This window comes from Phallusia mammillata, chromosome 3 (assembly GCF_965637545.1).
Source record: "Phallusia mammillata chromosome 3, kaPhaMamm4.hap1.1, whole genome shotgun sequence".
NCBI classification, from domain to species: Eukaryota; Metazoa; Chordata; class Ascidiacea; order Phlebobranchia; family Ascidiidae; genus Phallusia; species Phallusia mammillata.
The window spans coordinates 24,297,218-24,432,760 of record NC_137254.1 but is presented as its reverse complement, the minus strand read 5'-3'; the positions used below and the strand labels follow the sequence as shown (position 1 = coordinate 24,432,760).

At 37.4% G+C, this 135,543-nt stretch overlaps 19 protein-coding genes across 30 annotated transcripts; 6 read left to right on the top strand and 13 right to left on the bottom strand.

Annotated features, from left to right (window-relative positions):
* Window positions 1-4,368: 4,368 nt before the first annotated feature.
* LOC145220188 (uncharacterized) lies at window positions 4,369-18,012 on the bottom strand. Of its 2 annotated transcripts, none has more exons than XM_080087465.1 (20): window positions 17,633-18,012; window positions 16,422-16,492; window positions 16,143-16,234; window positions 15,473-16,077; window positions 14,907-15,026; window positions 14,290-14,573; window positions 13,597-14,221; window positions 13,382-13,531; window positions 13,003-13,132; window positions 12,175-12,251; window positions 11,472-11,629; window positions 10,092-10,210; window positions 8,945-9,041; window positions 8,685-8,831; window positions 8,090-8,236; window positions 7,535-7,687; window positions 6,802-6,901; window positions 5,872-6,045; window positions 5,194-5,273; window positions 4,369-4,837 (listed from the first exon to the last, which is right to left on the bottom strand). In XM_080087465.1, exons 1-20 carry the CDS (start codon window positions 17,790-17,792, stop codon window positions 4,760-4,762), a joined length of 3,567 nt encoding a protein of 1,188 aa, XP_079943591.1. In that variant the 5' UTR covers window positions 17,793-18,012; the 3' UTR covers window positions 4,369-4,759. The 2 variants fall into 2 exon arrangements, with proteins under 2 accessions (XP_079943591.1, XP_079943590.1); XM_080087464.1 differs by having other exon boundaries at window positions 5,194-5,285; window positions 17,633-18,011.
* Window positions 18,013-30,782: 12,770 nt separating this feature from the next.
* Window positions 30,783-34,594, bottom strand: LOC145218399 (small ribosomal subunit protein uS8). 2 transcript variants are annotated; one of them, XM_080085806.1, is made up of 4 exons: window positions 34,461-34,594; window positions 33,954-34,097; window positions 32,603-32,768; window positions 30,783-30,905 (listed from the first exon to the last, which is right to left on the bottom strand). In XM_080085806.1, exons 2-4 carry the CDS (start codon window positions 34,084-34,086, stop codon window positions 30,812-30,814), a joined length of 393 nt encoding a protein of 130 aa, XP_079941932.1. In that variant the 5' UTR covers window positions 34,087-34,097; window positions 34,461-34,594; the 3' UTR covers window positions 30,783-30,811. The 2 variants fall into 2 exon arrangements, with proteins under 2 accessions (XP_079941932.1, XP_079941933.1); XM_080085807.1 differs by lacking the exon at window positions 34,461-34,594 and adding an exon at window positions 34,211-34,358.
* LOC145218397 (nucleoside diphosphate kinase 5-like) lies at window positions 31,213-38,423 on the top strand. Of its 3 annotated transcripts, XM_080085803.1 has the most exons (7): window positions 31,213-31,292; window positions 35,402-35,519; window positions 36,030-36,207; window positions 36,525-36,707; window positions 36,987-37,110; window positions 37,649-37,767; window positions 38,278-38,423. In XM_080085803.1, the coding sequence occupies exons 2-7, from the start codon at window positions 35,440-35,442 to the stop codon at window positions 38,356-38,358; spliced, it is 765 nt and encodes a 254-aa protein (XP_079941929.1). In that variant the 5' UTR covers window positions 31,213-31,292; window positions 35,402-35,439; the 3' UTR covers window positions 38,359-38,423. The 3 variants fall into 3 exon arrangements, with proteins under 3 accessions (XP_079941929.1, XP_079941927.1, XP_079941930.1); XM_080085804.1 differs by lacking the exons at window positions 31,213-31,292; window positions 35,402-35,519 and adding an exon at window positions 35,943-35,965; XM_080085801.1 differs by lacking the exons at window positions 31,213-31,292; window positions 35,402-35,519 and having other exon boundaries at window positions 35,914-36,207.
* Window positions 38,424-38,471: 48 nt separating this feature from the next.
* On the bottom strand, window positions 38,472-40,417 carry LOC145218398 (uncharacterized). The gene is made up of 4 exons (XM_080085805.1): window positions 40,118-40,417; window positions 39,517-39,666; window positions 39,005-39,175; window positions 38,472-38,945 (listed from the first exon to the last, which is right to left on the bottom strand). Exons 1-4 carry the CDS (start codon window positions 40,365-40,367, stop codon window positions 38,917-38,919), a joined length of 600 nt encoding a protein of 199 aa, XP_079941931.1. The 5' UTR covers window positions 40,368-40,417; the 3' UTR covers window positions 38,472-38,916.
* Window positions 40,418-40,468: 51 nt separating this feature from the next.
* LOC145218396 (carbohydrate sulfotransferase 11-like) lies at window positions 40,469-43,726 on the bottom strand. Of its 2 annotated transcripts, none has more exons than XM_080085799.1 (6): window positions 43,516-43,726; window positions 42,889-42,988; window positions 42,408-42,544; window positions 42,064-42,208; window positions 41,554-41,764; window positions 40,469-41,172 (listed from the first exon to the last, which is right to left on the bottom strand). In XM_080085799.1, exons 1-6 carry the CDS (start codon window positions 43,723-43,725, stop codon window positions 40,977-40,979), a joined length of 999 nt encoding a protein of 332 aa, XP_079941925.1. In that variant the 5' UTR covers window position 43,726; the 3' UTR covers window positions 40,469-40,976. The 2 variants fall into 2 exon arrangements, with proteins under 2 accessions (XP_079941925.1, XP_079941926.1); XM_080085800.1 differs by having other exon boundaries at window positions 42,417-42,544.
* A 2,415-nt stretch (window positions 43,727-46,141) lies between these two features.
* Window positions 46,142-49,775, bottom strand: LOC145218587 (carbohydrate sulfotransferase 11-like). Of its 2 annotated transcripts, none has more exons than XM_080085994.1 (6): window positions 49,465-49,775; window positions 48,868-48,967; window positions 47,985-48,121; window positions 47,635-47,779; window positions 47,125-47,335; window positions 46,142-46,739 (listed from the first exon to the last, which is right to left on the bottom strand). In XM_080085994.1, the coding sequence occupies exons 1-6, from the start codon at window positions 49,696-49,698 to the stop codon at window positions 46,544-46,546; spliced, it is 1,023 nt and encodes a 340-aa protein (XP_079942120.1). In that variant the 5' UTR covers window positions 49,699-49,775; the 3' UTR covers window positions 46,142-46,543. The 2 variants fall into 2 exon arrangements, with proteins under 2 accessions (XP_079942120.1, XP_079942121.1); XM_080085995.1 differs by lacking the exon at window positions 49,465-49,775 and adding an exon at window positions 49,033-49,442.
* Window positions 49,776-49,877: 102 nt separating this feature from the next.
* LOC145219868 (beta-1,4-N-acetylgalactosaminyltransferase bre-4-like) lies at window positions 49,878-60,213 on the bottom strand. Its single transcript, XM_080087176.1, has 7 exons — window positions 60,126-60,213; window positions 58,999-59,194; window positions 58,424-58,521; window positions 58,189-58,305; window positions 57,501-57,637; window positions 57,064-57,149; window positions 49,878-53,144 (listed from the first exon to the last, which is right to left on the bottom strand). Exons 1-7 carry the CDS (start codon window positions 60,211-60,213, stop codon window positions 52,808-52,810), a joined length of 1,059 nt encoding a protein of 352 aa, XP_079943302.1. The 3' UTR covers window positions 49,878-52,807.
* LOC145218586 (uncharacterized) lies at window positions 53,844-56,347 on the bottom strand. The gene is made up of 8 exons (XM_080085993.1): window positions 56,116-56,347; window positions 55,603-56,056; window positions 55,448-55,538; window positions 55,177-55,383; window positions 54,888-55,052; window positions 54,542-54,716; window positions 54,369-54,469; window positions 53,844-54,306 (listed from the first exon to the last, which is right to left on the bottom strand). Exons 1-8 carry the CDS (start codon window positions 56,210-56,212, stop codon window positions 53,995-53,997), a joined length of 1,602 nt encoding a protein of 533 aa, XP_079942119.1. The 5' UTR covers window positions 56,213-56,347; the 3' UTR covers window positions 53,844-53,994.
* A 3,068-nt stretch (window positions 60,214-63,281) lies between the features above and the next one.
* On the bottom strand, window positions 63,282-69,920 carry LOC145220028 (ras GTPase-activating protein-binding protein 1-like). The gene is made up of 10 exons (XM_080087312.1): window positions 69,859-69,920; window positions 69,647-69,777; window positions 68,844-68,925; window positions 68,208-68,381; window positions 67,673-67,775; window positions 67,018-67,274; window positions 66,373-66,567; window positions 65,543-65,816; window positions 65,363-65,475; window positions 63,282-64,859 (listed from the first exon to the last, which is right to left on the bottom strand). The coding sequence occupies exons 2-10, from the start codon at window positions 69,742-69,744 to the stop codon at window positions 64,617-64,619; spliced, it is 1,539 nt and encodes a 512-aa protein (XP_079943438.1). The 5' UTR covers window positions 69,745-69,777; window positions 69,859-69,920; the 3' UTR covers window positions 63,282-64,616.
* Window positions 69,921-71,484: 1,564 nt separating this feature from the next.
* LOC145220030 (uncharacterized) lies at window positions 71,485-74,215 on the top strand. 2 transcript variants are annotated; one of them, XM_080087314.1, is made up of 5 exons: window positions 71,485-72,652; window positions 72,706-72,796; window positions 72,959-73,041; window positions 73,145-73,287; window positions 73,518-74,215. In XM_080087314.1, the coding sequence occupies exons 1-5, from the start codon at window positions 71,835-71,837 to the stop codon at window positions 73,703-73,705; spliced, it is 1,323 nt and encodes a 440-aa protein (XP_079943440.1). In that variant the 5' UTR covers window positions 71,485-71,834; the 3' UTR covers window positions 73,706-74,215. The 2 variants fall into 2 exon arrangements, with proteins under 2 accessions (XP_079943440.1, XP_079943441.1); XM_080087315.1 differs by having other exon boundaries at window positions 71,511-72,652; window positions 72,709-72,796.
* Window positions 74,216-74,257: 42 nt separating this feature from the next.
* Window positions 74,258-76,781, bottom strand: LOC145220033 (heparan sulfate glucosamine 3-O-sulfotransferase 6-like). The gene is made up of 4 exons (XM_080087317.1): window positions 76,310-76,781; window positions 75,859-76,019; window positions 75,347-75,540; window positions 74,258-75,033 (listed from the first exon to the last, which is right to left on the bottom strand). The coding sequence occupies exons 1-4, from the start codon at window positions 76,451-76,453 to the stop codon at window positions 74,540-74,542; spliced, it is 993 nt and encodes a 330-aa protein (XP_079943443.1). The 5' UTR covers window positions 76,454-76,781; the 3' UTR covers window positions 74,258-74,539.
* A 220-nt stretch (window positions 76,782-77,001) lies between these two features.
* Window positions 77,002-89,241, bottom strand: LOC145220027 (uncharacterized). The gene is made up of 17 exons (XM_080087311.1): window positions 89,100-89,241; window positions 88,666-88,713; window positions 88,414-88,446; window positions 88,059-88,109; window positions 83,734-87,405; window positions 83,327-83,427; window positions 83,020-83,145; window positions 82,570-82,711; window positions 81,920-82,168; window positions 81,333-81,460; window positions 80,771-80,929; window positions 80,451-80,551; window positions 79,761-80,039; window positions 79,433-79,521; window positions 78,676-78,851; window positions 78,219-78,404; window positions 77,002-77,781 (listed from the first exon to the last, which is right to left on the bottom strand). Exons 1-17 carry the CDS (start codon window positions 89,170-89,172, stop codon window positions 77,350-77,352), a joined length of 6,045 nt encoding a protein of 2,014 aa, XP_079943437.1. The 5' UTR covers window positions 89,173-89,241; the 3' UTR covers window positions 77,002-77,349.
* Window positions 89,242-92,959: 3,718 nt separating this feature from the next.
* Window positions 92,960-97,556, top strand: LOC145220032 (26S proteasome non-ATPase regulatory subunit 4-like). The gene is made up of 8 exons (XM_080087316.1): window positions 92,960-93,117; window positions 93,274-93,414; window positions 93,696-93,894; window positions 94,004-94,134; window positions 94,612-94,874; window positions 96,774-96,962; window positions 97,087-97,142; window positions 97,237-97,556. The coding sequence occupies exons 1-8, from the start codon at window positions 93,092-93,094 to the stop codon at window positions 97,435-97,437; spliced, it is 1,206 nt and encodes a 401-aa protein (XP_079943442.1). The 5' UTR covers window positions 92,960-93,091; the 3' UTR covers window positions 97,438-97,556.
* A 55-nt stretch (window positions 97,557-97,611) lies between these two features.
* On the bottom strand, window positions 97,612-102,279 carry LOC145220034 (ciliary-associated calcium-binding coiled-coil protein 1-like). Of its 2 annotated transcripts, XM_080087320.1 has the most exons (7): window positions 102,063-102,279; window positions 101,962-101,985; window positions 100,308-100,417; window positions 99,787-99,956; window positions 99,091-99,311; window positions 98,737-98,841; window positions 97,612-97,862 (listed from the first exon to the last, which is right to left on the bottom strand). In XM_080087320.1, the coding sequence occupies exons 1-7, from the start codon at window positions 102,105-102,107 to the stop codon at window positions 97,617-97,619; spliced, it is 921 nt and encodes a 306-aa protein (XP_079943446.1). In that variant the 5' UTR covers window positions 102,108-102,279; the 3' UTR covers window positions 97,612-97,616. The 2 variants fall into 2 exon arrangements, with proteins under 2 accessions (XP_079943446.1, XP_079943444.1); XM_080087318.1 differs by lacking the exons at window positions 101,962-101,985; window positions 102,063-102,279 and adding an exon at window positions 100,764-101,140.
* Window positions 102,280-102,825: 546 nt separating this feature from the next.
* LOC145220029 (uncharacterized) lies at window positions 102,826-105,936 on the bottom strand. Its single transcript, XM_080087313.1, has 7 exons — window positions 105,747-105,936; window positions 105,117-105,182; window positions 104,772-104,865; window positions 104,544-104,692; window positions 104,368-104,481; window positions 104,153-104,305; window positions 102,826-103,849 (listed from the first exon to the last, which is right to left on the bottom strand). The coding sequence occupies exons 1-7, from the start codon at window positions 105,858-105,860 to the stop codon at window positions 103,019-103,021; spliced, it is 1,521 nt and encodes a 506-aa protein (XP_079943439.1). The 5' UTR covers window positions 105,861-105,936; the 3' UTR covers window positions 102,826-103,018.
* Window positions 105,937-106,932: 996 nt separating this feature from the next.
* Window positions 106,933-117,676, top strand: LOC145218212 (peroxisomal acyl-coenzyme A oxidase 1-like). Of its 4 annotated transcripts, none has more exons than XM_080085611.1 (15): window positions 106,933-107,118; window positions 107,449-107,614; window positions 110,612-110,769; window positions 112,411-112,518; window positions 112,866-112,985; window positions 113,348-113,463; window positions 113,606-113,775; window positions 114,392-114,554; window positions 114,819-115,009; window positions 115,240-115,407; window positions 115,709-115,814; window positions 116,125-116,271; window positions 116,345-116,454; window positions 116,719-116,815; window positions 116,949-117,676. In XM_080085611.1, exons 1-15 carry the CDS (start codon window positions 106,995-106,997, stop codon window positions 117,009-117,011), a joined length of 2,007 nt encoding a protein of 668 aa, XP_079941737.1. In that variant the 5' UTR covers window positions 106,933-106,994; the 3' UTR covers window positions 117,012-117,676. The 4 variants fall into 4 exon arrangements, with proteins under 4 accessions (XP_079941737.1, XP_079941738.1, XP_079941736.1 ...); XM_080085612.1 differs by lacking the exon at window positions 110,612-110,769 and adding an exon at window positions 108,842-108,999; XM_080085610.1 differs by lacking the exon at window positions 110,612-110,769 and adding an exon at window positions 111,191-111,348 and having other exon boundaries at window positions 106,934-107,118.
* Window positions 117,677-118,150: 474 nt separating this feature from the next.
* Window positions 118,151-119,563, bottom strand: LOC145218213 (uncharacterized). Its single transcript, XM_080085613.1, has one exon. It carries the CDS (start codon window positions 119,306-119,308, stop codon window positions 118,376-118,378), a length of 933 nt encoding a protein of 310 aa, XP_079941739.1. The 5' UTR covers window positions 119,309-119,563; the 3' UTR covers window positions 118,151-118,375.
* Window positions 119,564-123,076: 3,513 nt separating this feature from the next.
* LOC145218660 (uncharacterized) lies at window positions 123,077-124,717 on the top strand. The gene has a single exon (XM_080086064.1). The coding sequence runs from the start codon at window positions 123,132-123,134 to the stop codon at window positions 124,122-124,124; it is 993 nt and encodes a 330-aa protein (XP_079942190.1). The 5' UTR covers window positions 123,077-123,131; the 3' UTR covers window positions 124,125-124,717.
* Window positions 124,718-130,206: 5,489 nt separating this feature from the next.
* On the top strand, window positions 130,207-131,178 carry LOC145219867 (uncharacterized). Its single transcript, XM_080087174.1, has one exon. It carries the CDS (start codon window positions 130,207-130,209, stop codon window positions 131,176-131,178), a length of 972 nt encoding a protein of 323 aa, XP_079943300.1.
* Window positions 131,179-135,543: the final 4,365 nt, after the last annotated feature.

The following is a 135,543-nucleotide window of genomic DNA, read 5'->3' as shown; positions in this document are numbered from 1 at the left end:
TGTCTCCGAAATGTTCTTCAATTATACCTTGAGTTTGATTGTTTACCATAATAGTTTGGTGACCAGCTTGTTGCAAAATTTCACACTTTTTGAAAAATGCTTCGTACGCATCAAGTTGTTCGCTTGAAAGATTGCCTTTTGTGTCATGCCGAGTTAAATCTCCAAGCATTAACTGCGAGGTTGCGCAAATTCTACTTAAAATAATTTCCAGTACCTTCTCACACAACTGAGGGTTGCAATAAACATTTTCGTCGCAATTGGTATACATGTGATCCTTGCACATCTGCGAAGTATTAAAATTATCTAAGTTATTTTTGTACCTAACGTAAAACGGTGAATGACGTTCCTGCAATCTGTCGGACGACTTGCAAGCATAAAAATAATCAGTGCTATCGTCGCTGCCGTTCTTACCATTGCCATCGTCGGTGTAGTCCCGTAGCCGAAATAATTGAAGGCGTTTAAAATGTTTTTCAACCAACGCAGAGGTTTTTTTTACAGTTTGTCAAAATGTAAAAACTTTCTACGACCTCATCTAGTTCAGGTAGCGTCGTGCATGAAAACATTACGTTAATACAAAACAAGTAAGTTGTAACGATTTTACGCTTATTGCTGTATTTATGGCATAAACACTTGGCAGCTTTCATGGCATGACTGTAGCAATTATGAAAGATAGTTTTGGTCAAGTCAACCTCGTCAAATCTCCCGGTCACAATTTTGAAACAGCGGTTGTAAAAGTCTAATCGCGTTTCATGCAATATCGCTTGCAATGCAGCGTTCCACATAGCCATTGACCCATCAACTACAATTAGCGATGGTTTTTTAGCACGACCACAAATTTTAGCCACGTCGAACAAAAAGTTTTTCAGAAAATGACTAATTGTATTTGCATCATGTAAACAACTGACACATGTTGCTACGGGAAGGGGAGTTCCACTTTGTGTTGGGTTTCTGATTAATAAGGTGTACACCTGAAAGTCGGAATAATTTTCAAAACGTCGCAAAATGCTTCCTGTCGAATCTAAGTACGCAATATCAAAAACACAAATTTGATTGAAAGTTTTTACCTGCGCATCGGAATACATTACGACCATTGGCGGATGAACAGAAATGTGTCTGATAAAGTATTGGCTTTCCTTTTCCATTTCTAAGCGTAAAGTATTTAGGTACCACAATTTGCTTATTCGGCGACCTAGACTTCCTTCACTTTTAATATTATTCAATACAGATTGGGACGGCAGATATGTGTGCGCACCTAACCAACGTTCTTCCGGTTCCATTTGGTCGTAAAGTTCTCTGTACTCTTTAACAGCGGTCTTCGTTTGCATACTTTTGGATTAATCAAATAGACTAAAAGATGAGGCAAAGCTGCGAATTTAAAAAAAACAATGGGCCCGAAAAGATTTCAAAAATTGTAATAAAGTTAGCGTATTTCGTCACTATTGGCATTTGGCCCAAGTGGGTGATAGTTAATTGCATTTTGCTGTAATTATCGAGTCGGGTTCACTTTTTTGAAAACAGATTATTAAAATAGACTAAAAGATGAGGCAATGTGGCGAATTTAAAGAAAATAATGGGCCCGAAAAGATTTCAAAAATTGTAATAAAGTTAGCGTATTTTGTCAGTTTCGGCATTTGGCCCAAAGAGGGTGTTAGTTAATTGCATTTTGCTCTAATTATCAAGTCGGGTTCACTTTTTTGAAAACGGATTATTAAAGTAGACTAAAAGATGAGGCAATGGTGCGAATTTAAAGAAAATAATGGGCCCGAAAAGATTTCAAAAATTGTATTGAACTTAGCGTATTTCGTCAGTTTCGGCATTTGGCCCAAAGTGGGTGTTAGTTAATTGCATTTTACTGTAATTATCAAGTCGGGTTCACTTTTTTGAAAACGGATTATTAAAATAGACTAAAAGATGAGGCAAAGCTGCGAATTTTAAAAAAATAATGGGCCCGAAAAGATTTCAAAAATTGTATTGAACTTAGGGTATTTCGTCAGTTTCGGCATTTGGCCCAAAGAGGGTGTTAGTTAATTGCATTTTGCTGTAATTATCGAGTCGGGTTCACTTTTTTGAAAACGGATTATTAAAATAGACTAAAAGATGAGGCAATGTTGCGAATTTAAAAAAAATAATGGGCCCGAAAAGATTTCAAAAATTGTAATAAAGTTAGCGTATTTTGTCAGTTTCGGCATTTGGCCCAAAGAGGGTGTTAGTTAATTGCATTTTGTTGTAATTATCGAGTCGGGTTCACTTTTTTGAAAACGGATTATTAAAATAGACTAAAAGATGAGGCAATGGTGCGAATTTAAAAAAAATAATGGGCCCGAAAAGATTTCAAAAATTGTATTGAACTTAGCGTATTTCGTCACTGTAAGCATTTGGTCCAAAGTGGGTGTTAGTTAATTGCATTTTGCTGTAATTATCGAGTCGGGTTCACTTTTTTGAAAACGGATTATTAAAATAGACTAAAAGGTGAGGCAATGTTGCGAATTTAAAAAAAATAATGGGCCCGAAAAGATTTCAAAAATTGTATTGAACTTAGCGTATTTTGTCAGTTTCGGCATTTGGCCCAAAGTGGGTGTTAGTTAATTGCATTTTGCTGTAATTATCGAGTCGGGTTCACTTCTTTGAAAACGGATTATTAAAATAGACTAAAAGATGAGGCAAAGCTGCGAATTTAAAAAAAATAATGGGCCCGAAAAGATTTCAAAAATTGTATTGAACTTAGCGTATTTCGTCACTGTAAGCATTTGGTCCAAAGTGGGTGTTAGTTAATTGCATTTTGCTGTAATTATCGAGTCGGGTTCACTTTTTTGAAAACGGATTAATAAAATAGACTAAAAGATGAGGCAATGTTGCGAATTTATAAAAAATAATGGGCCCGAAAAGATTTCAAAAATTGTATTGAACTTAGCGTATTTTGTCAGTTTCGGCATTTGGCCCAAAGTGGGTGTTAGTTAATTGCATTTTTCTGTAATTATCGAGTCGGGTTCACTTTTTTGAAAATGGATTATTAAAATAGACTAAAAGATGAGGCAATGTTGCGAATTTAAAAAATATAATGGGCTCGAAAAGATTTCAAAAATTGCATTGAAGTTAGCGTATTTCGTCACTATAGGTATTTGGTCCAAAGTGGGTGTTAGTTAATTGCATTTTGCTGTAATTATCGAGTCGGGTTCACTTTTTTGAAAACGGATTATTAAAATAGACTAAAAGATGAGGCAATGTTGCGAATTTAAAAAATATAATGGGCCCGAAAAGATTTCAAAAATTGCATTGAAGTTAGCGTATTTCGTCACTATAGGCATTTGGTCCAAAGTTGGTGTTAGTTAATTGCATTTTTCTGTAATTATCGAGTCGGGTTCACTTTTTTGAAAACGGATTATTAAAATAGACTAAAAGATGAGGCAATGTTGCGAATTTAAAAAAAATAATGGGCCCGAAAAGATTTCAAAAATTGTATTGAACTTAGCGTATTTCGTCACTGTAAGCATTTGGTCCAAAGTGGGTGTTAGTTAATTGCATTTTGCTGTAATTATCGAGTCGGGTTCACTTTTTTGAAAACGGATTAATAAAATAGACTAAAAGATGAGGCAATGTTGCGAATTTAAAAAAAATAATGGGCCCGAAAAGATTTCAAAAATTGTATTGAACTTAGCGTATTTCGTCACTATTGGCAGATGGTCCAAAGTGGGTGACAGTTAATTGCATTTTGCTGTAATTATCGAGTCGGGTTCACTTTTTTCAAAACGGATTATTAAAATAGACTAAAAGATGAGGCAATGTTGCGAATTTAAAAAAAATATTGGGCCCGAAAAGATTTCAAAAATTGTATTAAAATTAGCGTATTTTGTCAATATTTCGATTTGGCCAAAACGTTCGTTGCGCATCCATTCGTGACGTTCTCTCGTATCGCATTCCTTTTTTCGATTTTATTCTGGCAGAATGACAATGGTCAAGGATTGCACCATCGCATCAAACGATGTGTCGTCAATTATGAATTTTACTGACTAAGTGTGTTGGGCAGGATGGCTAAATGTGATGCGCGATTGACAACAAACAAGAAGAAAGGTCTGATTTCAAGTTTTATTTCGAGGCAGATTTTCTTCAAAAATTGTTGTACCCATGCATAATGCGCACCCTAGATTTTAGGACAATAAATTAATTAAATTTTGCGCATTATACACGGAAAATTACGGGTAGTTCTGTCAGGGGTATTTTTCGAGTTATTTTTGTTTGTTGCAAAGTATACATAAAGTTTTTAAAAATAACCAAGAATAGACTCAAATCCTAAAATCATCTGCTATTTAAACCTGCCTGTTTATCTGTACGTTCACTTTGACGCAAGAATCTTTATTTATCAAATGTTCATTCACATAAAATAGCTATTTTATTCTTTCCACGACCTTTTTAAAACGCTCGTTCCACACACAAGCTCTCTTCAACGCAAAAAATAAAAAAAACACACACAAGATAAAACAACTACGTAATTAAAATAGCATTGGAGTAAAACAGAAAAAGTCTTGCATGCAAATCGAATGAACAGAATGCAATAAAGGCTGTGTGTATAAATACGCAACATACAGTTAAAAGTAAAATATCTTGATGCGGATATACCTACATTTTCCAACAAATACGCAAAAAGTTACATTGAAAACGAGATTTGACTTTTAAAAAGCTGGAACATGAAGCCAGTAAAGGAGGTTGCTTATGATGCTAAAACAATAGGCTTTGTGAAAAATATCAGTGTTGCAAACGTGATTTAGACAACTTGTTCTGGTTTCAAACTCTTTTCCTTTTCGGAGTCGGTGTCATGAACTGAACTAGATGGACTTGGTCTCTGCAACAACAACAAATGCGTATTTAGGAAATCATATAATGCGTATATGTCATACAGTAAACTCAACAAAATACTTTGCCCTGCAATGGACTGATTAATTAACCCTTTGCTGTACAATGTAAACACCATGATGTTTAATAGCAGAATTTTAATCTAACACGGTTGTAGTGTCAATTTAGATTCCTAGCTTCACACTATTACCATTTACCCAATCAGTTTTATACACTGTCTCTAAATTCTCCCCATATACCAGGCCTCTAACCTAACCGTCCTTTTACCATAGCACTAACACTGTGCGCAGCGCTGCCTAAAACGTTTAACAATATCCGTTACAAGTGTGTAACATTTTTACCAACCTCTTTAAAGTTTTCATATTCATTCACTATAGGATTGTGGTGGCCTTCACTGTTCGAGTTATCTGTTTTCATCGGGATAGCTTGGAAGTTTTCTGAAACGAAAAATAGTCAAAGTAAGAAACAACGGCAAAATTGTTTTGAGACAATGTTATTTTTTAGGCTTGCAATGGTACAGGAAAAAACAACACCAAACAAAGTAATCTGCCCAAAGACCAACAGCGGAAGAAAATGTGAGCAACTTTTTAAGTATAAGTTAATCTTCAACCAATTAGACTTGAGAGGTAAATTTTTACACTTACACATAGCATTGTATGTTAAGCCAATTTTTAAGGTCTTATTAAACTGGCGAATTAATTATGACCAGATTTTTGTTGGTTCGTTAGCTCAATGGTCGGCAATTGCTGGAAATGTTTGTTACCGGGCCGTTGTACGTTTTTTTCCAACATTTTGCCTGTGCTTTCCAGGGATTATAAATTAAACTATGTGTTTTTATTGCTAGTTTTTTGAGTGCCGGTTGGCGATAAAATTTCGGTTTCAAAAACGGTCCGCAGTGCAACAAAGATTGCCGACTTCCTTTAGCTCATCATGGCTTCTATAAGTTTATTTCATTTGCGAAAAGAAAGATGTGAAGCGTCATAAATTGAGTACAAAAAGACGTAACTCTTTGTAGGTACTTACTCTGGGCATTTTTCTTTCTTATACAAGCAGCCGCGGCCGCAGCAGCAATTGTCACGGCCCCCATAACACAAACACATATAACTGCAATCTCCCAATCCTTAAGTCCTGTTGGTGCACTTGTTGTTGGTGCGCTTGTCGTTGGGGCGATAGTCGTAGCAGCGTCATCGGATATAGCTAAAAACAAATTAACGTTATCTGAGAATCCTGTTTGAAAGCAGTCTTGTTTGTAAGCTTTTTTCGAACACCCGGAATATACTTTTAAAAGGGAATTTATTGTTGAGTAGCCTTCTATACTAAATAGGATTACAGGATGAAAAAAACAGTTTTTGCAATTATCCAGGATGTGATATGGTCTAAAATCTGAAACGTCTGTGGCTACGCTTTTCGATTAGCAATGAGCCAGCATTTGTTATCTATTGTTATTTTTCGCGTCAAATTCAGTAGGCCAATATATTGCAAGCTGTTCGTAAAACATAATAACTGTAATGGTCAATATTCGTTTTGCAGATGTAGCCTAAACCACTTTTAAAGTTAAAATTAAAAACAGCCAATTCACGACTGGGATCAGCCCTGAAGCCAGCGATCACGGCACACTCTTATGTAAATCACAGAACACCAGGCCCATTGAAGGTGTCATAACGAATCAGCCGGTCACCACGCATTCACCATATGACAAAGCGTGGGCTAGAAAAATCTAGCCTGCGGTGGGATTTGACCCCCGACGGGAGTCTTTCCGTGACTCGCGCTCATCCAATCGAGCTACGCAGGCTCAGCGGTGAACCCGTCGAATTCGGAATGACGCCTTCAATGAGCCTGGCGTACCGTAATATACATGTCCAAAGTCAACTATAACATGTGCCCAGTCAAACTCCTATAATTTCGGGCCTCCAACTCTTATTTTAAAAAATCTAGTTCTAAACATGTACGTACCGGAAGAAATACTGACGGAGTCGACACTGGTATCAGACGCTCCTCCAAGGGTTCCGTTATTTTCGGCAATCACTTCCTTCAAGGCTTGTTCCAATGCCATCTACAGAAGTCACACAAATATGTGATTTTTGGACTTCCCAAACCAATAGGTTATTTACACATGATTTTTAGACAAAAAACTCCAAGAAGTTCATGAATCTTGAGGGTAGTTGCAACGCGTTTAGTCATGATCCACAAGATGTGCCCTATTCTGTGCCCCATAACGTTTTAACGGTATTCAGCTATTTCTAGCTAAGTGATTGTTCAATGCAATTGTGTCGCTATGTGTTCTTTCACCAAGCGAAATAAAATCAACTAAACCATGTGGGTTACAAAATATGTGACCCTCCTTACAATTGAAAACTGGTTGCAGCGCAGGATATTATATCAGTTATTTTATAATGTACAAACAAGTTATATAACCAGTGGTGGGATTTAGCCGGAAATCTCACGAAATTTTATGAGGTCAGCGAACCGGTTAGCATTACTGGTTACTGTTAATGTACTTTTTGCAACAGAACCGGCTGAAAAATATGACTTTTGTGATAGAACCGGCCGACAAAAAATTGAATCCCATCACTGTATATAACCTAGTATTGCTCATTCAGCAGTTTTTGCTTGGTTATATATTATGTCTGACAGTACAGTTATAGCTTATTTAAACAAGGTACATGTTTACAACACTGTATCTTACCGCCAGTTGATCTTCTGAGATGCTTTCGTCGCTATGAGTGACAGTCAAGTTGTAATTGACCACTACACTTCCAGCACTAAACCCGGTAACAGTGACCAACACATCTGAAACCGATTCTTTAACGAAGTTCGCTTTCCGGTAGGCTGTAGCAATCTATACAACAAGAAAAGGGATTAGCAAAATGACCAAAAATAGTGTTTAACAAGTAATATTGGATCGGTGAAGTAATAAGTCAATAAACCAAGTTAGAAAATCTGAATGCATCCAACAGCCAAAACGTATCTCATGATAATAAAAAGCAATTTTAAATATTTCTTTAGCGACTTTTTAAATATGATTCTAGGACCTTATTTGTGGTATCCCAGTTTGGGGTAATTAAATCATTCGATTTGCTACAGTTTTGCATTGTAACAAATACCTGGCTATACTACCCTGTAAGGACAAGGTTTTGTAACCATGCAGCTGCACAGACAAGACCTTACAGATCGAAATTGACTTTCTGGAGCTCAGTTATCGTTTTTTTTTTATTAACAAATAAATTTTACATAAACTTACTGTAGTTTCCATTTCAGTTTTGAGATTCCGATATTCCTGTGTCGACGAGTCGGCAAGTTCGTCTGCAAAGGTTCTTGCCGTGAGACGAACTTGACCGGCCAAAGTGTTTTCCACCACCGTTTGTACTGCGCATGCGCGGATACATACCTGTGATAACGTGAAATAAATACTTTTGGCGCAAGCGTACGCAACTATATAAATCAGCTAAAAATTGGTATTTGTTTGTCACATTTTAGACCAAATTTTTATGGGCTTTTGCCAGGGTGCTGAACATACGACTTGGACAATTTTGTTCACCTCCAGCCTTTCCAATTTTTGGGCCTCCAGTCCATTGAAATGCAACACAAGACATGCGTTTCAAACTTTTATATACATTGCCGTAGGAAATATTGTGTGATAAATGATTGTACTTAAGCGATGTACAAAAGACCATAGCTGCAATTATTTGAAGACCTATTTAGGCATGTTCCGTTATTTCAGAGATCTGTTGATGCATTTGATCCCCAAACAAGGCCATAGTTAATCAATTTAAGCAACTTAAAGTTCATGGGGTTTATAGTACAAATACGTTTATTTTTGTGTTCTTAGTTCTTACCCCGTTGGTGCTGACGATTTTGGAATCGTGGTAATTGATGTTATTGTTGTTGTTGCTTGTTGGTCCGTTGGCGTAAAACATGAATGGACAAGAAGTGTCAGTAAATGGAATATCACGTGTGTCTTGGGTGTCTCTGGCTCGGGAAAACTGTTAAAATAATACACAAAAATTAGTAAACCATAACACATAGTATATCTCGTATAGTTTGATGATATAATGCTTAAGTATATGAAAAAGGTAAGTTAAGAAGAGTGGACTACCTCTATGGTAAGTACGCCGTTCTGGTAACTTCCACGCTTGTTAGAAAGGTTGTCTGCTGTATCGTCCAAAGGTGGATTTGATCTCATTGTAATCCATCTAAAAAAGCAAATAACAATTAATCAAAAGGTCCACTGCGATTAGACAGGCTTGCATTTGTGACCAGTCGTTAATGTTTCATAATCGGCATTAACCTTACGGATAAGAAAAAGTTTTTGTTTCAAAATTGTGCAAACAAGATGCACTTTGAACGAGAAGTAAATGAGAATTCGAAAGCAAAAGCTTATGACTTAAAATCAGTGGACACGAAGTTGTTAAAATCGAGAGAGATATTTCATACATACAGGTATCGTCAGTCTCTAAAAACTGCAAACAAAGAAAATTAAATAGACCTTGGTTTTAGCTGTCTTTATTTACACAGTCTAAAGGGGAAGTGTATTTTTATGTGCAGTTCAGCATTTGTTGAAGAGGTATAATAGTGCAGTTTTAACGCATTTCATCTGAGAATAATTTTTTTAAGCGTGTCAGAAGAAATTCAAAGTTGGTTGTTGTCTCCAAACCGACGATAAAAAGGTTGATAACAGTGTAAAGATCACATATCCCCTACTATGGAGAAAAGCAAACGCAACGCTGGCCAGGGGCGTTTGTCTTTTCCACTACTGACCAGTTAAACAAGAACCGCTGCTTTGTTTTTGCACATAAAGAGCGCATACCAAGGTGCTAACGTGTCCATCAGTGTTATATAAACTGTTGCTACTGCATTTGACTGAAGTGGCAACTTCGATGACCTGGGAGTAGACCTTAAGGGGATACTTAAGTGTCCTTGTCACTTCATGACGGTAGAGAAATTCTGCCAACTTTGAGGTAAAGTGACGTGGCAAACTATAACATAACAGTCCTGCTATAATGTTGATAGTGACACAACGCTACGACAAAAGGACCATGACTTGCACTGACAAGGGAACTAAGATCAAGCGGATCGATTTCCAGATTACCAAGGCGTGTAGAGGTTTTATTTGATGTAAAGCTCTCTTATGATCTACTACAGGCAATTTTGTTGACACAGTACGAAAATAGGCCTCTGCCAATTTTGTTTGCTTCTGTAGTCTGTACACTGGATAAATCCAAGGGAAAACGTTCATTTCTTACCTGTCTGAAATAACGGCTCGCTCCTGGTTATCAATAAAACCGACTATTGCATCAGAATTCGGCATTAGTCTGTCGTCGCTGATTCCCAAAGCGATCCACCTGTCTCTGGTTTGTTTGGACTATAAAAAATAGTGGTTGATTAAGTGTTTGTGGTAACACTAGCACATAAAAGCCTAGCAAAGGCATAGAAGAGGCTGACTGAGCCACAACGATAAATGTTTCGTAAATCTTTCAATAATGTTTGTAGTAATTTTTCCTCCCCTTTTAACTGTTTAAATTCGCATTTTGACACATCATTTGGAAATTCAACATTACGGTATAGTGGCACTTTTAACACACTAAAGGCCATGTCACGTCTTAAAAACAAAACAATATTTATAATCTATTTTTGTGCTACGTTTTCGTTATTCTTGATATAATGGTTCTTTCGTATATTTACAATAAATATTTTGCAATTATGTGACGTAATCAAAGAACCCACCTACTCGGAAAAACGTCATAGCACATACATTCAAGTTAAAACAACATTAACTTTAAACGATTGTTATTTCGTCTAAGAAAAACCGCACTTGTTTACCACAGGGGCCTTACGAAATTGGGCTTCCACTGCTCAATAATTATAAAAGACAATTGCAAGGCCAGACCACATAGTTATATTTACTTCATTTCTGACGTAATCACAACGCAAGAATCCACCTAACACAATTGGCAGGGACTCGGTCCAGTGCACTTAAGATAGGTTGCTGTTTCTGTTGCTAGTTAACACTTAACGTGTGTACGTAGTAACGAAACATTTCCAACGTAGGAAGAAATTTACATAAAATGGCATTGATATTTAAAGCCGATATATGCAAATCATGTACATGGGAACTGCTTTAATTAAGAAATCAGAAATACATGTGTGAAAAACATTACATTATCAAGTGGCCAAATTAGATGATCAATTTTAATTTTGTTTTGAATGTTTGAATATGTATCAAATATGATATGGTCCAATATTCCATAGGTCACTTTAACCTTTATTTTCCCGCTTTGTATGATGTGATACCATGTACGCTTGTTATTAAAGTAACAAACATGGGCTTTTTGGTCGGGTTACAGATGTAAAATGAAAATGTTAACCCCATAAAAACATGATTATGAACTAATATGTTTAAAAGGATCAAAACTGTTTAGCAGTGGTGTCATTATCATACACACCCTGCACATTAATCACACCTAACGCGTTTTTGCTAAATCCCTATGCAGCCATTGGGTTTATTTTGTACTTAGGTTAAAAAGCGCTGTCATAAGTAACCTAGTACAGTATATGCAAAGACAAAAGTATCAATAGTTAAAGTTGATCAACACTTATCTTAGAGTCTAAAACACATAAATTACCTTAAGGACGAAGTCAATAACATCGGTTTCAGTATTCAGGGTCCACGATGCGTAATAGTCGCAATCGAAGTTGTCACCTTCGCTAGTACATGTAGAAGGTTGTTTGTACTCGTGTGAAACGCTGGTGCATTGACCAGTTGGTGCCGGGTTGGGGTTTTCTGTAAATTTAAAACGTTAATGATAAGCAAATACAAAGGTAAGGCCAATCGCAAACGTCATTTTCTAAAAGTTTTTACAAGTGATAGGCGTTAGACCAGAGCTCTTTAACCGGGGTTTCGCGGAACGCGAGGGATTCGTGCAATACCCCCAGAGGCTCCGTGAACTTTAGGGGTTCCCCGAGGTTTGTTGCAGCAATTCAAACATCAATGTAGTCTACTTGTATTACATGTATCAAAGTTATTTTATGGGGGTTCGGACATTTTTGACAAAATATCTTAAGGGTTTCGTGCCACTAAAATGGTTAAAAAGCACCGACTAAGTTTAAAACCCGGCGCAGGCAAAGCTGAATCGCACTCAGACCAATGGGCAAAAAGCGTATAAATTGATAATAATCTGAAACTTTTTTCACTTACAAATTGTTTGCAGACACACCATTCAATTAGGTTTATTGTTTTTGTGTAACGAAAATATAAAGTTGAAAAAATGCCCTGACTCGCAACCTGCGATTAGGCTTAAGATCTGTAAATTTCAGTATGTAACCCACCGTAGAAATTCATGTTGACCACTCCCCTTCTTTGGCTACCAGAACCGTGATACTTGATCTCGTCGTGGCGATAAAATCTGTACAGCAACACAAGGAGAGATAGAAATTGGCGAAAAGTCGTACCTAGTTCTCGCACACATTTAACCCAAATGGGACACGTACAATAACAACAAATACATGATTATTACATGTCAATAAAACTCGGGTATGTTTGAATTGCTATTGAAACAGTACATGAAAGTGTCCACAAGTGTTATGCGAAATATATTAGCCTAAATAGAAGTAAACGGCAACATGTTTCACTCTTAAACGTTTTTCCAAATGCGGATGCCATCATAAGTGGTATTATACGCTTGTTTGCTACTGACAAACGAATGGAAATTTGCTAACAGGCAAAATGTCACAGAGTTTTAAATTAAAATAAATGTAGGTTCAGTTACAAATTGGCCAGGTAACTTCAAAGCAAATCCCCCAGAAAAACATGACGAAAATGCAGCCACTTGCCCGGGGGCAATTTAATGGAACGGTGTTGTGCAATGAGATATACATTAGATGTAAATGTCCCAGCACATTTCAGGTGGCATAAAACGGTGCTTTGTTTTTTTCAAGTTTTACAAAAAACTAGTAAAGTTACTCAAGTAAGATTTCAGAGTTACATACAGCATTTCCACTATAGCTTTTAGTAAAAAGTCATATAAGCGACATTTTTATTTCCTGGTTATGTTATAATGTTATAATCTGTATGCACAAAGCCATTTATACTCGCATCTTAAACATAGTTTTTATGAGTGACGACAAAAATGAACAAATCAATGGCCAAGAAATCACCTGTAATCGCTGGCCGTGCAAGACTCAAGACCCGAGCGAGGAGAGTGGAAATATTGGTCGATACTTTGTCCCATTGCCCAAATCACGTGGGTGAGAAGGTTTTCAATTGGATGATCGCTTCCGTGTGTAGCTACGTAAAATCAATTGTTAGTTACTCGGGTATTCAGCATTGTAATGGCTAAAACGGTGAAAAACTTTCATATATGTGTTGGAAACCATTTAGAACCACTCGTAATCTAGGAAGGCAACCATGTTTATTTTTCTTTTCGAGTGAAATGCTTGAAATAACAATCTAACGGGACTGCGCATAGGCTAGAAGATGTGACATTTCGCTTTAGGGTAGGGTTTAGGTGCTTGAAAAGCCGAACTTAGTCATTACCTTGAAGCCTTTTCCTGAAGGCAATCGTGGTGAAACCATCTACTTGCGAACCAGCAGAACCTGTGATGTCATCTGAGCCGCCGTAGAAATTATCTGCGCGAGGGGTTGAGCGATCACGTGTGTACATATCCTGCACACGATGTAGGGAATCTGAAAATAAAACCAGGTCATTAAATTTGCTCAGCGTGGACCAGAGCATACTGAATTATGGTTACCTTTGACTGAACCAATAACAACGTCAACGCAGTCCATGCCGTGAAATTCTCCTCCGCTGTTGCTGCCTGGTCCTGGTTCAGCACCCGGTTGTGGTTCCGGTGCTGGTTCCCCGCTTGGTCCCGGTTCTGGTTCGTTGGTTGGACCTGGCTCTGGTTCATGGGTTGGCTCTGGTTCATGAGTTGGTTCCGGTTCGTTGGTCGGCTCCGGCTCGTGTGTTGGTTCCGGTTCGTTGGTCGGCTCCGGTTCGTGGGTTGGTTCTGGTTCATGAGTTGGTTCCGGTTCGTTGGTCGGCTCCGGCTCGTGTGTTGGTTCCGGTTCGTTGGTCGGCTCCGGTTCGTGGGTTGGTTCTGGCTCATGGGTTGGCTCCGGTTCTGGCTCGTGAGTTGGCTCTGGTTCATGGGTTGGTTCCGGTTCTGGTTGATGAGTTGGCTCTGGTTCGTGGGTTGGTTCCGGCTCGTGTGTTGGTTCGGGTTCATTGGTTGGTTCCGGCTCTGGTTCGTGCGTTGGTTCCGGAGAGCCTGCTGGTCCCCCAGGTGAGGGATTGGGCCCACCGTTGCAATTGGCTTCAATCTGGCTTTCAAGGCCTTGTTCGATAGAAATTTCCGGATCCTCAGATGGACTTTTCTAAAACACAACTGCTTTATAGACAATTATGTTGATACTTACACTTGGGAGTCCGACAAACAACTTACGGCTGTGATTGGCTCATTCTTCAAACTGTCAACCCATGTAGCTCTTGAAGCATCGATACTTGGTCTGCTCTCCAAAGTCGGGAACTGGCCTCGACATTGATTGGTCAAACTACGGGGTCTCCAGCCAATTCCCACCCAGCTGAGTGTCTGGGCTCTTATGGCAATTTCAATCTCTTGGTTGTTGCTGAGAAGCTTCCAGTGGAGATAGACTCTGCCAGGGAGAAGTTCGCGGCTCCAGTACTCGCTGTTGCTCGAATAGTTGCTTTGGATCTCGACCTGAGAGGCTGGAAAAAGATACGATTTATTTTACGAGCCTTGTATTTGTCATTTGGCAATTTATTTGGTTAAAGCAGTGTTTCTTAATTTTTTTACCCCAGGGAAAAGTCATTTCACTTAAAGGATCTTATCATATTAATTAACTCATTTTGGGGCGCATCAGGCTAGCTACCTAGGCGCACCGCCGAGAAACTGGGTTAGAACACAGTACCTAATTCTTAGATGGTTTGGAAATACAGGGTTTTGGCTTAACGGTTACACCAAAGCGTATTTAGGCCAATATTGTACTAGTCAATAAAAAACTAGTCTTACCTACTAAACATACAAGAAAATGTTCTTACTTTTATTACACTTGTCACCATGGTAACCGGGATTGCAGTAACAGAGCAGCTTGGGGAAGGTGGTGGACCTGGTGTCAATGCACTTTCCATTGCCACAATCCGCATCATTCCAACATTGGTCTGTGTAGGAAAAAATGAAACAACAATGAGCAAAGAGACTTAAACCTAACTTAAATTTGGAATCCAGAGATGCCTAAATACGAATGGTTTTAAAAAAAAAAAGTTTTAAATGTTAAAGTTAAGTTGATGGGGATTAAATGTGCATGATTTTGCTGCAAATGTTTTACAAAACACTATTGTTGCTGAAGACAAAAGCAAATTCCCACATTCCTGTTTCCCACAAATGGTACATAACTGTGGAGTTTTACACAACACCCGTTAGCCACAAGTGAACTATGTGGTGCAGTATGTCAGATCAATATCATGATCGCAAGTAGATATGCCATCTTATTGTCCAATTTTACGGTGAAAACCTAGTTTGATCTGTTATCAGTCTTGGTCGAAACCATACAAGAGCGCAAATTGTGGTACATGTGGCCAAAGTCATCCAAGAGAAACGCACTTACCATAATTTTCACACCGATCTCCAGAGAACAGCTTCACGCAACTGCATTTTCCAGTGCCGGAATCGCAGGTGCCTCCGTTAAGACATTTTCCTGCATAACACAGCGCTGGCTGCAATGCTGTAGTTGGAAAGCAGACGTTGTTGCCACTACCGGAAGTGCCTGTTTCAGGAGAAGGTTCAGGCTCGTTGTTTGGCTCCGGTTCATTGGTTGGTTCTGGTTCATTTGTTGGCTCCGGTTCGTGTGTAGGTTCGGGTTCCTGTGTTGGCTCCGGCTCATGGGTTGGCTCCGGCTCGTGAGTTGGTTCCGGTTCGTTGGTTGGTTCCGGCTCGTGTGTTGGCTCCGGTTCGTTAGTTGGTTCCGGTTCGTTGGCTGGCTCTGGTTCGTTGGTTGGCTCCGGTTCACCGGCTGGTCCTGCTGGGCTGGTAACCGGTGGTGGAGGGGTGGCACATGTCACATTGCTTGAATCGGGGTGAGATAGGATAGTGACGTCAGCGCAGCTCCAGAATCGGTAGGCAGCAGACCATTCCGAAGCCTGACGTAACAATCGAATCGAACAATTGTTGCACGTCAAACCGACAGGTAAAACAACATCGGCGTATTGGCGACTGTAAAATTGACAAATGTTGATTTTGTGGATTTGTGTCTTTTGCATGCCTTGAGTTTTACTTACGTAGAGTCGTTTTGGAAAAGAAACCGTCCGTGGGTAAGACTTGCCAATACTCGAGTGGGATTTTCCTGGATAATTTGAAGCTCCGCGCCTCCCTAAATGGAAAATAGTTGCTCTTTAGAAGATTATAGTTTTTACATGAAAAGATGCCATTATTGCCTCTCCGTAATATCAACTAATAAAAACAATCATGGGAACTGTGCATTTTACTAGGCATAAAGTAGGCGTAAAAAATCAAAAAGATGCAGAAGCTTATTTCAATTGCACACCACTATGACTTACTCTGTGTGAATAAGCCAGATGCCATTCAATTCGCAAAGACGTTCCTTCAACCAAAGTGGTCCTTGGTGCTCCTAAAAACATATAAAATGTCACTAAACGCTCGGTATAACCATGGACTGAACACAGGCTAAAAAACAACCAATCGTGGCATTGTGTCAAGTGAGGGCTCTTTTTGTCTGCAAATTTGATCTTTGAACTGACTAATTTGCAACAAAAACATGCAAATCATCGCATTGTGTTTTTGAATTCCTGAGAAAGCGGTAGATATTTCACCATGCAAACGTTATGTCTATCGGGTCATGTAAGAACACTTGTTTGCAAGCGCTTAGGATTGTCATTGTGTTGCAAATATTACTGCTTAAAACATGGAGAAAACAAGATGTCACGCTCGCAGCGGGCTTTGGTGAGACGCTGGTTCTGACACAATACGCGGAATTAGGCCTGGCGTCGTGATTTGGCAAAAATGAGGAGGCTGAGATCCTGAGGATAATTGAATTCTGACCCACGTTCAGTAGCCTACATCCTACGTTATGCTGACAAACGAAACCGTAGACTGTAAGAGCTAATTTGAATAGAAAAATACATTTATGAAATAGGTTTGAAATACAGTAAATCTCGGTTAAATCGGATTCGGTTAATCCGGACCTGTGCCTAATTGGGACAAAACCTGAGGTACTAATCCGGACAAGTTTTTGGGTCCAAACGAGTCCGTATGAACCGAGGTTTACTGCATATTAGTGCCAAAAAGCGTTCATTTAGCCCCTTATCGTATTTTCTAATTTTTATCTCTGGCATGAGCGATGAAACCGGATAAGATCATTGCGAACAGATTTTTAAAGTTATACGGCCTATTTTTTGTGCATTGATGAGATCGTATGGGTTGAAACAGTGTGCACTGTCTACAGCTTGCTTATCATATATTGCCTTAAAGCTTTTACATTTGTATCAGTTTGTTCTGGAAATTTGGCAAGGTGTTTTAACATCAAGTCAAAATTGTAAGTCGGGCCGGGGTTTTTGGGTCGAGTCGGGGCATAAGTTTTAACAAAACTGGCTTGATTTGGGCCCTTACACTTGTCACCATTTTTACGCCGTTTTCACCAAGTTTCGGGTCTGATTCGCGCGTTATTTTTTCCATGAAATCGGGCTTGTGTTTCTACAATACAGTTCGGACCCAAATTTTAGGCCATTTGCAACTCTCATCAGTTATGTACCTGCATATGCCGGAAAACCGCAAGGGCCTGTTGTCCGTACGTTGTCCATGAAATCAAGCTGGTATGTTCGAGCCGGCGGAAAGGTCAACCTCACGTGACCCCATACCGGCTGTGACGTCATCACCGCGACGAGCAGCAGAAAGATGCGCGACGCCCACATGGTTTTAGTTACTAAGTGTGGCGATTACTGGCGACAAAAAACAGTACGTTCTGGAACATAAGGAAAATGAACGTGGTAAGGAAACCATATGCTGTTGATATACAAAAACTTGAAGACCAGTTGCGTGTGTATTTCCTCGTGGGAGACGCGAGATTCTAACTGCGGTTCCACCCACCTTCCTGGTTTGTTGTTTTAAGTCTGGGCGCTATATCAAACCAAATAGCTTCAGGCTTTCGTTTGAACTCTTTTTGCCTGATGCAATGTCCCAGACAAATCATATACGGATGTTTTTACGGTTTTATTGCTTGATTGGTTGAGTGGAAAGCATAAAGTTCGTAGAAAAAAAAACTTACAAGACCGTGAAAAATGGCTTACTGGTTATCTCGACGTCAAAGTTTCATTTGGCATGACGTTTAAACGCATAATGTTCGACGAACTGTATTTCCAAGAATGAAACCAATTACAATTTAAATCATTCTATTCTCGTACAAACACGGGCCCGCAATATAATCAAGTCATTAATTTTGTAATTATTGCGTTTGTTTATACAAGGGCATCGCCATAAACTCTACAGGATAACCACTACCGCCCATATATTTTAGCACGCCGATGTTTATGCTCATTGCAGAAGAATCATACCATAATCTATTGAACGGTCAACAAACGCACGGAAATGTATGATCAAAACGAAAACCGGAACATGTGATAATATTACTACGAAGCGTGGTGCACGTATGTCTCCTGGGTGTTCGTTGAACACCGATGGACCCAAGCTGAACCGATGTGTCCTGACGTGCTCCTATGTTACAGCATGTACGTTAGGTACAAAACGCTTTAAACACTGAGATCTTGTCCTGACTTCCATACATTGCTACGCCTAAAACTCTATATATACGCTGATAACTATGGGAACGGTCAATGCAAACTTGAAAATATATATATTTGCCTATATGACATCAAGTTTTTCTTATTCAAACAGAGTTACTGGGTGCATGTAAATTCAAACAATGTTTATAATTGCAATGTTGCGGAAACCGCTTACTGTGTCAAGCTATAAACTTGCCATAAAAGTATACACTACACGTCTAATTAACGATCCTTATGCCGCCGTTTTTGGGAACTTTTATTTTGCTTGTTAGGTGTGTACAATTAGGTAATAAGTATATAAACTACGGCCGAATCGTTTGACCTATGTTCGTGTAACGTATAAATCATAATATAATAACGTTTCGGAAATAACTATAAAACACGACAAAATTACTTGGTTTGAAAATAAATATTGAAGCACGAAGCGGTAATTAGAAGACAAGCTTGCTTCCTTTCAACTGTTGCATACATAACGCACGAAAATGTCATTAATAAACGAGTTCGAATTGGATAGACCGGTTTTGGAACTTAAACAAACAAACAAACTAAAGGCTTGCCTTGTCGTGAATACGAATCGAACATCTTGCCAAAAGTCCGCTGTAAAAATTAAAACCAAAAGTATCAAGGTGAAACAAGGTCCATAAGAAGTCAAATAGGCCGCAATTTATTTTCAAATCTCGTAATTTACCGCTCAGGGCTTAATCTTCGTGCAATTATATAACCAATTAGAACGAAGCCGCAATTTCATGTATGGAAACGATTCCTTTTTATAGAATTTTTAAAGTAGACTTATTTTTTTACAATCTTATTATGTTTTCTGAATTTTAGACAAATCACTTCTTTTGTTGCTCCAACGTAAGGCAACTTAGGCACAATCATCCATATATCGCGAATTTTGTAAAAAAAAAGTTCAGTAAGTTTTATGTACATCCATCTTTTTTTACGCAAGAATTGCTGAAACAATATTATTTACAAGACAAAAAATGCGCCATTACCATCAAAATGCACTTTAAGTTAAAAGCGTTTTACCAACATGCATTCAAATTCCGTTAAAAGATATCTCTCAACTCAAGACGCACAAGGGTATTTTTTCAATCACACCCGAACAAGCTTAAAGTCACTTACACAAAAACCTGCACCTTGCTACTAACAACCAATGGCAGGAATTAAAGCACCTTTACCATTACCTTGCCATAACTACTTGGCACAGCAAAATATTCCACAATGCCTGATCGTTATATCTGCCAAACCTATCACCACCCACCACCTATGAAGGCGCAGAAGTAGTGGAAGGGCTGATGCGTGGGGCCCGAGGCATTGGGCGGCATAAAACACGTTGTCATGGTGGCAGTGCTTCTCGTCGCCCTTCTTCTAACGCGGAGCGCGTCCTACAATTATGACGCAGTGTGAGCAACAAGTGACGTAGTTTTTGTGGTTGTGGTATGTCCAGTACTGACCCATGGTATAAGATGCAGCACCAACGAAAACTGGACATTTTTTATGATTACTTTTCTTTGTAACCAAATTTTGCAATGTTCCTAAGCAAGTGTGCCAAATGTTAAACGTATGAACTTACGCTTAGCAACCAATGTAGCGTGTAGTTTTTTCCAAAAGCTTGTGAAGTATTTTAAAATATTTCAATTTTCCGGTATTTAACTGAAGCATACCTTGAAAGCCGATTATTTGCAATATCCTTTTCACAGCTTATCGAACTAGCGTTGAAGGGGGGCATTTCACACATTGTGATCTTGCAAAATATGTGAATGATCATTAAAAATACGACTACACTTTTTAGAGCTCTAATTTTTTGACACGTGATGTAGATTTTTTACGAAAAAAAAGTTATTCATTTCGGCATGCGGTTCACTTTCATAAACGGTTATATCATACAACAAGCATATGAGACGATTTAGTAAGAACAAGGCATGACAAGATTTTGTTAATATACCCCTGTGAAGAACGGTTTCAACAAAAGGCTGCTGATTTACAATTCAAATGCAAGAAAATTTCAGCAATTTCTCAGTTACTTCTGCCACATGCCGACAAGTAAATATCTGCACGATCTTATGTATCTGGCACAAATCAACAGATTCTGTTGCAGAGCGTGAGGGAACCAGCGCTAATCACCTATAGGTCGGATCACGACTGCAAAGGTTATACACCTTAGCCCCAGCGCTACTCATAGCTTTATTCCACTTGTGACCTCCAAATCTCATTTTCAACAGCAAGTTTTAAAATACCCCCTGCTATTTATCATGTTCAATACATTTGTTTCCTTATGGCCTTGCTACTATTTCGATTTGGCCCAAAATGCAGCAAACCTCGGTGAAACCGGATTCCGTTCGTCTTATTCGGACAAAACTTGAGGTACAAATGATATGGAATGTGTTAAGGCTTCAACTAACCGACGTTGGTTAATTTTGACCTTCGCCCAATCAGTACAATTTTTGTCCAAACGTGTCCAGATTGACCAAGGTTTAGCCTACTGTACATTCCGTGTAAAAAAGCATTGGCCTGACAGTGCCGCATGATACTTCGTAATTAGGAAACAAGCAACTGCACAAACGGCATTGACAACCTCTATTTGTACAGTGAGTAAAATGCCATGACGGTATATACTTTATGGAATCGACACTAATACGTAGCGATGTCAGGAAACCCGCCTACACCTGGTAAACTTGTTAAAAATACAAAAGCTTCATGCATTGACGTAACTGTATGGGAGTTAATCTAAGTGCAAATGGGGACAACAGAGGTACTAAAGTTAACTCATCCTACCTTCGTAACTATGTGCGTATTTGGCGTTTAACTGGTGAATAAAAGACTGATGGAGTTAATAAGCGTGTTTAACAGCGGGTAAAAATTAACAAAAAATCATATGCAACTCATATTGGAGATGCCTTATGGGAATGCTTGGTGACCGGCTGATTATACAACGCCTTTAATAGGCCTGGCGTACATGATTTAGAAATGAGTGTGTCGTGATCGCCGGTTTGCATGAACGCTTCATGGCTGATTCCACTTGAATTTATGTTCATCTCAACATATTTTATAGGTAACAAACATTTTTTAGGGGGTACGACACGTTAAAGTTAGTTGGGTCGGAAAGACTAAGGGTGTTAGGTGATATCTTTTAAATTGTATATTTTTCAGGTTCACGTGTGGGTTGTTTTGGAAACGTGTACAAATATGGTTTAACCCTTTTCCTCGATCACGTAACCAACAGTGGTTTCGGGAAATGAGCAAAACGCCAAAATACATCCCCCGTAACAAGCAACCATAACACAGCAGGCGCGACGCCTCAAACAAACTGTGGCAATTTCCGGGGGAAAAAGGCGAAAAAACAAATAAAAATAGTCTAGATACGTTGACACAGTTATGCTATGTCATAATTCGGCGATGCCATACAATCACGAAGTAGCGTGGAGCCGGTATTGGATTAGTGCTGGCGCTTTATACGGAAACGGGTGCAAGTCACGTTGTCATGATGGACGTTAAAACGCCCTGGAGCTGTTTTGCCACGCGTTTTGTATTGCTATGACTGACAAGGTGCGGTACTATGTAATGTATATGTAATAAATGGCGTGGCCAGTTAATTTGGGAAATCGTGCTGCGTAAAAGTGGAATTACGTTTATCACGCATTGCTAATTATTTAACCAAAGTGGCATATGAGTTAAAATATACTTTGGACGAGAGTAGCAGAATCCTACCGCTAAAGCGCAAAATCCATAGTTTTTTAATTTGCATTGTAGGCGCGCACTGTGCTGCCACTAACACACATCATACAAAGCTAAATGAAATACAACGCCTTGTAACACAAAAAAAGGTGATACAAAAAGCATTTCAATTAAAAATGAAAAATCAGTTACAAATTACCTATATTCATAACTTATATATTTGCGTGGTAACTTTTTTGACTCAATATCCTCATTTTAAATAACTTTGGAAATCCGAAAAACGCTTAAGACATTTTTTATATTTTTGCATGTTCTGACGCGTGGGGTACAATGATTACAATGGGTTCCAAGTGGTGGACACGAGGTTTTGCGAAAGACAACCCAAGCGTAACCTGTTACATAACCTACCGTGTTAAGTAATACGACAACGTGTACGACTGTATCACGAACAACACTTATTTAAAAACTGCAGAACTGATTTGCCTGAAATTGAAATAAAAATTTTTTTTTACGACTTGCTTTTCTTTTATATTTAATGATTAACAATCAGATTTTTTCTGTGTCTAAAAGCTATTGAGGAACATTTTGAATTTGATTTTACTCGGTGATTTAAACATTCTAAAAAGCATAGTTAAATCATCTAATGATCGGACAAAACTTGAGTTACTAATGATTTGTAATGTGGTTAACTAATCGACATCGGTTAATCCGGATCTTCGCATAATTTTTTGGTCCGAACGGGTCCAGATTGACCGAGGTTTACTGTGTAATGTGCCTTTAAATAAGTAATAAAAATGTTTTAGGAGCCATAAATACTGCAATTGTAGTGTTAAGGCACCACAACCAAGGCTCAAACTTTGACAGACCCATTTTTTAGCGTTTCCAATAATTTGGTTTTAGGGGAATTCCCAGACGGTACGAAATCCGTATTCCGTCCAATTATAATCGTCATTAGGCCTTCCTGCCAGAACGAGGAGATGACTTTGCAGATTTCGACCTGATGGGACTTGTTAACATTCAGCCGACGCCCTTGTAAGCTAATTGAGGCTCCACTTTTCATCTCTTCAATTCGTTTCCGAACTCAAGACATGAAATGGGTTTAAGCGTCATGACTCAACGCGAAATTACTAGTGCTGGTGGTTTCAAATAGTTGCTAGTGTTGATTGGTTCAACGTGCTAGACGCATCCGGGGATGTGGTTACTAGTTGGTTTAGTTTCGATAAATTGTTTCGAAACTGTTTATAGCAACCAATTAGGTGTTTTGACGTGCTGCAGTAAAATTGGAAAATTTCGTTTTTGATGCAATTTTTAAAGCAAGGTTTTTGGAACGAAAGTTTGGTATCATACTTCAACGGCTTTAAAAACTGCGATAATCAACACCATCAAACAAAACCAACAAACAATGTCATTCAAGCATAGGATAAGATGGAAACAATAAATATTGCACATGTCTAAAAGTTTGCAAATATATCATGTTTTTAAGAATATTTTTTTTAATTTTATTTGCATCATGCTATTTATATGATTGTACTCAATGAACTATAGGGACAAAATATTGTATCAGCAAGAAAATATATGTAACTTAGTTGGCAGCCAAAATTCAAACAAACTACAACCCATAGCACGTGGTTAGTTTAGCAAATCAGAATCAACTTCAAGCAAGACACCATCCAAGTATTGATCATCTAAACATGGGATGACTACTTAGGCCCTTTGATGGGCATTCGTATCACAAGCATTAAATTCCACTGCCTAAGTATGTGACATATGACTTGTATAGGGCGAGATGGCTTGATTCGCGCCTCTATAATTAGCGCAGACACATGAATTAATTAACTAGGAGTCCTTACTGTGAATTTTAGGAGCGTTTTCTTAATCGTCTTGCTAGGAAGAAGTATTCGGTCTGGAATGTATTTGGGCTTGCAACTGGAAAAGCGACATTAATCACAGAAAAAAAGAGAGTCTGCGAAAGGCAATTTTTCGGCATATATGCAAAACTTATAACAAACGAGACATTAGAGTTATTTTACGGGAATTCAGTAATTAAGCATAATAATGTGAGAAACATGTAAATGTTTTTTATAATTGTATTAGTAATTATTTTTGTTTATTATTGGTAGTTTTTACAGGTTATGTATCGTAAAATTGGAGTTTTCGATTTAAATTTAACAAAACACGTATTTTTCTCGATTCATTGCAATTGTTGCTTCTTTGTTTTCGAAGAAAAAGAATAATTAGGCACACTGAGTCACATATATCACCACGATGTCAATTTTGTACTACAATTAATATCCTTGCTAATTTTCGCAAGCTCACAAGCACTAAACCAATGGTTCTTAAAAATATATTTTTTTGTGAAGAAATAATTAGATTTGTTTTAAATTTATCAAGCTCTTCTGGCAACTGTATTTTCATACCGACGTTTCGACGTCCTAAACAGGTGGCCTTCATCAGGGTAAAGTACACTAACACGATTTTAGATATACGAGTAAAACATCAACAACACTTAAGGTACACTTTCCCTGTGCATATGTACATAATCTCCAACTGGTGGGAAATTTCCCATCGGTTAAGAACCACTGCAAATGCCTTTCTAACTAAACGAAAAAAGATATTCAAAACCAGATGCATTTTACGGCATCAATGATTGAAAACCTTCTCAAATTCAAGTAATGAATTTTTTATTACAGCTAATACTGCAGCAAGACTATCAAATTCGATACATTCGGCGCAGGTCTTATTACCACTATAGTTACAAGTGGCAACCATAGGGACCAAAAAACTTAAATGTAATAATACACGAAAACAAATGACGCCTGTCAGTCAATAGAAAAACTAAACCTTGCATTTTAAGAATCACATTTTTTCATAATTAGGGAATTAGGAACTATTGAATACCACTTCTTTAACATAACTTGTAGTTGTCTACCTAAAAAAGTAGTAACTTACGAAACGTTTTTTAATCACCCATAAACGCTTTTCACACCTTAGTATACGTTATATTTCAGCACTAAACTAAAACCCTCTAAAATCAATTTGGCCCTTTACGTTAGGCCCTGGCTATTTAATGAATTAACATGAAAAAAATGAGACTAAACCATAGATCCAGAACAATACTAAACAATCAGCTATGACAAGATAAACACGTCGTCATTTCTGATGACAAGATAAACACGTCGTCATTCTCAGTCCAATGTCAATATTTCAAAGACTTTGTAATATTTCTGGTTGCCATCAACAAATAAAAATTTCATTGTCGTGGAGGTATGCGTCCATAAACACGCCCAAATCCAGGCAAGCTATTAATTAAGAAAAGCAAACATTGCACAATAGCAGAACGGCAGTCGCTCTCAAAATAAATCTCTAAAGATATTTAGTATTTGCCACGAGAGCAGTTAACAAATGCTAGGTTATGTCGCCAAAAAATCAGCAAACAAACTTTACAAAAAGACTTTACCCGGAACATGGTACAACGCCCGTTTTTATCATTTGCGCTCTGCTGATGGCCTAAATGTTTTTTTAGCATTTATGCGTGGCTACAGACCTACTTGGCATCTTCAGTTCCTTACGTAAAACGAACTTAAATTGCTGACATTTCAAGATATGCCAAAAATATGCATACACATAAAAAAATTGTTTACTAAATCAAAGTCCGTGTATAATGTTCCTAAAAATGGCCAAAGATGTGGGAAAACAACGAAGACATTTTATTGCGACGATTTGTTTTCTAAATAAAACCAAATACAGTAACTCTCGGTTAAACCTGATTGGGTTAATCCGTATCTTCGCCTAATTTGGACCAAACTCGAGGTATAAATAATTTTTAATGTGGTTAGACTTGAACTATTCGACAACCATTAATCCAGATCTTCGCCTACTTCAGACAATTTTTTGGTCCAAACGGGTCCGGATTAACCGAGATTTACTGTATGTGAAATACAGCCACAGCTAAAAACCCCGTTCCCGAAATCGCGAAATGATACAATCGGTTCAAAAGGTAACCAAGCGCATGCAAACAATTGCCGAACGGAGGAAAAACCTTGCTGCAAAAAAAATATGCAAATGAGGGACAAGAATGGTTGTGGGGCGACATTACACGTTTTTTGAAACCGATCGGCGTTTTACTACAATCGCAGACTGAATTCTGCTTCCTAGCCTTATGTCATTATCTGCCACAACGTTGCACGTGCGCTGTTAACGGATAAGCCAATTCCGTAGTAGGCGAACTCATGCCAGGGCCAGGCCATGCTTTAAGTTCGATTTGAGGCCAAATTCGGCCTTGTGTTTCAATATAATGGGCCTTGTTCGGGCGTGACTTTACACTTCATTTTTTTTCATCATTCTTTCCGCTTTTTTACCAGATCTCCAATCTAATCAATTCGGTCTTCGTTTTTTCGAAAAAATAGGATTCGAGCCGGGTTTTAAGATTGGTTCCAAGTTTCAGGCCTGTTTACACCTCTGACCCATACTTTTACTGGCGTGGAAAAAAAATCATGTAACGCGCATTAACTTGTGGTACAAATTATACCATACTTATGTAATGCTTTGAAAGTTCAAATTTATTGCCCTGGTACGGCTTTGTCATAGCAATTCCTATATTCTTCCGCACTATAAAGCCAAAACAGAATAATGTGAAGTATATTTCGTGTCCCCAGTATCAACCAACTATGTAAACGTTTAAAGAGGGAAGCCACGGCCTAAATAGACGTAAAAAGCGACATGTTATTTTATTCAATGGTTGTGGCAAATGCTCATTCCATCATCAGTGATATGTGAATATATCACATTAAATATAGGGATATGCAATTTTTGTAAATAACTAGGAAATGAAGCGCACCCAAACTGTGCGTTTGCAAAGACCATAAAGTAAATAAAGGACACAAAAGTTTTTTTTTGTTTGAGTTTAGACGCCTTACCACAATAAATCAACTCTCGGGTCACAAACACTTACAATAGAAACGCGCGCCTTGTGCAAAGCCGACATACAATGAAAATCTGCAAGCGGCAATTTTACCTATGCGATGCTTTAACTTTACCATTTCGGACAAAGACGACCCCTTGTAACATGCAATGACTTGCAGTTTCAATGCATGACTAAAAGACCTGTGCTAAGCGGTTTAGTTTAAAGTGGACACGATCATCGTTCAACAAGGCGGCAATAGATAAACGTCGTGCCCCTATGACTGAACCAAATGGACCCTATAAGTATAAGAGGTCAACACGAGTACGACTTTTTTGTCAACTCGGCTAAATAACGGAACACTACACGGCTTAGAAATCGGAACGACACATTGCTTCTTAGCTAAGGCATAAACATTAACAAGAAAAGTTTTTGTGGTCAAAGCCCGCAAAAACCGATTGGTTTCAAATTTATAACTAATTATAAAGTTGTAATCAATACAGTTACCAGAAATAAACACATCAGGCTAGACTAACTTATCCAGAGCAATTTTCTCTTTGTAGAAAATCATGTAAAATGTCGCATGTAAATGTGTAAAATGTCATGTAAAAACACTGAATCAAAATTTGAAATGTCGGACAGGAATAAAAACTATTGCACACCTCACCAAAACTGCAACAACACTAAACACAACAACTTTATCGCAAAATTTGCACCAATTTTCTGATGCATAACTGTCAAAAGTAATACATCAAGACCAGGTTACTGCAGTACATGTATTTTGTTGTATGGCTTCACATAGTATCTGACGTTGGACCTACGTTGCGAAAACACTCATGCGAAATCATACTGTCTACGTCATCGGTTACTAGACGAGTTTAGGACGAGCATCTCAGGGGAAAATATCAGGCTATTTGTTTGCGTGGGCAAAATAACCACTGGGCCACAAGTGGCTTTTACTAAGTTTATTTGTTCGTAAATGAACTTTATCATTTTACAGGCGCATACACTGTTTGAATGGCTTTGACAACATCAAACTAACAAACAACAAATACGCGGCATACAAACGCGCAACCTAAAAAGTCTAAATCCAAATCTACGTGTTAAAAAACGTAAACGTACAGAAATGTAAACTTCTTAAATGACATGTAACTGTTTTATTTTTACCTAATTTTACGAAAACCTTAATTTTAAGCCGGAACATATTGCTACTACTTGCTATGCAGACAAGTCATTCACTAACGGACTTTATCTCTATTCCTTACACCTTCGTCAGACTGAATGCTAATATAACATGGGAATGGCGTTCTTTATCGTTACCCAACATCGCAAAGGCAATTAGGGTTTCCGAACTGGTGATTTGCGGACCTTTCTTTCGAAATTGTACTATTGTTTAGGTTAACAGAACCGTAGCGAATTACTTGGTAACGCGCATTGACATTTTATTTCAGCATACACGCAAAAGGTTGTTGTAATTCATCAAAGAAACCGTCGTCCAGGACTTAATCCGTGACACAATGGCTTCCATGCGAACTGCTGTTGAGATCATAACCGGTTTATGAAAGTGTCCTTTTTTAACCTTATGATAAATAATGCGGAAGATTACGCTTTTAAAATAGGTGTAATACACCGATTACTGTACGTATAATGCTGTTTAACAAAAGGTGCCTTAAAAAGCAGTAAACCAATCGGCTAGAAGTTATAAATGACACATTTGTTGTGTGTTGGCGTTTTACTACCTGAAATTGTACTATAAATCCAAACAACAATTATTACGAGAAAGTAATTAACCCAGCAAATGTATTTCAGCTCCAACAAGACACATTGTTAACACTAATATTGTTGTACTATTTATGTCATTCAAATTTGGTTATATTCCAAATCTGTTGTACCGAAACACGTAAAAGAAATGGAAACGTATATTTGGTAAACCTTAATTCAAGGACCTTCTGGCCCAATACTTTACAAAGCCAATCAATTAACAACTCCATAAACATTTCTTAATCACAATTTCGCCTATAATTTATGCTTTGCGTCAGTGGTCGGCAACCGCCGGTCCGCGGCCCGGTACCGGTCCGCGAGGAGTTCGTTACCGGGCCGTATAATTTTTCAGGTTAAATGCTATGAACATTTTGCCCATGTATTTCGGGGATGATAAACTAATTTAAGCGTTTTTTATTGCTAAATATTTGTAGTTTTTTTTATGACCGGTCCGCGGTAAAATTTTCATTTCAAAAGCGGTCCGCAGTGCAAAAAAGGTTGCCGACCCCTGCTTTACGTTATTGCAAACAAAAATAGCATCTACAAGATTTAAACAAAACCACTGCTTCCATCAAAATCGCAATATACACCTCAGTATATACCAAGTGTAGCCTAGATATTCCGTAACCTACACCTTTGAACCAACTCAAATCTGCAACTACGACAAGCATTATTTAGGGTCAGTGGTTTAACTAATTTGCCACGAGGAAAGCGCTCGGCAAAACCTGTCGTGTAAATTGCTGCGCTAATTACAGCACCGTGCTCTCGTGAGCAATGAATATTTAACGTTGAAACGGGTGGATTGTGTTACTTGTCAACCAATGCGTGTGCTAGGAAAATAAATTATTTGGTGTCCGTAACCCTATCTTTGCACTTGGTACTGTGTAGCAACTTTCTTTTAAGAAAGGTTTCCTAATATACTAAATGTAATTACTATCTCTTGAAATTTTAAGATCTTTAATAGGTTCACATTGTCTTCTGTGAGGATTTTGATGCACGATATAGTCTGCATGTGAAACTCACGAGCATGAATAAGGCGATTTTTTGCTTTCTCAAAAGCAAACAAAACCCTGTTAAAGGGACCGGTCCGCCCCAATACTATCTTGCCTTTGACAATAATGGAACCGTTTGAGCTCGTGTAACATGTAGCAACATCTTATGTAACTATTTTGGCGTCTCCAAAGATTTATCGAAACTGTCAGGAATTCCGCTAACCAAGACATGGTAACCCCACTGTAGTTGCGTATTCTTAATTTAGAAGATAAACAAGGTCAATGCATCCAAACCAGAATTGCATCTTTGTTGTTTTGTAAAACTGTTTGCCTGGCATTTTCATGTTCCGCCAAAATAGGTACGTTAAAATGGGTACCTTTTTGCATGTGTTAGCACCACAATTTAAATTTTGTTAAACATTGCCTTTTCATACTGCTTACTAGGTCTGTTAAACCAAAATTGCTTCGGTACTTTCAATATTTAGGGACATAATTCATACCCCAGAAGTAAACAGTTTGACATGAAAGCAACTTCGATATTGTGCTTGGAAAGGTACATAGCGCCATTTAGTGAACGTTTTTTCAACGACCATTCAGTTGCTATGTGGCGCCAAAACACCCCTTTTTCTGCACAAAACTTTCTAACCTTAATCATGCTTGCATTTGCATTGCATACATGAGCTTTCATACAACTTGTTATGCAGCTATGCTTGACTTCCTATTCGCATTGTCTTGAATCTTTATGCTTGAAATTCTTATTCACCTGAGGAGATCACAAAAGACAAAGGGTACTGCAGCTTTGCTATATTTTTATTTTGCCATCAAAAAAAGAAGCCAAGGATTTTTCCACCTGTATGTTTTCTCCTTGCTTCCTCATGGTCCATTATGCCGCTGCTGGTCGTTAGGACAATGTACCTGAAAGTTTAAAACAGGACACTTGATTATGATGAAATGACACATTGTTTACCTGTCAAGCATAGAAATATCCATCTTAGTTATCCCACAACAAGAAGGTAGATCTACTAACACTGAGCTTGGGCTGGCCCCCGGCCTAAGAACTTCTGGTAGGTGGCGCAAAAGAGCATAGGCGTTTATGGTGCAGACTCAGCAATTATTCTTACCATAAACCCAAATTGCTGTAACAGCACCATAAACGCCTATGCTCTGTTGCGCCACCTAACAGAAGTTCTCAGGCCGGGGGCCAGCCCAAGCTCAGTGTTAGTAGATCTACCCAACAAGAAAGGCTACAGTTCAAACAGGTGAATGAACTACGCTGGTTTGGGCATGAAAACTATTACCAAGGTTAGTACATATAATAATAATGTCTCTTTTCTCAGCAAAATATCTTCAATTAGAGTACTGCACAAATTTCTTTTGCAGCCATGTGGACAAAATTTAATTAAAATTGAAAATATAGTAGCAACATGACAAGAGCATATTTCACAACAAAAGCAAAGCAATTTGATTTTTGGCAATAGCAAAACCTTGAAGGTTGATTAAAACAAGATTAGGATAAAAGATGAATGACAAAAAGTCTGCAGCAGTACAAATGGTACATTTAAGCAACCAATAAGTTGTCAACAAACCGACAATAAAGTAAAAAACCAGTTTAAAATGAGACTAGGCCAGCATTTTTCTCAAATATGCTGTGAAGTGAAAGTATGAAATATCTTTGTGGCACACAATCAATTTAAATGTGAAAGAAATTGGGTTTAAAAATCAAGAGTCATATCACAAAACTGTCATTTGGAGAACTGTATGAGAGACACTGGCCTGGGTTATTACAAAATTTTAGTGATGGGACGATACCAGGTTTTGAAGCGAGTACGGATACCGAGTACGAGTACCACATGTATATACCTTCGATACCGAGTACCGAGTACTTAAGTACATTGTTGTGCTTAGTTGTATATCACTGGCTAATTTGTCTGTCATGGTCGGGGTAGAAAAATGTAATCACCACGTGATAGCGAAAAAAATATACGTAATCTGGCGGAACTTTTTCCTGATTTTATGCTGTCCAAAGCAAATATTGGCATAAAGTAGGCTGTATTCTTTTGTTGTAAACCGACCTTCGGTACTCGCACGTTGGTATCGAAAACTGAGACAAAATATTTCGATACCGAGTACCGATAGCACTAAAATCGTTCGATACCGAGTACCGAGTACCGGGTACCCGTCCCATCACTACAAAATTTCATGATCAAAATTTTGACTGGATTCTTTTATTGTGACAAACCAAATCAGAACGTGTCCTAAATTTTTGGCTTGGAAAACAATTTTTGTGAAAGAATCTCTTTGAAGTGCAAATGTAGTAGGGGTTGTAATTTAAATGCAAAAGTTGAGAAAGGACACAGAAAGTTAAACTGTGTTATCGTTTGGAACAAGACATAAGGAACTTGTAGTGACAGGACCAAAAACGAATGTGTTCGAACCAAAAAGTGTGAGAAAAAATAATTCAAGACCCATTTTGACAGAAGTCGTAATTACTTGCTAATGATGTGGACAAACAGAAAACTAGAAAAATAAAACATACACAAAAACTTCCTACCACAGCATAATAATACCATACATATATTGATATGCGTTTTATGTACAGTCCATTTACTTACCCAAACTGTCTTGAAGGTAACAAATTTGTTGTCCATTTTTCCATGTCCCTGATGTTCACATCAAAGCGAGGGGAGATAACGCCACATTTGTTGAGTCGTCCATTTAGTTCAACAACAATCTTTCCAGCTCTGTGGTCATCAACAATTTCAAATTCATTGATGTATCCTGAACAAACATTAATAAGTGTAATAATAATCAAAAAAAGACATACAAAATCATAGCATCTTGAACGAAACTTCAATGATAGATCCTGCGCATTTTTGGTGCTGTTTGATCAGAAAGCTAAAGTTTCTTCTCACTTTTATATCAGAGAGATTCCACGCATTGACATCATTTCAAACAGCCCCAACTTTTGCAACAGTTCAATGGAATGAGCAAAACAAGTTACATTTGGCCAAAGCCTAATTACTGGTTCATTACAATAGCAATTTTTAACAAGAAATGCATACTTTAATCATAAACAATACTGTCAAGGTACTGGTGTATATAGAATACATTGTTCAGACACCTGCACTGATGATGACAACAAAGATTGTCGAAACGTCTGAACAATGTATTCTATATACACCAGAACCTTGGCAGTAATGTTTATGATTAAATTACTTGTCAAGTCGGTGTATGGTGCTCCTAAATGCATACTTGTTACTAAGCACGTTCAAGGTAAATCAACTGACATCTTCAAATAATAAAAACATTATTCAAAACCGTGAATAGTGTACCCAAAACAGGCAGATTGCAATGTACAGACAGTCGGCAACAGCTAATCACTACTGGTGGCAATCTTTAACGAAGTGAACTATTGAGTATGAGCCACTAATGGGTAATAAAACATTACAAATACAAAATCATCAATATATAATATGTACAAACTTTCTCTTGAGCTCAACTGGCAATTATATACAACTGCTACAAAAAGTTTTTCAAATATGCCTGACAAGAACACTTTATTCATACAGTATGCATATACATATTTTACCATGATTGGTGTAAAAAGCAGTCTGTCTCAATTCAAACAAATTGGCTGAAATCTATGCACATGAACTACACAAAGTGGTGTAACTGTGAATGCTCAAAAGTCTTCAGAACTAAACTGCGCAAAGTCCCCGAAGCACCTCAACAAAAACTATCGAAGAAAAGGGCCCCACCAATGTTCCCTCCCCAGACGTGCCCCAGCCACATAACAGTTTATAATATGGTGTAGCTGTAGCGTGTTTCGGTATCATCCACCAATTTCCGGCTTGGTAATCGTTTTAGTGCAATTGTATTGCTATGTTTGCTTTCACCAAGAATAATAAACTCAACTAGCACATGACATTGACATCTTTCAAAATTTGTTTGAAATAAACTTACCATGCTTCATCATCACAGTCAAGAATTTGACAGTAACTTTAGAGCAAGGACGGATCAGAACTTGGCGTTTTCCACGCTTTTCAGCATTACATATGCTCTTCAAGGCATCGGCAAGAACGTTCATACGCACCATGGTGGTGACTTCTGAAAAACAGAACTCAAAAGATCAACTTTGAAACAAATAAATATTAATTGAGGTTTGCTTAATATAAAACAGATGGTATTGCTCAATCAGAAAGCTTAGATTTTCTTCTCACTTGTAAATCAGAGAGATTCCACGCATTGACATCCTTATAAGCAATACCAACAAATGGCAAAAATCAAATCGGCTTAAAATGTTCTGTTTTGGCTTACACCACTGTGGGTCTTTTAAGTTTTTTTGTGTCAAACTTGTGCGAATGGATTATTTGTATACGTTTTGATGGATACTAACAATGAAAGTTAGCTTAAAATTATATTTTAAAAGGATTTAAAAGGATACAAAAAGTTTATCATATGGTAACATACCAGTGCACCTCCCGCGTCCAAAAAAAGAACCCGATGCGATTTTGGAATCGAGATGTTGTTGCGCACTAGCGCCCTCCGTTAAAACTAATACGTATCTCGTTAAAAACGTTTCGTTTCAAGGTAGAAGGCTCAGTAAAACTTTAAACGTTGCTAAAAAACATGAAAAAATAATAATTGCCGATATTTTACCCTGTTCACAAATTAAAATTTAAAATAATTTAGAATCAATTCAACCATACGTTAAGTGCATTTTCAGTGGCTTTTTACCTTATGGGACAGGTTTTGGCACATGGTATGTCACCTGATAGCACCTACACTGTCTCCAATCAGCTTATAATACAATGAATTTGTAAAATTGCCTAAACAAAAAAATAGGCAACACTACATTGATATTATACCAATATAAGGCAAAGTGAATATTTACGACATTGCAGAATCTTTTGTTGGTAAAATAAGCCATTTTGGTTTTACTATCAAGGCAAAAACCCTGTCGGATGCGAAGAAAGAAATGAATGTAATCTTATACTGATTGTTCTTATCATTTAGGCTTTGAAGTGTTCACCGTTACGCTATCCGATGTCAGATTGAGTTACATTTCCCTGACAACCTGTGGATACAGTTATACGTAAGCCACCGTTAACGAATCATTAGACGAGATAGTCCATTGTACCAGATGTAATTATGCAAGGGAAAATGACAATTAGCTAATTCTACGAGAAATGTAGATTTGACTAGGAACGGGAATGAGTTACTGGTAATATTATGTGTCAGTTATGGTCGAACAAACGCCAGAGGAAGTCACACACTTACCCCAGCGCAGTCGTGTGTAAAACACAGTTGCTCAGTAAAATTTTAGGCAATGGTTCGCGTAAATTTAGCGGTTGCGTTATGTGGAGGATTAACTGCCGTGATCGCAGGCTACCTAATCGTTTCTTTCTTAGACCTGTCGGTAGCAAAGGATAAATTTTGTCAAAGCAACATGTTTACGGACGGAGATGAAGACGATATTATGGCGCACGATGGGCAAGACACGGAAAGACCTCCTAGTGGATTAAGCAGGTAGCGTCCATTGTAGCACGTTTGTCCCCAAAATAACATTTTGTTTGTTTCATTGGTTCCCAGCCCTGGATTTGTAAATGTGAACCGCCAAGGGCTCCGATTGATGCTCACCGGGATCAGTAAAAAAATATTATTTAAAAAAAATCGATTAGATATGTTAGTTTTACACAACACTCCAACACTGTTTAGGTAAAATTGTAGATATTGCAAGACAAAAAAAATATATTTTGAATATTGTCTCTATGTCACGTACACTCCAAACACGAAAAACATAAAGATTGACAGTAAATGATTAATTTGCAGAACAAAATATTCACAGCAATATAAATATTTTTTGTGTAATATCAACTGTCACATGTCCCTACAACCGCTGCATATTTAATAATGTAATAAAACATTAAAAAAATATTGTACTGTTGCGGATATGTTGTCTCTTAGCAACCGAGGTATAAAGACAAAAATTAACTTTCATTGGGCTACTGAATTTACTTTTTATTGTCGTAAATACAGTATTAGCGGCGGAAGTTCATCAATATCGGACGAGGACAACAAAGAAAGAATGGAAATTAAAATGAAACCCCCACAAATTTATGTGGAGAGGACGCTGGCAATAATCAAACCAGATGCAATGAACAAAGCGGCAGAAATCGAGGACATTATTTTACGAAACGGCTTCACAATTTTACAAGTAAGTGTGCAAAAATCAGGCAATAAAACTGTATGTCTATTAGTAGTACAATTTGTAAATAATCTTTTTTAAAAAGAAATTACTGTTTGTAAAAAATGGTTATGTATTTATTGATTGATGAAACGTTGCAACCATAAATAAATTCAACAACATACTCTTTTAAATGGTTTCCCAATTTAGTCTAGTTTAATCATGCAATATCTGTATGTGGTAAATTCTTTCACTAATTTGATTAGGACTCTATTGTTTTCTAATTTGAAACCTGCAAGTTGCAACTCTGTATCCGGATATATTGTGATGTGAATAATGTTGTGCAGAAAAGAAAAGTTCATCTATCTCCTGAACAAGCAAGTGACTTTTATGTGGAGCATTATGGTAAAATGTTCTTTCCAAGTCTTGTGGCATACATGAGTAGTTCCCCAATTACCGTTTATGTCCTTGCCAAAGACAAGGCCATCAGTGCATGGAGGGAGCTCATTGGCCCAACCAACCCATTTAAGGTAGGTTTAGCTTTATCAAAGACACATTTAATTTTACCTTGCATATATTAAAATGGGGTAATTTTAGGTCTGTGTAAATGCTCCAGGGTTGATCACAATTTTGCATGTATACTAACCTTGTTCTCACAATATTTATCTGATTGGTCTCAATAATAAAGCACTGTTAGTTTTTAAAAACAAAATAGGTAAAACAATGCTTGCAAATTTTCACTCTACACTCTGTGTGCTTGCAAATTGCAAAATAAAGATTTGTCTGTAAAAGCTTTGTTTTTATTGCAGGCCAGGGAAACACATCCCGGCTGTTTGAGAGACACATATGGCAAAGATCAGACCCGCAATGCTGTGCATGGCAGTGACAGCTTTATATCAGCACAGAGGGAAATACGCTTTATGTTTCATGACAGTAAGTAACTGGCACATAACCTTTACACCAGTATGACCTGAATCTCAAAGGTACATGAACCATTTGTTCCAAATTTTGCTTCAGTCAAGCCCCAATAGTTGCAAACATGTATCTTCAACAAGATTTATCAAGCTGTGCTTAAAGTAGTGTATCTTGCTGTTTGGCAATTTACTTCTATCTTTCACATTTGTGCTCCTATTTAAATTGATGCTACCTGGTTTACTGACTAAGCATTACAAAAGAGAGGACATTATCGACTAACTTTAAAGAATGTATTTTATCGACTAAGTTCTTTCAGGCAAAGCAGAAAGAAACAAGATCAAGATGGCATTAAACATGTTGTATGTTAGTGTTTGTTCATGCATGTAATTTTGTTATAATCACTTTGTGTGTTAGCTAAAGCACAATGGCTGCTTTAAAAACTGATGTTTTGCCCAAGAGGTTATTACTAGGATTTACGCAAGGATTGTGTGTTATGTGGTTGACGTGAGGACAAACACTTAACAAAACTCATTTCTTGAAATGTGATTGTTTTTAGATGTTATTGAACCTATTGCGGCTGGTCAGGAATGCAAAGACTATCTTTCAGGTGAAGTGAACGCTACCTTGTTAAAAGGACTTACAGAATTGTGCAAAAAGAAGCCTGGCGATCCAGTGGTAAGTTTTTAATCTGCTCTTCAATCCATTATTGTCTTTTTAACTAATGATTTTGTTAACTAAATTTAAATGGAATATTGAAATGAGTGCTTGTTAATAAGATGAGTTCATCTTTATTTTTAAATCATTAAACTTCCACAAAACGTAAAACTATTGTTCAATTATAGATCAAACTTGTATCATATCTAGAAAAATTAACTTTTGAAACAACTGTCACTTCTATATTGTCAAAACGGCCAAAATGAGAGTACTAAATGGTATGTGCAATGTGTTATATAGTTTGTTTAGGATCTATGTTATGCCAAACACTGTTGTACCAAGCAGGTTTTTTTAAGGTTTGGTTTGGGTGACCGCTAAGTAGTTTTAAGAGACCGCTAGTGTTTAATTTAAATCCTAAAAAATAGCCATTTTGGGAAACCGCTGGAGAAATTTGGACCATTTCGGTCCCCCAAAACACCTTAAAAAACACTGGTACCAAGCCTAAGCAACACAAATATTGTTGTTTTGTAGACCTGGCTTGCAGACTGGTTAATTGACAACAACCCTAATAAACCCAGTGTGAAGGGCCCAGTAGTAGTGGAAGAAGACTGAAAATGCTTTTATGTTATGTTTTTGTACAGTATTAAAATAAACTCCTATTTTTGTTGTGAACAAAACATATGGTTGTATAAAAGTGAAGTTTATTGGTGAGCAATATGGTAGTGTTCAAGCTGGAACTGGATTGTAACAAAGATGCAAAAGAGAACATAACACATGTACAGTAAATGAATAGAAATGAAGAAAATTGTTTTAGCTGGCTAGCTCATACTAAAAGATACAAAGTTAAGCGAAAAAGATGAATAAAAACATACAAAAAGCAATAGTTTGTTTCAATAGCACCGTCTTACGGATGGAAATATATGATTATTTCAGTGCATAGAATATTTATTGTTTTGTATATTTGCTAACCGTTGTCATGCATATGAAAAACATTTGTTTTATAAAATACAACATATACTCCACAAGTTTAATCTAATAGGTCATAAGAAATGCGTATTAACAACTCAAAACAAAGCAAGTACATAAACAAATGCAGTAGGAGATACTCTGCATTACACTAAGAGGTAAGCATAAGGAATGTTCTTCACAGCATACAAGTCCATGGTCATGTCACAAATGTTCAACCATGGTCTTGGAATCTAAACAAAAAAACAGCTATCAGTCTGAGTTAAACTTTTCATAATATTTGTACTTGTACCTCTACAACCATTGACAAACATTAAGATTGCTCCAATAAGAGAAAGACCACATGCTGCCCATGCCAGTCCATAGCCATAATAGAAAGCTGGAGTACCAACCAAATCGCCTTGGTTCAGTTCAGCCATTACTTGGATTGTGTAGAGCGTTGCACCAGCCAAAAGCAAACAGCCTAAACGTTGCAAAACAAAAAAATAGAACCAAATTGATAACAAAAACTCTCACAAAACATAATTTCTTAAATTCAATATGAACTAAATTGTTGCACAATAGTGTACCAAAGAGCTTAAACTAACAGAACCTTAGAGTTTTGATTGAATAATGGGGTACAGGATTTTTTGAGGAGAAAAATAACCTACACGACACTCCACTGTTTTTTAGACCTCAGTTGAAATTTTTCCCACCATATTTCAACAAAATGTAATTTTAAAAGCAGAAGTAATAGTAAAAGGTTACACAGATTTGTTTGTCAATTGAAACATTTATACAATTTAAAACAAATCCAACACATACCTCCTGCGGTAGAAAATGGTGCAGCAATGAGGAGAAAAAATTTCCTGGATTTAATTTGTGCAGTTAAAGTTAAAATAGCTGCAACCAGCAACATTGCAGTTGATCCAATCGTTAGAAACAAAACAACTTGACCATGAAATGTTCGCTCATCTAAAAAAAGGGTAAAGATGAGTCTTTTAATACTTCATCTGGTTTACAAAAAGAAGTAGAAAATCATTTTATGTTTGAAAGTACGTTTGAGTTGAGTTTATTGCACTGGGCAAAATCGTAGCAGCACAATTCCGCTAAAATATTCACCGAGCCGGAAATAGCTGCGCAATGTTCAGACATTATAAACTTCTTTAATATCAGACCAAGATGACATTAGGATGTATTGCAACGAAATTTCGATCAATTGTGCTTGCAGATGAAACAGTAACAATCATTTGTTGAATATACATTTTCATATACCATGTACCAAAAACAAATTTTGTCCAAATGTCCAAAAACAGCTTTTTTGTTTAAAATCAAAATCACTCAAAATTTCATTTATTGCTAAGATAACTAAATATGATGGCAAAACGTGAGTAGTAAAAACAGAATAAAACACAGCATTACTTACACCAGTCTGTTTTGCAGCCATACACAGTGCATGATTGATACAATCCATAATAATGTGTTGGAGAACCATTCAGTGAAAAAGTAAACCAACTGGTGGTTATAAGAGAAATAAATGCCAACAACAAACTTCCAACTATACAAAAAACTCCACAAGCTCCTATTAAATCCATGTTCTGAACATACACAAAATTTAATGAAGTTTTATATTTCAGAATGTCAATTGTTAACACAACTTTAGCATTAACGGTCATTGATTAACAAGATTTGCAAATAAAAGAAAACATAAAAACAAGGAGATCAAGGCATTCGAAAACAAATCTTTTTTTTCAAATGACCTGCTTGATTCCTTAAATAGTTTCACAAAACTGTATTTTACACACGTATCGTATCATTAGCCACACAAAACAATAACAACGGCAAAATTTTGGGAAGTCCCAAATTAGATGAACAACTTTTCGTATGAGCGCTGGGTTTAAAAATATAGAAATTGTAAACATCAGATATTTTTTTGTCTGTGCGTTGTAAATCACAACAAACCAAGTTTTATTGCTGTTGACCCAATGGATTTATTGTTGAACACACAACACAGTTAAGTTTAAAACTACAAATACATAAAACATGACATGATAGGCCTACATGCGCAAAAATCCAATGCTGTAAATAAATTGAAAATGTTTGTATTAAAAAATTGAAGATAAATCATATAAGCTTAGACAGCATTAGTGCAATAAAATATTTGAAAGTAGCATGCTGAAAACAATCAGGCAAAATGAAAGCTTTTAAAATTCATTAACAAATGTACGTATTTGGTCGCGGCTGTTATCACAAGGTCTTGAACTGGCCCAGAAAAATCATAGTGTTCATTTTGTGCTTTGTCTGAGATCAGTTGGAAAACTGTAGTTAAACAATCTGTAGTCGTTTAGAAACATTTTGCGCAACGATTCCAAGTTTCGTCTAGTTACGTTTGCAAACGTCAACTTGTAGTCAGGGTCTTGATGGCTGTTCATGTTCGGAAACGTTATGTTTCTTGGCGCGCCAATAAGGTTTAATAGATATCTGAAAAAATACATTTTTGGATGTTTTATTGCTTTATTAAAACGTTTTTGAACTCAGAAAGCTCACCAACACTAATTAAAATACTTTTTTCTGGTTATGTATATTTGGGCCAAAATTTACACGACTATGGTTTTAACGACAACTATCAATAACTATACTGATCGTGTTTTTTTACAGTAAACTATGCCCACGACAGACCAATCGGATTTGCATGTACAAAATTATTAAGTGAAGTGTATAAAGGTGCGTTGAAAAAATGTAGTGAAACCCCTTTATTAAAAAGCCGTGTTCTTTGACTCTACTGAGTCAGTAAATTCTTGGGGAAGAACCTAACATTTCTATATAGTTCAACGCCAAATCCACAGTTCAACAAATACAAACCTCGAGTCTTCTTCTATGGTCTCCAAACGACCAATTACGTCATAATTAATATGACAAGGCTGACAGAGTTGTATAAATGTGCTCCAATGTCGCTCAAATTGCGTTTGCCTGCGCCCCGGATAGGTGACGTGTTCAATAAACTGGTCAAAGGTGACATTGTAGGGGACCAGAGACGGTTTATCCCACGAAGTGTTTATTCGACCGGTGGCATCTAAATAAGCAGCAGCAGTGCTGAGTAGTTGCCTATAATGTTTCAGTAAACCACAAAACAACTTTCTATACAGAGGTTTCCAACTTTGGATTCGCAAACCCCAAGAGACAGGTATAACAGGTAAACAAATAATAAATAAATAAAAGCATTTGAAGTTAAAAAAATATTGAAAAAAACACAATAACAATTAATGCAAAGTTGATTTATGATAAATCAAATTCCAATTTGAAATATCTCATCTTAATTGTCTGGAAACATCTATTCGTTTTTGCACAAAAAATACATAATAAATCATTTACTTTTGCCATGAATCTTTCGTTTGTAAGCGGATACTAATCGATCGTACGGCTCTCGCACAATAATGGACCTTAAGAAGCCAGTGGTATTTTTAGCTGTCTGGAAATGCTGCTCGGTTCTGCCTTCGATTCCATGGGGATCGTTAGTCTAAAAAATGCATCAGTAAAGAAACAAGTTTATTTGTGCAAACATTAAAACGTAGGTAGGATAATTTGGTCCACCGATTAATCCAAGGGCGTTTTTAAGAGAATTTTGAGAACGCTTAGGCTTTCTTGGCCGTGTGTCTTTACATATGCTATTAAACCCTTTTAAATGGATGAATGTTGTCAGGGTTAACAAAATTTACCTTTTTCACCTTGTCGAGAATCTGTGTAAGTACCACATCCATACTGGTCGAGCCAGCTTTGGGTACTCTGCAGTGCAGTAGTTTATATTCTTTGATAACCATCAGCAGTTGCTGTTGAAAAGATGACTTGTGTAAGCCTGCACGGAACGAAAATTAGCACCATACAATATGGATTAAGTCTACAAAATTCGTACATATGTCGTACATATGTGGCCAATATGTTTACTTTGCATCCAGTTAAAAAAAATCATAAATGACCTGAAAACATCTTCGCCAAACCAACACCACTAACAGTAATTAGTTTATTTTTGTTTAAGGGGAAATTATTCCGATGCATATATAACTCGTTTTCTGTGACAAGGTTTGATAGTCATTTTTGTCATAAAAGGAATTCATTTATACTGCTAAATTTATGGTTTCTTGTTTAAGTAAAACAGTTACACACAGCGGGAAAACCATTTTTTTATTTTTTAGCACTTACCAAGCTGTTTGCAGGTCTTCTGTAGCAGATCTTTTCTCTGTTTCATTCGCAGTGACATACGTATCATAAACTCCTTCTCTGATTCATACATGTGCGTAACCTAACAAAAGAAACAACAGTCAGAAACTCCTCCACTGGTTTACCAAAAGTGCACGCGGTCTTTACCGTGCAATTAACAACACACTAAGCTTTAAAAATGCAATGTTGCTGTTGGGTGGTTTAAGACCTTTAGCTAAATTTAAGATGAGTTCAATATCACATTGCAACATAGATTTTTAGCATGCAGGGATCAGCATAATTCGGTCAAACGTCTCTTGTAGGCCGATAGCACACCGGATTTGTAAACTTGTAACCGGTCTACACCCAACAAGCCGAAAGCCCGAACCCAAAACATGCAAGGCCACACATTTTGAGTTATAAAAAATTGCCCGATTTTTTTCAAAAACAAAACTAGAAAATTGTTGAAATTGCGGCACCAAATGAGGCTGAAATCAAGTCCATTTTACTCAAAACGCGGAAGTCAACCCGTAAACCCGACATCACATTTACAACTGTGTAAATGTGTACTGTCAGTTAACTTTAATCAAATTTGGCGAAAAAAATATAAATCCAAAAATAAGAGCATACAAGTTTGGATTCGTCCTTCCGAGGGCTGCTGTGCAATCGCTCGTCGACAATCCTTGTAGATTTCACAGTTTTATGATTCGGCGAAATAGAATCAAATATCTTCGAAAATCTGAAGTGCAGAGCCAGCATGGTGACAAGCGAAACGCACAAGAGAATACATATTCGCCTGTTTTGATGCATTACATAAGGAGAACACTTCTTACAATACATAAGTCCTAAAAAAAATTGCAAACATATATAAACCCTAGCAAATTGATTTTGGGAATCTGTCTATTCTATCATTCTTGTAACGATTTCCACCATTCATATTAAATGACAAGGTTGGAAACGTTAGGCTAAAATCAGTTAACTTTTGTTCAAAACAAAACAAATTGATTTCGCTTAGCATCTGCATCTGCAAACCAAGTTTTTCAAACTTGTTTTCAAGCATACATGAACAAATTATAAGTTTATTTCGTTTTAAAAATTAAAGAATAAATTATTTGAACTAACACTTCAAGAAGATAATCAAAATTCACTTCAATTCTTTGCATAAAGTTATAAACTAATCGCGGAAGGAAAACACTTTGAAACAGGTACAAAGAATGCAAGACAGCAAAATGTCATGTCTAAATAAAATGGCTTATGCGACAGTATGGCGTTACATTAAAATGCAGCAGCGCCTCAAGGGTTTGTGGGTTACATTACACAAGACTCAAGATCTTATCATTTTCTGAAACTTTTCATACAGTTTTGGGCTTGCTAAGACATTCACAGTCCAGTGGTTTGAGTTCAAACGAGTTTTTAAAAAGAAAATCAAAATCCTGTATTTGTTAGCCTGCTTCGTATCGTACAGTATTAGATTTATAACATATTCCAGTCAAACTTTTTACCAGGGCTTTTTGTATTCTTTTGCACTTTTATTATATTTTTAGAATTTCAATGAATATTCACGATGGAAATATATCGCTGTTTTCCTAATTCAGTTTTGCAACGACTTCGTAGAAATACCTTTGAATAAGTATTAGAAAATCCTAATCCTTTCAGGTGCAAATTTAGCTACATACTAAATTGTCGGAGCTGACAATACAATATAGGTTTGTGCAGCGAATAAAATGTTGTATTTAAATACAGTTTTGTTCACTGTTTTATGAGTTAGAACAAACCAATATTATAGTAAAACAACACATAATTAGTACAACTTTATACCCAAAGAATATTTACTGCAGCAGCGTTATCTGCGTTTTAAAAATCAAATTAACTTTTTTGTTTCTGACTGTTGCTCAAAACGCACGACTATTGCAATCAACCACTCCAATCTGCTGTCAACATAGGAATTCGGAAGATTAGGAAAATAAAGTCTGGCAAATTTATAACGTGTGTGTTCGATTTTGCCCCGGGCTAAGCAGCCACAAAGCAAAGGTGCATTTGACGTGAGGTTTGCGTTTAATTATATGTTTAACTTTCAGGAACTATGATTATGAGTTAGAAATAGGGAACCATATATATGGATGGAACACGTAACTACTTGCTACAAATTATATACTATATACTTGGCTTAGCAAATTTTAAAAACTATATTTAAAATCTATTATCCCGTACATATACTTCATAGTTGAACTCACGGGCTAAGGCAGGGGTGGCCAATCGGTCAAAGCCTAAGAGCCACATTTGTTACTGTGTTACCACAAAGAGCCACATTACACATGGGCACACATGTTCTGATGTTCATTGCTTCGTCCCTTCCTCACAAACATATAGACGTGTGCTTAGCCAGATTTATTCTAAATGTCGCGCACAAACACAATAATGACAAAATTTGGTTTGTACTGTCTAACACACACAAACTTTAATTTCAACGAATCCCACAAACAAAAACATATAAATTAAAGTATTTTTTTTCACTTTCTACCAGTAACGTTTGGTGAGATTCGTGTCTGGTGAGGTACTGAAATCTTTCTTCTCTAACTTGACGAAAATTGTATACTTAGGCGTCGAGTTTTACAAAAATGCAAGGTGGCGAAACTAAATTTATTGAGACGTCACTAATGCGTTCAACACCAACAATCGCTCAATTCAAACCCAAGACCAAAAGACAAACTACCTATATGAAATATACAGTCGTCATACCGTATGCAAACGTCAACTTGTAGTTTCTGCCAGAAACTAAACTAGAATTAGATTTAAGCCAACCAACTCTAGTTTGTTTCAAATTTGAACGTGTAGATTTGCAAGTTTAATAAAATACGATTCGGTGCATCTAAAACGTGTTCGGACGGAGCTGAGTGCCAAATTTCTCTAAAAAACGTGTTTCAGTGATTTAGTTTGGTCTTGTTAATTGCATGCTTTTGTGCGCTTTGGTTACAAAATGCATGCTCAGATCACGTGCCTAGAAGTGCCGTTGGACAAACTAGCGATTTTGAGAAAACTGTGAATTAGATTAGAATTAGAATTAGAGCTTACTCGATAATTCTAAATTAGATTAGAACTATAATTACCGCCATTTTGCTCTAATTTGCCGAATTAGACAACTAGAATTATCTAGTTGTCCAAGTCTGGTCATATGGTATTGTATTATTAGCCACATTAAACAATAACAACGGCAAAATTTTGGGAAGTCCCAAATTAGATGATCAACTTTTCGTATGAGCGCTGGGTTTGAAAATATAGAAATTGTAAACATCAGATATTTTTTTGTCTGTGCGTTGTAAATCACAACAAACCAAGTTTTATTGCTGTTGACCCAATGGATTTATTGTTGAACACGCAACACAGTTAAGTTAAAAACTCCAAATACATGAATTAAAACATGACATGATAGGCCTACATGCGCAAAAATCCAACGCTGTAAATGAAGAAAATGTTTGTGTTAAAAAATTGAAGATAAATCATATAGACAGTAGTAGTGCAATGAAAGATTTGAATGAAGCAGGATAAAAGCAAGCAGGCAAAGTGTTATACCGGGCTTTTCAAATTCCTTAACGAATACACATTTGTTCGGCTGTAATCGCGCATGATGGGACTTGCCGAGAAAAAAACATAATAATATTCACTCTGTGCTTTGTCCCAGATCACTTGGAAAACTGTAGTTAAACAATTTGTAGTCGTTCAAAAACATTTTACGCAGCGATTCCAAGTTTCGTCTAGTTACGTTTGCAAACGTCAACTTGTAGTCAGGGTCTTCGTAGCTGTTCATGTTCGGAAACGTTATGTTTCTTGGCGCACCAATAAGGTTTAATAGGTATCTGAAAAAGACATTTTTGGATGTTTTATTGACTTATTAAAACGTTTTTTAACTCAGAAAGCTCACGAGCACTAATGAAAATACTTTTTTCTGGTTATGTATATTGGGCCAAAATTTAAACGACTATGGTTTTAGCGATAACTATCAATAAGTTAATTGATGGTTTAGTATTTTTTTGTACAGTAAACTATGCCCACGACAGACCAACCGGATTAGCATGTACAAAATTATTAAGTGAAGTGTCAAAGGCGTTTTTTTTAAATGTAGTGAAACCCATTTTTTTAATAACCGTGTTCTTCTACTTTACTGAGTCAGTAAATTCTTGGGGAAGAACCTAACATTTCTATATAGTTCAACGCCAAATCCAAAGTTCAACAAATACAAACCTCGAGTCTTCTTCTATGGTCTCCAAACGACCAATTACGTCATAATTAATATGACAAGGCTGACAGAGTTGTATAAATGTGCTCCAATGTCGCTCAAATTGCGTTTGCCTGCGCCCCGGATAGGTGACGTGTTCAATAAACTGGTCAAAGGTGACGTTGTAGGGGACCAGAGACCGTTTATCCCACGAAGTGTTTATTCGACCGTTGGCATCTAAATAAGCAGCAGCAGTGCTGAGTAGTTGCCTATAATGTTTCAGTAAACCACAAAACAACTTTCTATACAGAGGTTTCCAACTTTGGATTCGCAAACCCCAAGAGGCAGGTTTAACGGGTAAACAAATAATAAATAAATAAAAGCATTTGAAGTTAAAAAAATAATTAAAAACATAACTGTGAATGCACAGTTGACTTATTATACAACTAAAACAAATTTCATTTTGAAGTATCTTGTCCTTAATTGTCAGGGACACCTATTCGTTTTGCACAAAAAATACAACATGAATTACATACTTCTGCCACGAATCTTTCGTTTGTAAGCGGATACTAATCGATCGTACGGCTCTCGCACAATAATGGACCTTAAGAAGCCAGTGGTATTTTTAGCTGTCTGGAAATACTGCTCGGTTCTGCGTTCGATTCCATGGGGATCGTTAGTCTAAAAAATGCATCAGTAAAGAAACAAGTTTATTTGTGCAAACATTAAAACGTAGGTAGGATAATTTGGTCCACCGATTAATCCAAGGGCATTTTTAAGAGAAATTTAAGAACTCTTAGGCTTTCTTGGCCGTGTGTCTTTACATATGCTATTAAACCCTTTTAAATGGTTGCCTATGAATGTTGTCAGGGTTAACAAAATTTACCGTTTTCACTTTGTCGAGAATCTGTGTAAGTACCACATCCATACTGGTCGAGCCAGCTTTGGGTACTCTGCAGTGCAGTAGTTTATATTCTTTGATAACCATCAGCAGTTGCTGTTGAAAAGATGACTTGTGTAAGCCTGCACGGAACGAAAATTAGCACCATACAATATGGATTAAGTCTACAAAATTCGTACATACGGCCAATATGTTTACTTTGCATCCAGTTAAAAAAAATCATAAATGACCTGAAAACATCTTCGCCAAACCAACACCACTAGCAGTAAGCTTATCTTTGCATAAGGGGAAATTATTTTGATGCATATATCGCTTGTTTTCTGTGACAAGGTTTGATAGTCATTTTTGTCACAAAAGGAATCATTTATACCAGCGGTTCTCAAACTGGGGTCCGCGGTCCTTAGGGGTCCGTGAGGCAACTTTGGGGGACCGCGAAAAGGTTAAAGTAATTCTATAATCTTATTTGGCAAAAGGTTAAATCAAAGTAGAATTGAGAATCGATTGTCTCCATTACTATAAACAACAGCCTTTATTGCGTAGCAACTAACAAAAATGCAATTGTTCGCGCACAATCGTAATGTTTTTTTGTCTTGTCTGTGATGTCAGATGCTGTTTTTGGATCATTGTTATGCGCAGTTTTGCACAACTAGCTAAAATCCTGCAATCAACTTTCGTTTTTCTGAAATACACATTCAGATTCAAGGACCGCGAGCCCTCGAAATCATGGCAAAGGGACCGTTTTGAAAAAATAAGGATAGAGTTTGAGAACCACTGATTTATGCAGATAAAGTTATGGTTTTTTGTTCAAGTAAAACAGTTACACAAAGCGGGGAAATCAATTTATTGATTCAGCATTTTTAGCACTTACCAAGCTGTTTGCAGGTCTTCTGTAGCAGATCTTTCCTCTGCTTCATTAGCAGTGACATACGTATCATAAACTCCTTCTCTGATTCATACATGTGCGTAACCTAACAAAAGAAATAATAGTCGGAAACTCCTCCAATGGTTTACCAAAAGTGCATGCGGTATTTACCGTGCAATATACAAGTTTTAGAAATACAATGGTTGTATATAGGGTTGCTTGGGAACTTTACCAAACTTTAAGATGAACCCAATCTCACAGCACCTTAGATTTTTCACAATGTGTAGATCAGCGTAATTTGTTAAAATGTCTCTTGTAGACCGATTGCACACCTGAGTTGTAGCCGGTGCGAGCCCCAAAAATGAAAATAAATCGGGTGATAAAACGTTACCAGTTTTTTTTTTCAAAAACAAAACCGAAAATTGGTAAAATTGCGCATCAAATGAGGCCGAGGGTAAAGGCCCAATTCAAGCACATTTTACTCAAAATCAACCCGGAAGTCAACCCGAAAAACCGACATCACATTTGCAAATGTGTGTGTACTGTCAGTTGACTTAAATTTCATTTGCCGAAATAAATATAAATATAAAAACATGCGCATACAAGTTTGGATTCGTCCTTTCGAGGGCTGCTGTGCAATCGTTCGTCGACAATCCTTGTAGATTTCACAGTTTTATGATTCGGCGAAATAGAATCAAATATCTTCGAAAATCTGTGCAGAGCCAGCACGGTGACAAGCGAACAGCACAGGAGAATACGTATTCGCCTGTTTTGATGCATTGCATAAGGAGAACACTTCTTACGATACATAAGTCCTAAACAAAAATTTGCAAACATATATAAACCCTAGCAAATAGATTTTGGGAATCAGTCTATTCTGTTATCATTGTAACGATTTTTACCATTCATATCAAATGACAAGGTTGGAAACGTTAGGCTAAAATCAGTTAACGTTCGTTCAAAAAAACAAACAAATTGATTTCGCTTTGCATCTGCATCTGCAAACCAAGTTTTCCAAACTTGTTTTCAAGCATATGAACAAATTATAAGTTTATTTCTTTTTTAAATTAAAGAATAAATTATTTAAACCAACACCGCAAGAAGATAATCAAAATTCACTTTAATTTTTTGCATGAAATTATGAACTAATCGCGGAAGGAAAACACTTTGAAACAGGTACAAAGAATGCAAGACAGTAAAATGTCATGTCTAAATAATATGGCTTATGCGATAGTATGGCGTTACAATAAAATGCAGCAGCGCCTCAAGGGTTTGTGGGTTACATTACACAAGACTCAAGATCTTATCATTTTCTGAAACTTTTCAAACAGTTTTGGGCTTGCTAAGACATTCACAGTCCAGTGGTTTGAGTTCAAACGGGTTTTTAAAAAGAAAATCAAAATCCTGTATTTGTTAGCCTGCTTCGTATCGTACAGTATTAGATTTATAACATATTCCAGTCAAACTTTATACTAGGGCTTTTTGTTTTCTTTTGCACTTTTATTATCTTTTTTAGAATTTCAATGAATATTCACGATGCAAATCTATCGCTGTTTTCCTAATTCAGTTTTGCAACGACTTCGTGGAAATATAGTATTAGAAAATCCTATGTAATCCTTTCAGGTGCAAATTTAGCTACATACTAAATTGTCGGAGCTAACAATACAATAGGTTTGTGCAGCGAATAAAATGTTGTATTTTAATACAGTTTTGTTCACTGTTTTATGAGTTAGAACAAACCAATACAATAGTAAAACAACACAGAACTAGTACAACTTTATACCCAAAGAATATTTACTTCAACAGCGTTATCTGCGTTTTTGAAATCAAATTAACTTTTTTGTTTCTAACTGTTGCTCAATACGCACGACTATGTATTGCAATAGGCGTCGAGTTTTACAAAAATGCAACGTGGCGAAACTAAATTTATTGAGACGTCACTAATGCATTCAACACCAACAATCGCTCAATTCAAACCTAAGAACAAAAGACAAACTGCCTATCTGAAATATACAGTCGTCATACGTTACATATCCCATTTCGGAACACATTGTTGTTAGCATCGCTGCTGCTTCGTGTCTCATTCGCATTGTATGCAACAATGAGCAATCATTCATTGTTCAACAATTGAATATCCGCTATCACAATCAGTGGCGTATCTAGGATCGTTTTTAGACTGTATAGACCTCTCTGTTAGCACCTGTTGTGTCTACTAAACTCACAATATCAACTAAATGCTGGTTAGCATAATCGCTTCAATCCAATCGCTTCCTGTCATCAATAACTGGTGTATCAATGGCATGTCCAATATCTGCTGAACAGGCGTTTTCGTCCACCAGGTTGCATATTTAACAAATATGTCGTTCAACTGATGGTGTAATGTTAAGCAAAAATACTATAAGCTTAGTTGTATTTGTCCATAACTTGTATTTTTGGCTGACGTTTCGCCCACCAGACAGATCGGTAGGGCTTCATCAGAGCAATGAATGAAGATTGCGAGCAACAAGCGAAAAGGCGCCAGAACAGCGGGATACGATGAAAAATAATTACATTATAACAAAGGCCCTCCGAAAAGCGTAGCGCCTGTTGCAAACCCCCTGGTCTAAGGTTTCTTCAGTACCATATCTTGTGAATGGAAACGCTCGTCTGAATTGATCCCTACCGCGAGGTCTAGTCGTTTCAGAGTTGTACGAGCGTAAATGGGCCTAAATTGGAGCCCGAACCCGAAAGTACATACCCGAATCATTTTTAGAAAGCCCGTTTAGTATAGGCCTACCATATTTCCATCCCCCAAAAGGAGGACACATTGTTGAAAAGAACATAAAAAAATAATTTAGGGCCCCCCCAAAAATAAAAGCTTCACAAATTAAACAATATACAAGTGTTTGGATAAAGTTTAACATTTATCGCATCACAACATTAAGTAAGCTTGTATTTTTAAAAAAGAAAACCTGTATTCTTTAAAAAATAAGCTGAAGATCTATATTTGGCTGTTTTCAAAGGCATAATTGTCACATACGTATTTGATAAATCAGAAATTCCTTAAAAAGGGAGACATTTGGGCACTTTTTCTTGTTCGCGGAGGACAACTTGGTTTTTGTTAAAAAGGAGGACCTGTCCTCCAAAAAGAGGACGTATGGTAGGCCTACCGTTTAGGCCCGAAAGTTTGATCAGCAGGTCCATACGTTTTAGGAAAAGACCAAGACAACAAATACAATACCGTAGACGTAGACAATAATAGACAAATGGTCTTGAACAAGGCGTTTTAGGGCTGTTCGACATTAGGTCAGGTCCAGCAACTGGCTAATGGCATCACATGTTTTCACTAAATAGCACTAAAATTGTTTACACGTACATGAAGGCCTGTCCCGAAAATCCCAAATGGAAAAGTCAAAATGTGTGAAAAAAGTTACCAGCTATTAAATGAGAGTAAAACATAAATATGGCTAATTTAAGCAATTGGCAAGAATTTTTGTAATCAACAAATTTGCATGCTCATTTTACATAGGGTGAACATACATCATTACAAAGTTGAATTAAATTACAATTTACCAGCGCGGAAATACTCAAAAGTGGAAATAACAGAAATCACCCACACGCCTCGCAATTTCGAAAAGTTTTGTAAACAGGGACGAAAAGAACTATTAGTATATTTAACGTTGTCGTTGGTATATATTCAAATTCATATACGCGATAAACCGAAAGTTTTGAGAGTGTATTGAAATAACGAATCTATTTAAGAGACTTTCAAAAATGCTTTATAGCTTAGATATCGTAAGCGTTATGCACAGCGGGTACTGTTGATGTAAAGTAATTCACGTCGAAACGTGTATCTGACAATCATAAGTTCTCCTTCGGTCTTTGCGCTGAATACAGAGTTTATGTTTAGGTAAAATGATAGAGAAAATAAAATGGAAAACGAAACTAACAAGAGCACGTTCAACTGCTAAAACATTTTCTTCCGTCGTTTGGCGTCCTTTTCCATCTTACGTCTTTCTGCAATCCTGGCACCAAGACCCGTGAGATCAAATGACTTGAAAACAAATTTGTTGTTTCCGAAGAAAATCGATTGAGGACGGTTAAGAACTTCTTCGACATATTTTGGCCTAAAGGTCTTTAACTTCAACCGTGTGTGCGTCATGTACTTGATGACGTCAACAGACAATGTGTTCAAAGAGCTCAGGCCGTCTTCTTTTATACGATCACGTGACACACCTCCACGGTCCATTCGATGGGGGTTGATCGGGTTTCCCTTGTCAGGTTTGTGTTTAATCATTTTAAACCTGTGAATACTGCAGGTTAACACATTCCAACAGGGATGCATTTTAACGTTGAGTTTATATTGTCTGGTTTATAGACTCGGGCTTTTGTTTAAATGAAACCGGGTTGATACCAACTGGTTGCAGACCACATAACATTTCAATTTACTTTTTGTTTTCGAATCATTTTGAATTCACAAATCAATTTTTATTTAAGTTTGCAAATTAATTTTAAGTTTATTTTTTTATTTTAATGTCATGTTTTTAGGTGGCACTCATAGGCCACCATAGACGTACTTTTCCACTGTAAATCAAATCTGCTGGTCCAAAACGGACATTATTTTATTTTTTAAATCGGGTTTTTGGCTTATACTTTCAGGTTCGAGCCAAGTGTAGGCGTACGACATAAATCAAAAATTGCTTTGCAAAAACATTCTGAAGACTTAAATCGTGATTTATAATACCGGTAGGGTTAGGTCAATAAATCATACACTGTAAACCAAAGTGGGCTAACACAACCCAAAAAAATGGGTTGTCATCACCCAATTTAATTGGGTAAATTGGTTGAGAAACCCAACTAAAAACATTGGGCAAAGTAAACCCCAAATGTTTTTGGGTGAACTCCCAGTTTACTATTTTTTGCGTTAATTAAGGTTTTGCTTTTTTTTGGTAAAAACGTATAAACCCAAGCAAATATTTGCTCACTGAACCCACACAAACATATAAGCTGAACGACCATTTCCGTTTTATTTCACATGGTCACATCACAATTTTTTTAAATAATGAACAGAAACGAAGTGTAACCCTACATTTCCACCAAAAAAGTTAGAAAATCAAATACTGTACACGTCACAATGGGCAAAATGCATGAAAATTACTGAGATGTTTCCAAACTTAGTTTGAGTTCTTTAACAGAATGATATGGAGAGTTGTTGCCAATTTTTAGAAGATATGTTTGAAGAAAATAGAGTGCTTTCACAACATGAGGGCAATATTCGTAATTAAAGACAAAGTAACATGCAAACAAGGATAGTAGCCCTTCTACAACATTGGTGGTTTGCAGAATAACCTGGTTTTCAGCAAAAAGCAGTATCTTTTGTGGATCAGCAGCATCTCCATATATGACAAGAATTGGCTGCTGGCGATCACCAAATGCATTTTTTGTGTCTTCAAACGATGTGTTAATCTGCAACATATGAAATGTTATGCTGTGTACATACATTAAATGGTGTGAAAATGTTTACATACTGGGCATATATCCAATAGGTAACGGTCCTGGCTAAACTCTCGTTTTGTATTTCCTGTTAGTAGACAACACACCAACAGAATTCCAACAGCAAAACTCAGATCTGTTCACAAAACAAATGTATAGAAATGATCATTTGTTATGGAAAGTTCAATCACAATATATTTCCACTTACCATTAAACTTGTCCATTTCATCAGGAAGCATTTGGAGAATTCGCTTAAGATTTGCTGATTTGTAAGGTTTTTCAGATGCAAATTTAATTACTTTTGTAAATAATACATCTCCAACATTCCTTATTTCTGTCTCTGAAGGTAGAGTGGGCTGCAGTCTTTTGAAGTCACGGATCAACTAAAAAACACATTGTTAATTATGGTTTGTTTCTATTGAAAAGAAAAAAACATTTGGAATTTTAGCAAGTTAGAACTTAAGTTCAAAAAAGTTTAGCACTACCGTATGCCTGTAATCCAACAAATTCTGGCACTGTTTTATAGCATTTTAAAGAATCTAGATAACACTCACTTCATCATAAGTAAAAAGTGCAGGCCATTGTTCCATGAGCTCATTTGGTGATGGTTTAGTGTTTAGTATGTAGTTGCACCGATACAAAAATGTTGCCTCCATTTTTTCACAAATTGTTCGCTTATTGCGACAGACAGATGGTTTTTTAAATTCATCTTGTAAAATCTAACAAAAGTAAAATGTCAATTGATACAAAAATGTGATTGTTTTAATTCTGTCAGTTAACCATATTAACATCAACATTAGCAAACTGGTAGTTGACCCAAAGCTTACAACAACTGATACTGACTTCTTTGTCTTCTTTAAATTGTTCCTCATTGGATTCTGTTTCTAGAAGTCCCACTGATGATTTTCTACGCTTAACACATGTTGTGTCTGCTGTCCCAGAAATGTTGTTGTATTTTCTTTTTGAAAAACACTTGGGTGGACTAGATAACTTTCTCATCTGTTTCATTTGGGAATTTATTTTGGAACTAACTTTTCGGAGCCAGAATTTCTGTAAACAATGGTGGAAGTTACATAAAAATAAAATTAGTGACAATCACTGCTGTTGGTTTTACCTTTGCTGCATCTTCATCTAAACCAACTGTTGCTTTACCAATCTTGACAAATTCTTGAATAACCTTTCTTCTTATTTCTGCAGTTGGGTATCTGCATAATACAATACTGTTAGGCCATTTTTAGGCATGATAAATTTGGAAAACACTTAACTTGCCTTTTATATCTTTTCATTACTGTGATTAATTCTGTTGTTATTTCACTGGTACCACATTCTGTAATTTTTCCAGTTCTTAAAACTTCTTTGGCATAAAATCCGAATCGACACAATTCAATTGGAAACACTTTTGGCACTGGTTTGCACAAATTTGGTGTAAAAATATGGTGGGATGAGGATGGCACTTCATCACTACTACTGTTGGAAAACTCATCAGATGTGTTTAAAGTCAGACTGCTATCTTCTGTGATGTCACTGTCTGTTAGTGGTACTGTGTCAGAGTCAGAATCTACTGATGTGTCCATATGCAATGCCCTTTCTATCTTTTCCCTTTCACGTTTTTCAGAAAACTTGTTAAAAATTCTCAACAGGAGCCCTCTTGGAACCTCCGCAAATGTTTGAACTAGCAAACTGAAATTAGCCACTGCTAAGGATTTTCCATCAACCAGGCTTTCTATAAAGTATTATAGTTTAAGGACCAATTACAAAGTTATTCTAACAAAAAATATTTACCTGTAAAAATGTCGCATATCTTTTGTGTCTTTTCCTCAGAAACACCTTGTAACGCTTCCTTGACAATTATGATAACATCGCTATTCGATGAATCCATTTTTAAATTGTTTTATTCTAACCTAAATTAAGCTAAAACATTCAGTACAAAAACCGACTAAACACGACAAACACCATAGTCGCTTGCAACAAACACACGTGATCCCGTTCGCGGGCTTTTGCCACCAGCCACGCCCTAAACGTGGCACTTTGTCCGAAGCTTCAGAAGACAATTTAACGGATCACCTTTTTCATGTGTTTTTTGAAACAACGTTTGATTGGATAATCCCTTAATATTCACATTTAAATTTGTGTTTATCCTTTTGGACCAAATTATTATGTCCTGCAATGAAAGCAGAGAACGTTCAGGACATTACTGACGGCTTGTTTAAAATCGTGTAGTTCGTCGTATACGCATTAACGCCGTAGCGAGTGTTTTTTTTTCGCATATTGATTGCAAATGGGTAAGCATCAGTAAGAGAACCATGCCAAAGCAGTTATCAAAGTGGCTTTTTTATAGTTTGCGGTTGCAATAATCTGTAAGCATTGAAGAGACACGCTTATAGAAAGTATTCGTTTGATAAAATATGCAAATTTACTTGCAACAACTGACTTTTTTTGAAAATAGTTTTGGCACTTTATCATTTTTACCCTAATCATTTGGGTACATTCAGTTTTGTACACTTCAAAATTTGGGTAACAATATAATTTAGGTACATTCTTGCATTACTTTATCACTTGAACCCAAATTATTTGGGTAAATGCGGTTGGGTACACATAAAAGTTTGGGTAGCAATCAAAATTTGGGCATTTATTTGACTTACTTTACAGTGTAAACCCAAAACACTTGGGTGTATTTTTGCAAACCCAACTTTTTCATACTGTCTCTACCCAATTTGGTTTGCAGTGTACCTGGCGTAAGTTGCGTTCAAACGCGAAATGTTGAATTTCATGTTTTCAATTCTAACTGCCATGTCATCGTCCTCACCACCCCATCCCTGGTAGATAATTAAGTTAATAAAATTAAGTTTGTAAACGACAAGAAGTTTATTGCGCCACGAAATTATAAACACGGCGTGTGATACGTAAAACGCATAGAATGGTGGTTTTAAACAGATAGTTCGCAAATAAGAAAAATGTATACTTTATATACATTAGGTACTTTTTATTTGATGACAATTTATGTGCATGTCTAATGTCAATGTGAGTTATGGGCCAAATCTTTTTTTGAACGATATATAGGTTTGACTGGAGGTAATGGGACTAATATCGAGTGTGGTACATTAACCCTCAACTTTATAATTGATGTATTCCGGTGCGATTTTAGAACGTTGGTTGAAAGCACTTACCACAAACTCATTGGAGTAGCCATTGACCGCCGTGAACTGTTCCTTGGTAAAAGCCAAAGCCCCGCCGACAGTCAAATGCTCATCTAACTCGTAATTAAATTTGTCGATGTAAGGGGCGAGATGATATACATGTTCACCTACAAATAATATAAAAAGTACTACTGCTCTATGAAGAATTTGGATGAAACATTTAAGGTATGGTCAGATCTAGTAGGTAAGGTACGCAGGGCGGCATAAGCAGCTTCTGCATATCTGATGGCTTTGGTATAGATTCTACCGATTGGTATAGCACAAGTTTAGCATTCTTGTTCGCCGAAACAAGAAAGAAGCCATAAACAGTCGTTGATTTACGTTTCCTGTTGTCTGTGCGGTTTTTAAAATCGATGCTATAAAAATGAATCAAGCCTAAACTCGGCCTCAAAGGACAAAATATTCTTTACCCTTGCTCCTGTACCATCGGACAGCAACAACCCGCTCGGCCGCTTCGAGGAGTCACTTAATTCATAGAACGCCTGAGTTCTAGGGACTCGTACAGTAATAATCACACCGCCTAAATCAGGCAGTTGTGCAGTTATAATTACAAGTATGAATACATATATTATTATTTAAGTTTACTGCACTAAAGTTATTGGTTTAAAACTATGATTTTACACGGTATACGAACAGCAATGCAAGGAACTGAACTTACTGCTGCAAGTATAAGGGATTCGATCGTCTTGAGCAATAATGTCGACATCGTGAAAAATAAAGCAATCAAAATTCATCAACCGGTTTGCGTAAACGAAAGCCGAGTTCATAAGTTGACCTGCAATTATACGACAAGGCTTTATTCCACAAGCAAATCTTGCGGTCTTACTTTGTGGGTTCACTCATTTGACTATAAATACTTATAGGGACTGGCAAATTCAAAAAAATGCACTGGCCTTTGTTGAAGGTCTCCTTGTCATCCTGTTCAGCGACGATTACAACGTAACAGAGCTGTTGCCTTTGCAGAAGCTGATGAATGTAGTGGAGAAAATACCTGTATGTCACCAAAGTATTTTTTACACCATATGCCGCCCTGACTGAAGCAGATAAGGAAAATTACTTGCCATATATATTATAAATCCTACTACTGTCAACCCTATCTTAACGTAACATGACATTTGACCCATTATAGCACACGAATCAATCTAAAACGAAACTAAAACTTTGACCCGGTTAGAAGTAAAATTGAGCTGTTGTTAACATGTGTCATTTAAAATATATGTAGACATTCAAAAGTAGGCGGATTTCAATTAAATTCACTAAACTATCCGTAATGAATTATCGACGGGAGCCTAAAGGTATATCAATTTAGTACAAGACAAAACCCAAACTAAGCACAGAAACCGTTTATTCGTATATCCTGAATAAAATTAAGTTAATATTGATTCAACATGTTAAACGGGTCTGGGTGTACACTTCAACGATTAAGTGATTTTTTTACAGCAGAACGAGAATTTAATTCGACTTATACCTCAAATGCATTTCTCGATCTCGGATTGGAACGATAACGGCAATAGAAGTCCTACATACGCAGTCACGTGGACCAGCATAAGAACCACCGAGTTCTAAGTCTTTGTAATGGACCGCTACTTCTTCCAACGTTGGTGGCCAGTTCTGCAGCGGTTGTTTACTTGTATTGGTCACCCTCACAATGTAATCCAAATCGGCTGTCACAAAATAGACAAGCTGTTAAATAAAGGTTTTTGTACCTAAGTAGTAAAAAAAGTTCTAAATTGGTTTAAATTTCAGGGGTTCTCAAACTTTTTAATTTTTGTCATAACGGTCCCTTTGTAAGCACTCGCGGTCCAAGCTAAATCTTATATTACATAATATTGTAGAAATACAAACTTCCGCGGTCCCTCCGAAAAAGCGTGGCGGACTCCGAAGGGACAGCGGACCCCAGCTTAAGAACCGCTGATTTGGTTTTGACAAGGTTGCAAACGCACGTTATAATAGCATCATACTCTTGATAAGGTCGCTAACAAACGAATGCATAAGTTTTTTCAATATTTTTGTGCGAATAGCTTGTTAAAACAACGAGGTGGGTAATATCATCTTCAAATGCGACAGAGGGGCAGATGGAATGAAACAATATCAGAACTTGTGTTGGGTTGTGAAACTTGTGAAACAATCAATTCATTTTTGGGTGTTAGTCATCACAAATACCGAACGACAAAAATTGCGAGAAAAATTCTTGGTGTTGAAACGCACGATGGTATAGCAAATATTTAGTTAAGGCTTTGCCCATTGTGACGATCATGTGAAATTCGGGTTCTCTGAACACACAGCCGCCTTGAGAAAGTGTGAGAGATTGTTTTAGACCCACTCCGGTATTTATTAAAGTGCATTTCACTTGTCAAAAACTACTCTTCAAGTTTATACATCAATGTCTAATACAAATTAAAAAAATACAAACTCTGTCGTGGCTTGGCGAAGTTAAAGTGTCTTTATAAAATCAAAAAGTCAAAGTTTGTGACAAAAGATAAAAAAATCTCGTTTGGAAACATTCTTATAGCTTTAACTGTATAGTTCTTACAGTACATAGCAGATGTCCTACTGTCTGGTCATTTACATCTTGCAAGCTTACTTTAAACTTACGGTTTATCAGGATTGAAATTGGACCTTTTAGAAGCGGCGAAATGCTGGGACACATTTCTTGTTTCTTCTTTACATCTATCTTTTCCATTTTTTTAACATTTTCAGAAGGCGTTCCTTTGACTTTGTCACGCTTCGTAGCCACACCAAGGCATTCTATTACAATATCTTCCAACGGTGCCACATCGACAAACCCTTGCTTGTGACTGACTTGCACTAAATCCTTTATGTTACGGGTCAAACACTCATTTTCATAGTCTTTCGGAAGTGTTGAATGCTTTACTATATGGTATGTCAGAAAATATGGTAAAAATACCATCCAAAGGCCTATTATTAGGAACGTGTACAGCCATGTCCGCTTTCGAAGCAGTTTTCCCATTTAGGAAACACAAAGATTTATTGTAGAAGCCAAAACTGCCCAAGTAAATACTTTTCCTATTAATCTGCAAGCACAGAAAATAATCAAGGAATTTGTCTACTAGTGTTGTTTTTATCATAACTTTTAGCTATAACTTTAATAGTTTTTCGCCTGACAAGATTAAACCAATCAAAAAAAAAATTAAAAAAAAAAAAATCTACCATTCCGTATGAATACTTTCGTTGAAACTCGCATTTTTTTGTGCTGTAGCATACCTTGTGATTAGAGACGCTCATGCATTTAAACCAGTGTTGCTCAACCTATTTTCTGGTACCGCCTCTTTTAGGTCTACGTAATATATAAATGTCCCGCAAAATAACAAAAATTTAAAAATAATTTTAAATTATTTACAATATCTATGTGATAATTCGCTTTAAGTAAAAAAGGCTAGTTAATACAACATGATACCACTGACTGCAGACAGTACACATGGTCGATCACGCTCAGTGTATATTGTATAGTGACGGTCACGCACCGCTTTCATTCACATAACGTGTTTTACTGATTTTAATGCCCCCTTTTCAGATCCCAGGGCCGCATCAAAGTTGTAGAGGTACCTTCTGCGTAACATGTGAAGCAAGCTAGGTAAAACCAACGTTTTTCAAATAACAACATCACTAATTGAAAACACATTCGGGTGCGCATGTTCCCACTATTTGACGTTTTTGAAAACAGTCACTATTTGTCTTGGAGACCCTATTTCCGTACGTGAGTAGTGGACAAATCACACTTTGTGACTTGCCCGTTAAATTATTGTGTAATAAGCAAGTAATTAATTCGTAGTAGGGTTTCGCGTTTTCAAGTCTAACGCTCGGCTAAGTTAATGCGACCAAGCGCCGATGTACCGAGCACTTGGGTTCTGACTCGGTTCGGCCAAGCACAAATCTATTGCTACCAGTCAATTTTTTTTAAGGCGCAGACAAGCCCCGATAAATGAGGCATTGCTAAATTGCGCAAAATGCATTGTGACATCATCATTGAAATCACGAAGCAAAATAAAGTACCAATACAGTAAATACAGATTATATTACTTTTACCAGTAGCTGGATGACAAAAATGACTCATTAGTTTTATTTCGTTTTCACTGCTCTACCTTCTCCCAGAGAACTACTGATCTAAATTGACCCACGCCACGAGATCCAGACTATTACTGTGTACACAGACAGAACAATTGAAAGTAATGTTCGCTCGTTGGGTGGAATCAAATACATGTCAATAGCACGAATCAGATTAAACGTTTACCAATCAATCAATCATATAATTTTATTTTGTTTTCGTATTCGTAATAATTCACAGTAAACAGAACAAGTCAAAGCGTTGCAAACAAAAAAGGACCGAATGAATTAGTTACCACTTTGGAAAACCGTTCTTGGGTCGAGAGCCATATTAAGTCTCTTGAATCCTTGGGCACAAATATACTCTAGGTATATGACTAGCAGTCACAAGATTGAGAGGTGTAACTTTTGTTATTAAATGTCACAACCAGGGAGTCGAACCGGTTTGAGCGGTTAATTTCATTAAACCCGAACCGAACCCGAACCGCTAATTACGATTTTCTAGAAACCCGAACCGGATCTGAACCTCATATTTTGTTTGGCGTTGGACCCGAACCGGAACCGAACCAGTAAAAAATGCTGTCTGTTTTATATTTTGCGAATTTGCTTTTAATAAGATAGTGCAGAAAACGCAAGACTGCTTGCACAGGTGCGCTTAACTTATTGTATTGTTACATAGACTGTACGTAGTCATATGTAACAATGCAATAATAATTAGGTTAAAAAAAGCTGACATTTCATTAATACTATAGATACAATGCGTATATTCATGGAATTTTAAAATGTTTCGCGACCCAGACCGGAAGGTCTCGCGACCCACATTTGGGTCGCGACCCACTATTTGCGGACCCCTGACATAGAGGACCAAAACGATCTTGTTTTGGAAAAAGTACAGCATACATTTAGTGGAGCCAAAGCATATGTGGCCTATATATCTCTCAACTTCCAAAACTCAGTGCTGATTAAGTTCAGAACTAGGGTTTCTCAAATTTGCCACGTTGACCTATCCCGGGATTCCGGGACAAAAACAACCCAATTCTGGAATTTTATTCAATTTTTGTTAAATTTGTAACATTTGTTTGTTTGTTTGTTTCATTTTTATTGGGTCGGCAAAGCGTTAATGCATTATGTTCACGAGTCTGCCGTCAAGCTGCCTGTTATAATTGAATCGTTTTTTGTTAAATCTTTTTTTAAATTAAAACATTTTTTAAAATTGAAATCAGTTTTCGATTCAGGCGGCTGGTGAGTTCAATTTATTTCAACTCATCAGGTTCCACTGGGTTGGGGCAAAGCCGCTCAAGTTCGTTACTTAGGGAAACAAGCTACCGAGATAGGTGTAGAACCCACTCGGCCGTCTCGGCATTTTACAGATTGCCAGATTTTTACCAACTGGAGAGCTATAATGAGAGTTCCAACACTGTTGTATTGTTTGCAACAACAGAACTATTTATCAATCCTGTTCGAAATCTTACAAGAAACCTCGTGGAACCCTCAGATTCACAGAAACCCGGTGGGTGTCGCACCTCTGGTTAAAGTGCGCAACTTAAAAAAGCAATCGATTTTTGTCCCGGGATATCTCTTGCAACTTTTGTTTCAACTGACTGCTATCTTTTCATTCAAGTATCATCCTTAAACATTTGTAAAAGAGGTTAAATTCTATATGGCTGTGTATAGAAAGGCATCAGATTATTACCAAAGAAATGTAATTCCGACGTTTTTGCGTTTTACACACGAACGACAACAAAAACTGTGCATTCAGGAGCGCGTATCACCGGTGGGTTTACGCAGGCGAAGAAATTTTCACAGGGAATTTGCGCGGCACGACCAGCTGCTGTACAAAAGCCCAATTCAGAAAAGGAGCTTTGAACACTAGATGGAGCTAAAGTACAAAATTTACAAGCCAATGGTTTCTGTAGAATAGCAGCTTTGGGGAAAAGAATATTTTAGCATCAGAATTTGGTAGGCAGAAATGATTTTCGCAAAGTTACATTTTATAGATATGGATTGCTGGAAATTAGGTGAATGCTTTAAACACTTTATCGGGTTTAATTAGGTAGGCGAATTTGGCGCAAAGATATTTAAAAATTCGCATGTTTATTGTTTACACCGTTGCTTCAATGCGTTTAATACACATTTTTCCGTGTTATAATGATTTGGGCCGAAGTCGTAATAAATACGCTACAGTGCTACAGGTAGTCCGAAATAGGGTTTAGCTGTTCAAAGTCTACTGCCTGCAAAGGGTCGTATTTGAAAATCTCGAAGCACTTGGGTAATTGTAACACAGTTTGCACCAAATACGAGAAAATGTATATGTGTATAAGATGAACTACGAAGGGGGTCGAACTTGATTGAACATTCGAGATGGAAAATGGGCAAATTTTACCTTTTTGTGACTTAGCTGGAGTAATTGTCTTTGAAATTCATAACTGCCAGACGTGTATAAAATATAAACGGTTGTACAGAAAAAAATAATTTTGCTCGCGGTTTCAATACTTGTAGCGGTCACACTTGCTAATGACTAACACGTGCTGATGTTTTAATGTAATGCATGCGTCCCTGCAAATGATCAATATGAAATCCATTTTTTTGCCGGTTTAGCGTAGTAATTAGGGTGTAGGGAGTAAAAAGGGGTAAATGGGGGGTCAGGTCGGACCAATAACAGGAAAAATTCGGTGTAACTGGCGCGATACTTCAGTTCAAACACCTGTGAAAAGTGAAGGCTTGGCGACCCCGGCGGATCTTCGTAAAAAGCGCCGGGGCAATAAATAAAACTTAAAATCCACAAATGCGACTGGACGTCACTGCCACGCACTGCGCATGCGCGAACTCACAGCCATGTTGCGAAGCTATCGAAGCAGCGTACGCCGAGATTAAGGAAAAGATTGGCCTAGAAAATCCGGGGGCGCCCAGAATGTGAGAAAAAACAACAGTCGTCAAAAGCTGCCAGGTTAAGGAGAAAGAATAACATCAACAGTAGCATCAGAAACGAATTCTTTTTTTTCACTTTGGATTTCGACTTGGTCACCGACGCTGGCCTGTGTTATGACTTGGCCGAGGTTGGCCATCCCGAGCTTCTCTGGAACCTTGCCGATCACGTCTTATTCCCATTGGGCCGCCACCGCCGCCGCGTCTGGCACCACGACCATCGCCCATCATGCCTGGGCCACGTCTCTGGTCGCCACCAATCCGTCTATTGTTGTCCCTTGCGCTACGCTGCTTCTTTTCCTCTATGTTGATACGGTGCTTGTCTTTGTAATGCGTCGGCTGTAAAAAATAGCAAGTTTAAAACCTACTAATGTTCAACTGCCAATATTTTGTAATGTTACACACTTTTTTTTACCCAACCAGCTTCTAGTTTGCTGTTGTTAGTAACTTAAAGTGTAATTGCTTCTTATTTATCCATTAGAGCAGTGGTTCTCAACCTGTGGTCTGCAGACCACTAGTGGTGCCCGGAACTTTTCAGGTGGTGTGAGCAGCTTTCTGTTATACTCAATTGAAGTCAGATCAAGAACTTCAATTTATCATACCCAACTAATTGGACCTGGTTTGGGACAAACTCTGGTTTTGGACATTCCTCAGAAATTGCTAACCTTGCTCGTTTTAGAAATATTATAGTCTGATCGAGAAAAATATACTGCTTTGTGTACCTATTTAAACTGGCGAAAGCGAAACAAAACGTTACCAGGTGGTACGCTATCCTATAAAAGGTTGAGAACCACTTAACACAAAGAACTGCTTGATTGCAAATACGTGTTTTGGATTCTTACCATGACTTCCAGAACACGGTCAACAGCTTGACATTCCTCGAAAATGACAAAACCAAAGCTTGGATTGTTGGAGTGTGAATGGTTGATTCGAACCTCAATAACTTTTCCAAAATCTGCAGAATATTTTCACTTAAAAAACTGATACAAAATGCAATCAAAGCAGCAGTTCGTTTTACACACCTGCAAAATGGTCTTTTAAATCACTTTCAGAAATGTCATAAGGCAAATTTCCAACAAAGATTTGTTGCTGGTCAGGATATCTGATTGGCATCTGGTCGCGACCCCCGGGTGGGCCAGTGGTACCAGCTCCAATAGGCCCAGAACGTCTTGGTTGATCTGACCTGTCACCAAAACCACGATCACGATCATCATCCCGCTGGTAATTCCTCTGGTTTGGTCTTTGTGGACGTTGGGCCCTTGGCGGTGCTTCAGTTGGCTCTGTTGGTTCTGGTTGCTGAATAAATTGTAAACATTGTAATTAGATGCAGTCAGGCATAAATGACTTTCATGGCAATGCAATGAATAACCTTTAAGCACAATGCACCAGCCTACGAAGTTTTTGACCCGAAGTGCAACTATAAAATAACCGAACTTTTGAGGGTGCAGCATTAATGTTTTTCAACCCTTTGTTGAGCCACAAACACTTTAGGGACAAAAATACTCTTGTGGAACACCAAACAAACTTTCATAATGCAAAAAAGCTCATGCATTGTGTTGTACTTTACATTCATACTACTTAAGAACAATAAATAAAGCAAATATCGATGGAACATTCAAACGGGTAATAGTGGATAATTACTTTCATAAAAGAAAAGCTAATTACATCCACTGTGTTGAACCAGTGATTATAGACCGGTATTGAACACCTGGCGATCTTTCATGAAACACTAGTGTTCCACGGAGCACCGGTTAATAAACTGAACTAACTTATATATTTGTTACCTGGTCTACTCGTTGGCGAACTAACATCGAGCAGAAGTTAATGTGTTGAAAAGAAAAAGCATCCTTACCTGGTGAACTTTAACAACTGTTCCTTGCTGTGTTTTGGATTGAGCTGGTGTATTTTTTGATGCACGATCTGCCCATGACAAGATTTTAGGAGCAGTTGGTTTAGTTTCCACAATAGCTTCCTCTTCTTTTGGTTGCTCAACAACTTTTGGGGGTTCATCCAGTTGTAAGTCTTCTATTGCTGGGGTGGGGGTGGGCTGAAATGGTTTGGAAACAGAAATGTTTTATCAAATACATACTTTGCAGTGATTGTAAAGAAACTAGAGAAAACCTAGATTAAACAGGATTCGGTTAATCAGGATCTTCACCTAATTCTTACAAACTCTAGATATAAATGGTTAGTAATACGGTAAGAATTGAACTAATTGACATTGGTTTCAACTAATCCAGACACACTTTGTGGTCCAAATGAATTAGCAGAGGTTTACTGTAACAATTTAAACATATATTTCCAACATACATCACATAAAAACATTTTTTTCTGGAATGGTCAGTAATGTTAACAAAATGCAAAATGGAAATGGCCTAATATACCTCAACACTAACATAAAGGGTAACCCAACTGTTTACAGATGAAATATTGATTCTGAAGTCTTGTAGGCCACAACCTTTAGCAATACACTTTAATCTTAAGCTTCTAAAATTACCTCTCGTTTGATTTCCGGTGTCAAAGATCTTGTAGGAGATGGGGTCTGGTCCTCTTGAACATCAGGGATGTTAGAGACAGGTTCGTTCACAGGGCTTTCTTCAAGTCGTTGGTCCAATCCGTTAGTCATGACAGGTGGTTGCTGCAGGGTTGTAGGCTCGTCCAAGTTCTGGTTAGTGGCTGGTTGACTGGAGTACTTGTCTTGATAGGCAGGAACTTGTGTTGGAGCCTGAGACTGTTCCAGTTCCTCTTCTGATTCTATTACATTTTAAATTGAGTTATGTTTTGGGGTTATGTGAAGGATTGACAAACTGCAGACAGTGTACACTGTTTTAACCTGAAAGTGCTCATCAGTGCACGAGAGATCAGCCGTCTGAGCTAATGTAGACACACATGGCCCTCCACTATATTAAACAAATAACAAATGGACTTGCCAAAGGAAAAAGGTACGTGGCCAGAGTTCCAACAGCACTCTTAAGTCTTAAGGTTAATATAGAGTGTAAATAGTAAAAAAGACATTTTTGAACAAAACTCCCACTATTTTCAAAGAATATTTTTATTAACATATCACCCTATCAGTAAAGTTTTATATTAATATTCATTTTTTTAATACTGCACCAACACTCAAAAAATGCCCAGTTTATCGCATCTCTTACCTTGTTCACCATCAGATCTATCATTAGGAACATTGTCCATAAAAACCTCATCCTGATATCGAAAGATATCATTGTGAACATAAAACTTGTATGGGTTGTCTCCCTAAATAATAACAAAAAGCAATTAGTTAAAACTGTCTTATCATAATGCTTTTACCAAGGAATAAACATTAATGACAAACACATATATAATATGTTAGTATTGCTCTGGCTTAACTGGAAATAATAACAAATGAAATACCATGGAACAATAAAAAACATGAGATTAATTGTTCAGAATCAGTTGGATCAAGCTATTGGGTTTTGAATAATTATGCTCTTACAAAACTATAACATTAAACCTTATCACAAACCATTGCATCCTAATGCAAGCATTTGATATAAAGTGGCAAATTGGCAGTGCTAGGCACAGCTGCTAACTAGAGCATTTCATTAAACCAAAAGTGCCATGCATTAGACATATATATGTTACATTTCTCAATAAAGTCTGAATTGAAAATTTTGTGGATTACAATAATTTCTGTCTTGTGATCACCTGAGGTGCCAACACAAAGGTTTGCATAAAGCGTCTAAGAGGCATTCCTTCATTGGAGAGTTCACCAGTGACCTGCACCACAACTCCACTGCCAATTGTTGAATGGGCATCAACCTGGCGAATCTTGGTTCGACAATCATGAAACTTCAAGGAGTTGATTTTCAAGTGAATCTCCTGCAGGCATAAACCATAATTAACAAAACCACCTTCACAATAGGTCTCATCCATAAAAAAGTTTAAAAGACATGATGTTTTTCAAAAACTGTTATCTCCAGACATAACGTTCATTATAGTCTTCCTTCACCACCAGTCTGCAGAGTATGGCAGCTGCACGCGCAATTTAGTTTTGAAAAAAAAAATTTGCACGCCTAATTTTCGGCGTTGCACGCGGAAATTTTGCATTAAAGGCTTTAATTATCATATCTTAAACTATATAGCTTGCTTTGCGCCTGCTGAAATTGGTCTTGCATGCGCGCACGCAGGACATATAGGTCCTACACGAGCGAGATCTCGTCGGGAACTGCCATGTTCTGCAGACTGGGTCCACCACACAATAAGCTGGGGTTAAAAGTAAGAGTATTTCAGACAAAATATGTCATATTATTAACAGTTTCAGTTCGTTTTGGTGGTACATACATTTTGGCCAATAACAGGCTGCTCAGGTTCACCATTGCAGTACCTTCCTCCATGCACATAGGATGAATTAATGCTGTAGAATCTGTGAAATATGCTGAAGTTATAACTTGGAGTGAACATTGATGTATTTTATAGAGATGAGAATATTTATTTTATTCATAAACATTACTGCCAAGGTAGTGGTGTATATAGAATACATCGTGTAGACGTTTCGACAATATCTGTTGTCATCATCAGTACATGTTTTCAATCAAGCTGTGGAACACGGTATATAAAGCACTAAGGAAAAAAAGTGCTTTATATACCATGTTCCACAGCTTGATTGAAAACATGTACTGATGATGACAACAGATATTGTCGAAACGTCTACACGATGTATTCTATATACACCACTACCTTGGCAGTAATGTTTATGATTAAACTACTTTTCAAGTCCGTGCATAGTGTTCCTAAGAATATTTATTGTTTTAAACAAATTAAATCTTTTGGTTAGTCAATTATTTAGTCCTAAGCATTGCTGTTTGTAGGAAATACAAGTTAAAGCCAATGCGTACATAGATTTAAAAGAACATTTTTTGCATACATTTGAAACTGGCTTGTGATTTCTTAAAAGCTGGGCAATTAATTATAACCTTATTTTGTGCATTAAGTATGTTAAGCTTATTTTGCTAGTAATGTTAAAGAAACTGTATCAAACAAGTACAGGCTAACAGCAACTTGGTAAATGGTAGTTATTGCGAATTACTATTGTGTGATTATTTTAAACGCAGTAATTTTGAAGAGTGTTTATATTGCAGATTTACCTGTGAAGCAGTTCTGGAGCTTTATTTAACAATGTGTAATACTGGCGCACGAACTCGCGCCCGACTTGGATGGGGCTTGGTTTTTCCATCATTACCATTGCTTAGTAACAACTAAAATGAAAGCCTGTGTGCTAAACATGGGCACAGAATTAAATGTTATACATATATTTAACAAAGATCAACGTTGGTATGACATGCACGAAATTATTTACCTAAGCAGCAAACATTTGTACTCTTATACAAAACACTGAACAGTCTAAGAAAGGGCTAAGACAAAGCCTAAAACAAAATGAATAGCTGTTTACAATGCACACAATAATTTATTATTCAACGGTTAATAATAGTTAACAAATCTCGGTCGGCAGTTGAAAAAAGTTAAAAATTTTAGCACGTGGTTCAAGTCCACAAAAATTTAATGTTAGTTTCCAAATAACGCCGACAAGAAACTTTCCGACATATTGTAAACAAGTATTGCATTAAACAAAACGTTTTAAAATCACTTTTTAGGGCATAAATTTGCATAAAACGCTAACGAGAATTCGTATCCCGCACGTTTTTCACTCGACCGATACCAAAAAACAGTTCCCGTCGAAAGTTCTCGCTTTTGTCTCAACGCTCGAACGTGAAATCACTCAAGCAAATCGAGCAGCGTTGCCCCTGCGTAAAGCTGTGATGTTACCCAAATTTAGTCTCGCACAGCCAGCTGCAAAATGAACATGTTCTTCTGTTCAGGAATGTTGTCTGCTGGATTAAAGGCTATCGCAAGTAGTTGGTCTGGTTGGCATTTGGAAAGATTTATTGTAGCTTTGTCTTACAATGTATAATTTTGTTGTGCTTTCCTTCAGGCTACCCATGTCTTAAATAAACTCCTCGGTTAAGAAGTTGTGATCATTCTGTTTTCTGTCACCTTTCCGTTTTTCTTTTGTGGAAAATCAAAAACACCAAGATGTCGCACAATCATATCACGACAAAGTCATTTATCGAAATGAATATGCCTTTTGGACGTACTTTTTTGCCAGGGTAAGAATTGGTTGTTTTTAATGGCGATAACTTTGCAATGTTTTGTATTTTTTATAGTGAGGTTTTTCAAAAGTAGGCCTACAATGATTTGTGGTATTCGGTTTTGCAACAAGTTGTTTCTTGTATAAGCTATTGCTGCCAGGCATAGCATCAAGTTTAAAGAGCTCTTCTGGCAAATGTGATTTTATTCCGACGTTTCGACGTCCTATACAGGTCGTCTTCATCAGTTGTTTCTTGAATATACATACCTAAATTCCCATATGTAAAAAAAAACTATTATCACGGAAACGCCAAAAGGTCGAGGAAATGGTCGGATTTGCTTAAAACACTTATGACTTCAGAGTTCTGAGCACCTTTGATGTCCTGTGATTGTTTTGTGACTGGCTTGGATGGCGAGCAAAACGAGTTTGAAGGTTTAAACTGCTGTTGAACTGTTGCAACATTTTCGGTTATAGAAGACGACGGAGTTGTGTTAAAAAACTCCATTGGGGGCAATTAAAATTTTAGAGACCATTAACAAATCGGCTTTGACATCTTTCTTTTATGTTACAAACATGTGGTTATTTTTCCTAATGATTACTTTTTTTGTTAAAAACATACATGCAACTTGTTTGCACATAACAAATTAATACCGAAATCATATAGGTTACTTTGGTTCTGTTTAACCAAGCGTAGCAGAACAAACAATGCAACATGTCATAGAAATACGCATTTTTTTTCTAAAATATTAAAAAACGACAAAAATCAGATTTAAAGGATTTAGCGTTTTTTTTGCTAAAGCGGTCCTTTATAAAAAAAGTTTAACGGTTTAGACTTAATTATTGATTAGCTTCTGTCTCGCTATCTGCTCGCTCGATGAACAGTCTGTGACGTCAGTGTTGTGTGGTGACTGCCAAGTGCCAAGGATCATTGAACGATGGACAACAACATAGGTGCGCGGTTTATACATCAGTTGGCGTAACAAGCTGCGACGCAATCGCGTGATTAAACGGCGCCGACCAAAATCTGCTTTGTTTGATCGAACAAATAGCTCGTACGGCCCGAGGCTAAGTATACTGTATGCTTGTGGGAAACAATGACGCATTCCAGTCTGGCTGAGAACTACTAGTGTGGAATTAACAACGAAAGTAGGCGGACAGGTGTTGACTAAGCAAACATCGTTGGAAAGATGTATGAACCGTTTGTATTTCAAGTTGTAAAAGACATTTTAGGACCACTGTACAAGAAAGAAAGCGGCCAGAGCCACAGACAAGTACGTTTTGCGTCACAAATTGAAGAGATCCATGAAATAGTGAAGCAAAATTTTGACATTCAGGAGGTATGTGGAGAAGCTACATTACAATATGTTGATCAGCTAGTGGACTGCCTGCTTGCGAATGTACAAAATCCACTGGAATTGAGCAAAGTTGAGGAGTTTGCCAGTGACTTGTTAATGACTGCCTTCAAAAACTCCAATACAAAACTTATTCAGCAGCGAATGAAATGTATTGAAGCACAAAATAAGTTTGGGGGCAATATGTCAAAGTTAATTTTGGATGAAGCTGTTACTGATGCTTGGATTCAGCAGAAAAAACTGTCCATTGTTACTAAGTTTTGCGAAACATTTATGGATTCCAATATTAAACCAATGATTGCCTGCTTTGATGATGTTTATGTCTACTCACAGTCAGAGTCTGCAAAACTTATACGTACTTCCATGCATGAAGCTGTGACACACATGGTTTATACCAAAAATGTTTCGAACTATGCAGAGGATTTAAGCAAAGAAGTGTTAGTGGAAACTTTTGCCAGTGTTTCCACTCAAATAAGCAGAGACAATCTCATAAAAACTGCCCATGCTTTTGCTGAAAAAATGATTGGGGACATATTTTGTGATGATTGTTTGCTACGATCCAAACCATCAACTAGTAGATCAAGTCTAATTACATTTTCAGAAGAACTTTGTGGTAATGTGTGGAATGAAGTGTATGATGATGCAGACCTAAGGTAAGATTTATCATGATGTAGGCAGTTCAATGCTTTACAATTTCAATTTTCAGAAGGAGGGTTAACCCAGCAAATGTTGAAAGAGAATACATGTCATTTATTTTGCACAATGCAGTTGAACCGACTGAAGGTCCCGCTGATCAGGTACACAAGTTAAAAATATTATGTAATTACTGACTGCTTTTATTTTCGTTTAGTTCTTAATTCTCGCATATTGTCCATTTTAAAACCTTTTTCATGTTTATGCTGGATATGGTGTTTTTTGTTTATTTGTAGTCAAGGGTTTTTATGTGTTTTTATTTGTAGTCAAGGTCAAAAAGCTCAAATACTGATTCTTCCAACTCAAGTCTTTTAACAGTAAACAGAAGAGACAGTTGTGATACTTCCAGGTAACTTTAAAAAAATAAACTAAAGGTGCTTGTTACAAACTTGTTTGTTACAAAAATTATTTGGTGTGAAAACTATCTTGTATACTTTTTTATTTTCATAAAGTGAGGCACTGACACCCAAATCAGCCATTGATGAAAGTACATGGAAAAAGGGTCTGTATCAGTTTGCTGATCAACTGTTGTATTCATTGTCACATCTCGAGGAGGAACCTAGAATTCCAGATATATTTGTGCCTACAGAAATAGGTGGGTAAACTGTTGATAAAAAATGTGCGATAGTATTGATTCTTCACTTTCCAAAAATAGAACATGAAAAACCACAAAAATAAGGTTCAATTTAAGGCAGCCTACTCGTGAAACAACCTAGACCCTTAATTTCCATTATTCAACCAAGTATGTCTATTGGTAAAGCAGTTTAAAGGCCCTTTTGTTAAAATCATTTTGAGTTCAGTCCTTTAAACTGTGCATTGTTTCAGGAACATTTAGCAGCAAAGTTCGTCGTTCTGGTTCATGTCCTCACATATTGCGAATACCATCAACTGTTTACGAGGTACCATGTCCAAGGAGACAATCTGAATCTCTTATCAGATTTGCTGGTGGCATGCATAGTTTCGCGGAAACTCTTGCTTCAGACATAATGTTGTCAAGCTTTTCCGAGTTTTAACTTTACTTCATTTGGTTTAAAGGATTAGCACTACATCAATATTTATTGTTGTTATTATTATTATTTTTCATCATGTTAGGTGTTTTGTTTAACTGTGTTTTAGTTGCAATGTCGGTTGTACTTACTTTAAAAAAAGTTCGTTTTTAAATGTTGGCCTAATGTTGCAACATTTATCTGTGCCTAAAATGAAACATAACTCATTTGGTTTATTGTTGTTCTGCTTCAGACCTAATACTTACAGACCTTGTACAAAAAATTCCTAAATTCTATCTATTACATTGTTAAAAACAAAACCAACAAATGAAATGTTGGATTGCTGTTAGTTAAAAGCCAAAAGCTTGTAATGTAGCAATTTTTCAAAAAACTACTAAATTGAACCGGATGTTGTTTTGTGCCAAGTGTTACCAATGCTTCATAAAGTTAATTAAAGTGATCATCATGTATGAAACTTATTTTTACCATGTTGTTGTACATGTGTCATCATGATCAATAACACAATGACATACGAAAGTTCTCTTTTTGTTGGCAGAGAAAGAGTTTATAGACATGACAAAACTCAGTAAATAGAAGCCTGTTAATGTCAATGTTGCTGTTTTACGTTGCTCCTTTCGAAGTAAGTTGTATTAACATTACATAAAAAAATATGCTGTGATATATATTGCAAGAGGCTGTTGCTTTCTTAGGATGTTTTTTGTGTAACAATATTTGGTTTGACTGTTGGTCACAGTTGCACAAAGCATTAAGTCGTGATTAAAAACCATTACTTACTGCATAAAGCTTTAAGTCGTGGTCAAAAAGCATTAGAAGTACCCTGTAGTCTATTGCCACAATCAGTCATTGCCATGGATATCTGTACCCCAGAATCTTAAACAACTCCTCATTGTACGGTTTATAAAAAGTGGTAAACGCACTTATTATTTCTTCCTTTGGCTGTTGTATGTCAGTTGATTTTGGTTGAACACACAGCGGCGGTTTGGGTATCCTTGAACTTGGTTTTAGACAATACTGTCCGGTCTTATTGTTTAGCACCCAGTCCTCTTTGTGTATGAGTTTGGGCATTTCTAGAAAGTCCTGTATCTTTGCGTAGCTCGTCCAAGGTTCCCGAATCATGTCATCGCCATCCAATATAAGCATGCGTGAATGGTTGAACGACTTTTGCCACCTTTCTAAATGGTAAACATAAAGTCCTGCTTGAATACATCTGTTTCTGCTATTCCATTTCGAAAGTACATGCCGCTCTTGATGATGAAAGTCTATTTTTGTATTCAATTCTCCTTGCAACTGTAACAGATGCACTCTTGCGTATTCTGCAAACGCTCCCGCAATATCTGAAAGCAAAATGCAGTTCTGGATTATTTTCGAATTTTCTTTATAAAATCTCATTGAAAGCACGTTTTCAAAAATATTGACTTTTTTGCTTTTTTTACCATGTTATCGGACTTAATGAATTATTTAAAAGCTATTTTTTGGGCGTACAAGTCGCCAATTTTTATCGACGTTCTGTAGTACGTTTTATGCTTGTTCCATTAAAACTTATTTCACGTTACACATAGTCCATGAGTGGTAAAATCCTAAACTATTTTTGCTAATTGAACTTGAGTTCAGAACTGGTATAAAAACTTTGGTCGCTTTGCCGCTTACTTGGTGTATAGTGCTTGTGGTTGTGAACATAGCAAGAGAACGCTCGCTGGATGGGGTCACATAGCTGCAAAATCACTTTCATATTGGGATTAAGTGTCAACATTTTTTGAGGTATCGTCGGTGGATAAGCGTAGAAATAGTGTGGCGAATTTTCTATGGTGATCCTTTGTCCGTTTTCTTGCGTAAAAAGGGACCTGCCAAAAGATAAGCATCTATGAAGGGTTTGTCCAACCGTTTAGTTACCTAGCAACAAACCGACTAATCCTAACTACAGAAGCTGTTTAATTTAAAATATGTGTTGACCTTTTTTTCTTTCCTGATTAATTTACCAGTCTAATAACAACCGTGTTTAATACAGTAGTTTACCATTTGACACTTTAAATGACATCTAATATCGTAAGTATTGGTTTAAACGTGTTTTGTTTCAGATATCGTGTCATTTCGGTAAAAAGCCCAAAAGAATCACTAGTATCGCAATCGGTATTGATGACTTTACACTTCAATTTACCAACCTATACCATTCCTCGCCCCTCTCCCAATTCCCAGTGAAAAAGTCGCTCGAGTATGTTGTACGGTTTGGAACTTGAAAGTATCCTGTTGCGTTCAAAAAGTTCATCATCACGGTGTTACCACATCCCTCAACTCCAATAACTATTACATCCGGAAACCCGCCCTGTGCAAATAGTGCATTTAGGCAAACAGCGATATGACTTACCTAGATCGTTATAGTGCATGTACAAGTCAAGCAATTACAATAAAGTTTGAAACAATCATTTCAGTCGAGAAGAACGAATGAATTGGTTTAATATGGTTGTGTTGAATCAGTATGTTATGTTTTGCCATGTATAGGTTTTCTTTCACATTTTTATGGTTAAATTTTGTATGTATTAACGTGTAACGCGATCGGCTTTCCATGTGGGTCAGTTTTCATAAACAAGTAGGAATCGCTTTTGTTAAACTTACCTTATCTGTTGAATCACGAAAAGGAGTTGTGCTCTGTAAGTGTGGAAAAGTGTTGCGATTGGTACGATAATCTGGTATTGTGTTGTAAATGATCAGCACAATACCGATTACGTTTAACAGAAGTAGCTTTCGTAATCTTTTCATTTTTGTAAGAGCTGTATGTTTTTTTCAAAGTCAAACATATAAGTGTATAAATATTTATCCGCTAATATAACTTGCGTTCAAACAAGGTATACTTAATAAATGCATTTGCTCTAAATTATCATAGTAAAGACACTTGCCTAATTCAACATTCTTACAAAAGTGTTTAAACATTCTAAATATCTCATTTGTAACTCCACACTTTTGCTGAATGTCTGTCTCGAATTCCAATGTACAAGAGTGGCGCTTTCTGTGCTAAATACTTTTGCACGATTTTAAATAATTCTGTTCATCTACAGTTACATCGGTTATGTTTGGACCGATTGTTAGACCTGTTAATGTATTGTGTTAACGCGATTGGGATATGCATGTGTGTCGAGCGCGATGACACGCACACACTCGTTGCTAGTACGAAAACAATTGTTCGCTAAATGAGTCTATTGAAATGCTAATTATTGCTGGCCTCGTAGTTACATGTGTTTATCTCAACTCCTAACTGAATTCTGCAATTAAAGGGTTTGAAACATTTTCTTAAATAGCTTATCCGGACTTCTAGGCAAGTCTTTGTACTTTTGTAATGTTTTATTACCACAAGAAATATAGGATATATATCTAAATGCTTTGTAGAATATATATTAAAGAACATACGTTAAAATATACAGTGGCATATATGTCAGTGTGTGACGATGCGTCGGTGAACTTAGCACATTATGTGCTAAAATACGTTTAAATGAAATACAATCACAATTTTAGTTTGGGTGAAACGACATCTTATCACCAAAACACACTATTAAGGGCCGTGATGGCCGCGACATCTGCCACTGATTCAAAACACTTAAAATCACCAAGGTATATTTCAACCTTATCAATCCCTTTAACAGGCAATGTTGCAAACGAAACTAATTGAGGTAAGTGCCGTCCTCAACAACATCATCTTCAGTTCTTTTAAACCCGACCAAGCCTATTTTTCCTTTACTAAGCTCCAAGTCCCCCTTGGCCACGGTATCACTTGTGTCATATCTTCTTCCTGGAGAGTCGGAATTGCTGTGATTAGTTGGTTGTTCAGATGAGGTGCCTGCTAGACTTGTCTCAGCGACATTGAGCACCCCTTCTCTGGTAATGGCTGTTGCTTGTGTTTGGGCCTGCGTCAGTTCAACGGCGACCCGGTCGTGCTCGTTGTAGGATATCACATTTCCCACGTATGTGCCGTCTTGATTGGGATTTGGAAGACTGTATCGGGCTTGGATCGCACAAACCTCGTAGAATCCACGACGGATCAACACACGAACGTGCGAGGCCCGTACGCAGAACAGCAAAACTGATACCACACCCTGTCAAACAACGTGATATGCATGAGTTATTTTTCCATCTAGCCAAGTTCATTGATATTTTAGGGTTATGGGAAGACGCTAAAAAGTGCGTTTTAACGTAGTTTAATATCATTTTCAATGTGCAAGAGAATGGTTCTAATATGTTGTCTTGCATTAAAATGAAATATGAGCAGTGTGAAAGCGTTCTACGAGCTTAGCCCTGATTTCCCCAACTTTTAACATTTACACGTAGTTTTCTCTTTATTAAAAAATAAAGTTTACTCTACTTCCAACCATCAGTTCAAAGTTTTTAAGTATGCTTTCTATTTTAATGCTGTCATAAAGTATCTAACGCACCAATACAAACCACAACAAAACAAGTATGACCACCTCGTTTTGCGTAGAGGACTATAGGCATCTTTGAGGCAAGTGGTAAATATATCACAACGCAACCTTACCAGGATAATAGAACATGTTGCGTAGAGGTGATCCAACACATTGTAGTATGTCACTCCGAACTGGTCTGAAACAAGCCGGGCACATCCTATTGCCCACGTTAAGGTAAACAAAAGAAGGAACACCAGTAGATGTTCAGCCAAATGCTTGGACTCCTTGAATTGTGTCATGTAGCCTTGGAATAGGATCTGTCGAAAACAAAAATCTGTTTTCGTTTTTGATATGTAAATTATACAGCTCACTTATTATAAGAGGTTTGTTGAAGATATTGCCTTTTCAAAATTTTGTAACTTTAAACCCAGTTGCCAGCACAAACATTTGTTCATTTGTGTGATGTTTTGGCTTGTAGTAAAGGTTTTCGTAAAAAAATCGCATTCATTTCTTTTTTGACTAGAATTTGTAGTTTGACAAAGTGTTTTTATTGAAATCTCTGTAAAAACACTTGGGGTTTGCACTTACCTCTTTCTTAATTCGATTTAAATTCAATTCCTTGGTTGCTAGCACCAAAGACACGAAGGCAATCAAAAAGAATAGGCCAGCTGGAATAGCAAAACCGTAGTAGAGTGCTGGTCCTTGCATGAGACAGGAGTCTTGGCCCGCGTATACATTTGGGTCAAGCACTGTGATTCCCCCTACTGCAAATAATGTGTGATAATTTTGCAGAGCTATTAGGCTTTGTCTTGTGTTTATTTTAACCAGGTGTGCACATCTTTTCGCTATGACGGCCGCAGATGTACGTTGAACAGTATGGTATTAAGGCTTAACTGTTTATGACGTCACCATCTGAATCGTGACGTATAAAAAGTACATGGCTACTAGCCTGGCAATGCTCATTACAGCCCCACAAAATATATTTACAACAGTTTCGAAATCCAAATATACAACAGGGTTGTATTTACGTCACGGCCACCAGTACACATATTTTAATATACATGTTCACGGCCGCATAAACTCGTCTCTGCGGCCAGTACTGGGTCTCCTGGCCTGTAGACACGTTTTATAAGTGGCCCGGAAATCAGGGTTGCCAAATAAATAAATAGAATTATCAGTGTTGCCAAATCATTGTCACAAAGAAAAGTGGCCTAGATTTTTGATTGGCCTGTAAGCACGTGCCTACTTTGCCTAATGGTTAATCCGACACTGTCTGCGGTCATACGGCTAGGTTGTGCACCCCTGATTTAAACCTAAGCTTTCGCGCCGAAGTATTTATCCTCACCTGTTTGTGTTTGTGATTCGTACATCAGCATCACGCCCATAACGATTGCCCATATGATTAGACATACAGGATAAACCAACAGCGAAAACCTGTAATGGTACAAAACATACCGTTAGATAACTTATAACAATTTAAAATAAACACGGCTAAAGATAAACTATCAAAACCCGATCAGCCCAAAAAGTTATTTTTGGTGTACATGTTACATAGGTCTAATATAAATCTGTAGATGTATAAGTTTTTCTTAAATAATGTTTTTTTGACTACAGATGTTAAACCACGTCAATACGTACTAATGAAGCATCAGAGGAAGAAATCTCCCACTCACTTTAGCATAGCTGAGTTTCGTTTCTCCTGCTCACAATGAGCGTAGAGCAAGATCCAGTTGAGGGGCCATTCGACGTTTCGGTAAGCAGCAAACGCCGCCAACGCAATCCATGCAAAAGTCACGAACAGAAAGAAGTGGTGAAGCGTTGCTACAGCGAGGCAAGACGAACGCGAAAGTGTCGCCCACGTCGCCTCTGCTACAAGATGGAGCATAAACGCCACCATAGAGGTAAATGCGATCTGTAGGATGAAATGCGACATCGGGCCACGTCGCACACGCCTGCAAGTAAACAGTATCATGATTTTACTTTTGCCTTTTAAGTGGCGTTGATTCATGGCTTTGCTGACGCATTTTTGTAATCAGCTTAGGAGACAACATTATGACTGGGCCGCAGCACCCTGCTGCCTGCCCCTGCGTTTGCATCTAGCTTAAAATGAATCACACGTTGAGAAACTCTAACACTAAGAGTTCGACACAACATGTTATGTCCTTACGGGTTAAACAACATTTATAACTCTCGATATAGTTTTTTTTATGTCAAAACTGTTTCCAAATGTTTATTTTCATTGATTTATATCCTCTCAGAAACGCGTCTATTTGGGCAGTTATTTTCATCATTAAACATATATTCCCTATATTATTTTACTTCACAGTTATATATTTGACATTTGTGTTAACTTATATGCTTACCGAAAGGATATGTGCGCGATTGCGATAAGAAAAAGACAAACCATTGCAATCACACTTCCCACAATCGCGCTGGTAGTTGGCGGGATAGGTGGAAAACTGATCTGTTAGAAAATTGTATATACGTTGTAACGTTACTTTTTCACTTCAACGTCAAACAAAGGAAAGAGGCTTCAATGTTACATGTTATAGGTTTTACGTATGGATTATTTTTGTCTGGAATTAAACTCATTACAGTCAGACCCAATTTTACATAACATTACCAATCTCCTATGTCTGACACAGGCACGCATTAAATCAGTCACTTTCCCACTGCAACTCACCTTTGTGAAAAGAGCAAATGACGTCAAATGCTTAGTGTCGCAACCAATTTGATGTGACGTTGTTCCACCGGGTGAGCGTTGTAGGCCGGACGTCGAAAATCCGTTGCTTGCTGGATCCAGGAAAGCACACTCAGCGTCGATAACTAATGGTTTTGATGGCTAAACATACAAATATAAGATAATACAAATGCGCTTTATACTTGTTGTATGTGGCTTTTCGCGTGTCTAAAGTCAATTTGTTGTTTGTCATGCATACTGCACCAGCAAGGACTGCATGTTCGTTAATCAAACGTTATTAGGTTTTCTGTTGTCTTAATTCTTGTGGAAAACAAGGCAGCGAAATTGACTGTTTTGCTTTATATTAGCAGTGTATTTAACTCCATTAAAATATATATTAAAACTGTAGATCCAGTGTTAAGTACGTTCGTGATGCTTTTTTTTTATCTCGAATCATGCAGGGTGATACCTGCTCCTTGCAAACTTGCCGAACCCTAGCGTTACTCTCAAGTTCTTGCTATACCGCTAATTAACTGTCTCCAGCCACAGTTTTGAAAACACTTACCTGTCCCAATGAGCTACGTTGGGCCGAAACTTCACCATTGATATCCCAGGTTATGCGTATGGGTGTTGTCAGGTTTTGTACATTTGTTTGTTGTGACCCCGACCCCAGATTTAAAGCGATAACCGAACCTGTTGTCGAAAATAAGTTTGTTAAAATCACTATGACGAATATTTTTCGTTCTATGCAAAAATATTTGTTGGTCAGACCATTGCCTAATGTCTATTATTTCACTGGTTTTCGAACTATAGGCTTGCAGTATACTAACAAACTCTTTTTTTGCAGCATGCTTTTCAGGTTAAAAACACAAAAACTGGTTTAAACAAATTAATTCGGTAAAATGTGGAAGTAAAATGAACGAGGTCGCTTTCCGCTGACTCTGATGGAGATGGAAATTGTACTCCACAAAAGCGACTATTTTCGAGAATTGATTTCAATCACCGTCTTAAAATGGAAAATAACGACCGATTTATATGCTTTAAAGGCGTTTTTTAGGTAAGTATATAGTCTAAAACTTCTATCTTACGTAAATACTAACAATTGGTTGGAGATAGTGAGATTATTAAATGTTATTTCTTTACAGCACGTACCAGTAAGCTTCCGTGTGTTTCCGCTTGGTCCTGGCGGGAATATTTTGGTGTTGGTGATAAGAACAGCTAACACTTTTACCGACGTTCCGTTAATTTCAGATAACACGACGCTGGGAATAAAAATTTTTGTCACTTGGCCAGAGGTTGGGGCGGCCGTATTTGCAATTGCCACTTCGAGATTTCCGTGAGAAGGTTTACTTTGTTCAGTCAGGTACATTGTCACCGTTCCCACCGTTGTAGTTTTTGATCCTGTGGGTATTTAAGATAGTTGGATAAATGTAGTTAACTGCTACAAGGCTTTGTTGTTTTAGTATCGTTTTGGTTGTAGGCTGTGTGTTGATCGAATCTCATTAATTGATACCATTTTAAATACACTGACCCGGAAATACTGTACAAAGATGGCATAGTTTGGGCTACAAAACCAGTGCTATTAAATAATCTTGATCATTTGGAGCTAAGGTGAATACATCCATACTGGAGGAATCAGCCCTGAAACGTCAATGCAGAGATTTTTCTAGCCTGTGCATTGCCATATGGGAATGCTTGGGAGACCGGCTTGATGTTATATAAGGCCTTTATAAGGCCTTGCGTACTATGATGATCGATAAAACAAAACTTTTTTTTTCAAAGCCCCTGTGTTGTCAATTCACCTGTCGTTAAGTTTTGTTTAAATGCCGTTGTCTCGACAACAGCAAGGAATCGTACTGCTGCTCCACTTGAAGGCGACGCTTGAAAAGTTGCTTCCAGGTTGTTAAACATTCCCACCACTGTAGCTGTGTCTTCTGCAGTAGTCTAAAAAGATAAATTCCAATGAAGAAATCATTACCGGTCCACCCTATATCAAGCGTTTAACAGTTAAGTGTACAACTTTGATGCGGGTATACCATCAGGTGACCTTTTGCTGCCGCTGTGACGATTCATTATGCTGGAGATTAAATCTATCATGTGATGATGCATATGTAGAGTGTATATTGAGCTTTGAAAAGGCATTTGTTTTGCCCCTGGATTTAATCTTGCAAAGGATTGTTATGATTTTTTTACATCACCGCTATGTACAAACCAGTTAATCCCCGTTCGTTGTGTTTGTTGCTTCAACTTACCACCAACGCCGACTGAGCTTTTGCCTTTAAAACGTCAGTAAGGTTTGCAAGATCAACATCACTTATATTCGAACCCGAAGTCAATAGAAAGCTGGTGGACAGTGCGGTAGAAAGGGTCGCATTTTCCTTTATAAAACACATTCATCGTAACAAAACATACAAGGGGCATATTTCTGAAAAGCATAACGTTTGAAATCTCGAAACGTTGTATTTGACATGGAGTTTTAAAAATGGTAGATTGTGCATTTGTATGCATACATTATTATTTTTCTTTATTTTTTGATCCGTGGTAGACTACTATACTCACAATTTGCTCCAGTACTTCTGTAATCTCCGCGTCACAGGCTAGATAAGTTAACTGTGTCCAAATGCCACCATTACTGCAAGCGCCAAATCCGATGGAACGGCCTAAAACACATGTTTGTGTAAAATATGTCAACATGACAAAAATGATTGGCAAATACAGCAAACAGTAGCGAATCGACATTAGAATTTTGGAAGGAGGCAAAACGTTTTGGTGAAAAACACTGCTTAAGGTGACGAGAATGTGCGTATTCATTTATTTTCTGGGGGAAAGGGCCGTTTGCCCCGCATGGATACTGCAATGGTAGTATATAAACCCCACATTAATTTGTTTTGTCATCATTACATACCTAATATTATTATTTTTTCATTTATTCTCAACAACATGCGTTAGTGACTTTAGTAAATTACCGTCAGCACACTTCTCCAGCGATAGTCCTTGGTTCCCGATGACTGTGGTGTTCAGCGTGTAATTCATACTGCCTGGCGACTGAAACATCATAACCGGACAAGTTGTTACACGCGGTGTACTTGTCGTGGAAACGTTGTTGGTCGTTGTCGGAAAAGCAGTGGTCTCTGCCGGTGCGGTAATGGTTTCAACGGTGGTGGTCAATTCGCCCGATTCGGTTCCCATGGTACCTGTTTGGTCTGTAGTTGTGGTGGTTTGCACTTGTTCGGTTACTGTTGTTTTTTGTGTTGCTGCAGTTGTCGCAGTTGTACCTTCTGTGGGAGTAGTAGTTGATGTTGGAGTCATAGTTGCCTCGGAAGTTGTAGTGGTACCGTCTGTGGTGGTGCTGGCAACTGCTGTGGCTGTTTCGCTAACTTTTGCAGTGACTATTCCGACAGTTGTTCCAGATGATGTTGTAGATTGCTGTGCCTCTGTTGAAGTAGCTGTAGTGGAAGCTTGTGTACTTTCTGCAGTGGAAGTAGCAGTTTCCTCTGTACTTGTTGCTGTCACTATTCCGACAGTAGTTCCAGATGATGTTGTAGATTGCTGTTCCTCTGTGGAAGTAGTTGTAGTGGAAGCTTGTGTACTTTCTGCAGTAGAAGTAGCAGTATTCGTTGTACTTGTTGCTGTCGCTGACACAGAACCTGTTGTTGTTGTTGTCTCGGGAACAGTAACTGTTTCGGGCACTGTAGCTTCTGTAGAAGTTAGCATAGTCGCTGATGCATGAGTAGAGGTCGAAGTAGTCTCCGTTGACGATGTGGTTGTAATTGTTCCAGTACCTGTTGTACTCGCCGAGGTAGTTTCTGTGGGCGTTGTATTGTTAACGCCGACAAACGGCCCCGGGTTCTCTGTATTAGATGAAGTGGTGGCGGTTTCAGTTTGCGTAGATGCCGAACTGACAACTTCTCCCTGATTAGAAGTTGTAGCCACCATCGTTGTCGATGACATTGTTCCTTCTGAAAAAGTTTGCATAGTTTCTGGTGCACTGGTGGATGTGGTAGTAGCCTCTTTTGACGATGTTGAGGATATACCTGTTGTTGTTGCTGTTTCGGTAGAAGAAGCTGTTTCAGGCACTGTTGCTTCAGAAGTTTGCATAGTTCCAGATACAGGAGTGGATGTCGAAGTTGGTGATGTGGTTGTAACTGTTTCTGTACTCGACGAGGTGGTTTCTGCAAACGTTGTAATGTTAACGCCTATTAACGGTCCTGGGTGTTCTGTATTAGATACAGTGGTCACAATTTCAGCTTGCGTAGAAGCCGAACTGGAAACATCTCCCTGGTTTGAAGTTGTAGCCACCATCGCTGTTGATGACATTGTTGCTTCCGGAGTAGTTTCTGATGAACTAGTGGATGTGGTAATATCCTCCTTTGACGATGTTGAAGATAAACCAGTTGTTGTTGCTGTCTCGGTAGGAGTTACTGTTTCAGGTATTGTTGCTTCAGAAGTTTGCATAGTTTCAGATACACTAGTGGATGTAGAAGTAGCCTCCATTGACGCGGTTGAGGATGCTGTTGTAACTGTTTCGGTGCCTGTTGTACTTGGCGAGATGGCTTCTGCCGTCGTCGTCGTTGCCGTACTTTCTTCACTTGTAGTTACAGAAATGGCCGGTGTTGTGTTAACGCCGATCAACGGTCCTGGATTTTCTGTATTAGATGAGGTAGCTGTGATTTCAGCTTGTGTTGAAGCGGAGCTGGAAGTTTCCTGATTCAAAGTCGTGGCCGTAATCATTGCCGATGAAACCGTTTCTTGCTCGCTGACTGTTAAAACTGACATTCTTGTAGCTTCCATTGAAGATTCTGTTGTTTCCGTAGGACCTAATGTTGAACCTAGCATTGTTGCAGTTACTGTCGAAGTTGTTTCAAGCACCCCTGTAGTTTCTGTTGGTGTTTTCGTAGTACTGGAGGTGGTTGCGGTTGCTTCGGTTGCCGTCGTGTCAGGAACAGTAGTAACGTTAATGTTTCGTAAATCTGGTTCTTGTGTTGCCATATTAGTTGTCGCGCCAGTCACCTCATTAGGTACTGTATCTTGTGTTGCTGAACTTACTAGCGCGGTGGATTGTTCGCTTGATACAGTCGTGGCAGCAGCCGTAGATTCTATAGAAGCGTCTGTAGCTGTAACCGCAACTTGCTCCGTTGTTGCAGCAGATTCTGTTGAGCTAGCCGAGGAAGCACCCATAGTTGTAGCATCTTGCTCTTGTGTCATTGAGTTCGATGTTGTTGTAGCTTCTGAAGGAAGGGATGTTACAGTTACTTGTTCGCTTGATGTTGTAGCGGAGTTTTCTGTTGTCGTTTCTGATTGACTTGATGTCGTGTCAACCATGGTGGTAGCATTTTCAACAATTCTCACCTTTTGTGTCATTGAGGTCGTTGCAGACATATCCGTTGTTTCCTCATTAACCACAGAAGTTAACATATCTGTGACCATTGTTAAAGTTTCAGTGGCAGCCTTAGTTGTCTGCATGCTTGATGCTGTAGCAGACTCAGATGTTGTTTCAATCAAATTTTGCTCAGCAGTTGATGCCGCAGTTTCAGTGTCACTGGAGTTCATACCAGCTGTAGTTTCCACTTGATTGGCTGTTGTAACTGTTTCAGATGTACTTGATGCCTCAAGATTTTGTGTCGTCGCACTTTGACCCTCAGTGGCTATTTCGCTTGAGCTTGTTGAAGACATAGCATTTGTTCCCATCACGGTTTCTGTTGCGACTGCCATTACAGTTGTTTGTTCATTGTTGGTTGTAGCGGAGACCGGACTTGTTCTTGTATCCGCCATAGTTGTTTCTTCTCCCCCGATTAGTTTCAATGGTTCGTCCGTCATCTCTGTAGTTTCTATTAAAGTTTCCGTAGCAGTTGTTTCATCCACACTTGATGTCGTCGTACCGGACATGGAGGTAGTTTCCATTGACGTTGAAGCAGCTGTGAAAATGACTTCTTGCATACTCGATGTTGAATCAGATACGGGTGTTGTTTCCATTGAAGTTACTGCAGCAACAGACGTTGTGCCCATTGTCTCGCTAGAGGCTGTTACCGTTTCAGACGTTGTTGCTGTTTGACTTGATGTCGTCTGTGTCATATCTGTAGCGTTATTACCAATGGACATATAGGTTGATCCTACAGTTGTCTCCTGGTTTGGGGTTGTATCACCTATTGCTGTAGTTTGCATTAGTGTTTCTACTGTAGATGCTAAGGTTTCTGTTGGACTATCTGTTGCCACGGTCACGTTTAAAGTTTCAGTTGAACTCTGTGTCGTTTCTGCTACGGTAGTTTCTTCATGCGTGTTGGCTACTATTGTTGTAGTTTCCATATTATTAAATAAGCCTGGATCTTCCGTGGATGCCGTATCATTGAGTCGACTTGCTGTCGTTTGAATTAAACCGGTCGTTTCTTCAATGTCTATCATACCGAAAGACCCAGTGGTTTCTGCAAGGTTTGGGCTAGTTGTGGTTTCATTTGCAACTGCCGGGAGAACTTCAACACCAGTAGTTGCTTCGACAACTTCGGTAGTGGAACTTGTGGGGTCTTCCTGAGGTGTAGTGTCAGTTTCGACAGTTGTGGTTAGAACGGTTGTTTCGTTTGACTCTGTTTCTGAGATTACTGTATTGGTGACTGTAGACGTCGCGACGTCAGTTGTGTTGGCAGCTTTTAAAAACAAAAGTGCATCACACTTACAAGGTGTAACATACGATAGGTAGTTTATCAACGCATTGTAAGGTTATTAATATCCTAACTGAAATAGCTGTTGGTTGGTTACCCGCACTGCAGCTGAATGTTGTATAGACCAGGGGTCCGCAAATAGTGGGTCGCGAGTCCTTGCAGTCTGGGTCGCAAAAATTTTTAAATTTTCTTTCAATATGACCATCGCATCTACAGCTATTAAACAACTTCGGCTTTTTCAACCGTTTAATTATTTTTTTAAATTGTTACATACGTATGACAACGTAACTGTTACATACAGTCTATGTAAAAATGCAATAAGTTAAGCGCACTTGTGCAAGCATGCAGTTCTCAATTGTTAGAATAAATATGTTCGTTTACCTACTGTTTTATGTGAAAATACGAACTGGGAATAGCATAATACTGGTCTTAATATTGATATTTAGTTGTTTGGTATTTTTCACAAACATACATGCTAACAAAATGACTGGGTCGCGATAATTTAGAGCAATTTTTTTAGGGTCGCGTCAAAAAGTATTTGCGGAGCCCTGGTATAGACAACAGCAATGTTTTCCACTAAGCGATCCTCAACTCATTGTTTTTAAACATTGTGGACAAAGAATCAATTAACAACTAACCTGGTGTGGCTATTCTGTTGGCACCACTGCCCGCTTCAATCCCTGTTGGGTCTACAAACATAAAAACAATTCCTACGTTTGCGATAAACACCAAAATATGAAAATTTGTTTTGCGTACTGCTAACAAATAAAATAAATGTGTGCAAACCCCGATAATATTAGGGATTTTATGACTCATCTTCACTTACGTCAAACATACTGACATTTGTCAAATTGAAAAAGTAATGATTGGACGCATTACGTTATAACACCTTGTTCGTTTTAAGTGGGCCTATTATGCACGTAAAAAGGTAAAGTATAGCAAATTGTTAGGCTATGCTACACAGATTCACATTTTTACTAACAGACTACTCACCAGTTGGGGATTCTGTTGTGACAACGCTTGTTTCTGGAACAAAATGGTTTCTTTGCACAACACAGTTTGCTACAACTATACTATTTGTCATAAATTTGTAAACAAAATCCACGTTTTTGCAAGACTAGTGTTACACGGAACTTGCTTGTATAGCCCATGTCATGTCTAGCCTATATATCGTGTCACATTTTAAATGAGTTGTTGTTGACAGACTCTCTGGGACTTATTTGAGAAAATCTTTTGAATTGTTACCTGTGTTAACTTCTGTCGAATCTTCAATCATCGCATCTGTTGTCGAGCCTGTAGTAAAAGCAATGATTAACATTATAATTTTCGTCTTTTGCAAACTGTATGTTACATATATTATTGGGTAACAAAACAGGATGCTATCAGAGGTAAAGTCTCATTTTGTTGTTATGTGAGGGTTGATTAGATCTGATTTATTTTGTTTTCGCACTTTCTTCTTGATGACTGAATTTAGTAGAAGCAACTAAAGAAAAACTGAGTGATAGATAAATAATCAACTATACGCCTATATTGGAAATGGTAACACCAAACTTTGGCGGACTCAGCTTCCAGCGAATGAAGGCTATTTAAGAAACATTTATAGTATAAAATAGACAAAGCATCCAGTTGTACAACTTGTTAGGTGTATAGTTTTTGCATCTATTTAGTGGTTTTCCTACCTCGTGCGCTTTCAATGAAGAAAGCTATCCCGATAATGAATGCTGTCAGCAACTTTGGATTGAACACCTTCATGTTGTTGTTTTTACTTTCTTTTCCCTACACTTGCGTTATTTTTCCGCCATCGGAACTAATGCCTTCACATTAACCTGTAGCGACAAACGCTTGTGGTTAGCAGTGCTTTTAACCAAACTTATTGAAATTTCGTTTCCGGTGCATATTTCCCTTGGGGCCGGTTTTGAAACTTTGCTCGAAATTTGAAACTTCTAAACCTAATAGAACACGCAATTTCTTAAATCTTTTGGAACTGCTACGAATGAAAGCACGATTACTGTATATAGTTAGACTAAGCTGACTTTAATTACCTATCCTGGTTAATACAACCTACTAGGTAATTAAATTTTCCTATGTTACTTCCTTGACTATAAACATTACTAACGCTGTTGATTCCACCTTTGGAAATACGTCCATGCTAAAGATATGAGCTGTACCGTACGTTGGGTGTGACGAAATTGAATATGATTTAACAGGTATCCGAAAACCCACCGTTGACGCAATGCAATTAGACACGGAAACTCTTAATCACTTACGTTACATTGTTATCGCTGCACTGCAATTCTATTCTTTGACTTAACAAACGCGTCTTTTATTTTCTGTTTCAACTTCTTGAAAAAAGTCTATCGTTAATATGCCATGTTAAATAATTAGAAGTGGGCTATTGCACTTTGAATTTTACTGCAATGATTTGACATAAAATTTTGTCAAAACGAAAGCGATAAAGGATTTAAAACTTTTTAAAGTCTTTTGTTGTGTGCAAAAAAGTAATTCGTAAATAAAGCAAACAACTTTGTGGTATGCCGTTGGTGGCAATAGTATAAAGTTGATATACCTTGTTTTTCACAACCGCTTCTTAAATATGCTATGCCACCCCCTGTGACACGTCACCAGTCTTACAAGACTTGTGACGTCTCTGTGGAAGTGATTTCATACACTCACTGATTGTTAGAAATGCTCACATGAAGTTTATTTTAGCTACACCAAATTACTGTCTATTTGTTAAAATAATTGCGCCGTTTCTCTTCTATTCCTTTCCGTTTTACCGCAAAATAAAACTAAATACCTAACTCTGATATCAAAATTGTTTGCCTTTAATTGTTTACTACCTTTGCATTATTATGAACCGGTAGTTATACTTAACACTTCGTTTGGGTGTTGAGAAACAAATCAGCCGGTTATACGAGGATATGTTTTGCTTTGTGATGTAGGATCCGGATGACGCCCACCCCTTCCACAATGCATAGCGTCATCAATGTACCCATGCAACTGTATACCAACCGATGGTATTTTTTTTGAATTGCTTAACATTATTGTCCCCCACCCCTCCTCTTTTATAGTAACCATACCCGCCTTTAATATTTGCCGTATTTATAAAAGTTGAAAATATTTTCCAAGTAACAGAATCAATGAATTTACATGGAATGTATATATTTATCCTAACTGGCATTTTCAGTTCCTTCAAAACCACAGGATAAAACATTAAAAAGATGAATTGCTGTATTTATTGTGTAATAAACGTTAAACAAAACATAAACCTGTAGGGATTATTTCTAGCTCAATTAAGCTGCATTTGGTTTGCTCGAATTGATCCAATTTGTGTAAAAAACATTGCAACTTCAAATACGAGGTACTGCCAATCGTGTTTTGATTGTCAACCAACTTTTAACAATTGGACACCATACGCATATAAGTGTAACCGTGGTGCAAAAAATATGAAATAGCCAATCTTTATAGTAAATAGGAAAGAAGAACAGTGTGATGTCCAAAAGAAAGTCCCACATAACCTCCACAATAATTGTTGGCAGTGGAGGAAAAATTGGGCGACCAATTGCTACTGCAATATACTTTTCACAGCCTCTGCAATCTGCTCCTTCTTCCGGCTTTCACACATAATGTGGGAAGGAAAGCATTTGTCGTATAGCTTTGAGTAGTTGACTCGATTGTATAATGGAGGTTGTTCTGCAAAGAATATGATTAAAAAGTCTTTAATTTGAATACTTTAACGTGGTTGGGGTTATTATAAAAGAAACTTCATTTTGCCCATTGATGTTAATTACCAATCAAACACGAAGGCTTTTTTGGTCAGTATAAAATCCAACTTTGTATCTATATACATTACATGTAAATAACAAATGCTTGTATAGGAGTATAGTTTCTAAACAGTCCTACGCCAATGTTTTGATGTGGTATTCGTTTCGGCCTCTCTTGCTCGTCTCCAACGAATGTATGCTCTCCCAAAAATCTCCACTAGGTGGGGGTGGCGCGCAGCAAATCTTTCTTCTCTGGTCGGACGATGATTTTTGTGGGACTTTGATCTGCATAAGAAACGTATTAACAACTTGCCTCATTTACATTTACGCGGAGTCATAAAGAAATTTAGTGGCTTGACTAACCTCTTGCAATTTGGTATTAGAACTGCAGATTGATATTTCTCCACGTCGCTGATTCTAAACCGTGATTCCGTGAACCATGAGGACACGATATTTCGCTTCCTATTGCCTGGATTCAGTGCCGAATTGACCACGTCGTTTTGTGCGTGGAGCAAAACAGACTTTTGGTCGGTTTTCTGCAAGTCATTTGCGTCGCCTGAGTCGGAATACAGGGAGTCGTCATCTGTGGTCGATTCATCGTTTTCCTCGTGGGCATCAAATGACAAAGGAACGGCACGGACGTTGTTCCAAATCGCAAAACATCCGCTGCCACGTCTTCCTGTGAACAAAAAACGAGTCTTTTTGCCGGTGTGACAAGGCGCGTTTGGCAAAATTTCCTTTTTTGGGCAAGCGTTCAAATACACTAATTTATTTTTCACAAGCGATTATAAAAACACGTGATGACAAATACAGGTTTGGCCATACATACGGCTAAATGTATCATTTTAAGATAAAAAAATCCCTCCTTATGTAAATGGTCATAGGCAAAAGCAATCAACAAAAAGCTACAAAAGCAATAAGCCCAGCTATGGCTTATAATTACTTTACCTGATAATGGCGACACATTGAAACGTTGAATATGCGGATTTTGGCGAAAATGGTTGTTAGATGAAGCATATATCGGTGAATGAAACCGATTCACAAAGTGTGGTATCCCAATATTGCGTGGATCAACAGCATGGCTTGCACCAGGCCAGTACACAAGTGGCGCTGTAAACGAAAACATTTAAAGCTTATAAACATACCAGTAAAATCAATGGCTATCAATCCCTGATAGGCAAAATCACTGTGTTATTGCTGTCTCCAATGCGTTATTTCTGCAGCTATAAGAAATGTTTCATTAACAAAAACCTTTAAAATAATTCGTTCTGATCAGTTTAGTATCACACATGACACACGATATAAACTTAGATAAAAAAGATAAAACTTTCAAAATGGCGTTTAGGATTCAAAAACAACTTTTAACCAGTAGTCACTAACCTTATTTACCGTTGTAAGCTGGTTGGTACGATGCTGCGTAAGGTGCTGGATGCGCAATGCGAACATGTATATTGCTTGGTTGAATATTGGGCTGTCCAACAGGAAGCATCGCTAGCTGGTTTGACTAAAACATTTCACTTTAATGCAATTTTCAGTCTAGCTGTCAAAATTGAAATCTGCAGAAACGTTAATTGAACGGCAACACAACAAACGTAATTGATTGTTTTGTTCAATGGTCATTATTTTATACTATGACGTAACATAACCTTTGCCGAAACACTGTTGAGACCTAGAATTGTCGACATTAAATAACACTAATTAAAGAAAAAAATCGGTAAATGTGTGCTTTATTACGTTTTAGAATGTTTTAATATCTACTTGACGACTTGCCGTAAAAATACCGACCGTTGCTGGGAGTATGACCAGCAAATTGACTGAGAAAGAAATCGGAAATTTTGATTACAGCGTTTTGTTCAGATTAAATTTTGTAACGTTTGCTTCGAAAACTAAAAAATTGTAAAGTTAGCATGGTGTTGGAAAGTACAGTACTGTGGTAAGTCAAAGCTATTCCATTTTGCTTTAAGTTCGATTGGATTGATCTAACGCCAGTGTTGTTTTGTTCCATAAAGTAAATCATTTGCTCCCCGGTTACACATTTTTGCTGTAAAACAGGTATATATTGTGAAACAGGTATATATTGCTTTTACAGTGTTGACAATAGTGAGTTCATGAGAAATGGTGACTACCTACCCACAAGAATCCAGTCTCAACAAGATGCTGCCAATTTAGTTTGTCGTTCAAAGTTACAATCTAATCCGGAAAATAATGTTGCTTTGATGTCCATGTCTGAGTAAGTAATTAACCTCGTTTGGAACTGGAACACACAAATTAGTAATGACAATAATGTTTTACTCATAAAATATTTTCCTTGTATGATTTATTTTGTACTTTTTGATTGTTTCATGTCTGTGACACTGACATCATATTGTATTATGAGAACTTTGCACAAAGAATTTAGGCCATTTACTACATAGCTTAATTTTTTTTGTAACATGTACCTTGTCTTGTAAAAATATATAAACCACTCTTCAACTTTCTTATGTCAAAATATATGTTTTTATTCCTTAACAGCATGCAGGTTCATGTGACGCTGACAACAGACTCTGGAAAACTGCTTTCTAAGTTGAACTTGATCCAACCCAAGGGTGATTTGAAATTTGTGAATGGCCTTCGTGTTGCTCATCTTGCTTTAAAGCACCGCCAGAGCAAAAATCACAAAACCAAAATGGTTGCATTTGTAGGCAGTCCCATTACAGAAGATGAAAAGGAGGTATGTTGGCTACTGTGTAAATATCCATATGCCAATACTGCCAAAGAAGTTGTTTGTTTGATCAACTGTAATTTTCCGATATAACATAATTTTTTTATGTCACTTTTAGCTAATCAAACTGGCCAAAAAGCTTAAGAAGGAAAAAGTGTCAGTTGATATTGTCAGCTTTGGAGAACATGATACAAACAATGAAAAGCTCAACAACTTTGTGAGCACTTTGAATGGCAAAGATGGATCGGGGTAAGATAGATAACTGCTACAAAAAGTTTGGGATTTGACTATTTGGGTGTGCTTTTCTATATGAAACCATGTTTACTCTTGCAGCACCAGTAACACAACCATGCAGTATTACTGTAGTTGTCAAAGTGCTTACTTGCTGTTATATACAGTTAGTAGTGACCATGTACTTACTGGAAATGTCTGTTCTTACTCAATACCGCATGATACCATGTATATGGCATGTTATCACATGGTAGGCAGTTTTGATGATACTTTGTAAAACTATTGAGGTGTGGGTTTGTAGTTAAAATAGCCCATTAATCTGGGCATATTTACTTTTTTAGGGCTCATATTTTCGCTTTCATACACCATGTGGTAGCATGTAAAATTTAGTAGCACAGTGAAAAGTTTATCTGTGCTACTTGTATATATTTTTCCAGCTTTAAGTTTGAATTACGAGTATTGCCACTTGTATATATAACTAAACTTATGTCACAGATCACATTTGGTAACCATTCCACCTGGTGCAATGTTGTCTGGAGCCATTTCTAGTTCTCCAATTGTGCAACAATATGGTGGTGGTGCTACCACTGCTGCTGCTGGAGGCTCAGACTTTGACCTTGGATTTGACCCCAACTCTGATCCTGAACTTGCCTTGGCTCTAAGGGTCTCATTGGAGGAACAGAGACAAAGACAAGAGGAGGAAGCAAGGAGAACAAAAAATGCCCAAGAAACTCAGTCAGCACCAGCAACTGCAGGAGGTATGTAAGGTTAATCATGTATACTTGTGCTTTTGGGCTGCCTTTCTGAAGTACGTATGTTTTTTCCTATGTAATATGTATACACTTATGTAGAAAGTGTGATGAAGATATTGTAACCTGTAATGATAGCTTAACAAGAGTAAAACAATACGATTTCAATATGACATCCACCACAAATGAAAAGCTGTGTACACTTGAAGACAGTTGGATATTTTCCCCGTAGGGGTGTTGTGATTTAAAAGCAAATTGTTTGCCTTGCCAGTTGTTCATGGTAATTATGGGTCCCCTTCCCTGAAGGGGGCACATATTGTTTTTGTCCGTATTTTTTTTTTCTTTTTTTCTTTCTAACGCCGATTTGTTCCCACGTTTTGGTCAAGAAAGAATGGTTTAAACTTTTTCAAATTTACACACATAGATATTGGTCTAAAGATGGTCCATGTTAATTTTGACCCTGTTTGATCCAGCGGTTCACCCACAGACCCCCGAAACGTAAAATTTTTAACGCTGGTTTGTAACGCTGGTTTGGTAAAGAAAGAGTGCTTCAAATTTATTCAAATTTGGACATATTTTAGTTATTAATCCAAACTTGATCCTCCAGAAGTTTGGCCCCGAATTACCCAGCGGTTCACCCACAGGCCCCCGAAACGTAAATGTGTCTAACGCTCGTTTGGTCAGGAAAGACACTGTAGGCAGAAGTCCCAAGAGAGTAACTCAATGGTTTACGATAGCAGGAGGGCTCAGCTTGACGTCGGACAGACGTTTTACGAGACGTCGTTTCGGTGATCAGAAATCAGCTGTTTTGCACAGCAATGCTATTTCGTTTTGTAAAGTTATCACTCACATTTTCAGTTTTGGCAAAGGTTTCACACCTATGACGTGATTTAAACCTAATAAGCATGCTTCGGTTTCGTACATGTCAAGCAAAACTTGTTAATCAAAATAAAGATGAAAAAATAAACTTGACATTTTTGCAAGATAAATGTTTTTTTAAATGCTTGTTGTCAGGTCGGCCGCCGCCGCATGACCACGGGCTACTTAAGGTCAACTAGTAGGTATTACTAACACAGTTCAGAACTTTCTTTCGTCATAACGTAACGTTTTTTTGCAATCAATTTAGGAATCAATACTCAAGGCATGTATAAATTAGGTTAAACGGTGTTGTTGAACAGTAAGGACGGCGTACTATTGAAAACGGTGTCAATAGGTCAAACAGTCTTTTGGCGTGTGCACCCTGAGAGGTTACTACAGGTCAATGGTAATGCGAAACAAAGTTAAAAGAAAAACAATTTGTTATGTGTACACTTGTAGCAAATTGCTTTTTAATTTAAAGTGTCTGTAACACAACTGTTACAGCTTTCTAGAAAAAAGTGCAATAAAAACCCGACCTTGAACGACAATATCTGTGTCAAAGCAAGAGATTAAATTATTAAGTATTTGTTTCGTTCTTTTTTAATGTGTTTGTAATTATATGACAATAATAGTGCAAAAAGAATACGAACAAATTTTTTTTATTGTTGGGTTAATGCTTTTTAAAAATTTGTCCTTAAGAATCTAAAAATCGCCGCAACATTTGTTTACCGTAAATCCGCGCAAACACGCGTTTACAAAAACAATCATATGTGTAGATCAAATGATGAGTATAGTAAATTGGTAGATAGCATATAGAATATATAAAATGGAAGTATATCAGAAAGCCACCCTTCTAGTTTGGTAAATATGATCAATAGACCTAATCAGATTGGAATTTTTGCCTAATTTGGCCATAGAACCTTAACAATAACGGAGTAAAATTTGGACAGTTCCCAAAAAATGCCTTGTTTACTCCTGTTATCTGATAAACCATCATGCATTAGCCACTTATTAAACCCCTATTAACATTTTTTTACTTCATTTTTTAAGGAAATGCAACTTCAGAGGATGATATGCTTAAAGCGGCTTTGGCCATGTCAATGGATCCAAATGCAATGGAGCCACCAGCAACAGCTCCACCTGCTGCTATGGCAACAGACAGCATTGATATTAGTGCTATGACAGAAGAGGAACAAATTGCCTATGCTATGAGAATGTCAATGCAAACTACACCTAGTGGTAAGTACTTTGTTACAGTCCTTCTTGCTCCCATAGAACTGCATTAGGAATTTGTGAAATGTACTGGTTGGTGGCATACACATTAGAGCAAAAATATTGTAACTGATTTTTTGATGTCCTGCAGAAAGTGTTCCTCAAACACCAATGGAAACTGAAAATGCTGAGGGTTACCAGCAAAAGGTTGGTAGTTTAAAACTTATGGTTCTTAAGAACAATAGTGTTATTTAGGCCAATTGCAGAAGGGTTTATTACCAAAGTGTTAATATAACTGCAGATGGACACAAATGAGTTTGACGAGAGCGATGAAGATGTCATCACTGATCCAGAATTCCTTCAAAGTGTTTTGCAAACACTACCAGGTGTTGATCCCCAAAGTGAGGCAGTTCAACAAGCCATGAGTGAATTGACCCAAACACGAAGATCAAACTCGGATAGCAAAAAAGATGCAGATAAATCAAAGAAAGATGATGCATGAAATGTGAACCCCTTGCTTAGATACTGCTGCTTATGGAAATATTTGGCTAGGAGATAAAGCTCTTGATTCAACACTTTCTTGTTGTAAACTTTAGATTTTTGAGGACATGTATTAATATATGTACTGACAAAAACAACAAAGCATAAAAATAAAATTCTATTAAAAAAATTGGGGTGTGGTTATTTGGGTTGTATCTTTTCAATACGAGTCAAATATCCAGTTTCTTTTTCTTTAATTTTGTTACGCAGTTCAGTCTTGGCAGGGATGATCATTTCCCTTGTAATTTTCTCAATAATTCTTCGCAATTCTGTGGCTGGTACAGTTTTTACAGCTTCACTTTCAGATGCTTCCACTGCCTTTAACACAGCATCAGTAAGTTCTTCACCAAAGCTTGCGTCTGCAGCCTCATCATCCACTTGGGCATCCTAAATGACACAAGAAAATATGTAGCAAAGTAAAACATTCTTATTGGTATTTAAATTATCCCTTAAGGCAGTGGTTCTCAAACTTTTTTTGCTGCGACACCTCTGAACAAGTTTTCTTGACTTGCGACGTACCAGCAAATAAAAGTTAATGAGGAAACTTACTATGAAAGTTGTGTTTATTGATACAAACACAAAAAGCCATGAACGGAACTATTCTGCGACGCCCTTGGAAAATTGAAATGACGCACAGTTTGAGAACTACTGCCAAGGTGTGTATTCTGAAACACTTGCCTTTATGCTTTTAGCAACAACACACACAGTTTTACTTGTAACTACAGTAAAGCTAAGTACATGGGCGCAACTAGGGGGGCAGGTTCGTCGGCATGCCATGTCCCTTTTCTATCTGCGTTATTGCGTATAACGGCTCTCGTACAGCGCTCGCATCAAAGCTAAAAATAACTTTCAAATGACAGGACAAGGCGCCGGCACTGCAGTAAATCGCTTCATCGGTATGTATTGCGATGATAATTACTAGTGATATACCGAATCGACGAAATTTTGATTCGGCCGAAACCGAATATTCGGCGGTTTTGCCGAATAAATTCGGCCGAATCAACCGAATCATTTATGACGTCACGCGAAGTCGTGGTCTGTGAATGGTCTTTGTGACTTACAAGTGTTACTTTTTCACGGCATTCGGAGCCGTACAATCCAAGGACGAATCCCAGTTTTTTTTAGATTATTAGTGGAAAAGCGCGTCGGACCATTCGACCAATCTATGATACGCACTTAGCAATACAATCGTTTTTGGGAAAGTTGGTAGTTCGTTGCCTGCCCCCTCAATTTTCCGCTAGTTGCGCCACTGGCTAAGTACCTTTGTTTTGGACAAATGAAAGTTTTCAAATATTTCGATTGGCATTCCCTCCTCCAAGGGTGGTGGAAAAGGCCCATTCATCTCTGAACAAACTTCTGTGCACAGCTAAACAAAATTAAAAAAAAACATTGTACAGTAAACTACAGAAAAATCATATGTTCATGACAAACCTAAAAAGAGCCCTGTTCAAACTTGCATTTTTTATTACCCTGTTCAAACTTGCATTTTTTATTAGGTTTCTTCCCGTCTTTAAAATACTTTCATGTTTAGAAAATTTGACTTCTGTTTCTTTGATTAATTTTAGCACTCTTTTTTTGTGTACAATTTAAAGTTAATAGTATATACTTAACTTACATCTGTTCCAATGATTAGTTCATCTTGTTCTTGTGTGTACAGGTACTCATAAAGCGAGTAGTGATGAATCAATGTTGTGATGAGGTATTCCATGATCAGTTTTGCATGGTCAAGTTTAAAAAAGTACAGAGGAATAGGCATTACAGTTGGATTGTCCGATCCGACACCAGAAAAACATTCTTTCAGGTAATTTAAATTTTCAGACTTTGACATGTGGGATTCTGTGAGACAATAAAGCACAGATTATGAGACACTAGATCAGTGGTTCTCAACTGGTAGTTCATGGGCCACTAGTGGTATATAAAAACTTTTTGGGTGGTCCAAATGGTGTCCACTATGATTGGAAATAAACTTGAGTGACATACCGAATGTTAAACAATGGTCAAAGGATTAGCTGCCAACAACTTTGTTTATTGCATACTTTACTCAAAAATGTAAAAGGTCTTGACTTTCCTATTAAGGAAACTGACAGGTAACATAATATGAATTGACCATCCCTACCCCAATGTTAATAATTTTGTGTGCTTACCCAAGAACCCTGGCTATAAAATGTAAGATTTAAGTAACTTATTAAAAAATGAAAATTTCTTCATAGCAATACCAACAACATTGTTTTTGAAAATCCAGGCTCATTTCAACATAGCATTAAAAGTTTGGTATTCAGTTAAGCCGGCCAAATTTCTATTTGTCTCATACCTTTTATGTTTTTCAAAAGGTTGGAGACCAGTGTAATAAATCCACTGAGTTGTCTTTCGTCAAAACCATTTTCCTTGGCCCAATGGAAAGCAATTACAAAACAATCGAGCTGGGTAGCCTCCGTCAGGTTGACTTCATGTTGGTCAAAGTTTAAAATATTGGCCATTTTGCTGAAAAAATTGGTCTATGTTCACTATGTTAGTCTATTTGACACTATCAAAGAAAATGCTATGCAAAACACAGTGGTACTGGAAACTACATTTATAGATTACTCCAATTAACATTTTAATTCTTTGGAAATCGTAGTGTTTAAGGTTGTACAGATTCTAAAAGGCTCGCATGCTTGGGGTCACCAAATGTAGCGAGGTGTTTATTCGAGGTACATCATAATAGAATAACACAATGAGCGAATACGCCGCATAAGATGAGAGTCAGAGAAAGAAGGCAATCTGTCCGGTTCGCTGTAGTATGAAGGCACATGATAACGGTAGTGAGAGAGGCCGCTACAATATCACACTTACTCTTGTAAGTCTTCAGGTGTTTCTGTTTGCATTAGAGTCCTAACTTGTGATGGAAGCAAATCCCTCCATGCAAATGATCCATTTGGTTCTTTTTCCACTGCCTCTTCATCCTACAAAAATTTACAAACTTTAAACCTAAGTGGTTTCAGTTAACACTTAAAGATGGTAAAGATGTAAAAAAGTAGATGGTAAATAAGTGACAGCTTGTTATTAATGGATGTTGCACTCGATTTGTTTGGGACTGTGCAACATAAAAAGGCACCTGCTAGTGCCGAGACAGTTGCATTATCTAGTTAAAAGGCTTTTTTGGACCATTAATCACACAAATTAAGATGAAACGCTACTCTTACAAGGAGATAAAATATGCACTTTTTAAGCTGAAAAGGGGTTATATGAACCATTTTTGCAATTAATATGAGTTATGATGTGACACAAGTGTATTATATTCATACAAACCGTCAGTACATAGCTGGGATCATCTTTCTTGCCCTTTCCTCTGAGGCTTGCAACGTTTTTAAAACTCATTACGTCGCAAACAAGTCTTAAAAATTGTAACACGACCCTTACAACAAAACTTAATTATTCTTGCACCAAGTCAAAACACAGAACCTTCAATTAAACATGGAAACTGGGCGCTCTCAGCCTAAAACCTTGTTTAACACGAAGACCTGTTGTCGGTAAAAACAAATCCAACGCGTACGAAAGTTATCAAAGCGTGGAATATCGCTATGGCGACAGACGTAATCACGTGGTACGCTATGCTTGAGTGAGCAATTTTGATCAAATTTATGAAAGTCCTGGTGATGGCCATGTGTGTTTGGGTAATGATTTAGGACCGAAATTAATTTCATGACAGAATTTTTTGTAACTTGTTAACCTTGTAACATTTTATTGTGGAGAAAATTACGCTTATCAAACAAAACAACGGAAAAATAGACAAGCGTACTAAACAATTACGGAAAAAAACTATTTCAGCGTACTGAACAATTTGCAGACACCATATAGCCAGGGTTGCCATACCGTCCTTATTTCTAAGATTTGTCCTTATTTTCAAGGGCTATGTCTTAGAAAAGTTCATTGTCCTTATTTCTAAGAAATGTCATTATTTTTGACTTGAGTCCTTCTTTTGCCTTATTTTCAACAATTACTGGTCAAATCCCTGCTACAAGTAAAAGTAAACCTAGACCTGAGCTGTTGCGAGATGCACGAAGTATTTTTTACGAACAAGGAGTGGCTGGAACAGATCATTTCTGCCAAAATATTGCATATGATATGTCACGGCTCGCATAAATGCAAAGATTTGTTCAAAAACGTTTGTTTTATTTCGCATAAAAAAATAATTTTTCGGTGGTCCTTATTTTTGGTTTCAAGTCGATGGCAGCCCTGCATATAGCACAAAATTTGAAGTTGTCCGATAAACAAGCAAACATGTATTGTAGTTTTATTGATAAGCGTACTAACTGATTGGCCTTAAAATATCCTTCATGCCAATTTAACGCCTTTTGACAAATATATGTGCCAACGGACCAATTATTACGCTTTGAATATAATAAGCTTCAACCCTCATTCAATTTGGACCCTTTTGGACATTTAGTAATAGGCGCAGAAATTGCGGATTTTACACGCGTAGAAAAATATGAAACATTAAACTCACCTCATTCTTTTCCTGCTTCTTTTTCTGCGCACGAGATAGTAACTATTTACAATCAAATAGTAACTTATTACACAATAAAAAAAACATTAAGCAATCCTTACCCGGTGTTTCCGATTGGCGCTTGGCATCTTGTGTGTTTTCCCCATAGTGAGGCAACGGAGCCCTTTGATGATCTTATTAACGAAAAAGTAACTAATCAACAGTATCAACTTTCACCTGTTCACGTTTTCTATCGACTTATCAACTTATCAGTCACTTGATCCGACCTCTTGCGACAGTACTAGATCAGGAATGTGAACCAGACAGCGCGAAGCACAAACACCGCCTTAGCTTAGCTTACGGCCGCCATCTTGATAATTGTTTCAAACAGAAGAATTTTTATGACATCACAGAAATGTTTGTTAAAATTTTTAGGCGAATACCTTCAACTCTGCTAGAATATCTCGACGTTTTTACGCAATAAGGGTAGCTTTGACACATGCCTAAGGTGATTTTATGGTTCTATTATCGCCTACAGTCATTTGACATTCCCTATGCCTTTCTTGGCTATGCCATGCGTTCTTCTTCCAACAAAGTAGCTTGTCCTCCCAGAACGCAAAACCGATCATGCTTGGAGTAAGTTATCCACAGATTTTTTAACATGGCGGCTTTACGACGCTGATGCACGTTTGGTGGAAGTTGCTTGATTTCTTCATCCAAACTTCGCCATTTAAAATTTTTGCATTAAATTGGGCAAAAAATCAGTCATTACAATATCTTTCCTAAATGTTCTTTTGTGCAGTTTCGGTTTGCTTTTTAGCCATTTTTCTCCAGCAAATAACACTGTTAAATCCTACGTTTATCAGTTAAAAAGACACACACCACCTTTTTGCCTGTTTTCATGATTTTCCACGAAATTAAACCTGACAAGGAAACAAAACCACAGGAAGCCAAAATCTTCTACATAAACATTCAGAGGAATTAATCAGTACCAAACTACAAAAAACAGAACAATGCCAAGAAATTCAAATCTATTAAAGTTTTAACTGTTTAACAAATCTTAATGTAGAAAACGTCTTTATGATGCGTTTCCATTGCGCTTTTGTGCACTTCTAGTAGACACAGTTTCTCTAAAATCCTCTGGTTGGACATCGTGGGCCATGTCCTCTAGTGGCTTATCGTCTTGGCACAAAATAATAGACAAACGAGGTCGCTTACTTTCGCTACCACCACTGTATCTGTTTGGTCGAGGACTTTCTACAGTTTCACTCGACTGATTAAGCTTATGGAGGGCATATTCCAAATGTTGTTTGACTTCTTCAATGTCGCTTGACATTTCCCCTTTGTAAATTTCTTCCAGACTGTTTGTTATGCTCGACGCGACCTTCCGGTGCACGTCTTCTTGGGCTGCTGCCACTTGTGACTGGTCTTCATAAAAGTTCGTGTATGCGTGCATTAGCTCACTCCCATTCCCATAGGTAGATTCTTGGTAAACTTCGGCCTCTTCTTCTGGGGCGTCTGTAGTCACTACTTCTTCTATTACTTGTGTAGCAGGTTCGCTTCTTCGTTTTCTAGGCGGTTTGTCAGCAGCAGTGGCAAAGTAATAATAAAACACACTGTCCTTGGCCGATGGTTTATCCCACCTTCCCGGGGCTAACGTTATGTTATCCCCGTCGATTTGCACCTTGTTTTGGCGAATGCATGCATTCACATAGTGATGGCAAATCACTTTCCTTGTTGGCCAAAATCGTCGGTGGGATTTACAAGGTAACTCCTTGCCTGTGAACAGCTCTTGTACAAGATCTGTTAAGGTCTGTTTGATTTCTCTCATTGAGCTGACACCATTGGCAACCATTTCTTCAATTTTGTCAACAAGTCTGCTATCTAGTTGATGGCGAGTAGGTTGAATCTATAGATATGAACATTGTAATTCTTTGACCACGAGTATTGTGGTTTGCAAAATACACTACACCCATAATTTTTCTGATGTTCATTTCAGTTTTGTTTCCTAACGGTGTAGCTGCAGCACATTTGCCATCTATCCACTAAATGTGCCCTTAACTTTGCCGCACTTTATAAGCACAGCTATTTCTTGTTTGGTGAATATTTTAGCACAATTGTGCTGCAGCAATTTGTTTCATTTGGCAAAATAAACTCAACAACTCCTCAGTGGGCAAAAAATGACTATAATATTAAGTAATTAGAAACTTGCCTCTCCAAAGCCATGGCCTTTATGTGCATTAAGGGCAGGGAATGTAATTCTACAAAACATCTCCTTGTAAACATCTTCATTTTTAGTGCCCAAATCATACCGAAGCACTTGACTGGCAGTTTTCTTTTGGCGTACAGTTGCATCGAGGGGTAACTAAAAACATCATGCAGTTACTGCTAATATGTTCACAAATATGTTGCACTAGCATCACAAACCTGGTATTGTGGATATATCTCTGCTTCTAATATTTCAATGTATGCTGGGCAGTCTGTTTTTTTCGAAACATGTGCTGAGATGTATCTTTTGTACTTCTTTCGTTTTGCTCCCGGCTAAATAGTTTATCTCAGTATTTTGCATGGTTACATATTTCCTAATATATGTTTAAACATACCTTTGGATTATCCAGAGAATTTGATCTCCGCTTGTCATTGTATAATTTATTACGATCCTTAGCATGTTGACACTCCATTTTGTGCACTCTGACAATCTTAAAAGGAAAGTTGTCTGTGCAGTCCCAACGAATTCGAGCCTTGTCAATATCTGGAACAAGGTTTATGGTAAGCAAAAGAAATAAAATACATGTTGCACAGATTAAAACTGAGAAATGCATAGGGTCTACCATATGATCTTCTTCTCTGCATAATGTATTTGCTTTGTGTTTGACATTCATATTCCCTCACTTCTTCAATTGCTTTTGCTACAGAAGTGACCCACTGCAACGGTAGAAAAAGACAATTTTATTCTACAATACAACTATATGTAACAAAACCTAAGAACTGTTACAAAGCAAGTGTATCAATCCATCATTGAACGCTAGGCCCATGAAGCCGGCTTTCGGCATAACAACTTCAATGGGCCTGACGTACTATGATTTATGAATATTCAATGATCGCTGGTGTGCATCTCGGCTGATCCCAGTATGAATGTATATCTCAATAAAACAAATGTAAAGAGAAAAACTAACCATTCTAGATGTTGTTTCCATATGGATAAAAGACTTAGAACGTGGATCGTCAGAAAACAATTCACTCTATAAAATAAAATGAATAAACAACATTTGAAAACACTCTGTCAGCCTGAACACATTTTCCATTTTCACTTTGACTGTAAGGGCTTAAGACCCAATTTTGGCACAATTATTATCACTAACTGGTTGTAAAAAGTGCTAACAGGCATACACAGCCACCAGTTACACAGAAAGGTTTGGCGAAGATAGGAAAATAGATATGATTGCGTTTGATGGACATATATGCAATAAGACAGTTGTCTCAATAGTTGTCAGGGATTAGTGCTTTTGCATATAGCACTTGGTCAAGTGGACATGTAGACTTGGAAAAGGTGGGCCAAGGACTACAACAGTTTTGGACCTGTGAGAGCCTACCAAACATGTCCCCAATTTTAGACTTGCAAGAACCATGCTAAGAATACTTGTAAAAGGAAAAGGTGAAGCAAACATACAGTTTCACACTTGTGAGAGGTGGGGATGATGTTCTACATAAATCTTCTTTTTTGGTTTAGTTAATGGAGCCCAAGAGACCGATTAGCAAACCTAGGTTGACAATAATCGATGACAGGCAGTAAAGGATCTATCCACCTTGTGTGGTTGCTTCTCCTCGGTTGCTGAACAGACATCATTATACTCTTCTGAACCACACACAACAACTGTCAATTCTGCTTCAGTTTTAATGTTCATATTTAACCCTTCCATGTTTTAACTCACTGTTATTCCCTTCAATTCACTATAAATACGTCACAGGGAGCAAACTAGAATGAAACATAAAAATACATCCAATTTTTTTTTAAAAACGTATAAAGCATAATGCTAATAATTTATTCCACATGAACTATCCTTTTTGCCTCGTACCAACAAAAAAAGACTTCTGCAGAAATCTATGTTAACAAAATCATAAACTACTCTCCTTACTTAGACAAATAAATGGATAATGTAAATAAAGTTTGCACAAAACAAACGTTGATGTCTATACAAATAGCATCTATCTTAGCATTTACAAGCTGTAACAGTCAGTCGGTCACAGTGCTTTTATAAGCAACATTGTTATTTCTCAGTTGAACGAACTGTTGCGGCCGCACCAATTGCTGCGTCGCGCCTTTCTGGTAAACGGCTTGGCTGAAACAATAATTCGAATTTCAAATCATTTGGAATTGAATTTAATGTGCACTTGTGTGATACTTTCACTTTTTGCAGGAATGGATCTTCATTAAATTTCGCGCGGATGTTGCAGAAGTCTTCAAAGTGTCTTGTTTTTTGGTTACAAATTGTCAGTACTTATTACGTGCCCAAGAAAAAAAAACAGTCCATCTATTGCGCAGTTGTCAACTACAAGTGCGAAAAGCTTAAGGTTGTACATACGTTACTCAATCAACCTTTATATTTGTGCAGTTATTAAGGCGAAATTTAGTATTTTAAGTGCTTTTTGTCTTAAAATGGAGAATTTTTTGGAATATGCACGATCACATTTGCCATAGAAATCATGTTGGTCAATTTTGTTTTTTTTGCATCGCGCATGCCGTTTTTCTTTTTTTTGCAAATTTAAAACAGAACAAGACGAAAAACAAGTTGATGCTTGATTGCTTGTACTCGGCACTGTGCAGTAGTATTTTTTGCATTGATGTTTTGTACGGTAGTTAGTTTGAAGTTTTGAACCTGTATTTTTGCTTGCACAAGAAGATAGCGGCATGGCTCTAATATGTTGTTTAAGTCGAATGTTAAATTTTCGTCTTGGAAAAACCCCCACATAAAATTTATTTATTTGTCATTCCTTGTACTGACAGTTAATATATCGTTTAGTTGTCTATAGCGCTGTATACTCTTGCATATGTCATGACTGCCAAACGAATTAACCCCGATCTCCAACGAGAGCGTGATGCTGCTACGATTGACCCAGAAGAACTAACCAGAATTATATTTGATGGTGCTAAGGAACTTGACAAGAAACGCAAACTTGGTAAGAATTCTTGCATTTTATTTAGTGTTCAAAATATTGCCTCAATTCTTATAGTAATTTAGGATAACACACTGCACTTAAAATCACTATGTTAATATTTCGGATGGCAGCTTTTAACAAATAAACATTACAGTAGTTTGTGTTTTGTTGTTACCGTTTTAGCAAAAATAAAATGATAGCAAAAGTTGTATTAGATCACTAAATTGCAAGTTTGTGAAGATAGTCATGTGTGTAATACTTCCATGTATTGCATGATGCCTAAAAGTTGCAGTGTGTCTCATGTAAGATTGTCTAACAATTTCAATCTGAAATCATTTCATGCATTTGTAGAGGATGCTGTTTTCAGTGACCCTGACTACAAAAGTATTCCGTTAAACTTTATGTCAAGGGAGGAACAATATGAAGAAGGAATACGAAGATCAGCAATTGCTGTCACAAAGAAAGAAGCTTTGGGTGATCTGATTGAAAACCACAATGATCTCATTTCATACAATACGTAAGTTTTTGCTTTTTCATTGTCTTAAATCAAGTTACAGTGTTTCAGGTAATGACCCATATAAGTGAAATAAAAGCGTATATATACATGATCTACATTTTGCATGACTTTAAATGCCGTAGTAGGTTACTAATTATTGTGTGTTGTACAGTGGTGGGATTCAAATGTTTTGTCAGTCGGTTCTATCACAAAGTCATATTTTTCAGCCAGTTACAAAAAGTCCATTGACAGTAACCACTAATGCTAACCGGTTCGCTGATCTCATAAAATTTCATGAGACTGTTCTATAGAACCAGCTAAATCCCACCACTGGTTATATATATTGTTCGATGATTTTTTGAGTCTTGTATCCTGTGTATACAACTGCCAAGGTTACTTAAAATTATTACCTGAAACAAATGTCAGTTGATGTATATATATTAGATTAGTCTGCAGTTTGCAACCCTTGATGTTTGTTCTATTCACGTGTTTGCTTAGGAATGTAAGTTCACCGAACGTATTGTTTGACTTGAATTACGGTATGTTTGTACCCACATTGATCGGGCAAGCCACAGAGGAGCAGAAAGCCAAATGGCTGTACCCCGCCATGGACCTTGAAATTGTTGGCACGTATGCACAGACTGAAATGGGACATGGTAGGCACGGCCGTACTCTTTGCTCTCTTTGGGTTTACATTAACCAGGCATTACAACATTTTGTTTTATGTGATACTAACATCATCTTGTTTTAAGTGGGATATTTTTTTACTAACTACACATAATTCTTAGAAAGTGCAATAATATATTTGTTGTAATGCCTGTCAATGGTTTCCTGTAATATTTTGCCACCAAAATGTCCATATGGCATTTCAGTCAAACAGGAAAGAGGATTTTAGTCCATGACATGATTCAACAATTTGTTGATGTTATGTAAACATTGCAGATATTTTTAAATCCCCAAAATACTTAACATGAAATGTGCTGTGACAAATCCGTTGTGTCAAACACGTTTTCTCGAAGTAATAATGTAATCATAAAAATATGAGTGGGTTAATTGTGTGCCCTAATCACCACTGATAGCATGGTCAATTCATTTTCCTATGAAGCTTTCTTAAAGCAAGATGGTATTGGGTATAACCCGAAGGCTGTAATGTCCCAGTGGAAGTCAACCTTAAAACTACTTAAAAATGTAAATTTCCTGAAGAATTGGTACTATTGCTGGCATAATAGCAAACATTTATGCACACAGTTTAGTTTGTAGAGGATTATCAAGTTTTGGCCTTCATGATGGCATGTTCTACACCACCATAGAAAAACTAGCCAGCCCTGAGCAGTTTGCTAAATGTATGTCACCAACTGCTGATCACAGGATCCTGGGCACTTATGCCCAAACTGAGTTGGGCCATGGTACGACAGCAGTAACTGCTCAAAAATTCATTAGCATTATACCAGTCTTTAGTTTGCCTTTTGATTCAGCTAGTTTAAGAAATAACTAACAATAATTTTTGTGTTTGCAATTAAAGCTTTTGATATTAAAAATTATGAAAGAAAATTTGTAAACCTTTCTGTTACCTAAACTATCAAGTACTAAATTTCAAGCATGTAATTGATATCATACTAGCAATTTCACAGTTGTTTTGAATCTAACATATCTGTCGTCATAATATAACAAAATGTCATATAGCAACTTAACAAGAAAGGGAAAACTTAAATAGGTATCCCATTAATGTACAAATGTTCAGCTATCGAAACAACTGATCTCATCTCATACTAAGATAAAAATGTGCATGAGTTGCTTTAACAGGTGACATTCTCAATGCCACACTCACATCTAGGTTTTGCCTGTGTTTTTGATTTTGATATTTGGTGGTTTCTTTTGCTCAGAAGGACTTTGTTAACTGTAAATGTTTTTATTGGTATTCAAATGTAGAACCAAAACAAATTGTTACCTTTGAAGATACTCTTTTGAACACTTTTGCAGATTTAATGATATTTTCTGCCTTTAAACTCGCTCTGTACAACTTCTTTGGGATTTCTGGTTTCCATCTTGCTAATTAAGAGTCATGTGTTAGTTTTAACTTGACCAGTGGTTTTCAACCCATTGGTTGCGATTCCCATGGGGGTCATTTTTCATTTGCTGGCCGAGAATTTTTGGTTCCTAATATGAGTTACCATGGGACTAGACCAGTGGTGGGATTCCATATTTTGGCAGCCGGTTTTATCACAAAAATCATGTTTTTCAGCCGGCTCTGTTAAAAAAAGTCTATTAACAGTAACCAGTAATGCTAACCGGTTCGCTGATCTCATAAGTTTTGTGAAATGGTTCTGTAGAACTGGTGCAAACCGGCTGAATCCCACCACTGGACTAAACTCTATTATTCTGAACAAGTGTAACGAAAATTCTGTTAAGTTAAGTTAAGAGAGCAAAAAGTATTTGCGATTCCACTTTTCATAACAGCTTGGCAAACAGTGGCCTGACAGCATTCAGCTTGCATGATCGAATGTTTACTGATGCCATAAGAAGATTGGGGACTGACTCTCTTAAGACAAAACTCTTGCCCCTTGCGGAAAACTATCAACTTCTTGGCACTTATGCTCAAACTGAAATGGGTCATGGTAGGAAAGACAGAATCACACCATGTTAATTGTCACGAATTTAACCCATCACAGTCCAATTTAATTGTCAGCAATGTTCAGTTTTGAACTCATCTTAGCATGCGTCTACAATTTGCTTGGTCAATTGGTTCTATGTTTAGGCACAGAACATTATGACATCTGCTATTGTTTCCAAAATCCCATGCTTGCGCACAAATTTAACCCCAGACAAAAATACGGTCCTTCTAATATCTGTTTTATTGTACAAAACAACAACAACAAAACAAATTACCTATTTTGACATATTTGAGAACATTTTTTGCTGCAGACTTTTTACTGTGGTTCCAAAGATCTTTTTAGAATTTTAATACAGTAGTATACATATTTTTATGCATAGCTGAGAATTTTTGTTATTTGTACACAGCCTTGCTTGTGGTATAGGCAATGCTTTCTTTCTACATGAGTCTATGTTTGCCGATTCCATTAAGCGTATGGCCACTGATGAATTAAAGCAAAAAATGATGCCACTTCAACAAAAATTCGAAATTATTGGCACTTATGCCCAGACAGAAATGGGTCATGGTATGTCAGTGCACTGCACGGTGTTGCAAATAACCAATAATCAAATGAAAACTGTTTAAAAAAATAAAATCTGACTTGTGAGAAATAAGACTGGTGACCACGGCCTTGAAATTTGGAAGTTTCCGTTGGATATTTTGTTTTTGTTGAGTTTATTTTTGTATGAAAAAAGTTTTTGTTTATTGTATTAGGTGATTTATTATCGGGTGCTCTAAATTTTGCTTGTATCTCTGACTGCACCTTACTTGTCTCTCTGTGATGTTTTGGAAATAAATGTATAGATTTGAAAGTGTAACATCCCTGTTCAAAAAATCATTTTTTATCGACTTAGTAATGTTGCATCATTTAAGGCCACAAACTCAGTAAAAAAATCAACTTTTGTGTAACAAGTCTGAAAATGATTCCATTCACATTTTTAATGCAGCTTAGCCTGTGGCGATATTACTGCATTCGGCATACATGATTCAATGTTCACTGATGTCATCAAACGCATGAGCAGTGGTGCTCTTAGGCAGAAACTGCTTCAAAAAACAATCAATTATGAGATCATTGGCACTTATGCACAAACTGAGCTGGGCCATGGTTTGTATAAATTTAAATTCAACCCATTTGTATGCATGTAGCCAAACACATAAAACCCTACATCAGGGGTTGGCAACCTTTTAGGCCACGCATGACAATTTACTTGTTATTTCCATGTGTTAATGACCTCGCATGCCCACGTTTTTCTGAATAATAGTAGTTCGTGCCAACGGGTATCAATAATGAAGAGAAAGCAGAGTGTTTTGTGCATGTATAGCAGAATTGTATAACAATGGCTTAATAAAAACTGTAAACAGGCAGTGTAACAGGTTAAATTGTTACTTCAATATAAATACGCAAATTGGTTGGCGAGCCATGAAAATCCACCTCGCGTGCCAACCTTGGCATGTGTGCAAGCGGTTGCCGACCCCTCCCCAAGATGCTCACTGTATTAAAAATCTCAACTCTGGATCAGTGCATAAGACTCTTTCACTTTATTACCCTTTTTGGCATCTTGCCTTTACTTAACCCTGTCTGTAATTTTGACATGATAAAGTAGGGTTTAAACATCAATTGTAGAGTGAAGAAAAAATGCAAAAAATTATACTGCAGTAAATGTCACCAAGACCCATATACTAATCATTTTAAATGCTGATTTAAGCAACCAAAACTTCGGTTTCAAATTGGTGTGCTTTTAATTTCATACCTTTACAAGTGCCCGAATGTCTGTGCAGAAAACAATATGAAATGAAAAACGAAAAACGGTTGCAATAAAATCAATTTGCATGAAAATATGAATGGGTGTGCATGAAATTTGGTTGTAAGTTGGTAAATGGGATGAATTTAAATTATGCTTGACCTGAAGTAACTTATATCAGTAACCCCAAAGAGAGCTTTTTGTTTTCATTTGTTTGCTTGAAGTAAATTTACCAGTAAGGACAAAGTCCAACATTTCGTCATTTCGTGACTAAGCACATTTCTTACACAGAAGTCTTAAGCTAACTGTGGTGATTTTTATTAACCATAAATAATTTAACAAATTTTGCAATAAAGACATTACAATTAGTTAATGTTTGCTTAAAATTTTATGTTTTGTGTTTTAAATGTTTTTGTTTATGACAGGCACATTTCTAAGAGGACTTGAAACTACAGCACATTATGATCCAAATACCCAGGAATTTGTTCTTAACTCCCCCACAGTAACATCAACCAAATGGTGGCCTGGGGCATGTAAGTTTTAATGCATTTTTTCAATACAACTTTGTGGCGATTGACGAAGTCAAGTCTTTGTTATTGGTTGGACAAAGAAAAAAATTTATAATATGTTGTGTTGTATTTTCAAAGCGTGACTAGTTCTATGACCCTTGAAAAAACCTTGCTAGTTTTTAATTACTGAAGTTATGTGGCCTTAAATTAATGTGTAAAGATTGAAAGTTAGCTATGTGGTTAATTTTGTCGATAGTTGTTCCTAATAGCATAGAAAATGTTTGGTGGTAAGGAGCAAAAGCTAATTCGATTCAGATAATGTATCAAAAATATATCTATGTAATGTTTTATCACTTGCATTACTGTTTTAGTGGGAAAGACATCTACTCATGCAGTTGTACTTGCCCAACTTTACACACAGGGAAAATGCCATGGGATTCATCCATTTGTCGTGCAACTGAGAAGTCTAGAAGATCACAAGTCATTGCCAGGTTTGTGTTGCAAGCAAAATTGAAAAGTGTGTCTCCATAATGTCTGTTATTTCTGTCCTATGTTCCATAGGGCTGGCCTGTTTTTAAAACTAATAACATGCCTATTGGCATGACATCTTACTCCCAGTATCCTGTCAGGCATTTTTTGTTGCTTAATGGCGCTAAAAACATGTTTGGGTAGCAGGTTGAGTCATTGCATTTTTATCACATTCTGTCTGCAAACATTTGCTTGCACTATGCATGACAATATTTAAAGGCTTATTGTTTCTTAAAAAGCACATATTTACCATAAAAAGCACTATAAAGTTGCAAGCTCACTTTCATTTGACAACTTTTATGATTACTTTTCTTTAATTTTCCAGGAATTACGCTCGGTGACATTGGTCCAAAGTTCGGGTATGGTGCAAATGACAACGGATTTTTGAGATTAAACAATCACAGAATCCCAAGAGAAAATATGCTGATGAAATATTCTCAGGTTGGCAAACATTAGTTCCTTAACTCTTACCATTACCATTTGTTGCATTGTATTAAGGTAAAGAATCACCACTTTTTCTTTTTTCTGTGGTTCCAAACCAAAGTATCATTATTCACAAATCTATAACAATTATATTTTTTAGGTTGCCCCTGATGGAACTTACACTAAGCCACCCAAAGCAGAGCTGACATATGGAACTATGACTTTCATAAGAAGCATGATTGTAAGAGCATCAGCTTTTGGATTGGCAAGGGGCACTACCATTGCAATTAGATACAGCGCTGTTCGCAGACAAAGTGAAATGAGACCAGGGTAAAGGAAGCCTTTTAACCTGTTAAAAACTTGTGTGGTAAAATTGGGCTGTATCTCATTTATAGACATGGCTTGTGTTTTCTGCTTAATATTAAGAACTGTGCATTGTGTACTTATGCTGTACGTGTTGCTGTACAAGTTAGGCAAGAGGTTATGTCAACATAGTAAAACCTGTGCTATGTGCTCGTAACAAGACCACTTATTCTTCTCATGACTTTTCAGCAAACAAGTGGCATATGTGGGTAAAAGTGTAACTTTGTACTGGTTTGTTTGTTGTTGAACACGCCCCCATTCTTATTATCCAAGTTTAACACATTAACCATACTTAGAATTTTTTGGTATAAAAGTAAAGTAAACCTTGAATACACTGGATTCAGTTAATTTTGCTTGAACTAATTGATATTGGTTAATACAGATCTTCACCAAATTCTAAGAAAATTTTGGGTCGAAAGGGGTCTGAATTTTTTTCAGAGGTTTACTGTATATTGTAAGTCCTACTTCAAAATACTTGTTGAAACCATCGCCAATTACCCCCCAACAAGTATTTTTCAATCTTCTTCGTTAGTTATGGTTTTAAAAGGTAAAGTATAATATGCACATTCTCTTATTTGCACAGAGAACCTGAACCTCAGGTATTGAGTTATCCCACACAGCAATACAAACTTTTTCCACTGCTTGCCACAGCCTATGCTTTCTTCTTTGTGCAAAAGAAAATGGTGGAAACATACAGTGTTGTGAACCAGCAAATTAATGATGGGGACTACACAAGAATTCAAGAGGTACTTCGTCTTGTACTGAAAGTCCTCATGCCAAACCTCTCTTTCCCAAATTAATTTGTTTGTTTTTCGAAGCATGAAATATGAATTGTCAATGAATTCATAAATTGTGCTAGTCGCTTGTTTCAATTTCAAGTTTTAAAATGGTATACTTTTTGCTGGTACAACACACTTATTATGTTGTCCTGAATGTATTATCTATATACATGCTTCCTAAAGAGCAGCATTTTGGAACTCATTTATTTTGAAACAATGTTCTTACTATAGCTACATGGCCTATCATCAGGACTGAAAGCCTTTACCAGCTGGGCCACCAACGTTGGTTTGGAAATTTGTCGAATGTCATGTGGAGGTCATGGCTACTCCATGTCTAGTGGCTTTCCTAAGTTGTATGTTGACTTCACACCAAACTGCACCTATGAGGGTGAAAACACAGTTTTGTTGCTCCAAACAGCCAGGTATATTCCTTGGCAAAACCCATATTTGACATGTTTACTTTCTTTTAATGGACTTGAAAGTTTATTTTGTTTTATCTTTTAACCATTATCTGCTCTACATTTGTCCTTTTTTTAAATTTACCCAAATTGTGTTACATTTTTCGGTTTTACATGATTACCTGATGCCTTATAGTAAATGGTTTAAGTTGTATTTACTGATTTGTTATTTTAACACTGACTCTTTGTACCAGGTTTTTGGTAAAATCATTGAAGGAGGGAAAACGTGGCGCCAAATTGCCTGGAACTGTTGCATATCTTTCTTCCAATGTAACAGAGCTCCGTGCTCGTGCAACCTCAGCTGGCCGAGACCTCAAAGACCCCAGACTTCTTGTTGCATTGTATAAAGAAAGGGCAATGAGGTACTTTCACTAGGAAGAAACTCTTACTACAAACATATCTGTTTATTGGCCCTGTAAAGGATACTATATCCCAAAAGAGTAAAGTAAAATAGTTACCTTTTCTATCTGTTTGAGCCATTATATCTCTTGTAAAAACCTTTGTTTTGGTTACAATTGGGCTAATTGCAACCTTAAATTGGTCTTCTAAAAATCGTGACGATTGTTGAATGAATAGACTGAGGATTGTGACAATTAATGATGCAATCAACAATTTTGACAAAACTTTTGGACTTTACATAAATGTGTTTTTTTTTATTTGTAGACAAATCATGTTTGCATCTGATAAAGTTGAAGCTGCAAGATCCGAAGGTCTTGATCTTGTCGGAGCCTTGAATAGAGCTTCAGTGCATCTAGTCCGAGCTGCTAATGTAAGAAACTGCTACAGCAGGTTAAAACAATCTTCTACATGCCAGTTTTGCGTGATTTAATTGATTACATGGTATTGTTGTTTACATTTCGCAACAACTTGTAAAAAGCTCAATAGTTTTCATACAAACATTACAATAACGGTGAATGCTAAGAAAACAAAACAAAATATTCTGGCGTTTCTCTTCATGCTACAACTTATCTTTCTTTAGTATTTTGATTGTGGTCCGGCTGTTTACTGCAGTATCCTTAATTTAACCTACTTATCGCTTACAAAAAGGAACTTTCTAAAAGTTGCTTTTGAACACGCAGGCACACTCGCATCTTTTGGTGGTTGAAAATTTCCATGAGAAGTTGCAGGAATTGAAAGTGTCGCAGAAACTTAAGAAGACGCTGTTACAGATGTTCCAACTTTATGCTCTTGATGGCATAACCAACTGCAGTGGGGAGTTTCTGGAGGTTTGTAACTTGAATCTGTTATTCATTTGATCCTTCATTGCGTGTTCGTTAACATGTCACTTTGCGTTTACAGGATGGAATATTGAGTGGCACTGAAGTAAAAGCAATCCGCCAATATGTTGTGGAACTGTTGCCCCTGATAAGAGTCAATGCTGTAGCATTAGTTGATGCCTTTGATTTCAGGTTTGACTCCTATTTCTAAAACACATTGTAAAATATTTTATGACATATTACTGTTACACAGAGTCGTTAGCGGGCCCAAATCCGCTCTGAACTCGGCCAAATTTGAAAGTATGAGCCCAAAACTGACGTTTTTTAAAACAAAGCTCGTATTAGGCTATAAAGTTAGTAAAATGTGGCTTGGCTCTGAAGTCAGCATTTTCACAGTTTTGGGTTCAATAACACTGTTAACAATTGTGTTGTGAGCAATATTATTTAATTTTTCAGAGATGAAGTTTTGGACTCAGTCTTAGGCAGATATGACGGAAACGTATATGAGGAACTTTTGAAATGGGCCCTCTCATCTCCTTTAAACAAAACAGATGTAAGTTTCACAAAAGCGGTGACATGTCATATTTTAGTTCTTGTTTAAACCAAAAGGTTCTGACATGTTATTGTAATTTTGAATAATTTGTTGTTTCTGCCAGACAATTTCTTAGAGTATCTTTGTGATTTAGGTTCATCCTTCTTATGACAAGTACTTGAAGCCTTTGCTGCATCGCAACCGATCCAAGCTGTGATTGGCTAGTACATCAATCGTGTGACCTATGTTTAAACCAATTAAATTAAGCTTTTTTTCAAGGCTATGCAATTAAAATAACCACCTATTATGTTGGGCGGTTTAATTTTACAGTTTAAAATATCTTTCACTTTTGCACTTACAATTCATCCAGCAGTTCCACCCGAAGAGCAACAAATCGGATTTAATTGTCTTGTACTCTAGCAGTAATCCTTTAATTGATACAATATGTATATATTTGGTGTTGCAGGAAAAAGTGTGTTAATTTGTTACATAAAATATTTATAAAAAGTGTGCCAAACCGTGTAGTACTTTTTAGTGTAAGGTGATTTACCATACAACGGCATGGCAATCAAAAAAGAATGTTTGGAAAACATGTACCCAGCATTTTTTTGGTTTGTTCCATTGCTTACAACCCCATCGTTTTTTGCATTGTGTTGAATCAGGCACCTAACATGACCACAGGCTAAATGTTCGGCAGATGACAGAAGACTCAGTGTTATAGCTTGTCATGAAACTTTATTCTGTTAAAAAAAATACTGCTGTTTTTTCTTTGAAACATTGTGCAGTGTATGTTGTTTGAAGGTCTTTGATTCCTTGTTTCCTTGCAAGCTGATTTTGAACTTGCTGTCGTGTAATTTTCTGAAAAATATATGTTTAATCTTATTCCAAATTGTGTTTGCTTCAAATTCTAAATTTTTAGTAGAGAAACATTTTGTTTCAAACCGTAAAACAAATATATGTTATTCCTATTTATGTTGTTCTATATTTTTCAAAAGCTTGTATGTTTTTGATAGTAGCTCATTCGGTTTACAAACCCGAAGTTACTAACCTACTGGTAAGTATATGTTGCAAAAATACTTCACGCAAATTCACAGAATGATTCTATGTTTTTTATTTGCAGGTGTTTGGTGCAATCTTTTGACAATTTTTCATTTGAAAATCTAACCAAGGAGTGAGATAGCAATTGCTTACAGGCAAATCAGTAATAAAGCACGCATAAAATGCTTTGCAGGGCTTTGAGTGTCCGTTTTCATGGGCTTGTTTGGGATTCCACAATTGTTGGCTACGAAATTTACAAAGCTTTTGTTTTTTATTGACCATACAATTATTTTCGGTCAAACTTTCATTTCAGTCAGCCTGACTTGTACGACTACGACACTGCCAAACATTTAACTTATAGGAAACGCTTAAGGTCCGGTTTATAAACATTCAGCACGATTTGAATCGGCTGGACAAACTGGTACCACACTATTTTATGTTTAAAGGTCAAAAAGCTGTTTTCGTATGCAAGCATACGGGAAATAAATCAACAATACAACTTAGCAATGCAAACCATAGTTGAAAAAGTCAAGTACATTCCATTTACGTGGTTGTTACGACGGCCATTGGGTGTGATGTTGGAGAGCTTGGTTTTGTGGCCTTGGTGCTGTTACCAACAAAAATTGATTTCAGAATTTTTGGCCAGCATTCGAACGTAAGCAAAACACTCCATAAGTTTACAAGCATATTTGCCTCGTACAATGCAATTGTTATGTGGCGAGTAGCATCTTCCGGAACGGCAAAAACAAATATTAGCATTGCTATGACATCTGTGAGTATGCACAGCCCAGCAAGTAAAGCTGACCTTGTGAGCAATTTCTTGATCCGGTTTTGATTCCTTTTAACAAGCTGAAATCGAAGTGGGTAAAGAAATAGAAAAAGCATGATGGTTTGGCCGAACACGACCACAGCGTTTCCGACGTATATACCCCACACTATGAATCGGCCGGGCTTTGCGATGCAGCCCTCACCATCGCTGGTGTAGTTGTAAGGAACAGTGTATCCAATTCCACCGCACAGTATTCCGACTGTTACAAGCCCAACAGACCCACGACTGAAACACAAAATCCATGGGCGCCTTATGCTGCTCAAAATCGGACATTCATAAAACGAACGTTGCCTTAACCAAAGGAATGCGTACACAGCATTTAGTGTCAATGCATAGCCGCAGACCCCAATGTCAATACTGATTTCGCATTGTCCCAAATCCGGACTAACATACCCCAGGTTGAAGGAAACCTGGTCCGTAACCAATCGCATGTAACTGCATGCAAACGCAACAACAGCAGCTGTGTACAGGCATCCAGCGTCAAATTTTGATATTCCGGGCGTTGGTCGTTGTTTCCACCGGCCTGTCCGTTTCCCGTGAACCACGAAAGCAGTTAAAATCCAAGTCACTTGTATTATTGCGGCAAAATTAAAAATTTCTGCTACAAACCACTGAGGCTGGCGAAACCTAACGCTGCAATTCTGCATTGTGGCCTAACCAGACGAACTTTTGCCGTGGAATAAAATGAATTGTTACTCCACTTCGAGGTAGTGCGCATTGAATCCTTCGTCAGACATAGAGTTGTTGTTGATGTTGAAGAACTTATTATGAACTGCTGATTTGCATCACAACTATGTAAAACGTAGATGCAGCAAAGGTAAGATAGCGGTCCGTGGTCAATCCCTACCAACAACAAATAATATATTCACGAGACGTTTTCTTAAAAATCTATCTCTGTCTTTCGGTTTCTGGAATTCATTGTATTTCCGCGCCTTCTTTGTGTCCATATGGCGTTTCCTCATTCTTGTTTAACCAAAGAATACAAAATAGAAGGTCAACTTCATTGATTGACCAGTGTGACTCGAAATTTGGTTTCAGTTTAACGAAGCTTAATTGCGATGCTTGTTCATTGCAACTACCCATGGTTAGTTTAACAAACATATGTCTCACACGTGTAGCTGTTATATGTTTGAGAATATAATATGGTGCAGTGATGCTGAATCAATGCATTTTGCTCTATCGTTTCGCCTAACAGCTCATATTTTTCGGAAACGAGGATATAATTGAATTTTTTGGTTCAGCTCTGCGCGCCGAATCAATACATTTTACCTCTATTGTATCGCGCAACTCTTTTTTTTCAAGTTTTTTATGATTTTTCTTTCTTGAAAGATTTGGTGAAGACAACCTGAAACAGCGCCTTGATAGGCCTAATATGTTTCTTTATTGATTTTAAAATAAGTCATGAATAAAAAACATAGGCTAAAAAACATCAGTTTCTCAAAAAAGTCATCCCTTTTGGTTTCCTCCGCCGCCTAATAGCGGTTGTTGAGATTGCTTGTATTATAAACAGATAATGTTAACATATAAGCTATAGTGTAGGCCTACATAGTCTTGGATCCTCGGTTCTGTTGGTAAGCAGTATTGGAAATTTCGTAGGATTTTTCGGTTCTCGTGTCTGTTTTTGTTTTCTAATTAGGAAAAATAATTAATTGTTTCTAATTCCTTTTTAACAACAGGCCAATATATTTACTTTGTTGCTTTTGGTTGTCGTGCATCACGTGATCGCATGGATTTTGGCAAAATTATTTGTCCATTACGTCGAATGTTTGCGTTGTAACATATGGTCGCCGAAAATATAGACAAGTTTTTCACCGGTGCCCGTTGGTTCGATTAATTTTATTCGGCCGAGCTTAACGTTGCCTGTTTGGAATGCTCAAATGTAGCCTACACCCATGTAATAGAAAAACGCTGGAGCAATGATCTATCTCGACTTCCACGAACATTTCTCTGCATTGTTTCACTAAACTCCTTATTGCTTCTCAATACTAATATGGTTAACGTTTAAAGTGGAGAAATTTGGATCAAATGTCTTTATATGCCTACTTATATTCTAAAATCTATACTGTAACGTTTATTTCCAAAACTCACGGTTTGTGAAAAAAATACTATCGTATTACACTCGTTTACTTCCGTTTTAGACACTATAGCGGCAGTTTGATTGATTGATTTAAAAAATGCTCTGCCCGTGACGCAATGGGCCAAACAGTTTTAAATTTTTGTTTTTACTTTTTTGTGGCAATAAATTAAATAGGGGGGATATGAAGAAACAATCTTTCGTGAAAAATGTCTTATAAAACAAGTATTTCCAACACATATTTTATATTCTCGCTGGCCACAATCAGTGACGGGATTTAGTCGGTATCAGCGCCGCTTTAAAAATTGCATGGGTACCTTCAGTTCCAAGAATTGGTTTCTAATAATAAACTACGAGCAGAAAAAATAGCATGACGCAACATCTTTCTGCTAGCTTCGTCATAGTCAAAGAAGGGTCATTCTAACAATAGCAAGTCAGCGAACCTTTAGCTGCACTGTTTTACTTTCTTTTGATGTGGAGTAACTACACATGGGCTATATCCGTTATATTTAAAATCCATTAGTGTTAAAAGTTAAAACGTATTCCAAGAAAAATCTGAATGGCTTCACAAGCACCTGTAAGGGCAAAAGACCCGGTGAGACCATCAGTTTGGTCATCAGTGTGTCATATCACAGGCAAGAGGAATTATTGGCATTTCTTACAAGCTAAACTATCACGTCTACCTTTTAGTCTTTCGTGTAATATCCGGTCAGCCAACCCCGGTTGACACGTGTGATGTGTGTTCAGTGATTAACATGTATACTTGTTGCGAAGTCCATCGAATCATCAAGACCAACGATTGTCATGGCGCGAAATTACCTCAGGAAAAACCCTAGATGTAGACAACGTGTAGATGAATCACTTCCTACTATCTTTAAAACTGTTGTTTTGCATTGTTGTTGTTGTTATTGACAACGTGTACGTGTTAGGCTAACGATGTAAACACGGGATGAACAGCTAACGATGACACACAGTAAAACAAAGGAGGGCGTGAATGTAATGAATGAATTAATGCACTCGTAGTCTCCTGTTTTAGACACTATAGAAGCAGCTTGATCGATGCTTTTATGATTAAAACATTTGTTTGAACATTTATTTTCGTTTTTTTTTATTAGTGCGTGAATGCTCTATTGCTTTGTCACCCGGATGATAATAAGTTTGTTGTTCGAATTCTGTGAAGGAACACTTACTTTTCTCAGTCTATTGTTTCAACTCTATCGTCGAAATATCTGACTTGCGTTCGAAATGCAGCTACTACGCGATACGTCACACACAATGTTATGACTGGACATCTTAAAGAGTTCTTACACCCTTGACGAAAGCACGATTAGTTTACATGAATCATTCATTACGCTAGCAAATATGGTTTTGTCATTCATTCAGCTTTAGTAATGAATGAACCGTACATGTTTACGTGAACAAATCACCTCAAGTGAGGAAAGACATAAGGTCCTCAAGGGTATAAATTACTGAAAGTGTAAGGGAACACGGTTAGTTAAGGCAGGTTTGTTGCATACCGTATGTATGGAACAAAACTTTAAGTTATTTTTTATGTTTCACCTTGCTTGTTTTTTCAGTATCTACTGATGAATTAACAACAGATCAGTTGTAGCAATTTTTCTTCTTAAAAACTCTCAGGTTAGTGGTTTCGGACTTTTTCAAATGGCGAGACTCGTCAGTTACAGGGCGAAAGTGTGTAATGTTTCTTGTGTAGCTTAAAACTAGTATCTTGCCTACCGTCGTAAAATTGTAAATATAACTTATACGTTAGACAAGTAACGATCATAAGAGTTTATTGGCACTATAGTTGCCTGGAAAATTGTCTCGAGTTCCATAAACTCTCAAGGCCCTTATTTTAGTTCCTGATTTGATTTTCGGACATTTTTGTCATGGGAAAATTCCGAAATATAAGGAAGAACGCGATTTCACCACTTCATTGCATCACAAAGAGTGATATGATTGGACATCCATAAAGGTCACTATCTATAAGACACAACAGTTCTTTTCAGGATGCGGTTAGATTATAAAACGCACGAAGTAGAGATTAGTCGAGCTAGCGCTGTTCATTTCCTAATGACTTTTTCAAAGAAAGTTGATGATGTTGAAATGATTACTTGAAAACGATACGAAAAATTCACATTGAACTTAGCTCATTGCGAGAGATTGGGCAGCAGATATATGTACTTCTTTTAATGCGAATGAACGTTTTGGACGGAAATGACTAAGTACAGTTTTGTTGCTAAGACAAATATGCAAATACTTGGAAACGCTTGGTCATCAAGATTCTGTTTACTTTAGAAATGCACGTTTTCATTTGCAGGCATTGTAATACAAACTTGTATGTAAACATATTACAAGGTATTCTGTACAAACCAGACAGTTGATTGGCACCAAGCATGGAATTTAACGCCACCAACATGGAAACGGACCCAATGAATGGAACAACACAATCAACAACACTTGAAATTGTCAACAGATTTTACCAACCCGAATGGCTCATTAGCGAGATATTCAGCATTATTGCCTTCTGTTTGGTTACTTGGTTAGGGATATGTCTAGTGGTATACGGAATCCGAACAAGAAAATGGAGCGAGTCCAATACATCGAACAGTTCAAAAGTTAACGCAGGCGCTGTGTATACAGCCGCCGTGGCAGCATGCTTTTGCAGTTACCTGCGATTTATTCCTAGACAGTTTGTATTTAACTTCGGTTATGGTCAAGATTCCCCGATTCCCTGTGAAGTTTCGGCGGACATTTCGACGGTTGGTTACATGATTACAGTGGCTTCAATATATGTATTCCTCTGGCTCCGTCAGCGATCCTTATACCAGCATCCTGCTTTGGATGCTATTCAACCTAGATGGCTGCCTTTTGTAAGTTATGGAACGCTATGTTTAGTTTTTGTGGGTATAACATCAGCGACGGTTGCTCTTTTGTCCCCGTTAAACTACAGGTCATCAAATAGAGGCTGTATTACCAGAGAGGACAAGATATCTGCTTGGGGAATATATATGGGAAATGGGTTTGTGGTAATCGGTCAAGCGCTTTTACTGTTTCTACTTATATACCCACTGAACTTGCAAATCAATCAAAGCAATTCAGCCAGAGTCAAAAAAATTCTAAAAAGATGTGTGGCATTGGCAGCGTTTTGTGTTACCACTGATCTTGTGACCATGGCCTTGTATGTTTTCGCCATGCCAGCCAATAGCACTTTGCACTTGCCAGGGGTCTTATACGAAATCAATCTTTTGCTGAATCTCTTCAGCGTGGTCATATCCTTCCGATCGTGGCCAAAAATCCTGACAATCGTTTGTGCGCGCAAAGGAAGACTTGGTAGGCGTCGGTCATCGGCCTTCACTAGTTCATCAGATAGAACTCTCGCCGTTTGAAAAGGCCTCATGTTTCGTATATTTTACATAGTAGGCTACACACTGCGGAGTTACTGACCAAAAGAACAGATATTTTACTTTGGAGTGGAAATATTGCTAAATCACACAGAAATCAGAAATGTTGAGAGATTGTTCAAATTCTGAACATATTTAACACAAAACACTGTTTTTTTTCTTCACTGTTTTATGCATTTTCTCAGTTTTTAACTGTTATTTCTATTCAACTGTATTTTTCACATTTGATTTCATTTGGTACGAACAAGTTTAATTGTATGTGAAGTTTCACCAAAATAGACGACATATTCATACAACTCATCACGTATCATGTCACAAGTCTTTCCAATTGATGCATGCAGACATTTTGGCTCAAACTATAACACTTCAATGCGCTTAAACGTGACAGAAGTCAACGGAAGTGATGCCTGTGAATTACTCAGGTTCTTGATGATATTTCCTCCTTCATTTCAAATATCAATCATCGCCGGGACACAACCAGTCCTAACATGGAGCTGACGGTTACAAGTTCTAGTTTCAATAGTAGTTGCTTTTCATTTTTGTCATGCATCTGTTTTTAATGTTCTGAGCCCGTAAAGTGTTGGCTGTTTTGAAATAACATCAAGTGTAAACTTGAAAGGTTATTAGCCAGTTTTACAGAGCTCGTCAAAAATATGTTGTTCTTATAATGTAGCGGTCAGAAAACTTATGCTATGGGCCGAATTACTTAATTATTTTTTTGGAGGTGAATCGAGAAAAAATACATTGCACACTTTCAACAAAATCAAACAAGTGGGGTCATTGGATTTCACCAAACATAGTTGCTTGAAATGAAGACATTACTAGTGATGAATTGCATTACCTGAGAATTAAATCATCCACCATTACAATGAGCATGGTTGTAAAACAATGGATAAATTGATGACATGACACATGCACGAATTCATTGCGCACAAAAACATATTTTTTTAGCTTCGTCCACATTGACAATGTTTTGTACAAATCAAGTGTAGCAATACATATCGTTTGATCAACACTTGTTCTATTCCGTAGCTGGGGCGCTCGAAGACGATGACTGGGCAATTTCTTTTTTGTTACTTCGCCTGCAGATGGCGCTAAGAATCTTAGGCCATGATTCAAAAGACATGAGGACACTGAATAGATTAAGCATCATACTCATCTCGTATATCATTAATGCGGAATGTCGTGTGGCCGTTTTGGGGATCACAGTTATGAACACAAGCATGGTAACAATGTCGGAAAGAACACAGAGTATGGTTAATCCAAGAGTGCGTTTCATAAGCCGTGTGATTCTTGCAGCGCTGGGCCCGTTTCGGTGTGAAAACAATGGATACACGAAGAGAAATAGTAGCAAACTTTGTCCTATTAGACCAACTCCGTTTCCAACAAAAATTCCAGTAACTTTGAATTTTCTTCCCACAGACAAACAACCGTTAGTTGACTCTACATAGTTGTAAGGCTCCACGTACACAGCAGCAGTAGTTATTGCACCCGATACCATAAATAGTAAAGTTCCCCAGCTAAGAGCCCTAAGCCAGCATTGATAAAGACTTGCCATAACAGGATGCTGGTAGAAAGAGCGTTGCCTCAACCACATGAACATGTATACGGTTAAAATTACAGTTGTGTATCCAATCGCTGCAACATCTTGCCAGGTATCACATATGTTAGTTGAGGTATCGTTGCTGCTATAACCCACGTTGAATAAGACCTGGTCCGGTATAAGACGAAAAAATGCAGAGAACATTGCCATAATGGCGGTGGTGTAAACTGCTCCAACGTTAAAATTCGAAACATTTGAAATATTTTCTTTTTTCCATTTGCCAGTTTGTACACCGTAGGTTATTAGACTTGCCCCAATCCATGTGACCACAATCATAATGAGGACGTTTACTACTTCAGCTAAATACCATTGAGTCTGCGTAAACCTGACATCCAACCTAGGCGCCATATTGCCGCTACCGTTGACTTTTAACTAGAAAGAAAACATTGCTCACACACAACACTGTGAACTACGTATTTTTTAGTTTCGAATATGCGACCGTTTTCTGCTCGGTCGTCCGAGCAAAAACTCGGCGTCTTTGGTCAAACGACCAAACTTTGCATGTCTATATAATTTAACGAGCAACATAAATTGCACGTTTCTGTCGCTGCGCGTAAAACCATTGATGCTTTCTTGAACATCCGCGCTTTCGTATCACGTTTATCGTGATTTATTTCGCTGATGAATCGAAACATTTTCTTTTAAGTATTAAATTTTCGCCTACTGGGTACGACGAATCTTAACCTGAATTACGTCACGTTTGTACATGCTTCTGAGTGTTTCCTATGAGCAACTGCACGATGTGGTGCAGCGCTTTGCAAGATTGTTGGCTAATTTTCATGTCGCCACTCTGCAACATTTGCTTAGAGGCTTCATTCAAATGTGAAAATGTTTCTTTCAGCTGTACCTATTTCTGTGACTAACAAAGACCTCTCAGTTCATGAGTCGGCAATATTTTTTTACACAATCCTTACAAACATTTTTGACGCTTTGCGAACAAAATGAACTATGGCGAATAAAAACGAACACTGTTGGCAAAAACATTCTGTCATAGCAAAAAACATATTCTATTGGATAAACGAACTCTGCCCAGTTATTGACCTAAATTAGTTGTGTAGCCATAAAGCTGGTCATAAAATATGATCAAAATGTGAATTTATGTGTACGCGTTTACACTTTTACGACCCCAAGTCAACCAACTATTTGCAGATTCCTTTGCTAGATCGGGACCAATCCATCAACTTGTAATAAAACCAATCTTGGAAGAAGCAACGAAGATAAAATAAACAAAATATAAAAATACACTGAAACAAAACCAATATTCATGGATGGCATCGCGCATGAAAAATATCTGAATAGATTTGTGCATAATTGCTGTGGATAAAGACTATGCTAGTGATGATTTGCATTACATGAGGAAAAAAATCATCCACCATTACAATGAGCAAGATTGTAGAACGGTATAATAAGGTTAACAAACAAAAATTCCTCGCAGGCTTACCGGGAAAAAAGGGGATAATTGATGACACATTATTTGCAACTAAAACGCTGGTAATTATGTGCCACGAGTTATTCATTGTGCACAAAAAACGCATAATCTTTTGGCTTTGTCCACATTGACAATTTTTTTTGTACAAATTAAGTAAACAAAACATATCGTTTGATTAACACCAGTTTCTATTCTGTGGCTGGGGCGCTAGAAGACATTGCCCGGGCTATTCCTTTTTTGTGGCTTCGCCTGCAGATGGCGCTAAGAATCTTAGGCCAGGATTCGAAAGACATAAGGACACTGAATAAATTGAGCAGCATATTCATCTCGTACATGATTAAAGCTGAATGCCGTGTGGCCGTTTTGGGGATCACAATTATAAACACAAACATGGTGACAATATCGGACAGAATACAGAGTATGGTTAATCCAAGAGTACGTTTCATAAGACGTGCAATTCTGGCAGCGTTTGGCCCGTTTCTTTGTGAAAACAATGGATACACGAAAAGAAATAGCAGCAAACCCTGCCCTATAAGAGCCACTCCATTTCCGACAAAAATCCCAGCAACTTTGAAGTTTCTTCCCACAGACACACAACCGTTAATTGACTCTACATAGTTGTAAGGCTTCACGTACACAACAACAGTAGTTATTGCTCCTGATATCATAAATATTAAAGTTCCCCAGCTGAGTGCCTTAAGCCAGCATTGATGAAGACTTGCCATAACAGGATGCTGGTAAAAAGAGCGTTGCCTCAACCACATGAACATGTACGTGGTTAGAATTACAGTTGTGTATCCAATCCCTGAAACATCTTGCCAGGTATCACATATGTTAGTAGAAGTGGCGTTGCTGCTATAACCCACGTTGAATAAGACCTGGTCCGGCACAAGACGAAGAAATGCAGAAAACATTGCCATAATGGCAGTAGTGTAAACTGCTCCAACGTTGAATTTCGAAACATTTGAAATATTTTCTTTTTTCCATTTGCCAGTTTGTACACCGTAAATTATCAGACTTGCCCCAATCCATGTGACCGTACCCATAATGAGAACGTTTACTACTTCAGCTAAATACCATTGAGTCTGCGTAAACCTGACATCCAACCTAGGCGCCATATTGCTGCTTCCGTTGGGTTTTAACTGAATAGAAAACCAAAAAGTTATTCATCTATTGAAGAAAACATTGCTCACACACAGCACTGTGAACTACGTATTTTTCAGTTTCGAATATGCGACCGTTTCCGCTTGGTTTGTTCGTCTGACACTTTCTCGTGTTAGTAGATTATTTGGCTGCCGACAGAAAAATAATAATTATCTGCATTTTTTAAGAAGTTAAAAACGCTTGTGTTTTTTTGTGGCTACTTATTAATGCGTAAAAGCACGAAGTTTATCCTGTGACGACATACTGGAAATACTGTTGCAAAAATCTAGACTATTGACATCACAGGTGTCTATCTTCAACTTCCGTGTCTGCTAAGCAACAGACCAGGCGTTACCGACGCCTTTTTGCACTACAAAGCACCACAAGCAGAACTATTTGCACTGTTGTTTTTCTGGGTTAGTTGTTTTGTGATGCAGAATTAGTTTTAACATCTTTACCATTTCCAAAGAAAAACTCGTTCTCGGTAAAAAAAATAAACCCCGCGTAACTAGATAATTTTAACGAGCACGATATATAGCACATTTTTTAGCGCGACGCGTAAAAGTTTGCTACTTTCTCTAATATCCACACGCTTTTGTACCACGTTTATCATGATTTTTTTTCGCTGATCAGTAGAAACATCCAAACATTTTAAAGTGTTTATTTGAATATTAAAATTTTGCCTACTGGATAAGACCAATCTCACCCTAAATTGCGTCACACGTCTACATGCTCTACAGTTCCTATCATTAAATGCACAACGTCCTGTAATATACTCAGCTAATTTCCATGTTGTTTATTTGCATCAAAGCCCAATTCAAAAGCAAAAGTGGTTGTTTGTGTTGAGTTTAGTGCACAAATTAATAGGATAGGAAAACTAACAAAACTTATGACTTCAAGGGGCAGCAGTATTTTTTTTTGGGTGGGGGGGGTCTAAACGACAAATAAACTCAGCTTGTGCATAATTGATGGTTCGGGATGTTTTGCACACTATTAAACCTGACAAAAATATATTTTATTGACCTGCAGTGAGTGACAAAATGCAATCAATCAATCAACTGTATAAGTAACCAGGGTGACCTATTGTGTTAACCCGATGTAGTACCTAGTTAAAATAGATGCATTTTTGTGACAACCCGATACCATACCCATTAAACCCAATTGCATCTGCTACAATTCTAAAAATGGAAAGTTGCCTATTAACCAATGCATCACGTATCAAGCGTTATGGGGGTTTCCACGCAACTGAAATTACAAATACCTGTCGCGGCTCTAAATTTCATGTGATGAATATTTTTGGCAGTGAACAATGAAAGTTGCTTACTTAGTTTCGTGGAAATCGAAACATTTTTTTGGATCCGGGTTTGGATAGGTTTTCGATTTCAACATTCTGTTGATAAGATTTCAACATTTTTACACTGTGTCGAACTTCCGCATTCGGCCTTCATAAGTCTTGTGTTAGACCCAGACTGCTTGGTATATTGGAAACCAACGTGGGCACGACCGCACGAGAGTGTTAAGATATGGGTTTTGTGTGTTCAAAATGTTTGAGGTTAAAGCAAGAATTTTTAGAGAGAATTTATTAGCCGGATTTACTATTCCGTTTATTAAATAGTATATCAAACTGGTTATGACCACCTGTCGTTCTTTTGAGGCACATTTGATAATTAAGTTCTGGAGTCAGTGGTTGCCCAGTAGAGGCACAGGCTGACCCTTGTAGTTGTTTATGACATTTTCACTGGAAAAGGGACAAATAAAAAAAAATGCGATGGTTATCGGGCACGCAAAACCCCTGAAAGGATTTATGCCTTGTTTCAGTATTTTGACATTTTTTTGCTTTTGATTACGTCTAGACAAAACTTCATAATCAAGTAAACTATTTGCAAATTACAATGGACAACGTCTCCGAATTTCTTGAAGTCAACGTAACTTCTCCTGTGAACAGATTTAAGCAACCGGAATGGTTGATTGCTGAAGTCTTTAATGTTGTTGCCATCGTTACTGTCACATGGGTCAGCGCTAGTTTAATCACCAATGGGCATAGAACAGGCAAATGGAGAAAAGAAAATGTCTACAATGCGTCTCAAGTTAACGCCGGAGCGGTTTACACCAGCGCTGTGGTCGCTTTTCTTCTCAGCTATATACGCCTTCTGCCAGATCAGGTGACTTTCAACATTGGCTATTACGATGGGAATTCCCGGCCTTGCGAAATATCAATGGACGTATCCATTGTCGGTTATACTCTGACCATTACTTGCATCTACGTTTTTCTTTGGTTTCGTCAACGCTCGCTCTACCAACATCCAGCAATGAACTTTGCTAACAGACCTTGGTTGCGTTATGTCAACTGGGCCACATTGTTTGTTATTGTAGGCGGGTGTATATTTTCTGGAGCAGCTTTCACTTACCCTGAAAACTACACCCATTCAAATCGTGGCTGTGTCTCGAGACCAAAAGACAAGTTCACCGTCTGGCCTATATACGTCAGCAACGGTGTTATAATCGTGGGTCAAGCTATGATGTTGTTCCTGTTCATGTTTCCCCTGCGTTCACAAGTACAAGGTAACAATGCTTGTCGTATCATCAGGATTCTCAAACGATCATCAATCTTCGCGGCCGTTTGTGTTGTGAGCGATTTGGTTGCCATGGCAATTCTTGCAGTTGTGGTACCCGAGAGCACAACACGACACGTCACTGTGACAGTGTATGACGTCAATATGATGATCAATCTGACCAGTGTACTTTTGTCGTTCGAAACTTGGCCGGAAATAATAAGGAGCTTCTTAAAAAGAAGTGGAAAAGCAGAAACATCGAGAGATGGTCATTCTTCAACAAGTGGTGCAACCGGCGACACAAGAGTATGATCTTTAATTTCAAATACCATATTTGTGTACAAAAATACTGTTATGAGCCATTGAAACAAAAATTTCTGACATTGAAGTGTATGGCGTTTTCACCTTGATTTAGTCACTGCTGATATGTTTTGGCTGAAATCGATAAAGCAGATCTTCACACTACTTGCGTCTTTTTGTTGGCTGTTTGTTTGTTTTTGTTTTATATTGGTCAAGTCAGTCCATATCTGATTGTATAACACGAACAAAGCATTGGTGAATCATATTGATGAACTTCGCCATTTCCTTGCCAAATATGACTATGAAAAGCACATGATCTTCATGACTTATATCATATTTTGCTTCCATGGACTTCAATGTGGGCATTCGATCCGTTAAACATTTTTTGTCATATGTGTTGTGTAAACCGATTCTTTCGTTCTTTAAATGTCTTGAAAGGAAATGTTGTTAGTAATGCTGCACGTTACACGAGGCATGCTGTTGCATTTGCTACTTGCAAAAACCTATTGTTGTCACGTGACATTTCGTAGGACAGTTAGGTCAAAACAATCATACTATTATTTCCCCAAGGTCTTGAAACGAATTTCAAAATACCCGATGAATCACTTTGCAAACTATACCAAGACCAAACGCATAATATACTCGTGCTAGCTATTGAATTGAGCAAATTCTTGCCCGGCCTTTGTTTTTGTATTGTAGTTTTTTGTAATCTAAACATGTTTTTTGGGTGTTCCGCATTAAAATGAAACGACGATTGTCCAGTTTTAGCAGCATTATTTTTCAATTAGACTCGGGCAATGGTTAAACCAAGATTGTAATTTTAGATCTTCTCTTCAACTTTTCTTCAGTAACATTTATGGCAATGCAAATTAGAACTTTGTCCTAAAGATAAAACTGCTTTGTGTCCGAAGGCAATAAAATGAAACGTCATGGGTCTATAGTTCAAAACAGAGTTGCGTAACTATGCATTAAAGTAGGCATCCTGTTTTGAGTTTCTTCCTTTGCTTCTTTGCAGTGAACTTCAGAGTTTGGATTTCTAAAAAAATATTGAAATGGAGTTAGCAATGGACAACGTTACTAAACTTTTTGTAGCCAACGTATCTGCATCTACTGTGCACAAATGAAAGCAATCGGAATGGCTGATTGCAGAATCTTTGGCGTTGTGGCCATCGTTTCTGTTAAGTGGGACAGTGATGCTTAAATTACCAATGGACGACGAACAGGCAAATGGCCAAAAAACGTGTCCAGTGCGTTTCAGGTTGATTCTGGAGCGGTTTACACCAGTGCTCTGGTAGCTTTTTATTCTCAGCTACATACGCCGTCTGTCAGATCAGGTGATTTATAATGTTGGCTACCATAATGGAAACCACCGGCCTTGTGAAATATTAGTGGAAGTATCAATTGTTGGTCATACTTTGACTATTAGATGTGTGTACGTTTTTCTTTGGTTTCGTCGAGGCTCGCTCTACCAACATTCAGCACTATATATCTGATTGTATAACATTAACAGTAATAGTGAATCACATTGATTGCATTCGTTATTTCGGTGTAAAACATGACTGAAAAAACACATGATATTTATGACTATTTATCACTTCGATTCATGACAACGCTTTTTGTCAAATACATGTTGTGAAAGCCAAATCCTTCTTTACTTCAAGGTGTTTAGATTTTCTTTGTACTTCGAAAATCCGTGTATATTTGCTGAGCATTGAATTAAGATTCAGCTTCGATCTTTTTTTAAATGTCCTAAATGGAAATGATAGTAGTATTACTGCAAGCTAGGCAAGTTATAGTGTTGCATTCGTTACATGGAAAACCTAATTCTGGTCACATGAATTTAAAAAGTACACGAACTAAAAAGGTCAAAAACGGCTAATTTTTTCCCCCTAGGTCTGAAGCAAATTTTTTAATTTCGAAATGATTCACTTCGCAAACTATAACTAAAACCAAACGCATAATATACTCGCACCAAATATCCTAAATGACAGCAAGCGTGTGTTATTGCAACATGACATCGCGGGATGCTTCATACAGAGATCGTTGACGAAACTATAGGAACGCATTGGCTCCAATGGTATAGATCAGGGGTTCTTAACCTGGGGTGCACGCACCCCCAAGGGGTGCGAGAACTGTTCCTAGGGGGTGCGGGGATGCTGAATCATTAAGGTTGGTTAGGTCTATTCTATTTAGGCAATTACAGAAGGGGGAGCGAAAATTGGTTAGTGATTTGAAAGGGGGTGCGAAAATTGGTTGGTGATTTGAAAGGGGTGCAGCAAGGAAAAAAGGTTAAGAACCACTGGTATAGATGCTGTGTAAACTGACACGTATACATCTAATGTTAGTTCACAGTTCCATGCATTTTGATTTAAGTATGCAAGCTTAAAAACTATCTGGGAGGGCAATAGAGCGGCATAGCTGACCATGGCAACTACAGCAGAAGTGTAAACCGAACCTGCGTTGATTTTTGAAAGTTTTGACGATTTTCGCGCCGCCATTTTCCTGTTTCGAATGCCATGTATGGTCTTGCATGTGATAGCCCACGCGAGCAAGAAGTGATGTTACCAGCTCTGCTAAGATCCACCCTGGTTGCTGCAGTCGATTCATTGCAGTTGCGTTTAATATTATAAACAGGTTACTGATCCTAACTTGCAATACAAAATCGTGTTATTTTCTAAATTGTATCCAGAGGAACACAATCGTCCAGGTATGGTTCGCACAACACGACAGCAGTATTATTAATACGTTGCAAAATTACGTGCCTAAGTTTTATGTATTAAATTTGTCATAACGTTTCATCTTGTTTCCGTTTTAAAAATCTAGTCCACCCTGCCTTTGCCACTTTTTGATCTACTTTTGGACCTAACGCTATAGGTCAATGGAAATATAACTTGCGATGCTGTGATTGATCAAATCAGCATTGATACACCTGGTCCGGAAGGTCAACTTTATATAGCGAGCAACCTGCATTGTATTTATTACGACACTCTACATATAAAGCTAAATGGCATTTATAGCTATGAGTATCCGTTCATTCCTTCAGCTTTGGTATCATCATAATACGCTTATTGCATATTAAGTAAAGAATAAACTGCCATAGTTAATGAAAAAACTTTGACGTTATATTAACGGGACGCATTATATTATACTATAGTACGAACAACGTACCTTCATGGGCAGGGAAACTTAAACGTTACATCGGTTTGTTACATACATTCGCTGATTTCGGAATTAACTGGAAAGCAGAGTGAGATGAACGTGTCAACAGGACATAGGTTATGTTATAAACCCACGCATTTTTAACTTACTTGTTTGTGGAGGTTTGGTGAGCAAGGTATAACAACATTACATTGTTTGTATAACTGCTCTGCTATAACAGACAACTTATAAGATCTCAAGTATATCAATTCGTTCGATTAGAGCAGCGCTTCCCAACCGGTGGTCCGCGGCCCACTGGTGGGCCGCGACGTTCTTTCTTGTGGGTCGCGAAACTTGTCAAACTTTTATCATACCAAAATAGAAGTTTAAAAGTTATACAGTTCGTGTGAACATACTTTCAAGTTTAACTATATTATCAAAAACAAACAAACAAATTTCTCACTATAAAAGGCGCATAAGGTTTTACGTTAAACAAAGATTTTATCACACACCCAAACTGCAATTGTCGCGTCACAACAGTACTTGTATTAGTTGTAAAATCTTGATGTCAGAACTCTATTTGTTAGCTTCATTTGGACCCAGAATACATCAAATACGGTTTCATAAAGGCAGGAAGTAAATTTGAGGCAAAGGTACAATGTGTTAAAGCAGTGGTCCGCCAAAAATGTTTTCTTAAAAAAGTGGGCCGTGAGCTGGAAAAGGTTGGGAAGCACTGGGTTAGAGAAAGGCGTGAGATAGTACAATGGTATAGAAAGTTACGGTTACATGAATATGCATTTTGTGTGTTCAGAAACTAGATCGGCACAAAACTATTTTGTTTACCAACGCAGCACTTTATGTGATTTGCGTAAACTGTTGCTCATAGAAAACAGACAAAGTTCCAGTGCAGAGGTAAGCGAAATTTTCTGTTCAGTATTTTGGCAGTTGCACTTATTTCAAAACCCGGCTACTTAAAGCAAACAACGTACTGTAATTAGGCACAACTTTGCAAGTGTTATTAATTTTTTTCTTGGTAAAATAACAGTTTAGACCAGGGGTGGGCAACCTGCGGCCCGCGGGCCGCATGCGGCCCTTTATTAAAGGCTGTGCGGCCCACAAAGACGCTTGGATTTCAAAAGTACTGGCAAACGATTCCAATTATTACATATTTTTCAGCTGATTAATGCGCCTGATGCTAGTTTTCTGCGATCTGTCAAAATGTGGTTAGAATCAAATACG

Bases quoted from the DNA above. Each gene is read 5' to 3' on its own strand.
- LOC145218399 (XM_080085806.1), bottom strand. From the start codon at position 34,086: ATGGTGCGTATGAACGTTCTTGCCGATGCCTTGAAGAGCATATGTAAT. The intron at 32,769-33,953 runs GTAAGTTTATTT...ATGTTTGTTCAG, and splicing joins GACTGTGATGATGAAGCATG to GATACATCAATGAATTTGAA. The intron at 30,906-32,602 runs GTAAGTAAATGG...TTAAACTTTCAG, and splicing joins TTACCTTCAAGACAGTTTGG to GTACATTGTCCTAACGACCA.
- LOC145218586 (XM_080085993.1), bottom strand. From the start codon at position 56,212: ATGGATTCATCGAATAGCGATGTTATCATAATTGTCAAGGAAGCGTTA. The intron at 56,057-56,115 runs GTAAATATTTTT...AATACTTTATAG, and splicing joins GATATGCGACATTTTTACAG to AAAGCCTGGTTGATGGAAAA. The intron at 55,384-55,447 runs GTAAAACCAACA...CATTGTTTACAG, and splicing joins TAGATGAAGATGCAGCAAAG to AAATTCTGGCTCCGAAAAGT.
- LOC145218212 (XM_080085611.1), top strand. From the start codon at position 106,995: ATGACTGCCAAACGAATTAACCCCGATCTCCAACGAGAGCGTGATGCT. The intron at 115,815-116,124 runs GTAAGAAACTGC...TTGAACACGCAG, and splicing joins ATCTAGTCCGAGCTGCTAAT to GCACACTCGCATCTTTTGGT. The intron at 116,816-116,948 runs GTAAGTTTCACA...TTTGTGATTTAG, and splicing joins CTCCTTTAAACAAAACAGAT to GTTCATCCTTCTTATGACAA.
- LOC145220188 (XM_080087464.1), bottom strand. From the start codon at position 17,792: ATGTGGGCGTCGCGCATCTTTCTGCTGCTCGTCGCGGTGATGACGTCA. The intron at 10,211-11,471 runs GTAATTTATGTG...TATTTTTTATAG, and splicing joins TTATTGACTTCGTCCTTAAG to TCCAAACAAACCAGAGACAG. The intron at 8,237-8,684 runs GTAAGAACTAAG...ACGTTATCACAG, and splicing joins AAATCGTCAGCACCAACGGG to GTATGTATCCGCGCATGCGC.
- LOC145220030 (XM_080087314.1), top strand. From the start codon at position 71,835: ATGTATGAACCGTTTGTATTTCAAGTTGTAAAAGACATTTTAGGACCA. The intron at 72,653-72,705 runs GTAAGATTTATC...TTCAATTTTCAG, and splicing joins TATGATGATGCAGACCTAAG to AAGGAGGGTTAACCCAGCAA. The intron at 72,797-72,958 runs GTACACAAGTTA...TTTTATTTGTAG, and splicing joins CTGAAGGTCCCGCTGATCAG to TCAAGGTCAAAAAGCTCAAA.
- LOC145220034 (XM_080087320.1), bottom strand. From the start codon at position 102,107: ATGGGGAAAACACACAAGATGCCAAGCGCCAATCGGAAACACCGG. The intron at 100,418-101,961 runs GTGAGTTTAATG...AAATTTTTGTAG, and splicing joins AGAAGCAGGAAAAGAATGAG to GATGAAGAGGCAGTGGAAAA. The intron at 97,863-98,736 runs GTACTTAGCCAG...TGTGTCATTTAG, and splicing joins TTCATTTGTCCAAAACAAAG to GATGCCCAAGTGGATGATGA.
- LOC145220029 (XM_080087313.1), bottom strand. From the start codon at position 105,860: ATGGAAGGGTTAAATATGAACATTAAAACTGAAGCAGAATTGACAGTT. The intron at 105,183-105,746 runs GTGGATAGATCC...TTTATTTTATAG, and splicing joins AGGAGAAGCAACCACACAAG to AGTGAATTGTTTTCTGACGA. The intron at 104,693-104,771 runs GTAGACCCTATG...ACCTTGTTCCAG, and splicing joins GCAGAGAAGAAGATCATATG to ATATTGACAAGGCTCGAATT.
- LOC145219868 (XM_080087176.1), bottom strand. From the start codon at position 60,213: ATGGAAAAGATAGATGTAAAGAAGAAACAAGAAATGTGTCCCAGCATT. The intron at 58,522-58,998 runs GTATAAGTCGAA...GGTGACATACAG, and splicing joins GATCGAGAAATGCATTTGAG to GTATTTTCTCCACTACATTC. The intron at 57,638-58,188 runs GTAAGTTCAGTT...TATTATTTGTAG, and splicing joins AATCCCTTATACTTGCAGCA to GTGAACATGTATATCATCTC.
- LOC145220027 (XM_080087311.1), bottom strand. From the start codon at position 89,172: ATGAAGGTGTTCAATCCAAAGTTGCTGACAGCATTCATTATCGGGATA. The intron at 81,461-81,919 runs GTACGTGCTGTA...TTTCGACAACAG, and splicing joins AAACACACGGAAGCTTACTG to GTTCGGTTATCGCTTTAAAT. The intron at 77,782-78,218 runs GTAAGGTTGCGT...GTTGTTTGACAG, and splicing joins CAACATGTTCTATTATCCTG to GGTGTGGTATCAGTTTTGCT.
- LOC145220028 (XM_080087312.1), bottom strand. From the start codon at position 69,744: ATGGTAATGATGGAAAAACCAAGCCCCATCCAAGTCGGGCGCGAGTTC. The intron at 67,776-68,207 runs GTGATCACAAGA...GTTATTATTTAG, and splicing joins CCTTTGTGTTGGCACCTCAG to GGAGACAACCCATACAAGTT. The intron at 65,476-65,542 runs GTGTGTAAAACG...AATATTCTGCAG, and splicing joins TTTAAAAGACCATTTTGCAG to ATTTTGGAAAAGTTATTGAG.
- LOC145219867 (XM_080087174.1), top strand. From the start codon at position 130,207: ATGGACAACGTCTCCGAATTTCTTGAAGTCAACGTAACTTCTCCTGTG.
- LOC145218660 (XM_080086064.1), top strand. From the start codon at position 123,132: ATGGAATTTAACGCCACCAACATGGAAACGGACCCAATGAATGGAACA.
- LOC145220032 (XM_080087316.1), top strand. From the start codon at position 93,092: ATGGTGTTGGAAAGTACAGTACTGTG. The intron at 93,415-93,695 runs GTAAGTAATTAA...ATTCCTTAACAG, and splicing joins GCTTTGATGTCCATGTCTGA to CATGCAGGTTCATGTGACGC. The intron at 93,895-94,003 runs GTATGTTGGCTA...TGTCACTTTTAG, and splicing joins TTACAGAAGATGAAAAGGAG to CTAATCAAACTGGCCAAAAA.
- LOC145218396 (XM_080085799.1), bottom strand. From the start codon at position 43,725: ATGTATTGTAAGAAGTGTTCTCCTTATGTAATGCATCAAAACAGGCGA. The intron at 41,765-42,063 runs GTAAATGATTTA...CTGCTTATTTAG, and splicing joins ACGAAAGATTCATGGCAAAA to ATGCCACCGGTCGAATAAAC. The intron at 41,173-41,553 runs GTTTGTATTTGT...GTATTTTTTCAG, and splicing joins ACCATAGAAGAAGACTCGAG to ATATCTATTAAACCTTATTG.
- LOC145218213 (XM_080085613.1), bottom strand. From the start codon at position 119,308: ATGCAGAATTGCAGCGTTAGGTTTCGCCAGCCTCAGTGGTTTGTAGCA.
- LOC145218587 (XM_080085994.1), bottom strand. From the start codon at position 49,698: ATGTTTGCAAATTTTTGTTTAGGACTTATGTATCGTAAGAAGTGTTCT. The intron at 47,336-47,634 runs GTATGTAATTCA...CTGCTTATTTAG, and splicing joins ACGAAAGATTCGTGGCAGAA to ATGCCAACGGTCGAATAAAC. The intron at 46,740-47,124 runs GTTTGTATTTGT...TGTCTTTTTCAG, and splicing joins ACCATAGAAGAAGACTCGAG to ATACCTATTAAACCTTATTG.
- LOC145218398 (XM_080085805.1), bottom strand. From the start codon at position 40,367: ATGACCGTTAATGCTAAAGTTGTGTTAACAATTGACATTCTGAAATAT. The intron at 39,667-40,117 runs GTAAGTAATGCT...CCCTTTTTTTAG, and splicing joins TGGCTGCAAAACAGACTGGT to ATGAGCGAACATTTCATGGT. The intron at 39,176-39,516 runs GTATGTGTTGGA...TGCAACGTTTAG, and splicing joins ACCATTTTCTACCGCAGGAG to GCTGTTTGCTTTTGGCTGGT.
- LOC145218397 (XM_080085801.1), top strand. From the start codon at position 35,944: ATGTTGTCTCTTAGCAACCGAGGTATAAAGACAAAAATTAACTTTCAT. The intron at 36,208-36,524 runs GTAAGTGTGCAA...AATGTTGTGCAG, and splicing joins ACGGCTTCACAATTTTACAA to AAAAGAAAAGTTCATCTATC. The intron at 37,768-38,277 runs GTAAGTTTTTAA...GTTGTTTTGTAG, and splicing joins AGAAGCCTGGCGATCCAGTG to ACCTGGCTTGCAGACTGGTT.
- LOC145220033 (XM_080087317.1), bottom strand. From the start codon at position 76,453: ATGAAAAGATTACGAAAGCTACTTCTGTTAAACGTAATCGGTATTGTG. The intron at 76,020-76,309 runs GTAAGTTTAACA...CTATTTGCACAG, and splicing joins TTCGTGATTCAACAGATAAG to GGCGGGTTTCCGGATGTAAT. The intron at 75,034-75,346 runs GTAAGCGGCAAA...TTTTGCTTTCAG, and splicing joins CCACAAGCACTATACACCAA to ATATTGCGGGAGCGTTTGCA.